This window comes from Triticum aestivum, chromosome 5A (genome assembly GCF_018294505.1).
Source record: "Triticum aestivum cultivar Chinese Spring chromosome 5A, IWGSC CS RefSeq v2.1, whole genome shotgun sequence".
In the NCBI taxonomy this organism is placed as follows: domain Eukaryota; kingdom Viridiplantae; phylum Streptophyta; class Magnoliopsida; order Poales; family Poaceae; genus Triticum; species Triticum aestivum.
In genome coordinates, this window is record NC_057806.1 from 462,158,453 (window position 1) to 462,302,631 (window position 144,179).

Sequence of the window (144,179 nt, forward strand, 5' to 3'; positions counted from 1 at the left end):
GGTTTCCTACCTCGAGAGTTCTGGGGCGGATGTTGCGGCAGTGATATCGTCGCAGTGCTTGTTGGTACCTCGCCGCTCGCAGCGCGGCTTCTCGGCGACGTTCCTCCCCCAGCATGAGGTCCATCCCCCACATGGCGTCCTGCTGCGCCTCGTCGAATGCCAGGACTCGCGCGGAGCAACGTCTGACCTCGTGAGGGAGGACCGCTTCGGCTCCGTAGACCAGGAAGAACGGGGTCTCTCCAGTCGGCTTGGTCGCGGTTGTGCGGATGGACCACAACACGGACTGAAGCTCGTCGTACCAACCTCTGCCGCAGGCCTCCAGCTTCTTCTTGAACGTCCTGGTCTTGAGGCCCCTCAGGACCTCTGCGTTGGCTCGCTCGGCCTGGCCGTTGCTTCGGGGGTGCGCCACCGAAGCGTAGCATATCTGCGTTCCAAGGTTAGCACAGTATGTTTTGAAAAGGTTACTGATGAACTGCGAACCGTTGTCCGTGATGATGCGGTTCGGCACCCCGAACCGGCTCACGATGCCCCTGATGAACTTGACCGCGGAACCCGCGGGGATGGTGCGGACGGCCTCTACTTCAGCCCACTTGGTGAACTTGTCCACGGCGACGTAGAGGTAGCGGTAGCCCCCTGGCGCCCGAGGAAACGGGCCCAGGATGTCCAGCCCCCAGACTGCGAATGGCCACGAAAGGGGTATAGTCTGCAGGCCTCCTGCCGGCTGATGGATCTGCTTGGCGTGGAACTGGCAGGCCTCACAAGCTTTCACTAGTTCGACGGCGTCATTGAGTGCGGTGGGCCAATAAAACCCACTGCGGAACGCCTTGCCGACGAGGGTCCGTGATGATGAATGATGTCCACAGTCTCCGCCGTGTATATCTTCCAGCAGTTCCTTTCCTTGCTCCCTGGAGATGCAGCGCAGGGATACACCGTTTGGTCGCTTCCGGTAGAGCTCTCCATCCTTGATGCAGTATGCCGTGGCCTGCCGTGCCACACGCTCCGCTTCCTCCTCCTTCTCCGGCAGGGTCCCTTGTGTTAAGTAACTCCGGAGCTCCGTGATCCAGCACCCCTCCTGAGGTTCCATCGTCAGGAGCAGGCGTGCTCCTGAGGCCGGGCCACAGGCCGGGGCTCCTGAGGCAGGTGGCTGGGGGAGCTCCTCCCGAGGCTGAGCCGTGTTTGACAATGACGGCAGGGCTGAGGGCTTGAAGAGCCGCTCCTCGAAAACGCCAGGCTCCTGAGGTAACCGCCTGGACGCCCGTTTGGCGATGTCGTCGGCCTCCTGATTGGTGCCACGGGGCACATGCTGCAACTCCAACCCCCAGAACTGCTTCTCCATCCTGCGGACCTCCGCAAGGTAGGCTTCCATGTGCTCATCTTTCGGCTCGTACACCTTGTTGGAGAAATTGACAAGGAGCTGCGAATCGCCCTTGATGGTGAGGCGTTTCACCCCCAGGGCAGCTGCGGCCTTCAAGCCTGCTATTAAACCTTCATACTCCGCTATGTTGTTGGAGACCTTTTCACCTTGCTGGAAACAGAGCTGCACAGCGTAGTAGAGCTTGTCCTGAGTGGGCGATATAAGCACCGCCCCAGCCCCAGCGCCATGCCTGGAGAACGCCCCATCGAAGTACATGACCCAGCCTTCTGGCGCCTCGCTTCCCGGGGAGAGGGACCGATCCTCGTCGGCCTTGAGGCCTGGTGCCTCCGTCCATTCTGCCACAAAATCCGCCAATGCTGCTCCCTTGATGACTCTGGTCGTGCTGAATTCGAGCTAAAACGCTTATAGTTCTATGTTCCACTCAGCGACCCTTCCAGCTAAGTTAGGGCTCCTGAGCACTCTCTCCAGGGGGTATGACGAGACGACCTTGACGGGGTGACCCTGAAAATTGTGCCGCAGCTTGCGCGAGGCCACCAGTAGCGCGAGGAGGAGCTTCTGAGGCATGGGGTACCGTGCCCTCGTGTCCCGCAACACCGTGCTGACGAAGTACATTGTGTGCTCAACAAGGTTGGGTGTGTCAGTGCTGGTGGCTCCCTTCGGAGACCTGGCGCGTCCTGAGGCGATGAGGCCTCCTGAGGCTGGCCATCTGGGAGAGGGGCCTCTCCCGCCTCCGGTGCACTCTTCTGCGGCGGCTGATCCTCCTCAGCCGCGGTGGCGGTTTCTGTGGGCCTTCCTTGTTCCTGTTTTGCCTTGTACCGGGCTGCTGCTGTGGTTTTGATGCGACGCTCCTCTCTAACCGCCACCAGGGCTGCGCTGGCGGAGTAGGGAGTGGCGGCGAGGTAAAGCACCAGGGACTCTTGAGGGCACGGAGCCACCATGACCGATGGGCTGGTCAGGTATCTCTTGAGATCCTGGAACGCCTTGTCAGCCTCTACAGTCCACTCAAAGGGCCCCTTTTTCTTCATTAGCTGGAAGAAAGGCAGCGCTCGCTCCCCCAACTTGGAGACGAAGCGCCCTAGCGTGGTCACGCGCCCAGTGAGCTTCTGCATTTATCTGAGGGTCTTTGGCGGGCTCATGTCCTCGACCGCCTTGACCTTTTCCGGGTTAGCCTCGATGCCTCGGTGGGACACGAGGAAACCCAAGAGCTTGCCCGAGGGGACTCCGAACACACACTTCTCTGGGTTGAGCTGTAGGTTCACTGCGTTGAGGCTCGCGAAGGTTTCCTCCAGGTCTTGTATCAGGGTCCTGGCCTCCCGAGACTTTACCACAATGTCATCGACGTAAGCCTCAACATTCTTCCCGAGCTGCGGGCCCAAGGTGATGTGCATCAGCCGCTGAAAGGTCGCCCCTGCGTTACGCAACCCGAATGGCATGCATGTGTAGCAGTACACCCCACACGGGGTTAGGAAGGCTGTCTTTTCGACGTCTTCTACCGCCATCTTGATCTGGTGATACCCAGAGAAGGCATCCAAGAAGCATAGCAGGTCGCATTCCGCGGTGGAATCGACGATCTGGTCGATGGGGGGGAGCGGGAACGGATCTTGCGGGCATGCCTTGTTGAGGTTGGTGAAGTCGACACACATGCGCTCCTTCCCTCCCTTCTTTGGCACAACGACAGGGTTGGCCAACCAATCCGGGTATCGGACCTCGCGAATGACCCCAGCGGCTTCTAATTTGCGGGTCTCTTGGACGATGAAGGCCTGCTTTTCTGTGGACTGCCGCCTTGCCTTCTGCTTCACAGGGCGCACGTTGGGGCACATGTTGAGGTGATGCTCGATTACACTCCTAGGGATCCCCGCCAACTGGTCAGGCTCCCAAGCGAATACCTTCTTGTTCGCGCGCAGGAACCCGACCAGGGCCTCCTCCTGCTCGGGTTCGAGGTTGGCGCCTATGGTGAAAGTGGCGTTGGTGGACCCGTCCTCATCGACGGGTATCTGCTTGGTTTCTGCCTTGTCTTGGGTGAACAACTGTTTCTTCTTGGCGGGTGCAGCCCCCTTGGGCTCGGGGGTCTCCGAGTCGGCGGGCTGTGCCGACGCCGCCGTCTTGAAGGCGAGCTTGAGCACCCGCAGCGCGTCTCCGGTGTCCCCGTGCACGGTGAGGACACCGCTGCTCCCGGGCATCTTCATGAGGTTGTACGCCGGGTGCGTCGCGGCCATGAACTGGGCCAGCGCTGGGTAGCCGAGGATGGCGTTGTAGGGGAGGCCGATGGGGGCGATGTCGAAGTCGACCAGCTCCGTGCGGAAGTTGTGTAGGTGCCGAAGGTTACTGGGAGCCGGATCTGTCCCAAGGAGCTGGATGATCCGCCCCCAACGCCTGAGAAGGGCCGGCTGGGTTGCAGCCGTTCCAGGGGTATGCAGAGGAGGTTGAAGGCCTCGACCGAGAGCACGCTGAGGCCCGCACCACCATCGATGAGGGTTCTGGTGACGGCCACCTAGCAGATGGTGGGGGTGCACAGCATGGGGAGCGCACCCGAGCAGGCCGAGTTGGAGGGGTGGTCCTCCGAGCTGAAGGTCAGGCCGGCCTTGGGCGCCGCCCGGTCCGGGAGAGCCCCCTGCCGCGTGGAAGCGGCGCTGACCCGGCGGATGAACGGCTTGACGTGGTGACTTGTAGGCGGCGCCTGCGAGCCGCCCAGGAGGGCCGCGACGACCGGGGGTGTTGGTGTAGCGTGATGGGCGGGGAAGAGGCTGCGGGGCTCTTCGCAAGAGGCCATGGAGGCTGCCGGCAGGTGGAGCAGCCATGCGCGCGGAGCGCCGGTGAGGGCCATGGCGAGCCAGTTGGCCATGACCCTATCGTCACCTCTAGCTTCGAGGTTGGTCTCCTCGTACGCCAGCAAGGAGGCCAGCGGATTAGTCGCGCCACCGTAGCACGGCGGCATCGTTGGCTTAAACTTGTCCAGCCACCGTACCCGTTGCAGGGCTATGGCCAGGGCTCGGAGCCCCCTGGCCCCCGTGCTGGCGCCGGCGGCCGGAGCGGGCGACATGCTACTCATCGCGAGGCAGGTCGTGGCGGTGGCGGAAGGGAAAACTCCGGTGCACCCCTACCTGGCGCGCCACATGTCGGATTTCGGGTTTCGGCAGACCCTTGAGGTTCGAACACTGGGGTGCGCGCGGAGCTTTCGCCTTCTACCTACCTGCACCCCTCCGCCTCGCTAAGATCTAAGCTATGGAAAGAACAACACAAGAGACACAGGGTTTATACTGGTTCGGGCCACCATTGTGGTGTAAGACCCTACTCCAGTGTCTGGTGTGGTGGATTGCCTCTCGGGCTAATGATGATGAGCAATACAAGGAAGAACAGCCTCGCGAGGGTCTGTTCTTGGCTGGGGCGATGAACTACTGGGAGGAGTTCAGTCACCCTTCTCTCTCTCTGATTTCAATCCGATCCCCCCTACCCTGGGGGTGGCTGGTCCTATTTATATGCAAAGGCCCTGGGCCTCTTCCCAAATATCGAGCGGGAAGGGCGCCAACAATTGGCCATTTTGAAGGGGAACATCTGGTACACTTATCCTGACTAAAGTTGGTCCTCGCCTGCACAAAGCTCTGGTGGTGACGCCGTCTTGGGCTCCACGATGACATCCGTCTTGCAGTCCTCCTAGTCTTGGTCTTGTTGCACCGAAATGGCAACCTTTGCCAGATGCCTCGGTACTCCGCGGCTGCGCTTGCCCCCTTTGCACCAAAGGGGAAAGGAGGACACTGCGCGGGCTGGCACCCGCCTGGCGCCCTTGGTCGTCATGGCTTGCGTCACGGGCACCTCGTGAGGTACCCCGCCTTGATCTCTCCGCCTCCTCGCGAGCCAGCCTGGTGAGGCCGTGCCTGAGGAAGCTCCGTGTCGTCCGCCCTGCGAGGCTTGGCCCCTCGCGAGGGTCTTGAGTCTTTGTTGATGAAGATGGGCCGTGCTGGGCCCCCCTTTGAGCCACGCCACAGGCTGCAGGCAGGCAAGTCTGGGGACCCCCGTTCCCAGAACGCCGACACAACCAAAACCCTAATGTCACATAGATACTCCAATGTCACCTCAAGTATCCGTGGGTATGATTATACGATATGGATCACACAATCTCAGATTCATCTATTCAACCAACACAAGGAACTTCAAAGAGTGCCCCAAAGTTTCGACCAGAGAGTCCAGACGAAAACGTGTGCCAACCCCTATGCATAAGTTCACAAGGTCACAGAACTCACAAGTTGATCACCAAAACATACATCAAGTGGATCACGTGATATCCCATTGTCACCACAGATAAGCACACGCAAGACATACATCAAGTGTTCTCAAATCTTTAAAGACTCAATCCGATAAGATAACTTCAAAGGGAAAACTCAATTCATCACAAGAGAGTAGAGGGGGAGAAACATCATAAGATCCAACTATAATAGCAAAGCTCGCGATACATCAAGATCGTTTCAAATCAAGAACACGAGAGAGAGAGAGATCAAACACATAGCTACTGGTACATACCCTTAGCCCCGAGGGTGAACCACTCCTTCCTCGTCATGGAGAGCGATGGGATGATGAAGATGGCCATCGGAGAGGGATTCCCCCTCTGGCAGGGTGCCGGAATGGGTCTAGATTGGTTTTCGGTGGCTATAGAGGCTTGCGGCGGCGGAACTCCCGATCTAGGTTTCTTTCTGGAAGTTTCAGTATATATAAGAGGTTTTGGCGTCGATAACAAGTTAGGGGGGGTCTCCAGGCTGTCCACGAGGTAGGGAGGCGCACCCAGGGGAGTGGGCGTGCCCCCCACCCTCGTGGGCAGCCCGGGACTCTTCTGGCCCAATTCTTTTACTCCATGGCCTTCTTCTGGTCCAAAAATAAGTTCCGTGAAGTTTCAGGTCAATTGGACTCCGTTTGGTTTTCCTTTTCTATAAAACTCAAAAACAAGAAAAAATAGAAACTGGCACTGGGCTCTAGGTTAATAGGTTATCCCAAAAATCATATAAAATAGCATATAAAACATCCAAGGTTGATAATATAATAGCATGGAATAATAAAAAATTATAGATACATTGGAGATGTATTAAGCATCCCCAAGCTTAATTCCTGCTCGTCCTCGAGTAGGTAAATGATAAAAACAGAATTTTCGATGTGGAATGCTGCCTAACATATTTATCCATGTAATTCTCTTTATTGTGGCAAGAATATTCAGATCCATAAGATTCAAGACAAAAGTTTAATATTGACATAAAAATAATAATACTTCAAGCATACTAACTAAGCAATTATGTCTTTTCAAAATAACATGGCCAAAGAAAGTTTATCCCTACAAAATCATATAGTTTGGTCATGCTCCATTTTCGTCACACAAGAATGCTCTCATCATGCACAACCCCGATGATAAGCCAATCAATTGTTTCATACTTCAGTAATCGCAAACTTTTTTCAACTTTCACGCAATACATGAGCGTGAGTCATGGATATAGCACTATGGGTGGAATAGAGTATAATGATGGGGGTTATGTGGAGAAGACAAAAATGGAGAAAGTCTCACATTGACGCGGCTAATCAACAGGCTAGGGAGATGCCCATCAATTGATGTCAATCCAAGGAGTAGGGATTGCCATGAAATGGATGCACTAGAGCTATAAATGTATGAAAGCTCAACAAAAAAAACTAAGTGGGTGTGCATCCAACTTGCTTGCTCATGAAGACCTAGGGCATTTGAGGAAGCCCATTGTTGGAATATACAAGCCAAGTTCTATAATGAAAAATTCCCACTAGTATATGAAAGTGACAATATAAGAGACTCTCTATCATGAAGATCATGGTGCTACTTTGAAGCACAAGTGTGGAAAAAAGGATAGTAGCATTGTCCCTGAGGGAGTCCTGGATTAGGGGGTCTCCGGACAGCCGGACTATATCCTTTGGCCGGACTGTTGGACTATGAAGATAGAAGATTGAAGACTTTGTCCCGTGTCCGGATGGAACTCTGCTTGGCATGGAAGGCAAGCTAGGCAATACGAATATGGATATCTCCTCCTTTGTAACCGACTTTGTGTAACCCTAACCATCTCCAGTGTCTATATAAACCGGAGGGTTTTAGTCCATAGGACAACATACAATCATATCATAGGCTAGCTTCTAGGGTTTAGCCTCTCCGATCTCGTGGTAGATCAACTCTTGTACTACTCGTATTATCAAGAATAAATCAAGCAGGACGTAGGGTTTTACCTCCATCAAGAGGCCCGAACCTTGGCAAACATCGTGTCCCGTGCCTCCTGTTACCATCCGCCTTAGACGCACAGTTCGGGACCCCCTACCCAAGATCCGCCAGTTTTGACACCGACATTGGTGCTTTCATTGGGAGTTCCTCTGTGTCGTCGCCGTTAGGCTTGATGGCTCCTACTATCATCCATAGTGATGCATTCCAGGGTGAGACTTTTCTCCCCGGACAGATCTTTGTATTTGGCGGCTTCGCACTGCGGGCCAACTCGCTTGGCCATCTGGAGCAGATCGAGAGTTACGCCCCTGGCCATCAGGTCAGGTTTGGAAGCTTAAACTACACGGCCGATATCCGCAGAGACTTGATCTTCGACGGATTCGAGCCCCCGCTTAGTGTGCCACACGATCACGATGAGCATGATTTAGCTCTGGCATCAGACAGTGTCCAGGAGATCGTGCCGGCAACTGCTCTGACCCTCAATTCGAAACCAGTTGCGCCATCCATGTACGGGTGGATAGACCCTGCCATGGAGGCCGTATCCTCAGCAGCGATCGAGCCGAATATCAACCTTACCCTTCACGAGAGGCATGTTACTAAACTGCCGCATCCTTCTCTGGCCGCGGACTCCGGACCGCCTACGCCCGTGCCTGTCGAATCCGATTGGGCGCCGATCATGGAGTTTACCTCCGCGGATATTTTTCAGCACTCGCCCTTCGGTGACATACTGAACTCATTAAGGTCTCTCTCCTTGTCAGGAGGGTCCTGGCTGAACTATGTTCGGCAGGATTGGGATGCGGATGACGAAGAAATTCGCTGCCCACCCACCACCCACTTAATAGCCACTGCCGATGACTTAACTGACATGCTCGACTTCGACTCCGAAGACATCGACCGTATGGATGACGATGCGGGAGGCGAAGAGGAACCACTGCCCACAGGGCACTGGACAGCCACCTCATCATATGATATATACATGGTGGACACACCGAAAGAAGGCAATGGCGATGAGACAACGGAGGATGACCCCTCCAAGAAGCAACCCAAGCGCCGACGTCAGTGGCGCCGCTCTAAGTCCCGCCAAGGCAAAAGCGGTGATATCGGCACCGGAGATAATAGCACTCCGGACAGTGCCGAAGACAACAACAATCCCCTCCAGCAAGGTTTAGAGCAGGAGGACAGAGAAGCCAGCCCCCCTGAGAGAGCGGCATATGGAGAAGCGGAGGATAATAATTACATGCCTCCCTCCGAAGACGAGGCAAGCCTCGACGATGACGAATTCATCGTGCCAGAGGATCCCGTTGAATAAGAGCACTTCAAGCGCCGGCTTATAGCCACGGCAAATAGCCTTAAGAAAAAGTAGCAACAACTTCAAGCTGATTAAGATTTGCTAGCTGTCAGATGGACTGAACTCCTTGAGGCCGAGGAATATAAACTTGACCACCCCTCCAAGAGTTACCCAAAACGTAGGATGCTACCCCGACTGGAGGAGGAAGCACTTAAACCTACATCTCCTGCACATGATGCGTCTGACCGGCCACCTCGTGGCCGCGACAGAGAGGCATTTCAGCCAAAAGCTCAGCCTGCATTCCGACGCCATTCAAATAAAAAGGCATGGGGAGATACACCAGACCTGCGAGACGTATTGGAGGACAACGCAAAACATGCAAGATCGATCTACGGATCAAGAGGGCGCGCCACTATGCGAGATGACAACCGTCACGCCGGATACAGTAAAAGTAAGTCCGGCCGGGCCGAACACATCACGCAAGACTCATTGGAGCTACGTCGCGATATAGCCCAGTACAGAGGCGCTGCACACCCCCTGTGCTTCACAGACGAAGTAAAGGATCATCAAATCCCGGAGGGTTTTAAACCCGTCAATATAGAATCATATGACGGCACAACAGATCCTGCGGTGTGGATCGAGGATTTCCTCCTGCACATCTACATGGCCCGCGGTGATGATCTACACGCCATCAAATACCTCCCACTCAAACTCAAAGGACCAGCTCGGCATTGGCTCAACAACTTGCCAGTAGAATCCATTGGCTGTTGGGAAGATCTGGAAGCCACATTCCTCGACAACTTCCAGGGCACTTATGTGCGACCACCGGATGCCGATGACTTGAGCCATATAATTCAGCAGCCAAAGGAATCGGCCAGGCAATTCTGGACACGGTTCCTAACAAATAAAAATCAAATCGTCGACTGTTCGGATGCAGAGGCCCTAGCAGCTTTCAAGCACAACATCCGCGATGAATGGCTCGCCCGGCACCTCGGCCAGGAAAAGCCGAAATCTGTGGCAGCCCTCACGACGCTCATGAGCCGCTTTTGTGCGGGAGAAGACAGCTCGCTGGCTCGCAGTAATAACATATCAAAAAACCATGGTACTTCTGATACCAAGGACGGCAATGGCAGGTCATGTCGCAACAAACATAAGCGCCGCATTAACAGCGACAATACCAAGGTTATGGCAGTCAATGCCGGATTCAAAGGCTCTAAACCCGGTCAGCGGAAAAATCCATTCAAAAGAAACACTCCGGGCCCGTCCAGTCTGGACCGTATACTCGACCGCTTGTGTCAAATACATGGCACCCCCGACAAGCCAGCCAACCACACCAACAGGGATTGTTGGGTGTTCAAGCAGGCTGGCAAGTTAAATGTCGAAAACAAAGATAAGGGGTCACATAGCGATGACGAGGAGGAGCCCAGGCAGCCGAACACCGGAGGACAGAAGAGGTTTCCCCCACAAGTGCGGACGGTGAACATGATATACGCAACCCACATCCCTAAGAGGGAGCGGAAGCTTGCGTTCAGGGACGTATATGTGTTGGAGCCAGTCGCCCCAAAGTTCAACCCATGGTCCTCCTGTCCGATCACCTTCGATCGCAGGGACCACCCCACTAGTATCCGTCATGGCGGATTTGCCGCACTAGTCCTAGACCCAATCATTGGCGGATTTCACCTCACTCGAGTCCTTATGGATGGAGGCAGCAGCCTGAACCTGCTTTACCAGGATACAGTGCACAAAATGGGTATAGACCCCTCAAGGATCAAACCCACAAAAACGACCTTCAAAGGCGTCATTCCAGGTGTAGAGGCCCATTGCACAGGCTCAATTACACTGGAAGTGGTCTTCGGATCCCCGGATAAGTTCCGAAGCGAAGAATTAATCTTCGATATAGTCCCGTTCCGTAGTGGCTATCACGCACTGCTCGGGCGAACTGCATTTGCGAGATTCAATGCGGTACCGCATTATGCATACCTCAAGCTCAAGATGCCAGGACCTAGGGGGGTCATCATAGTTAATGGAAACACAGAGCGCTCTCTCCGCACGGAGGAGCACACTGTGGCCCTCGCAGCAGAAGCGCAAAGCAGCCTCTTAAGGCAATCCACTAGTTCGGCGATTCAAGACCCGGACACCTTCAAGCGCGCCCGGAGTAATCGGCAACTAGAACGCCTAGCACGTTCTGAGCTCGCGTAGCAATGCGGCCCCCACCCCAGTCCCAGCCAAACAGCTAAATATGTGCCCCGCATACATAATTATGCATTAAAAATACCATGGGCACAGGTGGGGAGGGGGGCACGACTACGACACGCCCCAAAACGCGGCTCAACTGCACTAGGGGCTTCCCGCTTTGTCATTTTTCTCTTTCAGGACTTTAAATCTCTGGAAACCCTGTCCGGCAGCATTATGGCTGGACACATGATGTAGCAACCAAGGAGGCAGAAAGCTACGTCGCACCACAGAACTCCTAGGTGGATTACGATAACGAGTGAAATACTTGCCTTAAATACCATCCCTCAGCTTGCCCTTGGAGGGGACATGTCAAATAGTCCTAGTTTATGCTTATCGCACTACCTGTATCATTTTGCCTTAACGCACCTTTTGAATAAACAATGCATAGCACTAAGACTATTACTGCATTTTCCCTATATATATGTGTTTATTCATGACATTTAGCATCCGTACACTCGGGTACGGCCAATACGCTAGGGGCTTAATCATACCCCATAATACGGCGTGAGAAGTCCGAACAGTTTCAACAGTGCGGCACCCCGAACTTGTAGCATTCTATGCATCAGCTCCGAATCATGTCTTGGGTCAATAGTTGGGTTTGCCCGGCTCCCATGTTTTGGTACCTTACGTTCCCCTATACCGGCTAAGGTAGCACTGAGAGAACTACTGTGATTGTGCCCCGGTTCTGCTGGGCTAAGCACCTCAGTAGAGAAAGCTAAAACTGACTGTCATGATAAGGCGAGTGACTGGTCGCTGTTCGAGAGGTTTTTGAGTCCCTAAAGACTTATGCCGCTTAGAGCGAGGAGTCGGCTCTGTCCGGCCTAAGGCGTGTATAGCGCCCTGAATTCGGCCTTCCGAATATCAGGGGCTTCGCCGAAATTTAAAATTATAGAATTCTATGGCTAAGTGAGAGTGATAAAGCATTATTAGTCCGATTGCTTTGTTCGTTGTGCCGAGCACCTCCCTCGAAGGACCCAAAAATGGGAACAAGAGTGCTCAGGTTTATCCCGAACACCCCACCACTCGTGGCATGGGGGCAGAAGCCGACGACTAGCCATCTCTCAGATTTGATAAACGGCCGAACAGAAGGTAATATTTTAAATTCAAACAAGCGTTGCTTAGCACATATGAAACAGGTTTTCAGCATACAGGATTACACGAGCAAATTCATTCAAATATTACATCTTTTGTGCACTCGTCCGCTACAAGACGGGCACCCTTCGGGACACCCTCATAGTACATCTTGGGGTTGCGATGCTCCTTGCCCTGCGGCGGCCCCTCCTTCACCAGCTTCACAACGTCCATCTTGGCCCAGTGCACCTTCGCACGGGAGAAAGCCCGGCGTGCACCTTCGATGCAGACGGACCGCTTGATGACTTCCAGCCACGGGCAGACATCTACCAGCCGCCTCACCAAGCCGAAGTAGCTGTTGGAAAGGGCGTCGCCAGGCCACACCCGGACTATGAAGCCCTTCATGGCCTGTTCGGCCGCCTTGTGCAGCTCGACCAGTTGCTTCAGCTGGTCGCTCATGGGCACCGGGTGTTCGGCCCTAGTATACTGAGACCAGAACAACTTCTCCGTTGAGCTTCCCTCCTTGGCCTGGTAAAACTGTGCGGCATCCGACACGCTGCGGGGCAAATCTGCGAACGCTCTTGGAGAGCTCCGGATTCGGGTAAGTAACAAGTAATTTACTTTCACATGCTTGCTCTGCATAAAGAATGCCTTACCCGCCGCTATTTTCTTCATCGCCTCAATCTCCTAGAGGGCTTTTTGGGCTTCAGCCTTGGCATTTTTCGCACTTTCGAGGGCCGTGGCAAGTTCGGACTCTCGCATCTTCGAGTCACGCTCCAACGCCTCATGCTTCGACATGAGAGCTTGGAGCTCTTGCTGCACCTCGCCCACCCGTGCCTCTTGCTTTTCTCGCTCGGTGTGCTCCTTGGCCGCTTTATCTTCGGCCTCGGACAGTGCTTGCTTCAGGGTTGCCACTTCGATCATGGCCCCTGGTACATTAATGGTGATCCTGTCATTTTGCAATCGCGTCTTCTTTTATATATACATATCTATAGACAGGGTATTACTTACCTTTGTTCTCCTCGAGCTGCCTCTTGGCAAGGCCGAGCTCTTTCTTGGACCCCTCGAGGTCCTGCTTCAATGCGGCAACCTCCGCAGTCTGTGCGGCAGAGGCCAGCAATGAAGCCTGCATATGCATATAGACATACTTATGTCAAACTCCTGCGATATTGTTTGATCCTCTATTCGGCTTTTCTTTGTGAACACCAAACAGAGCATCAGGGGCTACTGTCTATGCGGTAATATTTTTCCTATATTTTAAATACTTACCTCAAAGCCTGTTAGAAGGCTAGCACAGGCTTCAGTCAGTCCGCTTTTGGCGGACTGAACCTTCTTGACCACTGCACTCATAATAGTGCGGTGCTCTTTGTCGATGGAAGCGCCGTGAAGCGCTTCCAGCAGGTTGTCTAGCGCCTCTGGATGGACAGAGGTCACCGGCACGGGCGTCTTACCCCTTTTGGAAGAGGGCCGCCTGCCTGAGTCCGGAACCACTGCAGGTTCCGGCGCGGTGTCCAGCTGAGTGCCGAACTTGGAGCCCCCGGGAGCCCTGTCTCCCTTGCTCTTGGAGTCTGGAAGGTCGCCTTGAGGTGCCTCCGGGACTGTCTCTCCCCGGCTCGGTGCCCCTTGAGACAATGCCTCGGCATTGTCCATAGGGCAAGGGGAGGAGGCGGTCGGAAGTGGATCGCTATCCATATCCAACGAATCCAAGGAGCCGTCCGATGAGGATACATCGATACGGGCTTGGGGCGGCCTGCATAATTATATTCGGCGTTAGGAGAAGCAGTGCAGCAAACAGTATACTATGAGTTACTCTAGTATCCGAACACTTACGACTTCGCCAGGGGCTTGACCCTGGGCAGCCACTCGTCTTCGCCTTCGGCGGCGGTGGTGGAGTGGTCCGGAAGGAGAGTCCTTCCTTTCTTGGACCCTTCGGCCTCCCCGGTTGGGGCGGCCTTCCTTTTCTTGTCTCCCACGATTGGAGGGGGAGCATCTTCATCCTCCTCCTCGTGTTCATGGGAGGAGTGCGTTGCAAAGTTATCGGACGATGAGTCCGATACCACCTGGCGCCGGGAACTCTTTTGAGCTCCCTTGGCCTTATTGGTCTTCTCCGGCACCTTATAAGGAGCCGGAGTCAGCATCTCCGTCAGGAGAGCGTCTGCAGTGTCTTCGGACAGGGGGGCCGGACAGTCGATCTGCTCCGATGCCGCCACCCAGTCCTGTCAAAGGCAACGGAGCTCAGACCCCGCACACAATTAAGTTATGGGAAGTAAATATCCTACCAGATGTACAGAACTTATCGGCTTCGCAGGGCGCTTCGCGCTTAGCCCGCGGTCCTCGGTGAGAGAGGGAGGGACCTCGGCACCCTTGAACAGCACCCTCTAGACGTCTTTGTGCGTCGTGTCGAAGAGCTCGCTTAGAGTCTGGTGCCGGGCCGGGTCGAACTCCGACAAGTTAAAATCCCGTTGTTGACATAGGAGGATCCGGCGAACGAGCATAACCTGGACTATGTTGACAAGCTTGAGCTTCTTGCTTGTCATATTCCGGATACATTTCTGGAGTCCGTCCAGCTCCACCGATGGACCCCAGGACAAGCCCTTCTCCTTCCAGGAAGTGAGCCGTGTGGGGATTCCGGATCGAAACTCGGGGGCCGCCGCCCATTTGGTGTCGCGAGGCTCGGTGATGTAGAACCACCCCGATTGCCACCCCTTTACGGTCTCCACAAAGGAGCCCTCGAGCCATGCGACGTTGGGCATTTTACCCACCATGGTTCCACCGCATTCTGCTTGCTGGCCTCCTACAATCTTCGGCTTGATATTGAATGTCTTTAGCCACAGGCCGAAGTGGGGGCGGATACGGAGGAAAGCCTCACACACGACGATAAACGCCGAAATGTTGAGGATGAAGTTTGGGGCTAGATCATGAAAGTCCAGCCCGTAGAAGAACATAAGGCCGCGGACGAATGGATGGAGGGGAAACCCCAGTCCGCGGAGGAAGTGGTGAAGAAAAACCACCCTCTCATGAGGTTCCGCGGTAGGGACGATCTGCCCCGCAGGTGGCAGCCGATGCGCGATGTCTGCGGCTAAATATCCGGCTCCACGCAACTTTTTGATGTGCCCCTCCGTGACGGAGGAGGCCAACCATTTGCCTCCCGCTCCGGACATGTTTCGGAAAGAGGTGAGGAGGAGGATGCGGGCTTGGGCGCTGGAGCTCAAGTACGCGAGAATGGATGAGCAAGGAGGAAGAAGGCGTGGGTAGAAGAAGGTCAAATCTTATCCCTTTATAAGAGCACACTAAAATATGCGCCCCCACTTGCCTGGTAAAACTCGCTTATCCCCCAACCGCCATAATTGATGGCGCGGTTGGGTTACCCACGTCTGTATTGATGAGAATCCCGTAATAAAGGGAACACGATCTTTGCTTTGACAAGACGTGTCAAGAAACCGCCTCGCGTTATGTGCGGGGCTGGTTAAGGAAAAACGATTTGGGTAATCACCGGGCAATGGCATAATGTCATGATTGCCAAAGCGTGTTAGCAGATTAGATTTGTGGAAATATTATTCTCTCTACGGTGGTATGTGGAACTTATTTTGCAGGGGCGGACACTATCCTTGTATTCAAATTCTTCTGTGATGTATTCGGAGGAGGAACCCGCCTTGCAATGCCAAAGACAACACTGCACGCCGGACTCATCGTCATTGAAGCCTGGTTCAGGGGCTACTGAGGGAGTCCTGGATTAGGGGGTCTCCGGACAGCCGGACTATATCCTTTGGCCGGACTGTTGGACTATGAAGACACAAGATTGAAGACTTCGTCCCGTGTCCGGATGGGACTCTACTTGGCGTGGAAGGCAAGCTAGGAAATACGGATATGGATATCTCCTCCTTTGTAACCGACCTTGTGTAACCCTAACCCTCTCCGGTGTCTATATAAATCGGAGGGTTTTAGTCCATAGGACAACATACAATCATATCATAGGCTTGCTTCTAGGGTTTAGCCTCTCCGATCTCGTGGTAGATCAACTCTTGTACTACTCGTATTATCAAGAATAAATCAAGAAGGACGTAGGGTTTTACCTCCATCAAGAGGGCCCAAACCTGGGTAAACATCGTGTCCCCTGCCTCCTGTTACCATCCGCCTTAGACGCACAGTTCGGGACCCCCTACCCGAGATCCACCAGTTTTGACACCGACAATCCCTTTTTATTTATTTTATTTTTTTATTTGGCCTTTCTTTTTTTCCTTTTTTCTCCTTTTTTCGGGATGATGCTCCATTAATGATGATCATCACACTTCTATTTATTTACAACTCAAAGATTACAACTCGATACTAGAACAAAGTATGACTCTATATGAATGCCTCCGGCGGTGTACTGGGATGGGCAATGAATCAAGAGTGACATGTATGATAAATTATGCATGGTGGCTTTGCTACAAATGCGATGTCAACTACATGATCATGCAAGGCAATATGACAATGATGATGTGTGTCATGATGAACGGAACGGTGGAAAGTTGCATGGCAATATATCTCGGAATGGCTATGGAAATGCCATAATAGTTAGGTATGGTGGCTGTTTTGAGGAAGATATAAGGAGGTTTATGTGTGACAGAGCGTATCATATCACGGGGTTTGGATGCACCGGCGAAGTTTACACCAAATCTTGAGGTGAGAAAGGGCAATGCACGGTACCGAAGAGGCTAGCAATGATGGAAGGGTGAGAGTGCTTATAATCCATGTACTCAACGTTAGTCACAAAGAACTCATATACTTATTGCAAAAATCTACAAGTCATCAAAAACCAAGCACTACGCGCATGATCCTAGTGGGATAGATTGGTAGGAAAAGACCATCGGTCATCCCCGACCGCCACTCATAAGGAAGGCAATCAAAGAAACACCTCATGCTTCAAATTTGTCACACAACGGTTACCATATGTGCATGCTACGAGACTTGCAAACCACAACACAAGTATTTCTCAAATTCACAATTACTCAACTAGCACGACTCTAATATTACCATCTTCATATCTCAAAACAATTATCAAGTATCAAACTTCTCATAGGATTCAATGCACTTTATATGAAAGTTTTTATTATATCCCTCTTGGATGCCTATCATATTAGGACTAGTTTCATAACCAAAGAAAATTACCATGCTATTTAGAGACTCTCAAAATTATATAAGTGAAGCATGAGAGTTCATCTATTTCTTCAAAATAAAACCACGACCGTGCTCTAAAAGGATATAAGTGAAGCACTAGAGCAAACGACAAACTACTTCAAAAGATATAAGTGAAGATCAATGAGTAGTCAAATAATTATGTAACTATGTGAAGACTCTCTAACATTTAATAATTTCAGATCTTGGTATTTTATTCAAACATCAATCAAAACAAAAGAAAATAAAACGATGCTCCAAGCAAAACACATATCATGTGGTGAATAAAAATATAGCTCCAAGTAAAGTTACCGATGAACGAAGACGAAAGAGGGGATGCCATCTGAGGCATCCCCAAGCTTAGGCTCTTGGTTGTCCTTGAATATTACCTTGGGGTGCCTTGGGCATCCCCAAGCTTAGGCTCTTGCCACTCCTTATTCCATAGTCCATCGAATCTTTACCCTAAACTTTAAAACTTCACAACACAAAACTCAACAGAAAACTCGTAAGCTCCATTAGTATAAGAAAATAAATCACCACTTAGGTACTGTTGTGAAATCATTATAAATTCATATTGGTGTAATATCTACTTTATTCCAACTTCTCTATGGTTCATACCCTCCGATACTACTCATAGATACATCAAAATAAGAAAACAACACAATGAAAACAGAATCTGTCAAAAACAGAATAGTCTGTAGCAATCTGTACCGAACGTATACTTCTGTAATCCCAAAAATTCTGAAATAAATTGGTGGACCTGAGGAATTTGTCTATTAATCATCTGAAAAAATAATCAACCTAATCTCACTCTCCAGTAAAAAATGGCAACAAAACTCGTGAGCGCTAAAGTTTCTGTTTTTTTATAGCAAGATCGCAAAGACTTCACCCAAGTCTTCCCAAAGGTTCTACTTGGCACAAACACTAATTAAAACATAAAACCACAAAACAGAGGCTAGATGAATTATTTATTACTAAACAGGAGCAAAAATCAAAGAACAAAAATAAAATTGGGTTGCCTCCCAACAAGCGCTATCGTTTAACGCCCTAGCTAGGCATGGCGATTTCAATGATGCTCACATAAAAGATAAGAATTGAAACATAAAGAGAGCATCCTGAAGAATATGACTAGCACATTTAAGTCTAACCCACTTCCTATGCATAGGGATTTTGTGAGCAAACAACTTGTGGGAACAAGAATCAATTAGCATAGGAAAGCAAAACAAGCATAACTTCAAGATTTTAAGCACACAGAGAGGAAAATTGATATCATTGCAATTCCTACAAGCATATATCCCCCTCATAATAATTTTCAGTAGCATCATGAATGAATTCAACAATATAACCATGACATAAAGCATTCTTTTCATGATCTAAAAGCATAGAATTTTTATTACTCTCCACGTAAGCAAATTTCTTCTCATGAATAATAGTGGGAGCAAACTCAACAAAATAATTACCATGTGAAGCATAATCCAATGGAAAACTAAAATCACGATGACAAGTTTCATGGTTATCATTATTCTTAATAGCATACAAGTCATCACAATAATCATCATTGATAGCAACTTTGTTCCCATAATCAATTGGAACCTCTTCTGAAATAGTGGAATCATTACTAAATAAAGTCATGACCTCTCCAAATCCACTTTTATAATTATCACAATAAGATTCAGCATCCTACAAAATAGTGGGATCATCACTTCCTAAAGTTGACACTCTTCCAAACCCACTTTAATCAATATAATCATCATAAATAGGAGGCATGCTATCATCATAATAAATTTGCTCATCAAAACTTGGGAGACAAAAAGTATCAGAGACAACAACATTGACTAGGTAATCCCTTAATGTGCATCCTTTCCAAGCTATGCGATTTGTGCCTCATCTAGTTTCGCTAGCTCACCTCACACTGCCCCACCATTGACAAACAGGGGGATGGTGCTCGGATGTTCAAATTCACTGTGGAATTCCTTCCTTCTAAGGCGAAGCTAGGTGATGGTAGCATGTGGGGCCTAGGGAGGGATACAATTGTGAAGTGGGAGATTGATTTTGCAGAGATTGATCCACAGGAACTACAGAGCATGGAAGAGAAGGCCATGAAGAATGTGGTGGAAAAAATTGGGGAGAGCATTTTTGGGGGTCCAGAGCAAGAGGTAGCATTGTTACGGTTTGATAATTGGAAAGGAGAGTATGTGAGAATTGATGATGGTGAATAGATGGTTGATGAAATTGATCGACAAGATGGCTGGACAACCAAACAGACTATGTTTCATCAGAGCTTGTTGATCTGAAATCAGATTCTAAGGTTGGATATGTGCCCTCAAAGTTTGCTTCACAGATGGTAGATGATGATTGGGCTTGAGAGAGGCAGATAATGCCCATGTGTACAGGTGAAGTGATAGCATTACCTGAGGGGGTGATGCAGAAGAGGGCTCTGATGGTGTTGCAAGGGTTGTTTCTGTTGATTGGAATTCAGTAGAATTAAATGACCCAACTGATTTAGTCATTGCACCAATGGATGACACTGAGATGGCCAAATTGTTTGGCATTCCAGTAGCTAATGCAGATAAGGAGGAGAAGGATGGTGAATCTAGTATGCCTACTGATACTGACGCTAACAAAGATAGAACTGAAGATGTGGATGGACAGCTGATGGAAGATGCTGCAGATGATGTAGATGATGCACATGATGATGAGTTGGTAAATGTGTATGACAAGGAAAACCCTGTTATTGCAGTGGGGAAGTTGTTCTCAAACATGGATGAGTTTAGGATGTGTTTCAAGACTTATGCAGACAAACATGAGTTTGATGCCTAGACTAAGTGTACTGGTAGAAAGAAGTTTTACTTTATCACTAAACGGTAGTGATAGTCGTAGAAGCAATAGTTGGCAAGACAACAACGATGCTACGATGGAGATCAAGGTGTCACGCCGGTAACGATGGTGATCATGACGGTGCTTTGGAGATGGAGATCACAGGCACAAGATGATGATGGCCATATCATATCACTTATATTGATTGCATGTGATTTTTATCTTTTAGGCATCTTATTTTACTTAGATCGACAGTAGCATTATAAGATGATCTCTCACTAAATTTCAAGGTATAAGTGTTCTCCCTGAGTATGCACCGTTGTGAAAGTTCGTCGTGCCGGGACACCACGTGATGATCAGGTGTGATAAGCTCTACGTTCACATACAACGGGTGCAAGCCAGTTTTGCACACACAAAATACTCGGGTTAAACTTGACGAGCCTAGCATATGCAGATATGGCCTCGGAACACTGAGACCGAAAGGTCGAGTGTGAATCATATAGTAGATATGATCAACATAGTGATGTTCACCATTGAAAACTACTCCATCTCACGTGATGATCGGACATGGTTTAGTTGATATGGATCACGTGATCACTTAGATGATTAGAGGGATGTCTGTCTAAGTGGGAGTTCTTAAATAATTTGGTTAATTGAACTTTAATTTATCATGAACTTAGTACCTGATGGTAGAAATCTATACCACTATATAGTGTGGGAATAACTAGGAATGTAGGCCATCCGATCTCCATATCCAATGGCCAGGATGTGGCAAATCCCTACAATGTGAGCCGTCGATTTTGTCATCTAGCGGTTGGAAGATGCACCTGTACCTGCTGTCCTTCTTAGCGGCCTTGTTGGTCGCGTCCCTGCTGTTGGGGAACGTAGTAATTTCAAAAAAATTCCTACGCACACGCAAGATCATGGTGATGCATAGCAACGAGAGAGGAGAGTGTTGTCTACGTGCCCTCGTAGACCGGCAACGGAAGCGTTGACACAACGTAGAGGAAGTAGTCGTACGTCTTCCCGATCCAAGTACCGAACGTACGGCACCTTCGAGTTCTGCACACGTTCAACTCGGTGACGTCCCTCGAGCTCCGATCCAGCAAAGTGTTGAGGGAGAGTTTCATCGGCACGACGGTGTGATGACGATGATAATGTTCTACCGACGCAGGGCTTCGCCTAAGCACCGCTATGATATGACCGAGGTGGAATATGGTGGAAGGGGGCACCGCACACGGCTAAGGAACGATCACGAAGATCAACTTGTGTGTCTATGGGATGCCCCCCACCCTCGTATATAAAGGAGTGGAGGAGGGGGAGAGGGCCGGCCCCTATGGCGCGCCCTGGAGGAGTCCTACTCCCACCGGGAGTAGGATTCCTCCCTTCCCTAGTTGGAGTAGGAGAGGAAGGGAAGGAGGAGTAGGAGAGAAGGAAAGGGGGGCCGCACCCCCCAAACCTTCTCCAATTCGGCCTCCTACCCAAAGGGGGCGCACCAGCCCCTTATGGGCTGGTGTGCTTCCTTCTTATGGCCCATAAGGCCCATAACTTCTCCCGGGGGGTTCCGGTAACCTCCCGGTACTCCGGAAAAATGCCTGAACCACTCGGAACACTTCCGATGTCCAAACATAGTCATCCAATATATCAATATTTACGTCTCAACCATTTCGAGACTCCTCATCATGTCCCCGATCTCATTCGGGACTCCGAACAACCTTCGGTATATCAAAACTCAAAAACTCTTATGACGATCATCATCAAACTTTAAGCGTGCGGACACTATGGGTTCGAGAACTATGTAGACATGACCGAGACACGTCTCCGGTCAATAACCAATAGTGGAACCTGGATGCTCATATTGGCTCCCACATATTCTACGAAGATCTTTATCGGTCAAACCGCATAACAACATACGTTGTTCCCTTTGTCATCGGTATGTTACTTGCCCGAGATTCGATCGTCGGTATCTCAATACCTAGTTCAATCTGGTTACCGGCAAGTCTCTTTACTCGTTCTGTAACACATCATCCCGCAACTAACTCATTAGTTGCAATGCTTGCAAGGCTTATAGTGATGTGCATTACCGAGTGGGCCCAGAGATACCTCTCCGACAATCGGAGTGACAAATCCTAATCTCAAAATACGCCAACCCAACAAGTACCTTCGGAGACACCTGTAGAGAACCTTTATAATCACCCAGTTACGTTGTGACTTTTGGTAGCACACAAAGTGTTCCTCCGGTAAACGGGAGTTGCATAATCTCATAGTCATAGGAACATGTATAAGTCATGAAGAAAGCAATAGCAACAAACTAAACGATCAAGTGTTATGCTAATGGAATGGGTCAAGTTAATCACATCATTCTCCTAATGATGTGATCCTGTTAATCAAATGACAACTCATGTCTATGGTTAGGAAACATAACCATCTTTGATCAACGAGCTAGTCAAGTAGAGGCATACTAGTGACACTCTGTTTGTCTAGGTATTCACACATGTATTATGTTTCCGGTTAATACAATTCTAGCATGAATAATAAACATTTATCATGATATAAGGAAATAAATAATAACTTTATTATTGCCTCTAGGGCATATTTCCTTCACCTGCCCACTGTCCCACCTTGTTAAAGCGTCTAACCCAATGTTGACGTAATTTCTTTGCAGAAGAACTCACAGGTCCACAACATCAGCCAAAACCATGGTGGCCCAAATGTGGATTGAGAAGTTGTGCACTACAGCAGCAACAACCGTCTGGGAGCTCGGTAATTAAGGGGTTGTTTGGTTCTAGGACTAGCATTGCCACACTTTGTCATATATTTTCGCCAAACTTGCCTAAGTTTGTTGATCAAAATGAGAGCCACAAGTTGGCAAGCCTAAGGGAATCTTACCACATTTTTTGTGTCTATACCATGTAGGGCCCAAGTGTGGCTTGCCTAATGTGTGGCTTGAACCAAACACTCATCTAAATTGGTCAAACTTGCCTAACCTTAGATGTGGCAATAATCTGGCAAAGATAGTTACAAACCAAACAGCCCATAAGCCACAGTACATTGAGCGACGGCCAGATGATACCATGAACGATGGCACTAATAGTAGCAAAGGATGTTGTAGAGAAGATCGTCTAAAAATCGGGCCAGTCACGCCCCCAGTAGCCCAAATTTCGCTGGTTACGGTCGAAATTGGCGCCGTTGGACCTAGGCCGAACCCGGCGCGCTGGGGGCGACTGGGGGAAGCGTTTTCAGCGCGAAAGCCCCGCTGGCCCGCTGAGTCAGCGACTAGCCGCGTCTCGTCTTTCTCATCGCCTAGTTTTCTATGGCGAATTCATTCAACTCCACATCATTAGCAATCATGCTCATACTAATGCATTGCAATCATGGATATTCAAAGAATCATACTAACAACATTGCAATCATGCTCATCATTCAAATATTTTGTGCCAAACATTCTAATGCATTCTTCTTCTAGCACTTGAGCACAATTATCGAAATCCTTATTCTCATGAAAGATATTAAAAAGATGAAGCATATGAGGTACCATCAATTCCATTTTTTGTAGTTTTCTTTTATAGACTAAACTAGTGATAAAACAAGAAACTAAAAGATTCGATTGCAAGATCTAAAGATATACCATCCAGCGCTAACCTCCCCGGCAATGGCGCCAGAAAAGAGCTTGATGTCTACTACACAACCTTCTTCTTGTAGATATTGTTGGGCCTCCAAGTGCAGAGGTTTGTAGGACAGTAGCACATTTCCCTCAAGTGGATGACCTAAGGTTTATCAATCCGTGGGAGGCGTAGGATAAAGATGGTCTCTCTCAAACAACCCTGCAACCAAATAGTAAAGAGTCTCTTGTGTCCCCAACACACCCAATACAATGGTAAATTGTATAGGTGCACTACTTTGGAGAAGAGATGGTGATACAAGTGCAATATGGATGGTACATATAGGTTTTTGTAATCTGAAAATATAAAAACAGCAAGTTAGCAAGTGGTAAAAGTGAGCGTAAACGATATTGCAGTGCTAGGAAACAAGGCATTAGGCCCAGATTTTCAACGCCCCTTCATCAATTGTATAGGAGTAGCGACAGTTGTTGCCTAGACGATGGCTTTAGTCTTACCATTGTATGACTTTGTAAGGTCTTGTGTAAATAATAAATAAAGTGGTCGCATGCATCGTCCAGATGCAGTGGCCGGGGTCATCCTCCTTTTCTAAAAAAACGTGACTGAGCCAACGAGTAGTAGGTAGTAGACAGTCCGGCCGAGCCCGAACTCCCGGGCTTCTCCTGGGATAGCCTGCACATTGTTGTTGCCTGGTTAAATTACGTATGTTTGGACCAAATTATCAACCAAATATTGAACTTCTAGCTCCTTGATGAAGATAACATATTGCAATAATAAACTGCACCGCACGTCTGTGTTAAATTAGGTCCATGAACTTAAATTAAGGTCTACATTTGTTAGTGGCGCAAGTTTACAATATCTGTGTAGTTTTTCGTTTGCCTTTTGGTATAAGTCATACATTGCTCCTACATCACTCCTTCTATTCATGCTATGTTGCGCCTACTAGAAACGATAACGCCACTTTTGATTGGAGTGGCTTACATGTCCAATCAGCTACATGAAGGAACTTGAGATGACGATTGCGCTGTTGCTTCTCAAGTTGTTTCTCTGGGTGTTTGTTGCCCACGGGCATGTTTTTTTGCGAAAAAGACCTTCAGATCATATTGAAGATTCAGATATGACTCAAAGCACCCCAAAAGTAAAACTAAAAATACAACGAGGTCTTGAGACCACACTCGCCAGAGCGAGTTGAGGGCGTGCCACCGCTGTTGCAGCTCCTCTCTAAGCTAGCACCATTGTGTAGACAACCATGATGGTCAGGAAGTCTTCAATTCTGTCCATGAGTAACCAGCACGCCAGAGAGACATCCATGTTATACTTCAGTTTTTATTTGTGTGTCTGAGTGTGTGCGCGCGTGCGCACTCGTTTGTGTGAGTCTATACGCGCACGTGCATGTCGAAAGAGATGCCACCATTGATATAAGATGCAATTTATTTTTGACATGTTTAGAAATGACTAATCTTCAACATTGGTGTTGTGTTATTTGAACATGGAGTATAACATGAGTATACATATAAATTATTTGTAATTGGTGTGCAATTTTTTTAAGATGTTAGGTGAGTACCAATGCTGAAGGAAATATGCCCTAGAGGCAATAATAAAGTTGTTATTTATATTTCCTTATATCATGATAAATGTTTTATTCATGCTAGAATTGTATTAACCGGAAACTTAGTACATGTGTGAATACATAGACAAACAGAGTGTCCCTAGTATGCCTCTACTTGACTAGCTCGTTAATTAAAGATGGTTAAGTTTCCTAGCCATAGACATGTATTGTCATTTGATGAACGGGGTCACATCATTAGAGAATGATGTGATGGACAAGATCCATCCGTTAGCTTAGCACTATGATCGTTTAGTTTATTGCTATTGCTTTCTTCCTGACTTATACATGTTCCTATGACTATGAGATTATGCAACTCCCGAATACCGGAGGAACACTTAGTGTGCTATCAAACGTCACAACGTAACTGGGTGATTATAAAGATTCTCTACAGGTGTCTCCGATGGTGTTTGTTGAGTAGGCATAGATCGAGATTAGGATTTGCCACTCCGTATTTCAAAGAGGTATCTCTGGGCCTCTCGGTAATGCACATCACTATGAGCCTTGCAAGCAATGTGATTAATGAGTTAGTAATTGGGTGACGCATTACAGAACGAGTAAAGAGACTTGTCGGTGACAAGATTGAACTAGGTATAATACCGACGATCGAATCTTGGGAAAGTAACATACCGATGACAAAGGGAACAACATATGTTGTTATGTGGTTTGACCGATAAAGATCTTCATAGAATATGTCGGGACCAGTATGAGCATCTAGGTTCCGCTATTGGTTATTGACCGGAGATGTGTCTCGGTCATGTCTACATAGTTCTCGAACCCGTAGGGTCCGCACACTTAACGTTCGATGACGATTTATATTATGAGTTATGTGATTTGATGTACCGGAGTTTGTTAGGAGTCCCATATGAGATCACGGACATGACGAGGAGTCTCAAAATGGTTGAGACATAAAGATTCACATATTGGAAGGTTACATTCGGACACCGGAATGGTTCGGGTCGTTTCGGATAAGTTTCGGAGTATCGGGGGTTACCGGAACCCCTGCCGGGAAGTTATTGGGCCTCATGGGCCTAATGGTGGAAGAGAGGAGGCAGGCCAAGAGGTTCCACCCCTAGCCCAAACCAAATTGGACTAGGGCTAGGGCCCCCCTTTCCTTCTCTTCTCCTATTCCCTCCCCTTCTCCTTGTGGAAGTAGGAAGGGGGGGGCGCGAATCCTACTTGGAGTAGGAATTCCCCCACTTGGGCGCACCAGCCCTGGCCGGCCTCCTCCTCCCTTCCCCCTTTATATACATGGGAGGGGGGCACCCCATAGACACACAAGTTGATCTTTTAGCCGTGTGCGATGCCCCCCTCCACAGATATACACCTCAATCATATCATTATAGTGCTTAGGCGAGGCCCTGCATCGGTAACTTCATCATCACCATCAACACGCTGTCGTGCTAACGAAACTCACCCTCGGCCTCAGCTGGATTAAGAGTATGAGGGACGCCATCGAGCTAAACGTGTGCTGATCGCGGAGGTGTCGTGTGTTCGGTACTTGATCGGTTGGATCGCGAAGACATTCGACTACATCAACCGCGTTACTAAACGCTTCTGCTTTCGGTCTATGAGGGTACGTAGACACACTCTCCCGCTCTCATTGCTATACATATCCTAGATAGATCTTGCATGATCATAGGAATTTTTTTTGAAATACTGTGTTCCCCAACAGTGGCATCCGAGCCAGGTCTATGCGTAGATGTTATATGCATGAGTAGAACACAAAGAGTTGTGGGCGATAATAGTCATACTTTTTACCAGCATGTCATACTTTGATTCAACGGTATTGTTGGATGAAGCGGCCCAGACCGACATTACATGACCGCGTTCATGAGACTAGTTCTACCGACGTGCTTCACACACAGGTGGCTAGTGGGTGTCTGTTTCTCCGGCTTTAGTTGAATCGAGTTTGACTACGCCCGGTCCTTGTTGAAGGTTAAAAGAGCACACTTGATGAAAAATCGTTGTTGGTTTTCATGCGTAGGTAAGAACGGTTCTTGATAAGACCGTAGCAGCCACATAAAACTTGCAACAACAAAGTAGAGGACCTCTAACTTGTTTTTGCAGGGCATGTTGTGATGTGATATGGTCAAGACATGATTATTAAAATTGTTGTATGGGATGATCGTGTTTTGTAACAAAGTTATCGGCAACTGGTAGGAGCCATATGGTTTTCGCTTTATTGTATGAAATGCAATCGCCATGTAATTGCTTTACTTTATCACTAAGCGGTAGCGATAGTCGTAGAAGCAATATTTGGTGAGACGACAACGATGCTACGATGGAGATCAAGGTGTCAAGCCGATGACGATAGTGATCATGACGGTGCTTTGGAGATGGAGATCAAAGGCACAAGATGATGATGGCCATATCATATCACTTATATTGATTGCATGTGATTTTTATCTTTTATGCAACTTATTTTTCTTAGTACGACAGTAGCATTATAAGATGATCTCTCACTAAATTTCAAGGTATAAGTGTTCTCCCTGAGTATGCACCGTTGCTATAGTTCGTCCTGCCGAGACACCACGTGATGATCGGGTGTGATAAGCTCTATGTTCACATACAATGGGTGCAAGCCAGTTTTGCACAGCGGAATACTCAGGTTAAACTTGACGAGCCTAGCATATGCAGATATGGCCTCGGAACACTGAGACCGAAAGGTCGAGCGTGAATCATATAGTAGATATGATCAACATAGTGATGTTCACCATTGAAAACTACTCCATCTCACATGATGATCGGACATGGTTTAGTTGATATGGATCACATGATCACTTAGATGATTAGAGGGATGTCTATCTAAGTGGGAGCCCATGCTACGGCTCCTTTGAATTTTAATGCGTTCGTAGAGAAAGCTAAGTTGAAATATGATGGTAGAAACTACACGGACTGGGTCCATAACTTGAGGATTATCCTCATTGCTGCATAGAAGAATTATGTCCTGGAAGCACCGCTAGGTGCAAAACCCGCTGCAGGAGCTACTCCAGATGTTTTGAACATTTGGCGGAGTAAAGATGATGACTACTCAATAGTTCAGTGTGCCATGCTTTACGGCTTAGAATCAGGACTTCAATGACGTTTTGAACGTCATGGAGCATATGAGATGTTCCAAGAGTTGAAGTTGATATTTCAAGGAAATGCCCGGATTGAGAGATATGAAGTCTCCAATAAGCTCTACAGCTACAAGATGGAGGAGAATAGTTCTGTCGGTGAACATATACTCAGAATGTCTGGGTACCACAACCACTTGACTCAACTAGGAGTTAATCTTCCAAATGATAGTGTCATTGACAGAGTTCTTCGATCACTGCCACCAAGCTACAAAAGTTTCATGATGAACTATAATATGCAAGGGATGGATAAGACAATTCTCGAGCTCTTCGCAATGCTAAAAGCTATGGAGGTAGAAATCAAGAAGGAGCATCAAGTGTTGATGGTCAACAAGACCACTAGTTTCAGGAAGAAGGACTAAAGGGAAGAAGGTGAACTTCAAGAGGAATGGAAAACAAGTTGCTGCTCAAGTGAAGAAGCCCAAGTCTGGGCCTAAGCCTGAGACTGAGTGCTTCAACTGCAAAGGGACTGGTCACTAGAAGCAGAACTACCCCAAGTATTTGGAAGATAAGAAGGATGGCAAAGTGAAAGGTATATTTGATATACATGTTATTGATGTGTACCTTACTAATGCTCGCAGTAGCGCCTGGATATTTGATACTGGTTCTGTTGCTCATATTTGCAACTCGAAATAGGGGCTACGGATTAAGTGAAGATTGGCTAAGGACGAGTGACGATGCACGCGGGAAATGGTTCCAAAGTCGATGTGATCGCGGTCGGCACGCTACCTCTACATCTACCTTTGGGATTAGTTTTAGACCTGGATAATTGTTATTTGGTGCCAGCGTTAAGCATGAACATTATATCTGGATCTTGTTTGATGCGAGACGGTTATTCATTTAAATCAGAGAATAATGGTTGTTCTATTTATATGAGTAATATCTTTTATGGTCATGCACCCTTGACAAGTGGTCTATTTTTATTGAATCTCGATAGTAGTGACACACATATTCATAGTATTGAAGCCAAAACATATAAGTTTAATAATTATAGTGTAACTTATTTGTGACACTATCGTTTAGGTCATATTGGTGTAAAGCACATGAAGAAACTCCATGCTGATGGGCTTTTGGAATCACTTGATTATGAATCACTTGATGCTTGCGAACCATGCCTCATGGGCAAGATGACTAAGACTCCGTTCTCCGGAACAATGGAGCGAGCAACAGACTTATTGGAAATAATACATACTGATGTATGCGGTCCGATGAGTGTTGATGCTCGCAGCGGGTATCGTTATTTTCTGACCTTCACAGATGATTTGAGCAGATATAGGTATATCTACTTGATGAAACATAAGTCTGAAACATTTGAAAAGTTCAAAGAATTCCAGAGTGAAGTGGAAAATCAACGTAACAAGAAAATTAAGTTTCTACAATCTGATCGTGGAGGTGAATATTTGAGTTATGAGTTTGGTCTTCATTAGAAACAATGAGGAATAATTTCGCAACTCACGCCACTTGGAACACCACATCGTAATGGTGAGTCTAAACGTTGTAACCGCACTTTATTAGATATGTTGTGATCTATGATGTCTCTTACTGATTTACCGCTATCGTTTTGGGGTTATGCTTTAGAGATGGCTGCATTCACGTTAAATAAGGAACCATCGAAATCCACTGAGACGACACCATATTGACTGTGGTTTGGCAAGAAACCCAAGATGGCATTTCTTAAAGTTTGGGGCTGCGATGTTTATGTGAAAAAGCTTCAACGTGATAAGGTCGAACCCAAATCAGAGAAATGTGTCTTCATAGGATACCCAAAGGAAAATGTTGGAGATATTACTACTAGGTATAAACCGGCCATGAGGGGCCGGGTTATGCCCACAATGAGTTAGGCATATTTGAAGCCCATGATGACAAGAAGTATGGCACTTTACGGCAAGAGATTTAACATGAAGGCCCAGGGCCCAAAGGTGGATTAGGGCCCATAGACATAAACCGTCATATGTTATGTAACTTAGGTTGTAAAGCATGGAAAGGTAGAAACCGAGCCGGGCACATTTATGAACCGGCCTCAGGATTCTGTAAACCGTCGGGCGTCAACCTGTGTATATAAAGGGACGACCCAGCGGCGGTTTAGGGACAACAAAACAATAACTTGAGAGCCAGGCAAAGCGTATTTGCTCCCTGGTCATCGAAACCCTAGCAATTCCATCACAACCGAACATAGGCTTTTACCTTCATCGTAAAGAGCCGAACCAGTATAATTCCTTGCGTCCCTTGTCCGCTTTAACCCCTTCAAGCTAACCCGTCGCGATGGCTCCACGACTAAGTCCTTTCACGAGGACATCTATCATGACAAAACCACGACAGTTGGCGCCCATCGTGGGGCTAGAGCACGATGGTTTCGAGTTCCTGCAGGGCAGCTTCAAAGGACTCAAGGGATATGCTGTGGGCCGGATGACCAAGAGTCGTCGTGGCAAACTCTACATCGACGACGCATGTTGGGGCCCTGAGGCTGGCTCCTTCAAGTATGTGTACTGGGTCCCCTTTGGCAGAATACACGTTTTCATTAGCAAGATCGGCGAACAGGGCCCTGAGCCGGACATCTGCACCGACATCGTCGAGACGGCTCAATGTGCAAGACCTGCCCGAGTTCAGACTGCCATAAAGCGTGCCTTCATGGGAGTCATCCACGGAGCAGAATCTGAGGATAGATCGGTATCTGGTGGCGAAACCGTCGTTTGCTATGATGGCGAGTCTTCAACTGGAGAGACCGAGTCACTGTATCAACTGCATGATGGCCGGGTTAGTGGCGGTTTCGATGGCGACAGTATTCCGGACCTCTCTAATCTGTCGAGCTGAGTTGCGATCTTCATGGCCGGTACTCAATTGGTGCAGCATTCTTCTACCGCCGCAGCGGTGATTTCTGGGTCAGCAGCTGCAACACTAGCTGGAGCGGGGGGCTCTGCTCCACCACCGGCTCAGGCTTTGTCCGATTTATTTGACACTTTGGCAATGTTGCTAGCAGCTGAGGTTGACGCGGTAAATTAGGATCAGCATAACGCGGAAATTGCAAAGGTGAAGGATCATATAGCTCAAGCTAAGGTAGATCTGGCAGCAGAGAACACCACGATGGCCACAGAGCGGGCTGAGTTAGAGGCACGGGCTTATCGGCTTATGCTGGATCAGACCGCGTCAGATAATGTCATGACGAGAAGATACCGGTCTCACCTGCCACCGGTTTATGAGGGAAGGAACCTATTTAACACACCGGGAGCAGGCACCAGCAACCAGCCAGTGGTAAACCGGGTGGAGGCACCTGTAACAGGGGCGTCAGTTCAGCCACGCGCGATAGATCCGCCTCGTCAGAACAATGTCCCATCACCGCACATATCAACGCCTCCGGGTCATTACTCTAACCCATTGGACAACATCGTTGCCGCCGCTTCACAATTGGCAGCTCTCTCGATCGATGGCGAGTCTCTAATAGCAGTTGAAACACGACGGGCTAGGGAGCTGCTTCAGACAGCTTTGACTCAACAGCAGGCTTATTCACACAGCCGCGAGAGGATTCATTCCACCTCCACCCCCCCACCCCCGCCCAAGTTGGAGCTACAGCAGGCATATCGATGAACTGGTCGTATCAAGCAGTGCGAGAAACCGTAACCCGCCGTGAGGTCATAAACCGGCAGGCGGCGGTGCTAATGCCCAAGATGTGGTGGATCACGGTAGAGCACGTCGAGAAGCCGAGTTAGCGGCGCAGTACATGGCCCATTAGCTTACTCCGGTTCGTCCAACTACTTCAGTGGAACCCGGCGTGGTTTTCAGTTCTTTGGGGGTGCCGTGTCTTACCCCGGCCATACGTAATGTGCGGCTGCCCAAGGACTTCAAGGGTCCTTGTAAGGTGCCCAATTACACTGCCGATTTACCCCCTGAGTCATGGGTTGCGAGCTATGAGATGGCAATGGAGATGCTAGACGTGGATGATGCGGCATGTGCTAAGTACTTCACCATGATGCTGGAGGGGACAACTCGTACTTGGTTAAAAAGCTTACCAGCTAACTCCATTGGATCGTGGACCGAGTTAAAAAGCCGGTTTATCCAGAATTTCAAAGCTACGTGCAAACATCCCATGTCAATTGTGGACTTAGCCGCCTGTGTTCAAGAAGAGGGGGAGTCTACAAACCATTGGGTGAAGCGGGTATCAGCCATTCTGCATTCATCAGACCGCATCAATGCTGACAGGGCAGTCTTGACATTGGAAGGCAACTGCCGGTTTATGCCTTTGAAGCTGAAGTTGGGAAGGCTCAAGCATAACTATAATGACATGGCCACGCTTATGGCAGCTCTGGTTAAGTATGCCATTCAGATAGTACCAAGGACGCTGAGTCTGAGGATGAAAAGACGGGGAAGGGAAAGAAGAATGACATTGGCAAGGGGCAGCAGCATAACCCAGCTGGTCATGGGAACAATGGTAAGCGCAAGGCGGATAATAGCAGTGGACTTTGTGGTGAACACCAACACCCAGGATAATGGTCCGCGCTGTAAGGGTAAACCGCCCCAGCGGGGTGGAGGATCAGGTACCAATCTTGAGCGCCTGCTAAATCAGCCCTTCCCAAAGCACAGGTCGAAGGAAAGGCCAGCTACGCATCTTTGGAAGGATTGCTTCATTATGCGAGAGTTCAAGAATTCAAATCTCTTTCAATACGACTATGGACTGCCCGGCGGTTCAGGAGGCGGTTTTCATGGGCCGGGTTACGGTGGAGGCAGCTCCGGTTCAGGATTCCAAGGCAACCAAACCGGACATGGCAATCAAGGCAATCAGGGCAACCAGGGAGGTTATAATCATCAAGGGAGTCAGCAGCAACAACAATCGGGTTATCAGAGTAATCTGAAGCAGTTGAATAGTGGGCGGTACCATGTCTTCACCACTAGTTTGTGTAAGCGCGGCCAGAAGCTTCATAAAAGGGCAGTAAACTCTGTTGAACCGATAGTGCCCCGTTATCTGTGCTGGTCTGAACAACCCATTGTGTGGAGTCGAGAGGATCATCCACCCCGGGTTGATAATCCGGGTCACCTGGCATTAGTGGTGGCACCTCAGGTTGGGGGGTATAAGTTCACCAAGGTACTCATGGATGGAGGGACCAGTATCAATATCCTTTATTATGAAACCTTCCGTCGGATGGGGTTGACGGATAAGAATCTTAAACCGTCCAACACCGTCTTTCATGGTGTGGTGCCTAGTAAATCGGCGTACCCAGTTGGTAAGATAGCTCTAGAGGTTGCTTTTGGAGATGATCATGATTCAAGATCATAAACATTGACTTTTGAAGTGGTGAAAATCAAGAGCCCATATCATGCCCTGTTTGGACGGCCGGCTTATGCTAAGTTCATGGCAAGACCCTGTTATGTTTATTTGCAGCTTAAGATGCCGGGTCATAAGGGGACCATCACAGTGCATGGGAGCCGGAAGATTGCTTTGGAATGTGAAGAAGGTGATGCGGCCTATGCTGAGTTGGTTTGTGCAATAGAGGAGTTGAAGTTTCACAAAGATAATGTTGATCCGGCGGATATGAATTCTCTGAAAAAACCAACTATAGAGCATGATCTGGCTTTGAAGTTCAAACCGGCCGAGGAGACTAAGCTGGTTGACTTTGTTCCTGGTGATTCATCCAGGCAGTTCAGCATCAGCGCTAACCTGGATCCGAAATAGGAAAGCGCGCTCATCGAGTTCATCCGTGAGAACCGGGACATCTTTGCATGGAAGCCTTCTGACATGCCAAGTGTACCGAGGGAACTCGCTGAGCACACTCTTAACATAGATCCTAAGTTTAAACTGGCCAGGCAGTTTCTCCGCCGCTTCAGTGAAAAAAGGCGCAAGGCTATTGGTGAGGAGGTAGCCTGGCTCTTGGCAGCAGGGTTTATTGTGGAGGTTTTTCACCCTGAGTGGCTAGTTAATCCGGTGCTGGTACTTAAGAAGAACAACACTTGGCGTATGTGTGTGGACTACACAAATCTGAACAAGGCATGTCCAGCTGATCCCTTTGCTCTCCATCGTATTGATCAAATCGTTGATGCTAGGGCGGGTTGTGATCGTTTGTGTTTTCTGGATGCTTATTCTGGTTATCATCAGATCAAAATGGAAGTTAAGGACCAGGAGAAGACAGCTTTTATAACTCCCTTTGGAGCGTTCTGCTATGTATCAATGCCTTTTGGGCTCAAGAGTGCCCAGGCGACTTATTAGCCCTGTGTACAGAATTGTCTTCACAATCAGATCAGGAGCAATGTTCATGCTTAGGTGGATGATATTGTGGTGAAATCCAGAAAGGAGGAAACATTGATAGTTGACTTAAAGGAGACTTTTGATAACCTTTGGGTTTATAAGATGATGCTTAATCCGGCCAAATGTGTCTTTGGTGTACCAACAGGTAAGCTTTTGGGCTTTCTGGTGTCTAACAGGGGCATTGAAGCTAATCCGGAGAAGATCACTGATATTACGTCTCTGGCTAAACCGGCGTGTATTAACGATGTTTAGCGGCTGGCGGGTCGTATTGTAGCATTGAGTCAGTTTATTAGCCGTTTGGGAGAAAAGGAAATCCCTCTGTATCAGATGATGAAGAAGACAGACCATTTCGTCTAGAGTGATGCTGCCGATGAAGCCTTTGAGAGTCTAAAGCGACAACTAGCTGAGCCGCATGTCCTTGCTGCTCCTATTGATAAAGAGCCCTTGTTGTTATATGTGGCCGCTAATGCCCGGGCTGTTAGTGTGGCTATTGTTGTGGAGCGCAAGGAGGCCGGAAAGGAGTATCCGGTTCAACGGCGAGTTTATTATATCAATGAGGTGCTTATTGAATCTAAGAAGAGGTACCCACATTGGCAGAAGCTAGTGTATGGAGTTTTCATGGAAAGCCGAAAGCTCAAGCACTATTTTCAGGGTCATCCTATCACTGTGGTCAGTTCTGCCCCCTTGGGGGATATCATCCAAAACAGAGAAGCAACTGGAGGGATTGCTAAATGGGCCATTGAGCTTGGACCTCACGGGTTAAAATATATGCCTCGCATAGCAATCAAGTCTCACGCACTTGTGGACTTCATTAATGATTGGACAGAGTTGTAGGCACCAGAGGAAAAGCCAGATAATACTTATTGGACTATTCATTTTGATGGGTCCAGACAATTGGAGGGCTCGGGGGCTAGAGTCATATTGTAACACCCATGATGCGGCTATATCTCCCACATGTCGAAGCACGACTTAGAGGCATAACCGCATTGTAAGCAATGTCGCAAGTGGGGTAATCTTCACACAACCCATGTAATGAATAAGGAAAAGAGATACACAGTTGTCTTACACTCGCCACGTCACACAATAGCATAAATATCATTACATTCATCCAGATACAATCAAGGTCCGACTACGGAACCAAAATAAAGACAACCCCAAATGCAACAAAGTCCCCGATCGCCCCAACTGGGCACCACTACTGATCGTCTAGAAAAGAAACGTAGTATCGTCCTGAGTACTCATAGAACTCTCACTTGAGATCAGTCGAATCTCCTGGAATAGCATCATCGGTCCCTGCATCTGGTTTTGGAAGTAATCTGTGAGTCACGGGGACTCAGCAATCTCACACCCTCGCGATCAAGACTATTTAAGCTTAAAGGTAGGGTAAAAGGTATGAGGTGGAGCTGCAGCAAGCACTAGCATATATGGTGGCTAACATACGCAAATGAGAGCGAGAAGAGAAGGCAAAGGCACGGTCGATAAACTATGATCAAGAAGTGATCCTAGAACAACCTACGTTCAAGCATAACTCGAGACCGTGTTCACTTCCCGAACTCCGCCGGAAAGAGACCATCACGGCTACACACGCGGTTGATCCATTTTAATTAAGTTAAGTTTAAGTTATCTACAACCTGACATTAACAAATTCCCATCTGCCCATAACCGCGGGCATGGCTTTTGAAAGATCAAATCCCTGCAGGGGTGTCCCAACTTAGCCCATCACAAGCTCTCACAGTCAACAAAGGATATTCCTTCTCCCAGGAAGACCCGATCAGGCTCGGAATCCCAGTTACAAGACATTTCGACAATGGTAAAACAAGATCAGCAAAGCCACCCGAATGTGCCGACAAATCCCGATAGGAGCTGCACATATCTCGTTCTCAGGGCACACTGGATAAGCAATCCGTACAACTAAAACCAGCCCTCGATTTTCCCCGAGGTGGCGCTGTAAGGGTCTCTAGTTTGGACCAACACTCAGAGGAGCACTGGCCCGGGGGTTTAAATAAAGATGACCCTTGAGTCTGCAGAACCCAAGGGAAAGAAAAGGCTAGTTGGCAAATGGTAAAACCAATGTTGGGCCTTGCTGGAGGAGTTTTATTCAAGGCGAACTGTCAAGGGGTTCCCATTATAACCCAATCGTGTAAGAAACGCAAAATCAAGGAACATAACACCGGTATGACGGAAACTGGGGCGGCAAGAGTGGAACTAAACACCAGGCATAAGGCTGAGCCTTCCACCCTTTACCAAGTATATAGATGCATTAATTAAATAAGAGATATTGTGATATCCCAACAAAATATCCATGGTCCAACAAGGAATAAACTCCGATCTTCACCAGCAACTAACAACGCTATAAGAGGGGCTGAGCAAAGCGGTAACATAGCCAAACAACGGTTTGCTAGGACAAGGTTGGTTAGAGGTTTGACATGGCAATATGGGAGGCATGATAAAGCATGTCGTAGGTATCGCGGCATAGGCATAGCAAGAGAGCAAGCAACTAGCAAGCAAAGATAGAAGTGATTTCGAGGGTATGGTCATCTTGCCTGCAAAGTTCTCCGAGTTGACGAAAGCTTGAACCTCGGAAGTGTACTCAATGGGTTCCTCGATCACGAACTCGTCTCCTGGCTCTACCCAAGCAAGAACACAAGCAAAAAGGAACCACAATCAACCACGGTGCAATGCACAACCAACATGATGCAAAACATGGCATGGTAAGCGGTATGCGATATGCGGTGGATATGCATGTTTCGGAAAGGAAAGATTGAATCAGGCCTCGACTTGGAAAACCAAGAGTGCCACTGGAAATAGAGGTTGATTTCGGTCGAAATCGATATAAAGATCACCGGAATCGGATGCATGGTTTGCAAATGGCAAGCAAAACAATAATGGCACAAAGCTGCGATTAACAGCACGAGACCATCTAAATGCATCAAGAACAACAAGCTACTGCATTCTAACATAGCAACAAAAATACATGGCAGCGATCCACTCAAGATGCTTGACAAAATATGAACACTAAGCTACGGCTAATTCACCCAATAGCAGGTTCAAACAACCATGGCAAAAGTGTAAAAGATATCAGGTTACAGACTTAGTGAAAATAACAACATGGCAGGAATCTAACATCAGGAAGCAATGTTTAGAGCAAGATAACAACATGCTACAGGAACATATCATGGCAAGGAAAGGCATGGCATGAAGCTACTCAAAGCATACAACAAAAGTCCCTTACTGACCATAAGCCAAAAGGGATCAGAAAATACAATGGCAACCAAGTGAACATAACAATTATCGTTAACAGATTCAGACTAAGTAGAAAACTGGAACATGGCAAAACAGATATTAAGTAGGCATGTTTACGAGCTCGATGCACTCACCACAAGGCATTGAATGACAAACTAAGCATACACCCATCAAGTAGACATGGCATAGAAGCTAAACATGGCAAGAAGACACTCATAGCATGCATGGATCAACTACAACAACCTCGGCAAAAATGCTTAAAATGTAAACATTCTGCCAGGAACATTTTATAGCAAAAGTAGATCTCGATTGAGTCAAGCTAGGGTGCTCCATAATTGGGAACCAAGATTTGTATGGATAGAGCATAAGAAAATCTACAAAACATCCTTACTGATCATGCTCAAAAGAGGCATGGATCACTCTGTAGCAACATGAATACATGGCATAAAAATAACAGCAGACAAGGGCTTAGTGAAATTCTATGTCCCTGAAATCCGCAACATCACGAGAGCTACTTTGCATGCTTGTGCTAGACACCACAGAGATCACAAAAATACATGGCATACACCCCTGTAAAGATGGAATGGCATACTTCAAAATTCATGTAGGGCTCAAGTTCATAGGAGGCACACATTAATCATGTCAAAAATGACAAAAGTACAATTACTGATAAGAATCCGAAACTAACATTGCATAGCACTCTTGCAACAGCATTTAGGGCATCAAGATGAGCTCAAATGAACATGTTGCGATGGAATGAAATGAAGTACTCGCCGAGACGAACAATTTGGTATGCTACACGCCCAAAACGGAGCCACGGATGCAAAGTTATGATGCGATGAACAGTGCTAGAAATTATACAGATTTCAGGACTTAGAGAAATTAGAACTCCGAAAATTCAACGCGGGATGAGATGGAGCGGGATGAGGAGATCCAGGACGCGGGACACCGTTTGGATGGCCGCGTGGGTGGATCTGGTCCACCCCGCGGTGGATCCGAACGAGGCGGACGGCGACGGGCTTCCCGGGCGGCGGAGCTCGCCGGCGCGGAGGCGGTGGCGCTCACCGGCGGCGGCGGCCGGCGAGGCGAACGGCGGGAGGGAGACGAGGCGCCGCCGGGCGGCTGATGCAGGGCGGCGGCGCCGAGCAACTGCGACGGCGCGGGGCGGTGGCAAGGTGCTCCGCCGGTGGACTCCGGCGAATGTGACCGGCATCGTCCGGCAAGGCGGCGAATGCGGCGAGGAGAAGGAGCAGGCGGTGGGCGCGAGGTGGCGGCGGCGCAGGGCGAGCCCGGCGTGGCCCGGTTCGGCCCGGGGCGGGTCGGATCTGGGCTCCAGGAGGATGGCGGCGAAGTGGGCGCAGGGAAGGTGAGGTGGCCGCTCGGGATTGGTCAGGGAGGCGGCGGTGATGATGTGGCGCGACGGGATTGGTCCGGGCGACGTGGCGATGGCACGGACATGTCCGGGCGCGGCGTGGACGCGTCCGACGGCGCGAGGGGAAGGATTTTAGGGTTTCGTCCGCGAATTTTTGGAGAGGATCACATATATATAGGTAGAGGGAGCTAGGAGACTCCAAATTGAGCATAGTTTTCGGCCACGCAATAGTGATCGAACGACCCAGATGATGGAGGGGTTTTAGGTGGGTTTTGGGCCACTTTGGAGGGGTGTTGGGCTGCAACACACATCAGGCCTTTTCGGTTCCTCGATTAACCGTTGGAGTATCAAACGAAGTCCAAATGGCACGAAACTTGACAGGCAGACTACCGGTAGCAAACCAAGGCCGCTTGGCAAGTCTCGGTCCAATCCGATAACGTTTAACACCCGCACACGAAAAGAGGCAAAAGGATACACTGGATGACATAGGAGTGCCGGAATGCAAAACAGACAACAGGGAAAAAGCTCAGATGCAAGAGACGAACATGTATGCAAATGCGATGCACATGATGACATGATATAGAATGCATGACACGCAAGCAAATGACAAGGCAACAATAGCGAATAACTGGAAGACACCTGGCACAACAGTCTCGGGGCGTTACAACACTCCACCACTACGAGAGGATCTCGTCCCGAGATCTAGAATGGCACCGAAGGGAAAAACGGAAGAGAAAGAGAAGAGGTAAAACTAAGTTGCTTCTTTGACAAACTAGTGAAACCAAAGAACCTCGAAAAGTTGAACAACTTGAAAGGAATAATACCACGGAGGTGATCGAAGTTGAAAAACTCTCCATTAGGAACGAGTAACAAGGAAGAACAGATTCAGGCTGCACTCCGGTTGAAAAGTGATACAAGACTTGATAAGATGAAAAGAACTTGAGCAAAGGGCACAACACTCCGGTTAAATGGATAAGCATGAAAAGAACACGATCCTCACCATATGAGATTATGAGTGAGGAGAGCAACATCACAATGCCTTCGGAACAAATGAAAGAATGTAATGAAATGAACAGAGGGAAACAACAAGGTCTTGAGAGAGCACGCTTACAACAAATGCTAGAATGGAGTTGTTGGGTTAACGACAATGAAAAGGATAAGCTTGATATGGACTTATAGAAGACATCTCGAAATTATGAGGTGACAACTTGCCACTAACGGAAACAATGGATTTGGATTGAGAGCTAGAAAAGATAGAAGGATTCTTCCACCGAGGTGATATGGATAAAACTTGGATTATAGATAACCACCACAAAGAACAACATTCCCAATGAAAAGCTTTAGGTGAAATTTATACCAAGATAACTCCATGGAAGAAAATGATGGGTTTACATACCTCATTCTTGACAACTTTTGAATCATGAAACATGAAGGGAAAATTATCAAGAAAGACATAACACCATCTCAAATGATACGATTGAAAGAATTTGCAGTTCGGAATGCAAGAAGAGGAATACTTGAAGCTCCTCTGAAAAGAATCTTGATTAACATTTCAAGAAGGAATTAAATCCTTGATGAACTACCATGTAAAGCCTCCATGAAGAACTCCGGTAACAAAAGGATAACGAAAAGAACGAGAAGTTGAGAATATAAGGTGAAGCCTTGGAATGATTAAATGGAGCTTTGCAACGAGATAAATGAGAGATCTTGAAACTCCGGGAAAAGAAAAAGATGAACAAATGAAATCAAGAATTTGATTAACCTCCGGAATAAGGAATTAATCACTTAGATGTAACAAGAATAAGAATTACGTTATGCGTATCCTTCACCAATATAAATTGATGACAAGCAACGGATTTAGCATACTACTTATTCTCGTTGAAAGGATTAAGAGGGATATGGAACAAACTTAAGACGGCCTTCAACGACCCACCGGTAGGATTGAAAACAACGAATACATTGATATGATAAACGAAGGAAGAAGAATCTTGGAAGAACCACCATAAGTATTGAAAATGAACGCATAAAAGATAAAGAAACAACGGAAAGAATTAGAGAACGAATGAAGATACTTGATAGAATTTAGATACATGAGAATGAAGAGAACACGAGCTGATTAGAGATCACTTGAACGATGCACCAGTAAGATTTGGAGAATGATAGCTGAAAGCTGAGAATGAATAAATCTTCTGAAATGACGGGCTACGGGAAATCAAACTGAAAAGACTCCTGAATTGCCCCGGATAGGTGGAAAGAATTCTCACAATTGAAAACAATTATGAGAGAATGGCAATAAGCTAGAACCATGAATCTTGAAGAGAATGGAGCAAGATTTAAGAGAAACTCTTCTTCGGTCTTCAAAATCCAAGAATGACAACGAGAAACACCACCAAGAATTGTTGAGGCACTCCGGAATGAAAAATTAGAAATGTTGAACCAACGATGAAAATAATTTGACAGATCTTGGAGAAAGACATTTCACTGATGATAATTCATTCTTACGTCAAACTTCGAAAAGAATTTAAGGATAGCTCCGGTATAATTAGAAGAGTCGGGTAAGATCCTGGGAAAAGACGTGTGGGTTATGGGCCCACTCAAGAGAAACACCGTAGAACGATTTAAAAGAGAGAATGCACCGGTTGAATTAAATGGCTAGAATGGATTTTGAATGAAAAGACGAGCCTTCTGAGATATCTTCAGCACTCCGGAACAAATGAACAACAAGTGGGGAATGATTATGAGGTGCACCGGCATGAGAAGACATTTGAAACGAGGAAAGGATATGATCGACAAAGCTTGACTTGAATCCACCAGAGAAGAAAAGAAAGAAGAATGACGAACTTGTAGAGCATCTTCATGAGAACCACCAGGTAAGAACATTGACGGGAAAGAATGGAGAGACTTCCCATGAATAAAAGGATACTTGATTAAGAAATCTTAGTCCTCGAAGAAAACAAGGGAGGGAGGGCGGGAAAAACAAAGGCAACTTGAGGACAGATGAAACGAACAACGTTGGAAAAACCAATAGGTGATCTAGCGGATGTTGACAATGATCGGATCCACTCGAAGAGGAGCACACCGATTGAAAAGGATTGACATGACAATCTCGATTATCATGAAGGATTAGTATTTCCATAGGAGTATGAGAACACCGCTTCGGAAAGGTATGGAATCAACACTTGACTTCGAAGCAACTCGAATACCACAACTCAAAACAAAACAAAGGATTGGCTTGCAAAATAAGCCAGAACAAACATATGATAGAGATTTCGTCCGAAGTTTTCGTGGTGGGGCCTACACGGGCTCGATCGTACAGCACCATCATGTACAAGGTAGTGCACATGACATACGAAGCATCCCCGAGTCAGCATAGCCAAGGACTCTTTAAGACACAATGAGACCACTGTAAACCAACCGTGGATAGGCGGACCACTAGACGTCGAACCCCAATCTCATATCATGTATCTGTCAGAAAGATATCCTAAGAGCTACTTGAATTCCCACTTATAAACTCCCGAAACTTTCTGGTTATGCAATCAGGTGTTGGGGATACATGGGAAGCATAATATCTCACCCAAAACTAGCAAATCCTACATCCAGTTGTATCCATCCTTCAACACATAACCAAGAAACCTTCGGAAATCATTTACCTCAACCTTCGAAAAGCATCCGTTATATGAGTTATGGCAATACACCTGAACTCCCGCCCCAGTACTGGGTGGCATCGAGGTTATCTCACCAATAACTGCATAAAAGAGATTTTCGACGTCGGAGAAACTTAGGTATTCCAGAACTGCAACGATAAAATTGTGACAACAACACCTCGGAGCTCAACTCCCCGGGACACTACCACAACCCCTAAATGTCAGGAGGCACCAAAAACAATGTTCTCGTCACAAATCCATTGGAACGATTCCAAGATACCCGCGTGATCCTAAATTTTTTTAGTGAAATTTGAGAAGAGAAGAGTCAAAACTCTACATCGGGATGCCTCACCAGAGCGACGAAGGGACTGAGGAGTAAAAAGAATCCTACTCTCAGATATATATAATCCTAACTGACTCAAAACATTTTTCTAGACTCAACAACGCCAGCGATTCGATCAAGCAGGGGGCTCCTAAGTCGGGGAAGGCTCTGATTACCAACTTGTAACGCCCATGATGCGGCTATATCTCCCACGTGTCTAAGCACGACTTAGAGGCATAACCGCATTGTAAGCAATGTCGCAAGTGGGGTAATCTTCACACAACCCATGTAATGAATAAGGAAAAGAGATACATAGTTGGCTTACACTCGCCACGTCACACAATAGCATAAATATCATTACATTCATCCAGATACAATCAAGGTCCGACTATGGAACCACAATAAAGACAACCCCAAATGCAACAAAGTCCCCGATCGCCCCAACTGGGCACCACTACTGATCGCCTGGAAAAGAAACGTAGTATCGTCCTGAGTACTCATAGAACTCTCACTTGAGCTCAGTCGAATCTCCTAGAAAGCATCATCGGTCCATGCATCTGGTTTTGGAAGTAATCTGTGTGTCACGGGGACTCAGCAATCTCACACCCTCGCGATCAAGACTATTTAAGCTTAAAGGTAGGGTAAAAGGTATGAGGTGGAGCTGCAGCAAGCACTAGCATATATGGTGGCTAACATACGCAAATGATAGCGGGAAGAGAAGGCAAAGGCACGGTCGATAAACTATGATCAAGAAGTGATCCTAGAACAACCTACGTTCAAGCATAACTCGAGACCGTGTTCACTTCCCGAACTCCGCCGGAAAGAGACCATCATGGCTACACACGCGGTTGATCCATTTTAATTAAGTTAAGTTTAAGTTCTCTACAACTGGACATTAACAAATTCCCATCTGCCCATAACCGCGGGCACAACTTTTGAATGATCAAATCCCTGCAGGGGTGTCCCAACTTAGCCCATCACAAGCTCTCACGGTCAACGAAGGATATTCCTTCTCCCAGGAAGACCCGATCAGGCTCGGAATCCCGGTTACAAGACATTTCGACAATGGTAAAACAAGACCAGCAAAGCCACCCGAATGTGCCGACAAATCCCGATAGGAGCTGCACATATCTCGTTCTCAGGGCACACTGGATAAGCAATCCGTACAACTAAAACCAGCCCTCGAGTTTCCCCGAGGTGGCGCTGCAAGGGGCTCTAGTTTGGACCAACACTCAAAGGAGCACTGGCCCGGGGGTTTAAATAAAGATGACCCTTGAGTCTGTAGAACCTAAGGGAAAGAAAAGGCTAGGTGGCAAATGGTAAAACCAATGTTGGGCCTTGCTGGAGGAGTTTTATTCAAGGCGAACTATCAAGGGGTTCCCATTATAATCCAATCATGTAAAGAACGCAGAATCAAGGAACATAACACCGGTATGACGGAAACTGGGGGCGGCAAGAGTGGAACAAAACACCAGGCATAAGGCCGAGCCTTCCACCCTTTACCAAGTATATATATGCATTAATTAAATAAGAGATATTGTGATATCCCAACAAAATATCCATGTTCCAACAAGGAACAAGCTCCGATCTTCACCTGCAACTAACAACGCTATAAGAGGGGCTAAGCAAAGCGGTAACATAGCCAAACAATGGTTTGCTAGGACAAGGTTGGTTAGAGGTTTGACATGGCAATATGGGAGGCATGGTAAATCATGTGGTAGGTATCGCGGCATAGGCATAGCAAGAGAGCGAGCAACTAGCAAGCAAAGATAGAAGTGATTTCGAGGGTATGGTCATCTTGCCTGCAAAGTTCTCCGAGTTGACGAAAGCTTGAACCTCGGAAGGGTACTCAACGAGTTCCTCGATCACGAACTCGTCTCCTGGCTCTACCAAAGCAAGAACACAAGCAAAAAGGAACCACAATCAACCACGGTGCAATGCACAACCAACATGATGCAAAACATGGCATGGTAAGCGGTATGCGATATGCGGTGCATATGCATGTTTCGGAAAGGAAAAATTGAATCAGGCCTCAACTTGGAAAACCAAGAGTGCCACTGGAAAGAGGAGTTGATTTCGGTCGAAATCGATATAAAGATCACCGGAATCGGATGCACGGTTTGCAAATGGCAAGCAAAACAATAATGGCACAAAGCTGCGATTAACAGCACGAGACCATCTAAATGCATCAAGAACAACAAGCTACTGCACTCTAACATAGAAACAAAAATACATGGCAGCGATCCACTCAAGATGCTTGACAAAAGATGAACACTAAGCTACGGCTAATTCACACAATAGCAGGTTCAAACAAGCATGGCAAAAGTGTAAAAGATATCAGGTTACAGACTAGTGAAAATAACAACATGCCAGGAATCTAACATCAGGAAGCAATGTTTAGAGCAAGATAACAACATGCTACAGGAACATATCATGGCAAGGAAAGGCATGTCATTAAGCTACTCAAAGCATACAACAAAAGTCCCTTACTAACCATAAGCCAAAAGGGATCAAAAAATACAATGGCAACCAAGTGAACATAGCAATTATCGTTAACAGATTCAGACTAAGTAGAAAACTGGAACATGGCAAAACAGATATTAAGTAGGCATGTTTACGAGCTCGATGCACTCACCACAAGGCATTGCATGACAAACTAAGCATACACCCATCAAGTAGACATGGCATAGAAGCTAAACATGGCAAGAAGACACTCATAGCATGCATGGATCAACTACAAAAACCTTGGCAAAAATGCTTAACATGTAAACATTCTGCCAGGAACATTTTATAGCAAAAGTAGAGCTCGATTGAGTCAAGCTAGGGTGCTCCATAATTGCAAACCAAGACATGGATGGATAGAGCATAACAAAATCTAGAAAACATCCTTACTGATCATGTTCAAAAGAGGCATGGATCACTCTGTAGCAATATGAATACATGGCATAAAAATAACAGCAGACAAGGGCTTAGTGAAATTCTAAGTCCCTGAAATCAGCAACATCACGAGAGCTACTTTGCATGCTTGTGCTAGACACCATAGAGATCACAAAAATACATGGCATACACCCCTGTAAAGATGGCATGGCATACTTCAAAACTCATGTCGGGGTCTAGTTCATAGGAGGCACACATTAATCATGGCAAAAATGACAAAAGTCCAATTACTGATAAGAATCTGAAACTAACATTGCATAGCACTCTTGCAACAGCATTTAGTGCATCAAGATGAGCCCAAATGAACATGGTGCAATGGAATGAAATGAAGTACTCGTCTAGACGAACAATTTGATGTGGTACACGCCCAAAATGGAGCCATAGATGCAAAGTTATGATGCGATGAACAGTGCTAGAAATTATGCAGATCTCATGACTTAGAGAAATTAGACCTCCGAAAAGTCAACGCGGGATGAGATGGAGCCGGACGAGCAGATCCAGGACGCGGGACACCGTTTGGATGGCCGCGCGGGTGGATCTGATCCACCCCACAGTGTATCCGGACGACGCGGATGGCGACGGGCTTCCCGAGCGGCGGAGCTCACCCGCGTGGAGGCGGTGGCGCTCGCCGGCGGCGGCCGGCGAGGCAAATGGCGGGAGGGAGACGAGGCGGTGCCGGATGGCTGATGCAGGGCGGCGGCGGCGAGCAAGTGCGACGGCGTGGGGCGGTGGCAAGGTGCTCCCCCGGCGGACTCAGGCGAAGGTGACCGGCGTCGTCCGGCGAGGCGGAGAACGTGGCGAGGAGAAGGCGTGGGCGCGCGGGCGTGAGGTGGTGGCGGCGCAGGGCGAGCCCAGCGCGGCCTGGTTCGGCCCGAGGCGGGCCGGATCTGGGCCCCGGGAGGATGGCGGCGAAGTGGGCGCAGGGGAGGTGAGGTGGCGGCTCGGGATTGATCAGGGAGGCGGCGGTGATGACGTGGCACGACGGGATTGGTCCGAGCGACATGGCGACGGTGCGTACATGTCCGGGCGTGGCGTGGACGCGTCCGGTGGCGCGAGGGGAAGGATTTGAGGGTTTCGTCCGTGAATTTTTGGAGGGGATCACATATATATAGGTAGAGGGAGCTAGGAGACTCCAAATTGAGCACGGTTTTCGGCAACGCAATCGTGATCGAATGACCCAGATGATGGAGGGGGTTTAGGTGGGATTTGGTCCACTTTGGAGGGGTGTTGGGCTGCAACACACACAAGGCCTTTTCGGTTCCTCGGTTAACCGTTGGAGTATCAAACGAAGTCCAAATGGCACGAAACTTGACAGGCGGTCTACCGGTAGCAAACCAAGGCCGCTTGGCAAGTCTCGGTCCAATCCGATAACGTTTAACACATGCACACGAAAAGAGGCAAAAGGAGACGCCGGATGACATAGGAGTGCCGGAATGCAAAATGGACAATGGGGAAAAAGCTCAGATGCAAGAGATGAACATGTATGCAAATGCGATGCACATGATGACATGATATGAAATGCATGACATGCAAGCGAATGACAAGGCAACAACAGCGAATAACTGGAAGACACCTGGCACAACGGTCTCGGGGCGTTACTGTTGGAAATATGCCCTAGAGGCAATAATAAATAAGTTATTATTATATTTCTTTGTTCATGATAATAGTCTTTTATTCATGATATAACTGTATTATCCGGAAATCGTAATACACGTGTGAATACATAGACCACAATATGTCCCTAGTGAGCCTCTAGTTGACTAGCTCGTTGTGATCAACAGATAGTCATGGTTTCCTGGCTATGGACATTGGATGTCGTTGATAACGGGATCACATCATTAGGAGAAAGATGTGATGGACAAAGACCCAATCCTAAGCATAGCACAATGATCGTGTAGTTCGTTTGCTAGAGCTTTGCCAATGTCAAGTATCTCTTCCTTTGACCATGAGATCGTGTAACTCCTGGATACCGTAGGAGTGCTTTGGGTGTATCAAACGTCACAACGTAACTGGGTGACTATAAAGGTGCACTACAGGTATCTCCGAAAGTATCTATTGTTTTATGCGGATCGAGACTGGGATTTGTCACTCCGTGTAAACGGAGAGGTATCTCTGGGCCCACTCGGTAGGACATCATCATATGCGCAATGTGACCAAGGATTTGATCACGGGATGATGTGTTACGGAACGAGTAAAGTGACTTGCCGATAACGAGATTGAACAAGGTATTGGATACCGACGATCGAATCTCGGGCAAGTAAAATACCGCTAGACAAAGGGAATTGAATACGGGATTGATTAAGTCCTTGACATCGTGTTTCATCCGATGAGATCATCGTGGAACATGTGGGAGCCATCATGGGTATCCAGATCCCGCTGTTGGTTATTGACCGGAGAACATCTCGGTCATGTCTGCATGTCTCCCGAACCCGTAGGGTCTACACACTTAAGGTTCGATGACGCTAGGGTTATAAAGGAAGCTTGTATGTGGTTACCGAATGTTGTTCGGAGTCCCGGATGAGATCCCGGACGTCACGAGGAGTTCCGGAATGGTCCGGAGGTAAAGATTTATATATAGGAAGTCCTGTTTCGGCAATCGGGACAAGTTTCGGGGTCATCGGTATTGTACCGGGACCACCGGAAGGGTCCCGGGGGCCCACCGGGTGGGGCCACCTGCCCCGGGGGCCACATGGGCTGTAGGGGGTGCGCCTTGGCCTACATGGGCCAAGGGCACCAGCCCCAAGAGGCCCATGCGCCAAGAGAAGGAAAAAAAGGGAGAGTCCTAAAGGGGGAAGGCACCTCCGAGGTGCCTTGGGGAGGATGGACTCCTCCCCACCCTTAGCCGCACCCTTCCTTGGAGGAAGGGGCAAGGCTGCGCCCTCCCCCTCTCCCTTGGCCCTATATATAGTGGGGAAAAGGAGGAGCAATCATACCTAAGGCCTTTGGTTGCCTCCCTCTCCCTCCCGTGACACATCTCCTCTCCCGTAGGTGCTCGGCGAAGCCCTGCAGGATTGCCACGCTCCTCCATCACCACCACGCCGTTGTGCTGCTGCTGGATGGAGTCTTCCTCAACCTCTCCCACTCTCCTTGCTGGATCAAGGCGTGGGAGACGTCACCGAGCTGTACGTGTGTTGAACGCGGAGGTGCCGTCCGTTCGGCACTAGGATCATCGGTGATCTGAATCACGACGAGTACGACTCCATCAACCCCGTTCACTTGAACGCTTCCGCTTAGCGATCTACAAGGGTATGTAGATGCACTCTCCTTTCTACTCGTTGCTGGTCTCTCCATAGATAGATCTTGGTGTTACGTAGGAAAATTTTTGAATTTCTGCTACGTTCCCCAACAGTTACACATATTAAGTTCCCTACGAGGTGATAAGTTTTGTTATGTTCTCTGTTTAATGTTCCCTTGTACTAACAATGCAGCTGAATATGAGGCCTTGCTCCATGGTCTTCGGATGGCTAAAGAGATGAATTTAACCCGGGTTAAGTGTTTTGGTGACTCGGACCTGGTAGCTCAACAGGTGTCTAGCACTTGGGATTCCAAGGATCCACTCATGGCGACGTATCGACGAGAGGTGGACATAGTGGCTGGCCATTTCAAGGGTTATTAGGTTGACCATATAGACCGGCGAAAGAATGAAGCGGCAGACACTTTAAGTCGCTTAGCCTCTCAACATAAACCGGTGCCGCCCAATGTCTTTCTGGATGTGCAACATAATCCATCGGTCAAGATACCTACAGAGGAGTATTTGGTTGTTCCTGACCCGGAGGCTCAATTGGTGGCAGCTCTTCACGTTATCCCGGATTGGACAGTCCCATACCTGGCGTACATGAACCGGGGCAAGTTACCAGAGGATGAATACTTGGCCAGGCAGATAATCCGGCGATCCAAGTCAATGACCATTATCAATGGGGAGTTACATCATTGAAGTGTAACAGGGGCGTTTCAGTGTTGTGTGTCTCCTCAAGAAGGCTGTGAGATTTTGGGTGAGATCCACGAAGGAGATTGTGGTCACCATGCCGGTTCAAAATCCTTGGTGGCTAAGGCCTTTCGTCACGGCTTCTATTGGTTGACGGCTCAGGTTGATGCTAAGGATTTGGTAAAGAGGTGTGACGACTATCAGAAGTTTGCCCGCCGCACTCATGTTCCGGCTCAAGAATTAAGGATGATTCCAATCACTTGGTCGTTTGCAACTTGGGGGCTGGATATGGTTGGGCCCTTTAAGAGATCCAAGGACAAGAAGACCCACCTACTGGTGGCGGTTGATAAGTTCACCAAGTGGGTAGAGGCAGAGCCAGTCAGTAAGTGTGATGCAGCCACGGCAGTTCAATTCATTAAAAAGGTGATCTTCTGGTTTGGTTTTCCACACATCATCATAACTGATAATGGTACTAATCTATCCAAGGGTGCTATGGAAGAATTTTGTCAACGTGAGCACATCCGGCTTGACGTATGATCAGTGAATCACCCCCAATCTAATGGTCAAGCAGAGAGAGCCAACCAAGAGATTTTGAGAGGCCAACCTTACACGTACGCTTACGTGAGACCGGTTCCACCGACAAACATGCACTAGTTGCATAAGGTGGCTGGCGGGTGTCTGTCTCTCCCACTTTAGTCGGATCGGATTCGATGAAAAGGGTCCTTATGAAGGGTAAATAGCAATTGGCATATCATGTTGTGGTCTTTGCGTAGGTAAGAAACGTTCTTGCTAGAAACCCATAGCAGCCACGTAAAACATGCAAACAACAATTAGAGGACGTCTAACTTGTTTTTGCAGGGTATGCTATGTGATGTGATATGGCCAAAAGGATGTGATGAATGATATATGTAATGTATGAGATTGATCATGTTCTTGTAATAGGATTCACGACTTGCATGTCGATGAGTATGACAACCGGCAGGAGCCATAGGAGTTGTCTTTATTTTTTGTATGACCTACGTGTCATTGAAGAACGCCATGTAAATTACTTTACTTTATTGCTAAACGCGTTAGCCATAGAAGTAGAAGTAGTCGTTGGCGTGACAACTTCATGAAGACACGATGATGGAGATCATGATGATGGAGATCATGGTGTCATGCCGGTGACAAGATGATCATGGAGCCCCGAAGATGAAGATCAAAGGAGCTATATGATATTGGCCATATCATGTCACTACTCTTATTTGATTGCATGTGATGTTTATCATGTTTATACATCTTATTTGCTTAGAACGACGGTAGTAAATAAGATGATCCCTCATTAAAATTTCAAGAAGTGTTCTCCCCTAACTGTGCACCGTTGCTACAGTTCGTCGTTTCGAAGCACCACATGATGATCGGGTGTGATAGATTCTTACGTTCACATACAACGGGTGTAAGACAGTTTTACACAGCGAAAACACTTAGGGTTAACTTGACGAGCCTAGCATGTACAGACATGGCCTCGGAACACAGAGACCGAAAGGTCGAGCATGAGTCGTATAGTAGATACGATCAACATGAAGATGTTCACCGATGATGACTAGTCCGTCTCACGTGATGATCGGACACGGCCTAGTTTGACTCGGATCATGTAATCACTTAGATGACTAGAGGGATGTCTATCTGAGTGGGAGTTCATAAGATGAACTTAATTATCCTGAACATAGTCAAAAGACCTTTTGCAAATTATGTCGTAGCTCACGCTATAGTTCTACTGTTTAGATATGTTCCTAGAGAAAATATAGTTGAAGGTTGATAGTAGCGATTATGCGGACAGTAGAAAGCTCATGTCCTTAATGCACCGCTCAATGTGCTGAACCCCAAACGTCGTTTGTGGATGTTTCGAACATCGAACATACACGTTTTGATAACTACGTGATAGTTCAGTTAAATGGTTTAGAGTATAGGCACCAAAGACGTTTTCGAAATGTCGCGGAACATATGAGATGTTTCGAGGGCTGAAATTAAGATTTTAGGCTCGTGCCCACGTCAAGAGGTATAAGACCTCCGACGATCTTCTTAACCAGCAAACTAAGGAGAGAAGCTAAATTGTTGTGCTTGTGCTCAGATTTTCTGAGTACAACAATCACTTGAATCAAGTGGGAGTTGATCTTCCAGATAAGACAGTGATGGTTCTCCAAAGTCATTGCCACCAAGCTGTTAGAGCTTCGTGATGAACTATAACATATCAGGGATAGATATGATGATCCTTGAGGTATTCACGATGTTTGACACCGCGAAAGTAGAAATCAAGAAGGAGCATCAATTGTTGATGGTTGGTGAAACCACTAGTTTCAAAAGGGGCAAGGGCAAGAAGGGATACTTCATGAAACGGCAAATCAGCTGCTGCTCTAGTGAAGAAACCCAAGGTAAAACCCAAACCCGAGACTAAGTGCTTCTGCAATAAGGGGAACAACCACTAGAGCAGAATTACCCTAGATACTTGGTAGATAAGAAGGCTGGCAAGGTCGATAGAAGTATATTGGATATACATTATGTTAATGTGTACTTTACTAGTACTCCTAGTAGCACCAGGGTATTAGATACCGGTTCGGTTGCTAAGTGTTAGTAACTCGAAACAAAAGGCTACGGAATAAACGGAGACTAGCTAAAGGTGAGCTGACGATATGTGTTGGAAGTTTTTCCAAGCTTGATATGATCAAGCATCGCACGCTCCCTCTACCAAAGAGATTGGTGTTAAACCTAAATAATTGTTATTTGGTGTTTGCGTTGAGCATAGACATGATTGGATTACGTCTATCGCAATACGGTTATTCATTTAAGAAGAATAATGGTTACTCTATTTATTTGAATAATACCTTCGATGGTCTTGCACCTAAATAAATGGTTTATTGAATCTCGATCGTAGTGATACACATTTTCATGCCAAAAGATATAAGAAAGTAATGATAGTACCACTTACTTGTGGCACTGCCATGTAAGTCATAATGGTATAAAACGCATGAAGAAGCTCCATGTTGATGGATCTTTGGACTCACTCATTTTTGAAAAGTTTGAGACATGCGAACCATGTCTATTGGTGTATATGCATGAAGAAACTCCATGCAAATGGACCGTTTGGACTCACTTGATTTTGAATCACTTGAGATATGCAAATCATACCACATGGGCAAGATGACTGAAAAGCCTCGTTTTCAGTAAGATGGAACAAGATAGCAACTTGTTGGAAGTAACACATTTTGATGTGTCCAATCCAATGAGTGCTGAGGCATGCAGTGAATATCGTTATGATCTTGCTTCACAGATGATTCGAGTAGATGTTGAGAATATTTACTTGATGAAACACAAGTCTGAATTATTGAATGGTTCAAGTAATTTCAGAGTGAAGTAGAAGATCATTGTGACAAGAGGATAAAATGTCTATGATATGATCATAGAGATGAATATCTGAGTTATGAGTTTTGGCACACAATTAAGACATTGTGGAAATTGTTTCGCAATTAATACCGCCTAGAACACCATAGTGTGATGGTGTGTCTGAACATCATAGTTGCACCCTATTGGATATGGTGCGTACCATGATGTCTCTTATCGAATTACCACTATCGTTCATGGGTTAGGCATTAGAGACAACCACATTCACTTTAAATAGGGCACCACGTAATTCCGTTGAGATGACACCGTATGAATTATGGTTTAGAGAAACCTAAGTTGTTGTTTCTTAAAAGTTTGGGGCTGCGACGCTTATATGAAAAAGTTTCAGGTTGATAAGCTCGAACCCAAAGCGGATAAAATGCATCTTCATAGGAAACCCAAAACAGTTGGGTATACCTCCTAATTCAGATCCGAAAGCAATATGGATTGTTTCTAGAATCGGGTCCTTTCTCGAGGAAAAGTTTCTCTCGAAAGAGTTGAGTGGGAGGATGGTGGAGACTTGATGAGGTTATTGAACCATCACTTCAACTAGTGTGTGACAGGGCACAGGGAGTTGTTCCTGTGGCACCTACACCAATTGAAGTGGAAGCTTATGATATTGATCATGAAACTTCGGATCAGGTCACTCCCAAACCTCGTAGGATGACAAGGATGCGTACTACTTCAGAGTGGTACGTAATCCTGTCTTGAAAGTCATGTTGCTGGACAACAATGAACCTACGAGCTATGGAGAAGCGATGGTGGGCCCGAATTCCGACAAATGGTTAGAAGCCATGAAATCCGAGATAGTATCCATATATCAGAACAAAGCATGGACTTTGGTGGACTTGCCCGATGATCGGCAAGCCATTGAGATAAATGGATCTTTTAAGAAGAAGACGGACGCAGATGGTAATGTCACCATCCATGAAGCTCGACTTGTGGCGAAAAGTTTTTCACAAGTTCAAGGAGTTGACTACGATGAGTTTTTCTCATCCGTAGCGATGCTTAAAGTCCGTCGGAATCATGTTAGCATTAGCTGCATTTATGAAATCTGGCAGATGGATGTCAAGACAAGTTTCCTTACTAGTTTTCGTAAGGAAAGGTTGTATGCAATACAATCAAAAAAGTTTTGTCGATCCTAAGGATGCTAAAAGGTATGCTAACTCCAGCGATCCTTTTAAGGACTGGAGTGAGCATCTCGGAGTTGGAATGAATGCTTTGATGATGATCAAAGATTTTGGGTTTGTACAAAGTTTATGAGAAACTTGTATTTCCAAAGAAGTGAGTGGGAGCACTATAGAATTTCTGATGAGTATATGTTGTTGACATATTGATGATCAGAGATGATGTAGAATTTCTAGAAAGCATATAGGGTTATTTGAAAGGTGTTTTTCAATAGAAAACCTGGATTAAGCTACTTGAACATTGAGCATCAAGATCTATAAGGATAGATCAAAATGCTTAATAATACTTTCAAATGAGCACATACCTTGACATGATCTTGAAGGTGTTCAAGATGGACCAGTCAAAGAAGGAGTTCTTGCCTGAGTTGTAAGGTACGAAGTTAAGACTTAAAGCTCGACCACGGCAAAAAGGAGAGAAAGGACGAAGGTCGTCCCCTATGCTTTAGACGTAGGCTCTACAGTATGCTATGCTGTGTACCGCACCGAAAGTGTGCCTTGCCATGAGTCAGTCAAGGGGTACAAGAGTGATCCATGAATGGATCATAGGACAGCGGTCAAAGTTATCCTTAGTAACTAGTGGACTAAGAAATTTTCTCGATTATGGAGGTGGTAAAAGAGTTCGTCGTAAAGGTTACGTTGATGCAAGCTTAACACCTATCCAGATAGCTCTAAGTAGAGATACCGGATACATATAATGGAGCAACAATTTAGACTAGCTCCAAGTAGAACAGTTATTTGGAACAGCTCCAAATAGAGCGTGGTAGCTGCATCTAGGAGATGACATAGAGATTTGTAAAGCACACACGGATCTGAAAGGTTCAGACCCGCTGACTAAAACCTCTCTCACAAGCAACATGATCAAACATAAAACTCATTGAGTGTTAATCACATAGTGATGTGAACTAGACTACTGACTCTAGTAAACTCTTGGGTATTAGTCACATGGCGATGTGACCTGTGAGTGTTAATCACATGGCGATGTGAACTAGATTATTGACTCTAGTGCAAGTGGGAGACTGTTGGAAATATGCCCTAGAGGCAATAATAAATAAGTTATTATTATATTTCTTTGTTCATGATAATAGTCTTTTATTCATGCTATAACTGTATTATCCGGAAATCGTAATACACGTGTGAATACATAGACCACAATATGTCCCTAGTGAGCCTCTAGTTGACTAGCTCGTTGTGATCAACAGATAGTCATGGTTTCCTGGCTATGGACATTGGATGTCGTTGATAACGGGATCACATCATTAGGAGAAAGATGTGATGGACAAAGACCCAATCCTAAGCATAGCACAAAGATCGTGTAGTTCGTTTGCTAGAGCTTTGCCAATGTCAAGTATCTCTTCCTTTGACCATGAGATCGTGTAACTCCTGGATACCGTAGGAGTGCTTTGGGTGTATCAAACGTCACAACGTAACTGGGTGACTATAAAGGTGCACTACAGGTATCTCCGAAAGTATCTATTGTTTTATGCGGATCGAGACTGGGATTTGTCACTCCGTGTAAACGGAGAGGTATCTCTGGGCCCACTCGGTAGGACATCATCATATGCGCAATGTGACCAAGGATTTGATCACGGGATGATGTGTTACGGAACGAGTAAAGTGACTTGCCGATAACGAGATTGAACAAGGTATTGGATACCGACGATCGAATCTCGGGCAAGTAAAATACCGCTAGACAAAGGGAATTGAATACGGGATTGATTAAGTCCTTGACATCGTGTTTCATCCGATGAGATCATCGTGGAACATGTGGGAGCCATCATGGGTATCCAGATCCCGCTGTTGGTTATTGACCGGAGAACATCTCGGTCATGTCTGCATGTCTCCCGAACCCGTAGGGTCTACACACTTAAGGTTCGATGACGCTAGGGTTATAAAGGAAGCTTGTATGTGGTTACCGAATGTTGTTCGGAGTCCCGGATGAGATCCCGGACGTCACGAGGAGTTCCGGAATGGTCCGGAGGTAAAGATTTATATATAGGAAGTCCTGTTTCGGCAATCGGGACAAGTTTCGGGGTCATCGGTATTGTACCGGGACCACCGGAAGGGTCCCGGGGGCCCACCGGGTGGGGCCACCTGCCCCGGGGGCCACATGGGCTGTAGGGGGTGCGCCTTGGCCTACATGGGCCAAGGGCACCAGCCCCAAGAGGCCCATGCGCCAAGAGAAGGAAAAAAAGGGAGAGTCCTAAAGGGGGAAGGCACCTCCGAGGTGCCTTGGGGAGGATGGACTCCTCCCCACCCTTAGCCGCACCCTTCCTTGGAGGAAGGGGCAAGGCTGCGCCCTCCCCCTCTCCCTTGGCCCTATATATAGTGGGGAAAAGGAGGAGCAATCATACCTAAGGCCTTTGGTTGCCTCCCTCTCCCTCCCGTGACACATCTCCTCTCCCGTAGGTGCTCGGCGAAGCCCTGCAGGATTGCCACGCTCCTCCATCACCACCACGCCGTTGTGCTGCTGCTGGATGGAGTCTTCCTCAACCTCTCCCACTCTCCTTGCTGGATCAAGGCGTGGGAGACGTCACCGAGCTGTACGTGTGTTGAACGCGGAGGTGCCGTCCGTTCGGCACTAGGATCATCGGTGATCTGAATCACGACGAGTACGACTCCATCAACCCCGTTCACTTGAACGCTTCCGCTTAGCGATCTACAAGGGTATGTAGATGCACTCTCCTTTCTACTCGTTGCTGGTCTCTCCATAGATAGATCTTGGTGTTACGTAGGAAAATTTTTGAATTTCTGCTACGTTCCCCAACAGTTACACATATTAAGTTCCCTACGAGGTGATAAGTTTTGTTATGTTCTCTGTTTAATGTTCCCTTGTACTAACAATGCAGCTGAATATGAGGCCTTGCTCCATGGTCTTCGGATGGCTAAAGAGATGAATTTAACCCGGGTTAAGTGTTTTGGTGACTCGGACCTGGTAGCTCAACAGGTGTCTAGCACTTGGGATTCCAAGGATCCACTCATGGCGACGTATCGACGAGAGGTGGACATAGTGGCTGGCCATTTCAAGGGTTATCAGGTTGACCATATAGACCGGCGAAAGAATGAAGCGGCAGACACTTTAAGTCGCTTAGCCTCTCAACATAAACCGGTGCCGCCCAATGTCTTTCTGGATGTGCAACATAATCCATCGGTCAAGATACCTACAGAGGAGTATTTGGTTGTTCCTGACCCGGAGGCTCAATTGGTGGCAGCTCTTCACGTTATCCCGGATTGGACAGTCCCATACCTGGCGTACATGAACCGGGGCAAGTTACCAGAGGATGAATACTTGGCCAGGCAGATAATCCGGCGATCCAAGTCAATGACCATTATCAATGGGGAGTTACATCATTGAAGTGTAACAGGGGCGTTTCAGTGTTGTGTGTCTCCTCAAGAAGGCTGTGAGATTTTGGGTGAGATCCACGAAGGAGATTGTGGTCACCATGCCAGTTCAAAATCCTTGGTGGCTAAGGCCTTTCGTCACGGCTTCTATTGGTTGACGGCTCAGGTTGATGCTAAGGATTTGGTAAAGAGGTGTGACGACTATCAGAAGTTTGCCCGCCGCACTCATGTTCCGGCTCAAGAATTAAGGATGATTCCAATCACTTGGTCGTTTGCAACTTGGGGGCTGGATATGGTTGGGCCCTTTAAGAGATCCAAGGACAAGAAGACCCACCTACTGGTGGCGGTTGATAAGTTCACCAAGTGGGTAGAGGCAGAGCCAGTCAGTAAGTGTGATGCAGCCACGGCAGTTCAATTCATTAAAAAGGTGATCTTCTGGTTTGGTTTTCCACACATCATCATAACTGATAATGGTACTAATCTATCCAAGGGTGCTATGGAAGAATTTTGTCAACGTGAGCACATCCGGCTTGACGTATGATCAGTGAATCACCCCCAATCTAATGGTCAAGCAGAGAGAGCCAATCAAGAGATTTTGAGAGGCATCAAGCCCTGGCTTATGGTTCCTTTAAAGCAGACGCCGGGTTGTTGGGTGGAGCAGTTACCTTCCGTGTTATGGAGTATCAATACCACACCGAACAAATCTACGGATTACACGCCTTTCTTCATGGTTTACGGAGCAGAGGCGGTTCTCCCTAGTGACATCCGTCATGACTCGCCCCGTGTGGCGGCTTATGTTGAAGCTGGTAATGAGAAAGCACGTCAGGACTCACTGGACCTGTTAGATGAGGAGCGTGATCTCGCAGCGGCTCGTTCGGTGATTTACCAACAAGACCTGCGTCGTTATCACAGCCGCCGGGTTAAAACCAGAACTTTTCAAGAAGGCGATCTGGTTCTCTGGCTCATCCAGGATCAGACTAATATGCACAAGTTGTCCCCACCTTGGGAAGGACCTTTTGTGGTCAGCAAAAATCTGCACAATGGATCATACTACCTTATCGATGTTCGAGAGCACAAAGACCCACGTAAATCGGAGGAGGAGACCCAACAGCCGTGGAATATAGCTCATCTTCGGCCTTAATATACTTGAGCCATAGGCTCTTCTTGTGTACATAATTATGACAATGTATATATTATGATCAATATAATAAACCGGAGCCTCAGCTAAAGCGGGGTCTCTGTTGTTTTTATTACATCATGTGTGCTTACATGGGGGCTTGTGTTTATAAAGCGGAGTTCTATTGAGCTGGCTTATAAAGCCACACATATCAAAGGAAATCACTAGGGGGCTTGGTCGTATTTGAACCATAGCTACACCTCTTGATCAGCTTAAGGCCAATAGGAAATCACTAGGGAACTTGGTTGTATTCGAACCATAGCTACACCTCTTGATCGGCTTAATGCCAAAAGGAAATGATGTGGGGCCAAGGAGAGTGTTGCAACAGCACAACTCAAACATAGGCACCCACCGAGCACAGCTCAAATGTTGCTTGGGGGCTCTTTGCTTCTCAAAGAACAAAGAGCTTGCACCCTTGCAATAGGCTATCAAGCCAGGCTTGGAAGCCAGGTGTATTCACCTAAAACCCTGGGTTATCCTGCCTTTTTAAGTAAGTCATTCCATCCAGGTAAACCTGGTATGACCCGCCGAACGTTTGATAAGTCAATCTCATAGACCCTGAACTTGTCAAAGTTAAAATGACGATTGGTGAATGATTGAGGTCCATCTTAAAAGGCTTTGAAAAATGGTTTAATTCAGTGGCCTGGCAGCCCATGAAAAGCCTCGATTCAGGGCATGGCAGCCCATGAAAAGCCTTGCATGTTCTTGTTGTGTTTTTATTTGACAAGTTTTTTCTCCTTTGGTGAGATTTTTAATATCTTATGATAAACCGGCGTTTATTGACCCGAGTCGGCTTTCAACGATAAGTTGTTAGTACATGATCAGTTATAATCCGGCGTTTATTGACCCGGTCTGGTTTTGACTACCAGTCACCAGTATTATATGTGGATACACCGGTGTTTATTATAACCCGGTACGGTTTTATCATAAACCGGCAAAACATGGAAGGAGTTATCAATACTCAAGATTGGGGTTATCACCCTAAATATACAAAAGTTGGTCAACCAACAATGTGACTCGATATCACAGGTATCATCTTTTCATCTTTGATTATTTTTTAATGTACGGCCTTGGTTATCAACCTCAACTATATATTTGGGCATCATGACCCGTCCAGCGGTAAACCGCCAGGACACTTTCAAATTTCTTGTATGCAGGAATAATTTGAATAACACCGCTACGGATTATGAACATAATATATCCTAAAGCATGGTGGATTCACAATATCAGGCAAAATAAGTATGCACGATGGCATAGCAGACCAAGTGTTTTGAACTAGCCTATTACAAGGCGCTTTAATGCCCAAAAGAATAATTGTTTTCAGCAAGTGTGGCAGTACACAGAAGGCTAAGCCGTCCTCCGGATCATGACTCGTCACCAGGCTGAGTTGAAGGATGTGGATCATCCTGCGCTGGTGCATCCCCCTCCTCTCTACCCAGTGGCTGGAAGTCAATGGTTACCCAGTCGATCCCAGTTAAGGCTTGGAACACAGCTTCATCACTTATAAGGTTTGAGGAGTTAACATCAGGGGCATAGGTGTGCTTACGGATTGGTGGAATAAGATCATCCACATCATGTGTTGGCGCAGGATATCTTTTCTGATCAGAATCATAAACCGGCTGATAGTGAGAGAGATCGGTTTCCTCAGCCAATTTGCTTTCTAAGGGCCGCATTTCCCTTGTCAACCAGTGAAGATCATCATTGTTAAACTCTGAGCCGTCCTCCTTTACGCCAGGGTAGCCACTGCCTATATCCGATGATTCAAGATCCGGTATCCATGCCTTAGCCCGGATTAGGGCGGTTAGCGCACCTGACCTTGCAGCTGATCTTTTTAGCTCATCCAACCGGGCAGGCAACATTGACAGTTTCTCAATGGTTTCCTTTATCAAGGTTGGAGGCGGTTTGTTATGAGCAGCAATGCAGATGGCCCATTGAGCTCCGAAATATAACTGCTCTATCAGAGTATAGGCAGCCTTCAGCTTCATCCGCATGTCAGAGCCCAGATGGGTAATGCGGGTTCCTGTGTCATTGCGAGCATCAGTAAACCGGTAACTAATGAGATAATATATGTTGGAAACTTTAGGTGAAAGTACTTACCAAAAACAGCAGAGGTCATGGCATTGATCTGTCGCTTTAAATCGGTCAGCTCTTCGACCACCGGTTTAAGGGCTGCTTCTGCGTTTTCAGCTCTCTTTTGTAAAGCGCCTTTCTCTATACCCCAGTCTGCCTGTTCCTTCTTCAAGGTTTCCTTCAGCTTCTCCATGGCTGCTAAGGCACTGGTCAATTCCTCTTTGGCTTTGGAGTTCTTTGCTTGCTGGGATTTGATATTTTCTTGAAGGTCAGCGGTTTGGGCTTCCTTTTTGCTCAGCCCAGCCTATAAGAGAAAGACATATTATGAGGTGGCAGTGAAATTTGGAAGTTCCAAGCACATAAAAAGTTATACACTTGGCACTTGGGGGCTAGTGCCTATTTGCTTGATTATCAGAATTTTTTAACAAAGTCCCAAGCACAATGCAAGTATTATTCTTGACACTTGGGGGCTAATGTACGTTTGCTCAAAGTAACATTGGTTAAAGTCCCGGTTCAGCTTGAAAAGATAAACCGGCCCTTGCGGACTACACAGACGAAAGCTAAAAGATTACAATGCTAAAGTACCAGTTCATCTTAAAAAAGATAAACCGGCCCTTGGAGGATAAGAATGCAGAGTTGAGATATTGCAAAGTCCTAGTTTAGATTGGCATCATAAATCGGCCCTTGGGGGCTACTGGAGTTGGTACTTGAAATTGGACATAAGAGAGAAACAGTTATGAAGTTACCTCATATCGCTCCTTCATCAGATTCACTAAACCGGCTTCGTAATCACGGTTTGTGTACAAACGGTTCAAAAAACCAGAATGAAGTTCTTGGGCGTTGAGGTGGGCATAGCTTGACAAGTCTGTGCTCCCCTTGCCCTTGACCATAGCAAAAAGTTCCTCCTTGGCACTAGCTTTGACAACGCAACAGGATTGCCAGGGGTGGTGTGGCCAACGCCAGTAATTATAATATCATCTTCCTTGTCACCAGCAGATTTTACTGGAGTTGACGGTTTATCAGCGGCCTTACTTGGACTTGATGGTTTATCATCAGTTTGGACCGGGATAAGGTTTATCATCATGGCCTGTTGCATCAACTTCTACTTGTTCAACAAAATCATGGTCCTGAGGGGGTGGATCGTCAAACATAGCGTAATGACGTTCATTCCTTCCGGTTCTGGAGTTCTCTCGGGTTTAACAGCCACATGGTCATTAGACGTTTTATTCACCCGAGCTTTCTTGATGGGTCTGGCCTTGGCCCTGAAAGGAAAAGATATAAAGGTCAGTATAACATGCAAGTGTGAAGTGTCAAAAGATTAAGTTTAAAGTATTTACCCAGGAACAGTCTTAAGAGGAGGGAGCTATATGGCCGTTGACTCGCCAGATGATGAATGAGGCGTTCCCTGATAATTGGAATCAAACGGATTAAGGGGTTGACGGAAATAACCCGCCTTGGGATAAGAAGGATCGGAAGTGGGTAAGACCTCAGATTGACGCTTCTGAACCGGAGTGTTCGGTAAACCGCCTGAAGTGACTACTTGGACACTGTGCCGGGTTGTGCGGCGAGCTTCGTGTTGCTGTTTCTTCAAAAAAAAAGTTTGGGTCCAAGTGAGCTAGGGGTGAGAAAATCTTACTTTCCGGATTTTTTCTGTTGGCAGAGGGTCTGAACCGGAGGAAAGGATAATTACCTCTGCATCATCGGCTTGGCTGCCATCAGCGTCATCCTGATAACAATGATTGTCAATGAGGTGTTTGAAAAATGAACCAAGAGAGTCAAGTTCTACCTCTACGTCCGGATCATCAAGGTCGTCATCAAGGTTTAACCCGATGGGTTCAGCTGCCTTCTTGTTCGCGGGTCTCTTGACAACCTTCGTCTTAGGTCGAGGGGTCTTGGCCGGTTTATCTTGAGGTTTCTTCTTCCAAAATGGGTTGTCACCCTGTTAAAAGATTGACAGAGGATATAAAGGATTGCGCAGTTAAGAATATCAAGTACAAAGCAGGAGTGAGGCAATTCTTATAGCTGGCAGTTTATTCAATGTATAAAAGGGACTTAATCCGGTCCTACTATGGACAACTGACGGTTTATTCAGCATCTTCTTAACAGACTCAGTAACTTCAGCCTCTGTTAGCTGAATATCAATATGACATTGAGGATCTTTTGAGTCCCCTGTGTACTCACACATTAAACCGGGGCGACGGCTTAATGGTAAAATACTCTAAGATATCCAGCAACGAACAAAGTCCACTCCTGTCAAACCGTTAGCCATGAAAGCTTTGAGCTTGGCCAGTTGTGGTGCATATGTGGACCGTTCCTTGGCAGTCAGTCGTTGCGGAAATGGGTGTGTGTTGGTAAGCCGGTGAGCAGGACAACCCGACAGAGGGTTCTCATCTTCAGGGGAACTGTCCTTATAGTAGAACCAAGTCTGGTTCCGGTCCTTAGGATGGTTGTGAAGTTTGGCGTCAGGGAAGCTGACATCCTTGCTTTTCTGAATGGAGACGCCGCCAAGTTCAGTGTTGGGCCCATCTACGAATTCAGTATGACGGTTCAAATAGAAAACATCCCGGAACAATTCAACAGTTGGTTCTTCTTGTAGATAGGCTTCACAAAACACTTGAAAGTCGCAAATATTGGACACAGAGTTGGGTCCAATATCTTGAGGGTGGATCTGGAAGCTGGCAAGCACATCACGGAAAAACTTGGATTCAGGCGATTTAAAACCACGCTTCATGTGATCAACAAATTCCACTACCTCGCCGTCTTTTGGGGTAGGAGGATTTTCTGGACCGGGAATACGCCAGTGTATTTCGCTTTGTTTTGGTAAATCGCCAGTTCTGACGCAACCATCTAGCTGCTCTTCAGTAACCCAGGAAGGGACCCAGTTACAGGCATAAAATTGTTTGGCCATTTCAAATGAAAAGCTGGAAAAAGATCAAATGCTGGTTTAAGGTTCATGACAGACAAAGCATAAAGCGTAGTAGATTAAGGGAAATGCATTCAAAGCATGTAAGATTGTTAAACCGGAGGTTGATGTTATTATAAATGGTAAAGCGATTGGCGGTTTACAAGGGGACTAATGGCATATGGCATATTATTTTCTAAAAGATAAACCGCCCACGCAGACAATGAAAGTACAGATCTGAAGCAAAAATGACTAAGCGAGGAAAAACAAGTTTCACAGTTTTACATTGGAATTTTGGATCTACCACATGTCAGGAAAAGGAAAATAAGTCTAGACCTAAAAACCAGTACAGAGGAGTTCATCAGTTCTAAGGAGGCCTTTGTACAAGAAAAGGGGATCTACTAGTATCTAAAATGGATACGAAATAGCTATTGTGTGAGGTTCATACTTCTTTTAGATCAAAAGAGGATGCAGTAGAGAGACTACAAGAAATCCGTAAGGAACATCGAAGAACACGGAAGAAATTGCAAACCCTAGCGGATCTTCAGAGGAAGGGAAGAGGAACTTACCGAAGCTGTTGAAGCAGCGGAGGCGCGTCGCGTTTTTCTGGAACGATCAGGTTGATGCAGCGGTCGGAGGTGAAGACGAGGGTGGAGCTTGACAATGGCGGCTGCGCGTACGGGTCAGGTTGGCATGAGGAAGAAGAAGCGAGGAGTCAAGAGGGAAAAAATGAAAAGGACCCCCGGTCTTATCTATAAGGTGAAAGGATAAGTTGCAGGCGCGAAAATCGAGGAGCTCAAAAGTTGGATATTTGACAGAGCGGTCGCCTCAATTTTCGGAGGCTCGTTAATGAAGGTGAAGTACATTCAATTTTTAAACAGGTGACGTCATGGCGGTTTATTACAAACCTGGAGGATGACGTCATGGCAGTTTACAAGATTTATGCGAAGGTGTGGAAGGAGGAATTTTTCTAAGTGTTGAAGATTGACATGAACAAGTTCAAATCAATCTGGGGCCTAATGTTGGAGATATTACTACTAGGTATAAACTGGCTATGAGGGGCCAGGTTATGCCCACAATGAGTTAGTCATATTTGAAGCCCATGATGACAAGAAGTATGGCGCTTTACGGCAGGAGATTTAACATGAAGGCCCAGGGCCCAAAGGTGGATTAGGGCCCATAGACATAAACCGTCATATGTTATGTAACTTATGTTGTAAGGCAAGGAAAGGTAGAAACTGAGCCGGGCACGTTTACGAACCGGCCTCGGGATTCTATAAACCGTCGTGCATCAACCCGTGTATATAAAGGGATGACCCGGCGGCGGTTTAGGGACAACAAAACAATAACTCGAGAGCCAGGCAAAGCGGATTTGCTCCCTGGTCATCGAAACCCTAGCAATTCCATCACAACCGGACATAGGCTTTTACCTTCATCTTAAAGACTAGAACCGGTATAATTCCATGCGTCCCTTGTCCGCTTTAACCCCTTCAAGCTAACCCGTCGTGATGGCTCCACGACTAAGTCCTTTCACGAGGACATCTGCCGTGACAAAACCACGACAGAAACTATTGGGTACACCTTCTATCACAGATCTGAAGGCAAGATATTCGTTGCTAAGAATGGATCCTTTCTAGAGAAGGAGTTTCTCTCGAAAGAAGTGAGTGAGAGGAAAGTAGAACTTGATGTGGTAACTGTACCTTCTCCCTTATTGGAAAGTAGTTCATCACAGAAATCAGTTCCATTGATTCCTACACCAATTAGTGAGGAAGTTAATGATGTTGATCATAAAACTTCTGATCAAGTTACTACCGAACCTCGTAGGTCAACCAGAGTGGTACGTTAATCTTGTTCTGGAGGTCATGTTACTTGACCATGATGAACCTGCAAACTATGAGGAAGCGATGATGATCCCAGATTCCGCAAAATGGCTCGAGGCCATGAAATCTGAGATGGGATCCATGTATGAGAACAAAGTGTGGACTTTGGTTGACTTGCCCGATGATCGGCAAGCCATAGAGAATAAATGAGTCTTCAAGAAGAATACTGACGCTAAAGGTAATGTTACTGTCTACAAAGCTCGACTTGTTGCAAAAGGTTTTCGAGAAGTTGAAGGAGTTGACTATGATGACACCTTCTCACCCGTAGCAATGCTTAAGTCCGTCTGAATCATGTTAGCAATTGCCACATTTTATGATTATGAAATTTGGCAAATGGATGTCAAAACTGCATTCCTTAACGAATATCTTAAAGAAGAGTTGTATATGATGCAACCAGAAGGATTTGTCGATCCAAAAGGTGCTAACTAAGTGTGCAAGCTCCAGCGATCCATTTATGGACTGGTGCAACCATCTCGGAGTTGGAATATACGCTTTGATAGTGTGATGAAAGCATATGGTTTTATACAGACTTTTGGAGAAGCCTGTATTTATAAGAAAGTGAGTGGGAGATGTGTAGCATTTCTGATATTATATGTGGATGAAGTATTGTTGATCGGAAATGATACTGAATTTCTTAATATCATAAAAGGATACTTGAATAAGAATTTTTCAATGAAAGACCTCGGTGAAGCTGCTTATATATTGGGCATCAAGATCTATAGAGATAGATCAAGATGCTTAATTGGACTTTCACAAAGCACATACTTGATAAAGTTTTGAAGAAGTTCAAAATGGATCAAGCAAATAAAGGGTTCGTGCTTGTGTTACAAGGTGTGAAGTTGAGTCAGACTCAATGCCGAATCAATTCAGAAGATAGAGAGAAAATGAAAGTCATTCCCTATGCTTCAGTCATAGGTTCTATCATGTATGCAATGTCGTGTACCAGACTTGATGTGTGCCTTGCTATTAGTTTAGCAGGGAGGTACCAAAGTAATCCAGGAGTGGATCACTGGACAGCGGTCAAGAACATCCTGAAATACCTGAAAAGGACTAAGGATATGTTTCCCATTTATGGAGGTGACAAAGAGCTTGTCGTAAACGGTTACGTCGATGCAAGCTTTGACACTCATCCGAATGACTCTAAGTCACAAACCGAATACATATTTTTATTGAATGGTGGAGCTGTCAATTGGTGCAGTTCTAAGCAGAGCGTCGTGGCGGGATCTACGTGTGAAGCGAAATACATAGCTGCTTCGGAAGCAGCAAATGAAGGAGTCTGGATGAAGGAGTTCATATCTGATCTAGGTGTAATACCTAGTGCATCGGGTCTAATGAAAATCTTTTGTGACAATACTAGTGTAATTGCCTCGGCAAAGGAATCCAGATTTCACAAGAGAACCAAGCACAACAAGATACGCTTCAATTCCATCCGCGATCAAGTCAAGGAGGGAGACATAGAGATTTGCAAGATACATATGTATCTGAATGTTGCTGGCCCTTGACTAAGCCTCTTTCATGTGCAAAACATGATCTGCACCAAGACTCCATGGGTGTTAGAATCATTACTGTGTAATCTAGATTATTGACTCTAGTGCAAGTGGGAGACTGAAGGAAATATGCCCTAGAGGCAACAATAAAGTTGTTATTTATATTTCCTTATATCATGATAAATGTTTATTATTCATGCTAGAATTGTATTAACCGGAAACTTAGTGCATGTGTGAGTACATAGACAAACAGAGTGTCCCTAGTATGCCTCTACTTGACTAGCTCGTTAATCAAAGATGGTTAAGTGTCCTAGCCATAGACATGTGTTGTCATTTGATGAACGGGATCACATCATTAGAGAATGATGTGATGGACAAGACCCATCCATTAGCTTAGCACTATGATCGTTTAGTTTATTGCTATTGCTTTCTTCATGACTTATACATGTTCCTATGACTATGAGATTATGCAACTCCCGAATACCGAAGGAACACTTAGTGTGCTATCAAACGTCAAACGTAACTGTGTGATTATAAAGATGCTCTACAGGGGTCTCCGATGGTTTTTGTTGAGTTGGCATAGATCGAGATTAGGATTTGTCACTCTGTATATTTTGGAGAGGTATCTCTGGGCCCTCTCGGTAATGCACATCACTATGAGCCTTGCAAGCAATGTGACTAATGAGTTAGTCACGGGGTGATGCATTACAGAACGATTAAATAGACTTGCCGGTGACGAGATTGAACTAGGTATAATGATACCGACGATTGAATCTTGGGCAAGTAAAATACTGATGACAAAGGGAACAATGTATGTTGTTATGCAGTTTGACCGATAAAGATCTTCGTAGAATATGTAGGAACCAATATGAGCATCCAGGTTCCGCTATTGGTTATTGACCGGAGATGTGTCTCGGTCATGTCTACACAGTTCTCAAACCCGTAGGGTCCGCACGCTTAACGTTCGATGACGATTTGTATTATGAGTTATGTGATTTGATGTACCGAAGTTTGTTCGGAGTCCCGGATGAGATCACGGACATGACGAGGAGTCTCTAAATGGTTGAGACATAAATATTCATATATTGGAATGTTATATTCGGACACTGGAATGGTTCGGGTCGTTTCGGATAAGTTTCGGAGTACCGGGGGTTATCGGAACCCCATTCGGGAAGTTATTGGGCCTCATGGTCCTAATGGTGGAAGAGAGGAGGCAGGCCAAGAGGTGGCGAGCGCCCTCCCCCCTAGCCCAAACCGAATTGGAGTAGGGCTAGGGGGCCGGGCCCCCTTTCCTTCTCTTCTCCTATTCCTTCCCCCTTCTCCTTGTGGAAGTAGGAAAGGGGGGATCCTACTTGGAGTAGGATCCCCTCCCCTTAGGTGCGCCAACCCTAGCCGACCTCCTCCTCCCTCCCCCCTTTATATACGTGGGAGGGGGCACCCCATAGACACACAAGTTGATCTTTTAGCCGTGTGCGGTGCCCCCCTCCACAGATATACACCTCGGTCATATCGTTGTAGTGCTAAGGCGAAGCCCCGCGTCGGTAACTTCATCATCACTGTCAACACGCCGTTGTGCTAATGGAACTCACCCTCGGCCTCAGCTGGATCAAGAGTACGAGGGACGTCACCGAGCTGAACGTGCGCTGATCGCGGAGGTGCCGTGCGTTCGGTACTTGATCGGTTGGATCGCGAAGACGTTCGATTACATCAACTGCGTTACTAAACGCTTTCGCTTTTGGTCTACGAGGGTACGTAGACACTCTCCCCCTCTCGTTGCTATGCATCTCCTAGATAGATCTTGTGTGATCGTAGGAATTTTTTTTAAATACTGCGTTCCCCAACAAATGCCACTAACTAATTCTTTCCTAAGAAACTTTATTTTTTCCATTTTTAGTTTTATTTTATTTTATTTCTCTACATAAGATAATACCAATGCCACTTAATTCGTTTCATCTTAGTGTAATAGATTCCCATATTAAATTCTTATTCTTGCATATTATAAAAAAATGTAATTTTTGTGTAAATTGTGTGCAAATTTGATCATTATTTGCTTTAGTTTTTTTCATTTCCTTTCTTTTTAAAGGGTAATACCAATGCCATTAATTCATTCTTACTTAGGAAACTTCATTATTTGATCTTTTTAGTTTTTATTTTATTTTATCTCTTCTTTAAGGATAATAACAATGCCATTAAATCATTTTGTACCTTAGAAAACTTTATTATTTTGATTTTGTTTTAGTTTTTGTTTCATTTTTTTTCTTCTTCAAGAGTAATACCAACGCTACTAATTCATTCTTCCATAAAAAATTCATTATTTTGTATTAGTTTTAGTTTATTTTGTTTCTTCTTTAAGGGTAATACAATTGCCACTAATTTATTCCCTTTTAAGAAATTTTTGTTTTGTGAAACTATTTTTATATGTTTATTCCTGCATATTATAAAAAGAATATTTTTTGTGTAAATTATGGCAAAAATATTCATTATTTATTTTATTTGTTTCTTGTTCTTTCTTCTTTAGGGGTAATACCGAAGACACAAATTCATTTCATTTAAAAAAAATGTTTTGGGAAAAGTTCCACTATTACATTCTCATTCTTGCAAATTATAAAAGACACAATTTTTGTGTAAATTGTGTGCAAGTTTTGCAATTATTTGTTTATGCTTTCTAATTCCTTTCCTCTCAAAGGGTAATACCAATGCCACTAATTCATTCTTTGTTAGAAAAAATTCATTATTTTGATAATGTTTGAGGTTTATTGTATTTTATTTCTTATTTAAGGGTAATGCCACTGCCACTAATTCATTAATTCTTAGGATTTTTTTGCGAATATTCCATCTTTATTTTCTTATTCTAGCATATTATAAAAAGCCCACTTTTTGTAAATTTTGTGCAATTTTTTTCGTTACTGTTATATTTTTTATTTACTTTCCTTTTTAACGGCAATACCAATGACACTATTGCAGTGTGGCATTTCCCTACTGAGTATAGTAAAAAAAATACCAATGACACTAATTCACTTCATTTTATAAATTTTTGATTTTTTTTAAATCTAATATTACATGCTTATTCTTGCATATATTTGAAAAATACATAATTTATGTGTAAATTGTTTGCAAATTATGTCATTATTTGTTTTAGTTTTCAATTTAGTTTCTTCTTAAAGGGTAATATCAATGCAACTAATTAATTCTTCCCAAGAAAACATTTTTATTTTTATTTTTATTTATTTTTAGCCTTTATTTCCTTGTGTTTCTATTTTAAGGGTAATACCAATGCCACTATTTCCTTCTTATGGAAATTGCTTTTTGCAAAACATTCCACTATTAGATTTTTATTTGCATATTATGTAAAATTACAATTTCTTTGCAAATTTAAGCATTATATGTATTTTTATTTTCTTTCTACATAAAGGATAATACCAATGCCACTAATTCAGTCTTTCTTAGAAACTTCATGATTTTATTTTATTTTTAGGGTAATACCAATGCCACTAATTCCTTCCTTGTTAGGGAACTTCTTGTTGGCAAAATAATCCACTTGTATGTGCTTATTCTTGCATATATTGTATAAAAGCACAACATATGTGCAAATTGTGATAAAATTCTATCATTATTTATATTAATTTTTTATTTTATTTTTCTACTTGAAGGGTAATACTAATGCCACTAGTCCATTTCTTCATTAAAAATTTCTTCTTTGCAATTATTTTGCTGTTATATGCTTATTCTGGCATAATATATAAAAGTGCATTTTTATTAATTGTTGGCAAATTTATAATTATTGTAACTGTTGGCAGATTTATATTAAAATGCACAAAATCAACTGATAGATGATATAGGTCAGCCAGCATTGTTGTTAACGAATGTCCTTTGTCAATTGATCAAAAAAGTGACTTATACAAGTTATCATTTTAGTCACCTGACAAAAAAAATGCTAAATGCACGGGTTGTTATGAGTGTTTTAGGGGCCCTTCCCTCTAATTTGACATCTAGCCGGTCCAGTAAAAGGATTTCATTTTCTGAATGGAAATGAGACCATGTTGGCGGCAATAATTCTAAACGCATGGGGCAATATTAATGCAACTAATTAATTCTTCCCTAGAAAGCATTTTTATTTTTATTTTTATTTACTTTTAGCCTTTATTTCCTTGTGTTTCTTCTTTAAGGGTAATACCAAGTCCACTATTTCCTGCCTTCTTATGGAAATTGCTTTTTGCAAAACATCCACTATTTAATTTTTATTTTTGCATATTATATGAAATTATAATTTCTTTGCATATTTAAGCATTCTATGTATTTTTATTTTCTTTCTACAGAAAGGATAATACCAATGCCGCTAATTCAGTCTTTCTTAGAAAACTTCATTATTTTATTTTATTTTTAGGGTAATACCAATGCCACTAATTCCTTCCTTCTTAGGTAACTTCTTGTTGGCAAAACAATCCACTCGTATATGCTTATTCTTGCATATATTGTATAAAAGCACAACATATGTGAAAATTGTGATAAATTCTATCATTATTTATATTAATTTTTTATTTTATTTTTTTACTTAAATGGAATACCAATGCCACTAATCCATCCCTTCATTAAAAATTTCTTCTTTGCAATTATTTTGTTGTTATATGCTTATTATGGCATAATATATAAAAGTGCATTTTTATTAATTGTTGGCAAATTTATATTTATTGTAACTGTTGGCAGATTTATATTAAAATGCACAAAATCAACTGATAGATTATATAGGTCAGCCAGGTTTTGTTGTTAATGAATGTCCTCTGTCAATTGATCTAAAAAAGTGACTTACCCAAATTATCATTTCAGTCACTTGACACAAAAATGCTAAATGCACGGGTTGTTATGTGTATTTTAGGGGCCCTTCCCTCTAGTTCGACATCTAGCGGGTCCAGTAAAAGGACTTTATTTTCTGAATGGAAATGAGACCATGTTGGCGGCAATAATTTTAAACGCATGGGGTTTTACGGGCTTGCCAAAAGATACCAACTAGGACACGCCGTGAATCGATAGCCCGTGTGTGTGTGGTGGTGGCCCATCTTATCGTATCTTATAAAAAAGGCTGAGAAAACTTTCTTGGAAATTGTTGTTCACAAGCATCCCCGGCGGCGCTGAAGGCCGTGGCGGTAAACCCGATCACGATCCGCATCTCTATGACAAGAGTATACGTGACGGCCGTGGCTGCGCACGCTGCGTGCCTCGCCTGTCAGGCTGCAGATGGGAGGGGATTAAATGAGGGGAGCATCTATGTGCCGCTTACTGTGGCAACCAATCGGGGCTTTGCACAAGGCGCCCCCCGACTGGGCTGGCCCACACAGGCGGCGAGCGGTGTAAAAATGAAAGAATAACACGAAGCTTCAACAAGGAATCGATCTCACGACCACGCCACCTGTAGAGCGAGGTACCTAACCACTACGCCTGATTGATGCTTGTGGTGATATGGCAATGCGAATACAATAGAACTAGTCACATTAGCAGATCCAATTATTTTTTATTTGTTCGATCTTTTCTTGTAATTTCTGAATATTTTTTAAAAGCAAGAACATTTTTTACGAACACACACAAGTTTTAATTTTTTAGCATTTTTTGAATATGTAACCAAATTTTAAAAAAGGAACAATTTTGTAGTTGTGGACAAATATTGAAAAACAGGAACATTTTTAAAAATTACGATCAGTTTTGATAAAAACAAACAAGTTTTTTGAAAATGTGAACAATATTTTGAATTGTTGAAAAAAACTAAAAAAGGAACATATTTTAAATTTGTGAACAAATAACAAAAAAATATGAACATTTTGTTAAATTCCAAACAAAAATTCACAATCATGAACAAGTTTTTACAAAATACGAACATTTTTTGAATTTGTGAACACTTTTGAAACAGAGGATCATTTTTAAATTTGTGAACAAATTCTGAGAACAGGAACATTTTTTAATTTATGATTTTTTAAACAGGAACATTTTTTTAGAATGATGAACAATTTTTTAAAGATGTGATTTTTTAAAAAAATTGCAAACAATTTTTGAAACATTCCAAACGAATGTTCTCGAAGATGAAATTTTTTCAAATATTCAGGAAAATGGTCTATATTATGAAAAAGAGCATAGATATTTTGAATTTCTGAACATTTGTTTTGCCTATGCGAACAAAAAATTTAAACTGCAAAAAATGTTTTTTTTAAAACATGAAATTTTTTTGAAGTGGTGAACAAAGTTTTAAACCATGAACATTTTTTGAATTTTTGAACACATATTTGAAAATAGAAAATTTTGTGAAATTATGAACATTTTTTGAAACAAGTCGAACAAATTTTGCAAGTTATGAACAAATTTTGAAAACAGAACATTTTTGGTAAGAAATCTGAGAAAGAAAACTTTGTAAAATGCGAACATTTTTTGAAAAAGAAAAAGAAATCTGAGAAAGAAAAATGAAAATGAAAAGAAAAGAAAATCAGAGAAAAAAGAAACAAAAAAGAATTAAGTAAATAAAATAAACAGAAAAAGGAAACAATGAGAGAAAAGGAAAAAGAAACAGAAAAAAGAGAAATAAAAAGATAAACAGAAAAGAAAGAAATCCGGTTCAGGAACCTTCTAGAAGGTTCCCAAAACCGTAAAAAACCGAAAACGCTGAAAGCGCTTAAACAGACCGGTCCAATACAAGCTATCGGATCGACCGCCTGTGCGAACCTGTGACTTTTTGCCGCAGAGAGCGGCGAATAGGAAATTCCTTAAATGGGACTAACCATCCCATCCCACTTTTTCTTAAGTGGGCTAGCCCTATTAATCCATTGAGAACCCACCTCGCCCACCAGCTGCCACTTCCCGTCGGGGCATCAAAACGGACGGCCTGCGAGCGAGAGACGCCAACTTCCGCTCCATCCAGCTTGACGATGTCAGTAGAAAGACGCTCCTGTCCGAGGACATGCACAACCTGCTCCATCTCATCAGCAACACCGGTCCCGCCGTCGAGTGCAAGATCCTCAACGTGTCATCGTACATGGGCGCCGAGCTCGCGGGCCCTCCGCAGCCACCAGAGCAGCTTGTTCCGGGTGATATCTGACGCCGGCGGCAGTGGCCTGACAGAGGAATAGGCGGCAGCCTTGGGTCAAAGGATAAATCGATCGATCAGGACAGAATCTCACACCTAGCCAGCATGAGTCGAGTGCAAGCTCTCCTTAGCTAAGTGAGATTCCACTTGCGCCCAGATAATTTGTGTAAGTTGCCACGGGATTTCTGGTTATTCTCATCAAAATTAGGAGGACTAAGAGCATCTCCAACAACCGCGTTATATAAAACGTCGCGCCGCAAATTTATGGGTTTTAGCGCGCGCAATCGCTATCCGAGCTCTAGCGGACGCATAATAACCGCGCGCGCGGCATAAAGAGTTCAGTGTGCGGTCCAAATCGCCATGGCGCGCCATTTATTTGTTGCGCCCGCTACCACGTGCCGCACACTCGAGCGCCCGCTCGTGACTTTCACCTACCCCGACCCAGGCGCTGGCGCCGCCGCCCGCACCACCCCGGCCTATTCGGCGACCATTCCGGAGCTTTCCCGGCCTATCCCCGTGCCGCCGCCACTTCCTCCTTCTCCCTCCAGGATCCGCCGCCCCTCGCGCGTGCCATTCCACCGACGAACAGCACCCGGCCGCCCACTGCCGCTCGGCACCCACAAGATGTTCGAGAAAACGCTTGCAAGGTATGTATTGCTTCAACTTCACATTTTTACATGAATTTGGTGCATGTTTTTTGTAGTTTTTATAGCCTAGTTTAAATTGAACATTATAGATGAGTTCGTCATATGATTCTTCCGAAGAAGAATTTGATATTGAAGCGGAGGAGGATCTTGCAATGATCCTAGCTATGCACATCAATAAAAAACCGAAGCACGGTGGTTCGGTTATGGGTCGGCGGAAAATTTGGAGGGATAGGATCGATGCCCACAACAGATTGACCAGGCACTATTTTGCGAATAACCCCGTGTACCCCGAGTCATACTTCCGACACCAGTTTAGGATGAGCACCGAGTTGTTCAGACGCATTGCAGAGAAACTAGCGAGCCATGAGCGGATTTTTTAGCAAAGGAGGAATGCCGCTGGAGAGCTCCGACATAACACCTTTCAGAAGGTGACAGCCGCTTTGCTTATTTTAGCATAGGTATGTGTTGGGGATATAGCTACCAGGTATGACCCTCCCAGGAGGGGTTGGGTCAACCCCAATGGTGGGTTACAAAAAGAAGCCCAGTAACATTCAAAGCGATAGTTTATTAAGACTTATAGAAGGCCTAAGCCTAGAGGCGGCTTAAGGCCCAATATTGTAAACCACCATTGTAAGGAAAGACTTGTAAAGAAAGGCATGTAAAAGAAGTCACCGAGCCGGACACATTTTATAAGCCGGCCGGGACTCTGTAGGCTGCCAGGCGTCAACCCGTGTATATAAGGGGACGACCCAGTGGCGGCTTAGGTCAAGAAACAAGAGACAACAACTCGAAGCCAGGACAGGCATATTCGCTCCCTGGTCTTCGAAACTCCAGCAATTCCAAACACAACTAGACGTAGGGTTCTACCTTCATCGTAAGGGGCCAAACTAGTATAAAACCTCTCGTGTCCTTTGTCCCGCTTAACCCCTTTAAGCATCCTAGTTGCCATGGCCCTACGACTAAGTCCTTTCTTTAGGACATCTGCCGTGACAATTCCACGACAGTATGCCCGCTGATCTAGTTGATGATCACTTGCCCATGGGTGAGAGTTAAGCCATCATCTGTGTCAAGCGCTTTGATATGTCTCCAACGTATCTATAATTTTGGATTGTTCCACGCTGTATTATATTCTGTTTGGACATTATTGGGCTTTATTATATACTTTTATATTATTATTGGGACTAACCTATTAACCGGAGGCCCAGCCCAGAATTGCTGTTTTTTCGCCTATTTTAGGGTTTCGCAGAAAAAGAATATCAAACGGAGTCCAAACGGAATGAAACCTTCGGGAACGTGATTTTCGGAACGAACATGATCCAGAGGACTTGGACCCTACGTCAAGCAATCAACGAGGAAGGCACGAGGTAGGGGGCGCGCCTATCCCCCCAAGCGCGCCCTCCACCCTCGTGGGCCCCCTGTTGCTCCACCAACGTACTCCTTCCTCCTATATATACCTACGTACCCCCAAACTACCAGATACGGAGCCAAAACCCTAACTCCACCGCCGTAACTTTCTATATCCATGAGATCCCATCTTGGGGCCTTTTCCGGAGCTCCGCCGGAGGGGGCATCGATCACGGAGGGCTTCTACATCAACACCATAGCCCCTCCGATGAAGTGTAAGTAGTTTACTTTCAGATCTACGGGTCCATAGTTATTAGCTAGATGGCTTCTTCTCTCTTTTTGGATCTCAATACAAAGTTCTCCTCCTCTCTTATGGAGATCTATTCGATGTAATCTTCTTTTGCGGTGTGTTTGTTGAGACCGATGAATTGTCGGTTTATGATCAAGTTTATCTATGAACAATATTTGAATCTTCTCTGAATGCTTTTATGTATGATTGGTTATCTTTGCAAGTCTCTTCGAATTATCAGTTTGGTTTGGCCTACTAGATTGATCTTTCTTACAATGGGAGAAGTGCTTAGCTTTGGGTTCAATCTTGCGGTGTCCTTTCCCAGTGACAGTAGGGGCAGCAAGGCATGTATTGTATTGTTGCCATCGAGGATAACAAGATGGGGTTTATATCATATTGCATGAGTTTATCCCTCTACATCATGTCATCTTGCTTAAAGCGTTACTCTGTTCTCTTGAACTTAATACTCTAGATGCATGCTGGATAGCGGTCGATGTGTGGAGTAATAGTAGTAGATGCAGGCAGGAGTCGGTCTACTTGTCTCGGACGTGATGCCTATATACATGATCATACCTAGATATTCTCATAACTATGCTCAATTCTGTCAATTGCTCAACAGTAATTTGTTCACCCACCGTAAATACTTATGCTCTTGAGAGAAGCCACTAGTGAAACCTATGGCCCCTGGGTCTATCTTCCATCATATTAATCTTCCAATACTAAGTTATTTCCTTTGCCATTTATTTTACTTTGCATCTTTTATTTATCTTTATCATAAAAATACCAAAAATATTATCCTATCATATCTATCAGATCTCACTCTCGTAAGTGACCGTGTAGGGATTGACAACCCCTTATCGCGTTGGTTGCAAGGATTTATTTGTTTGTGTAGGTGCGAGGGACTCGTGCGCGGCCTCATACTGGATTGATACCTTTGTTCTCAAAAACTGAGGGAAATACTTACGCTACTTTGTTGCATCGCCCTTTCCTCTTCAAGGGAAAACCGACACAGTGCTCAAGAGGTAGCAAGAAGGATTTCTGGCGCCGTTGCTGAGGAGGTTCGCGCAAGACAAGTCAAGATTTGACTCCCGACAATGAGTCACTTGTGGCACCGTTGCAAGTCAAGACATACCAAGTATCCATCACAAACCCTTATCTCCCGCATTATATTATTTGCCATTTGCCTCTCGTTTTCCTCTCCCCCACTTCACCCTTGCCGTTTTATTCGCCCTCTATCTCTCCATCCTTCCTCTCTTTCTCTATTTGCCTCTTTTTGCCCGTTTCTTGTTCGCTTGTGTGTTGGATTGCTTGCTTGTCATTATGGCTAGTCCCCTATCTTCTCCATTGTCTCCCGAAAATGAAGTTCTTAATTTTAAGCAAAGGGAAGGAGAAAACCTAAAAGACGCTTGGTATAGAATTTGCAATGCTCAAAATAGATCTACCAGGAAGCAATCTACTTCTATTCTTCTCCGCAATTTTTATGTAGGTGCTATTCCTTGGCACAGATATGTCCTTGATACCATTGCCGGAGGGAATTTCTTGGGTAGCCACACTTTCGATTCCTATAATGCTATGATAGATTTGTTTGGCTCACCCCCCTCTTTTGGTTAATGGAACTATGTTAACTTTGGAGCATGTAAAGCAAAAACTTGAAATTATTGAAAATAAAGTTGCTACCATTGAGTTAATTAAATTTTTTGATAAAAAGATCCACAACCAAATTACCCAATATGGATTTAATTAGGAGTAATTTTGAAAAATATTAAAGAGAAGGAACCTATAGTTATTGAAAGAATAAATCATGATTCCACTAGAATCGATAAACTTGTGGGTATCATTACCAACTTGGGAAACGCTTTTTCTTCCGTAAAGAATACTCCAAGTCCTCCAACTAAAATTGCCAAGCTTATGTATGGTCCTAAAAATAAGGGTGAATCCTCTAGCAAATAAACTGCGGATCTGAAATCTATAAGTATTCATCCTAATCTTTTTGCTATCATTAAGGAACCATTTGCTACTAATGATTTTTTCGATCTTGTGCCTAGAAGTTTGATTATTGATAAAAGGAAAGAAACTCCTAAAGGTGATAGATGTCTCATTAAAGAATTACCAACAAAAGATACCTAGATCTATCCTTGCTTTTATGCCTAGGTAGGGGCGTTAAACGATAGCGCTTGTTGGGAGGCAACCCAATTTTATTTTTATTCCTTGCTTTTTGATCCTGTTTAGTAATAAATAATTTATCTAGCCTCTGTTTTGGTTATGTTTTTTTTGTTTAATTAGACTTTGTGCCAAGTAGTACCATTGGGAAGACTTGGGGAAAGTCTTTTTAATCTTGCTGTAAAAAACAGAAACTTTAGCGCTCACGAGAATTGCTGCAATTTTTATTTGGAAAGTGCTATTTAGTTAATTCTTTTTGCAGATGATTAATAAATAAATTACCCACGTCCAGAAATTTATTTTAGAATTCTCGGGGTTCCAGATCTTGCGTTAGCTACAGATTACTATAGACTGTTCTGTTTTTGACAGATTCTGTTTTTCGTGTGTTGTTTGCTTATTTTGATGAATCTATGACTAGTAAAATAGTTTATAAACCATATAGAATTTTGAATACAGTAGGTTTAACACCAATATAAATAAATAATGAGTTCATTACAGTACCTTGAAGTGGTGTTTTGTTTTCTTTCGCTAACGGAGCTCACGAGATTTTCTACTTTAAGTTTTGTGTTGTGAAGTTTTCAAGTTTTGGGTAAAAGATTTGATGGATTATGGAACAAGGAGTGGAAATTGTCTAAGCTTGGGGATGCCCATGGCACTCCAAGATAATATAAGGACACCTAAAATCCAAAGCTTGGGGATGCCCCGGAAGGCATCCCCTCTTTCGTCTACTCCCATCAGTAACTTTACTTGGAGCTATATTTTTATTTACCACTTGATATGTGTTTTGCTTGGAGCGTCTTGTATTATTTTAGTCTTTATTTGTTAGTTTTCCACAATCATCCTTGCTGTACACACCTTTTGAGAGAGACACACATGATTCGGAAATTGTTAGAATACTCTATGTGCTTCACTTATATCTTTTGAGTTATATAGTTTTTGCTCCAGTGCTTCACTTATATCTTTTAGAGCACGTCGGTGGATTTGTTTTATAGAAACTATTGTTCTCTCATGCTTCACTTAGATTATTTTGAGAGTCCTACAAAACAGCTTGGTAATTTGCTTTAATTATGGTAGGCATTCAAGATTAATAAAAAATTTCTTATGAGTGTGTTGAATACTACGAGAAGTTTGATACTTGATAATTGTTTTGATATATGGAGATGGTAATATTAGAGTCATGCTAGTCGAGTAGTTGTGAATTTAAGAAATACTTGTGTTAAAGTTTGTGATTTCCGTAGCATGCACGTATGGTGAACCGTTATGTGAGGAAGTCAGAGCATGATTTATTTATTGATTGTCTTCCTTATGAGTGGCAGTCAGTGACGAGTGATGGTCTTTTCCTACCAATCTATCCCCCTAGGAGCATGCGAGTAATACTTTGCTTTGATAACTCGTAGATTTTTGCAATAAGTATATGAGTTCTTTATGACTAAGGTTGAGTATGTGGATCATACACACTTTTCTTCCTTCCACCATTGCTGGCCTCTCTAATACCGCGCACCTTTCGCCGGTATCCTACACCCACCATATACCTTCCTCAAAACAGCCACCATACCTACCTATCATGGCATTTCCATAGCCATTCCGAGATATTATTGCCATGCAACTTTCCACCGTTCCGTTTACTATGACACGCTCCATCATTGTCATATTGCTTTGCATGATCATGTAGTTGACATTGTATTTGTGGCAAAGCCACCGTTCATAATTATTTCATACATGTCACTCTTGATTCATTGCATATCCCGGTACACCGCCGGAGGCATTCACATAGAGTCATATTTTGTTCTAAGTATCGAGTTGTAATTGTTGAGTTGTAAGTAAATAAAAGTGTGATGATCATCATTTTTAGAGCATTGTCCCAGTGAGGAAAGGATGATGGAGACTATGATTCCCCCACAAGTCGGGATGAGACTCCGGACGAAAAATAAAATAAATAAATTAAAGAGGCCATAAAAAAGCGAAGGCCTAAATAAAAAAATATGAGAGAAAAAGAGAGAAGGGACAATGCTACTATCCTTTTACCACACTTGTGCTTCAAAGTAGCACCATGATCTTCATAATAGAGAGTCTCCTATGTTATCACTTTCATATACTAGTGGGAATTTTCATTATAGAACTTGACTTGTATATTCCAATGATGGGCTTCCTCAAAATGCCCTAGGTCTTCGTGAGCAAGCGAGTTGGATGCACACCCACTTAGTTCCTTTTGTTGAGCTTTCATATACTTATAGCTCTAGTACATCCGTTACATGGCAATCCCTACTCACTCACATTGATATCTATTGATGAGCATCTCCATAGCCCATTGATACGCCTAGTTGATGTGAGACTATCTTCCCCCATTTTTGTCTCCTCTACAACCACCATTCTATTCCACCTAAAGTGCTATGTCCATGGCTCACACTCATGTATTGCGTGAAGATTGAAAAAGTTTAAGAACACCAAAAGTATGAAACAATTGCTTGGCTTGTCATCGGGGTTGTGCATGATTTAAATACTTTGTGTGGTGAAGATAGAGCATAGCCAGACTATATGATTTTGTAGGGATAACTTTCTTTGGCCATGTAATTTTGAAAAGACATAATTGCTTAGTTAGTATGCTTGAAGTATTATTATTTCTATGTCAATATTGAACTTTTGTCTTGAATCTTTCAGATCTGAATATTCATACCACAATTAAGATGAATTACATTAAAATTATGCCAAGTAGCATTCCACATTAAAAATTCTGTTTTTATCATTTACCTACTTGAGGACAAGCAGGAATTAAGCTTGGGGATGTTTGATACGCCTCCAACGTATCTATAATTTTTGATTGTTCCATGCTATATTATATCCTATTTTGGACATTATTGGGCTTTATTATACACTTTTATATTATTTTGGGACTAACCTATTAACCGGAGCCCCAACCTAGAATTGTTGTTTTTGCCTATTTTAGGGTTTCACAGAAAAAGAATATCAAACGGAGTCCAAACGGAATGAAACCTTCGGGAACGTGATTTTCGGAACGAACATGATCCAGAGGACTTGGACCCTACGTCAAGCAATCAACGAGGAAGGCACGAGGTAGGGGGGCACGCCTACCCCCCAGGCGCGCCCTCCACCCTTGTGGGCCCCTTGTTGCTCCACCGACGCACTCCTTCCTCCTATATATACCTACGTACCCCCAAACTACCAGATACGGAGCCAAAACCCTAATTCCACCGCCGTAACTTTCTGTATCAACGAGATCCCATCTTGGGGCCTTTTCCGGAGCTCCGCCGGAGGGGGCATCAATCACGGAGGGCTTCTACATCAACACCATAGCCCCTCTGATGAAGTGTGAGTAGTTTACTTCAGACCTACAAGTCCATAGTTATTATCTAGATGGCTTCTTCTCTCTTTTTGGATCTCAATACAAAGTTCTCCCCCTCTCTTGTGGAGATCTATTCAATGTAATCTTCTTTTGCGGTGTGTTTGTTGAGACCGATGAATTGTGGGTTTATGATCAAGTTTATCTATGAACAATATTTGAATCTTCTCTGAATGCTTTTATGTGTGATTGGTTATCTTTGCAAGTCTCTTCGAATTATCAGTTTGGTTTGGCCTACTAGATTGATCTTTCTTGCAATGGGAGAAGTGCTTAGCTTTGGGTTCAATCCTGCGGTGTCCTTTCCTAGTGACAGTAGGGGCAGCAAGGCACGTATTGTATTGTTGCCATCGAGGATAACAAGATGGGGTTTATATCATATTGCATGAGTTTATCCCTCGACATCATGTCATCTTGCTTAAAGCGTTACTCTGTTCTCTTGAACTTAATACTCTAGATGCATGCTGGATAGCGGTCGATGTGTGGAGTAATAATAGTATATGTAGGCAGGAGTCGGTTTACTTGTCTCGGACGTGATGCCTATATACATGATCATACCTAGATATTCTCATAACTATGCTCAATTCTGTCAATTGCTCAACAGTAATTTGTTCACCCACCGAAAATACTTATGCTCTTGAGAGAAGCCACTAGTGAAACCTATGGCCCCTGAGTCTATCTTCCATCATATTAATATTCCAATACTAAGTTATTTCCTTTGCCATTTATTTTACTTTGCATCTTTTATTTATCTTTATCATAAAAATACCAAAAATATTATCCTATCATATCTATCAGATCTCACTCTCGTAAGTGACCGTGTAGGGATTGACAACCCCTTATCGCGTTGGTTGCAAGGATTTATTTGTTTGTGTAGGTGCGAGGGACTCGTGCGCGGCCTCATACTGGATTGATACCTTTGTTCTCAAAAACTGAGGGAAATACTTACGCTACTTTGTTGCATCGCCCTTTCCTCTTCAAGGGAAAACCGACACAGTGCTCAAGAGGTAGCATGCTTCGTAATCGGAATTGTGCAAGTGTTTGGCCAATAGTATTTGAGATCTCCCAATGCTGAAGACGTCGCAAGGCTATTGGAGATGAACAAAGCTCATGGCTTCCCAGGTATGCTTGGCTCAATAGAATGCATGCATTGGAGTTGGAAGAATTGTCCTAAGGCATGGCATGGCCAATTCCATGGCCAAAAAAGGGTTACACTATAATCCTTGAAGTGGTGGCCTATCAAGAGACTTGGATTTAGCATGCTTTTTTTGGAATGCCTGGATCTTTGAGTGACATCAACATTGTTAATCAGTCACCACTGATGAATAAGATTGCAAATGGTGAACTGCCACCAGTGCAGTTTGTAGCAAATGGCCATACATACAAATATGGCTACTATCTTGCAGGTGTGTTAGTTCGCCAAGATGAGATCTCGGCCCATATCTACGACTACTTCCTTGGTATGTTGGGAACAACCAAGTAGAAACCGTTGCGACTACGCTCTGACCTGTGGGGGTAGGAGGAGCGCGTCTTGCATGCAGAGAATGACCTCCTGGCCATCTTTTTCTCCATGGAGGCGATCGACCTGGCCATCGGCTCTATGAAACCTGACACGGCACCGGGTCCCGATGGTTGGCGGTGCCTTTCTTCAGGCGGTTTTGGCCAATTTTGAAAGGGCTGTTCTGTGACATTATCAACGGGTTTGCGCTAGGTATGGTAGACATTGCACGCCTGAACTTTGGTGTCATTAGCTTGATCCCAAAGGTCAAAGGGGCCGACTCAATCAAGCCATACCGACCGATTACCCTTATCAACGTGCCCTTCAAAATTTGCGCTAAGGCTTATTCGGCGAGACTTGCCCCCGTAGCCCAGCGTGTGATTAATAGGAGCCAATCGACTTTCCTCAAAGGGCGTAACTTTCTAGAGGGGCCGATAGTGATGCAGGAAATTGTGCATGAACTCAAGCGTACTAAACAACAGGAAGTGCTTCTTAAACTTGATTTTGAGAAGGCTACGATCGAGTGAACTGGGAGTTCATTCAAGAGGTGCTGATTAGAAAGGGTTTTGAATCAGGTTTAATCCATTGCATTATGCAGCTGGTCTCGGGGGGCAGACTGTTATGTCAATAAGCGGAGAAGTAGGGAACTTCTTCCGCAACAAGCGGGGTCTAAGACAAGGGGACCCCATCTTCCCCTTGCTCTTTAACTTTGTTGCGAACGCCCTCTCGGCCATGATCGATAAGGCTAAGGGTGCCGGGCATATCCGCAGAGTGGTAAGCCACCTCATTCCGAGTGGTGTCTCACATATCCAATACGCGGACGACACGATGCTTCTTTTTTAGCTAGATGACCATAGCATTGCTTCCATCAAACTCATTCTCCTAGCATTCGAAGTAATATCAGGCCTCAAGATTAACTTCCTCAAAAGTGAGGTTATCGCCATTGAGATGGCTGGCCCGGAGGCGACACGTGTTGCCAACCTTCTTAATTGCAAGCTAGGGAGCTTCCCAATTGAGTACCTGGGTCTCCTGATCACGGACAAGCACATTTCCATTCGTGATTGGGAGCCCCTTTATGGTAAGGTGGCGAATAGGGTAAGCCCTTGGCGTGTGAGGTTCATGTCTTTCGCTACCAGGCTCATTCTAACAAACACTAGTCTCTCTTTGCTGCCTATGTTTACCATGGGGATGTTCCTTCTCGCCGACGGCGTTCACACCAAACTCGACACCCTAGGTCAAAGTTCTTTTGGGAAGGAACCGGGACCAAAAAGAAGTATCACTTGGTGAAATGGGCCGCGATTTGTAGGCCTAAAAAGTTTGGGGGATTGGGAATCCTTAACTGCAAACTAATGAATGTGGCCCTTCTCTCCAAGTGGGTTTGGAAACTAGCGCAAAATGAGCAGGGGCTCTGGGCGGAGATTCTTAGGGCAAAATACTTCCCCGACGGAAATTTCCTCACTACCAAAGCCAAGGGCTCGACATTTTGGAATGGGATCCAAGCGGTCAAGCCGGCTTTCGCTCTAGGTTCCCAGTTCCGGGTTAACGATGGGAGGTCAACTCGTTTCTAGCTTGATTCATGGTGCGGAACCGTTCCGCTGTGGCAAAGTCACATGTCGCTCTACCGGCTAGCCACGAAAACCGACACCCTAGTTGCGGACGCATTGCGCTCCTCCCCGCCAGCTATTTCTTTTATTAGACCCCTTTCAGCTTCCGAGCGCATGTCCTGGGAGGGGTTGTGCCTCATGCTGACCGGTGTCACCTTAAACGTGGAGCCCGACGTTGCTTCCTGGTCCCTTACAAGCTCTAGGAAGTTTTCGGTTAAGTTGCTATATGATAAGCTTTCGGAGGGACCAACGCTTGACATAGCTAGGGGTTGTGGAAGGTGGCCATCCCCCTAAAAATCAAGGTGTTCCTTTGGCAGATGTTTCACGACAGGCTTCCCTCGTCCAACAATGTGGCTAAGAGAAACGGGCCGTCAGACAGCACTTGTTCGGTACGTGGAGCGCACGAGGACGCTAATCACATATTCTTTAACTACCACCTAGCTCACTTTGCGTGGAGCGCAGTTAGGGAAGCTTTTGCCCAAAACTGGAAGCCGCACTCCGGAGGGGAGTTACGCGCCATTCTCAGCGCTCATGGGGGTGGCTTTGCTAGAGTTCTTTGGCGATGCATAGGGGCGCTGTTGTGTTCTATTTGGACCACCCGTAACAAGATTATTGTCGAATACAAGTTTCCCTCTCACCCTGCTGAGATTATCTTCAAATGCCATTTGTACCTTCAGACCTGGATGCCGCTGGGGAAACGGTGGGACACTGGGTGGATGGGAGAAGCCATGGAGAGGATACACGCCATCCAGATTGCTGCTCGCCAATGATCCCCATGGTGGTTTTGTGGGAGTTTATCTCCTTTACCGGTTGTTTCAGACTTTTATGATCCTTTCAGGCTTCGGCCGGTTGCATGTACTAAGATTGTGGGCTTGACCCAGTGTCGTGTTGTTTATTCTGAATCTGGATGCTGCCTGTTTGGTGGGCTTTATTAATTTAAAGCCGGACGCTCATTGCATCTTCGTTCTAAAACAAATCTTGCAGATGGCATCTACCCAAAGTGGCAAACATTTGTGAAGCCGTTGAAAAAAAATGAAAGGTAAGAAAAATCTTGATTTCCACAATGCTCAGGTGGGGGCTAGAAAAGATGTGGAGAGAGCTTTTGGGATTTTGCAAGCCCAATTTTCTATTGTGAGAGGATGAGCTAGATTTTAGGATCAAAAGATGCTTTGGTACATCATGCACGCTTGTGTGATCATGCACAACATGATAATCGAGAATGAGCATGGCCAAGATTTAGACTACTCTCACTATGAGCTCTTGGGACATCCCGTGCGAGTGCGGCGGAGGGCTGCCAGTGTGGCCCGTTTTGTTGCCTCCTATCATGCCATTTGACATGCCGAAACGCATGATGATCTTCAGAAGGATCTCATCGAGGAGTGGTGGGCATGGAATGGTCGACAAAGAGCATCATGATTTGTGCGTTTGATGTTGTATTGAAAGATAAACTATTTATTTGAGTTGTAATGAAATTGAAATATTTATTGTTGATTTATTTTGTTTGTGTTTGATCTTCTTGATTGTGTTTGGAATGCATATGTTGTTTGTGTGAGAGCGCGAGCATAGTTTTTTTGCAACGACTCGCGCGTGCTAAACTTTGTAGCGGCCGCTGGAGCAAGCGCTCTGTGCCGTGCAAAAACAGCCGATCAGCGTGCTGCAAATGTTTTTTTTAGCGCGCCACACGTTGGACGGCTGTTGGAGATGCTCTACGTAGGCTAAAGGTGGGAGTCCCACTTGCAGCCTGACTCGCCTGGTTGAGCTCCACGACGGGCATCACGAGGCCGTACAGTGTTGCGGCGCCGAACGTCATGCCAAACCCGGCGTAGTACTGCACCCGCGTCACCCCCATGGGGCGGTCCCCTCCGGCGTTCATCCCCAGCATGGCGGCGCCGATGCTGATCAGCACAACGGCGTTCATGGAGAATGCCGTGAACCGCCGGCGGACGAGCAGCAGCGCGAAGGCTGCCGTGAAGGCCTGCTGCGTGGAGACGAGGATGGAGGAGGTGCACACCGAACTCTCTGATCCCGGTCTGCCTGTTTTCAATGGGATTGTCGGCAGGTCTCGGATGCAGCCCGAAGCAACTGGGCCAGCCCACCAGGCGAATCGTGCTTTTCCTTTTCGTAAAAGGCGATTTAAAAAATTAGACTAGGGAATCGAACTTGGGTGCTGGTGCTTCAAAAACCCTCCCGCTAGCCAGTCTAACCGATGACAATTAGTTGAAAATGAGAAGCACGAAACTATTTAATCACATACCACAACATGTTTTTTTTAAAGTGTTCACACTTTAAAAAATGTTCAGGCTTAAAAAATACTTCTCGTTTTCAAAATTTCTTTGTGTTTGAACAAAATGTTCATTCCAATTTTTGTGACAATTTTCAAGAAAAAGTTTCAAAAGAAAATGGGAACAAATTTTAAAACCTCCAAAATATTAAAGTGCGAGCACTTTTTTTAATGGGAACAAATTTCAAATATTTGTTCAGGTTTCAAACTTGTCCGCACTTTAAAATTTTGTTCAGGTTTAAAAAAATCAGTTCTTTCAAAAAATTCTTGCACTTTCAGTTTTGTTGGTGATTTAAAAAGGGTTCATGTTTTCAAAATTTGTTTGTGTTTTTTAAAAAAGATCGCAATTCCAAAAAATCATGAAAATATTCGGATTTCAATTTTGTTTTGACAATTTTCAAGAAAATGTTTCATAAAATTTCCGAGATGTTTCCAAATCTAGATGCTGTTATATGTTAAATAAAGTCGCTCTTGTCTATTAGATAAGTAGCTTTCAGTCGCAGTGGCAAGCCATGTTAGTTCTGCACCGCCAGGTCGCAAGTTCGACTCACTGTACCGTATTGTGGGCCGGTCCACTCGCGTCGGTTCGCAACCAAATCCCGGGTTTGAGCCGCCACATCCGCAATTCCTGTTTGGGAATGCGCTAAGGTTTAAATAGACCGGGATCGAAGAGTTCGGTGTGCTGATTTCAGGGATTAGAAGTTTAAGGTTTGATTTAGCTTTTGTCTATAAATTCAAGGTTTATTTTAGACTTTTTTCTATATTATTTGATTGAGTCATGATAACGTGCCCGTAGGTCCTGTGAGAGCGCATCGGGTGCTCCTATTCATGTCCGATCTTCAGTCTTTTCACCTGTTCATCTTCAACAACCCCGACTCACGTGCCTCTTGTCCAGTCTTCGCTGGCAGCGCCATGCAACTCCGGCCCCCGCCTCCGGCGAGGTCACGTCTGAGTCTGATCCATCGCCGGTGACACCATCTTGGGCTCGGGGCTTCGCTCCTCTGAGGCAGGAAAATCAACCAACGCGATTATTTAGAATTTCAGGCAACTGACATTTATCAGAACCGAACAAATTATATTGGCTAAGCATGTCATGTCAAACCACTGTTGTTATGCTCATCGTCACACTCTTGACATCGTCTTAACTCTTGACGAGCTCAATTATTCTCAGGCAGAACTTGGAATCGTCTGTGGGAGACTGCTCCCTTTGTCCTTTGCATGGATTTGAACATTTGGATTTGGACTCCGTAGAGAAGATGAAGACCGGCGGGGTCTTGGTAAAAGCATATTGATTTTATTTGGTCGGACCACCAGGCCATCAGTTGAAATCTTTGTACTCGACGATAAGGGTAACTCCAACGCCGTGTTCCAAATCAGACACGTCAAATGTCCACGGACAACTTTAGGCGAGACCACCATTCAACCCCGTGCATCAAATATCCGCAACATTTCAAATGAATATTTCACAAATAGATGAAGTCCATGTAAATCGGACAACATTTAAACAAGTTCCATATATTACATGCCAATCACACCCTATTCATCAAGTTCAACTATTTCTTTTAAAAGTAAACTAAACTACGCGAGATACCAGACGTTTACCTCGTAGACCTGGCCTCTGAGGCCGCCAACAATTTCGTCGACGCTGCCGCCACCATCGTCGTCCTGCGATGTACACTCATGGCGCATCTACTCAGCCGCATCTGCCTGGTGGTGACGCTCGGCTACGGTCCGCGCTCTTGCCCTAATTGGTGAGGACATGGACGATAGCTTGAATTTGGTTGCTAATCTGGTGCCGACGCTTGGCGGGAGTCAGGGTGGGGGTTCTGGACCGATCCTCGGCCTAGGCCAATGCGAGGTCAGCGTCGGTGACGACCCAGTCTGGAGCCACATCCAAATTCACGAATGCAGCCCGTCATGCCATGTAGCGCCGGTCCTCGCGCACCTTCTCAACTCCGTGTTGTCGGCCGTCAACATGGTGTGTGAGGCTGTCAGATCCTGACATGAATCGACAACTCAAACTAACTCCCTATGTGGAGTACTCTTGATCAATGGGAATTTCTCTACTCTAGCTATGGCAACTAAGAACAGAAGGGAAAGTAGCTAGGGATTCTGATATGATTTTCGTTACTCCACACGCGGCTGGGCGTGGGTGAGGGAGTCCTGGATTAGGGGGTCTCCGGACAGCCGGATTATATCCTTTGGCCAGACTGTTGGACTATGAAGATACGAGATTGAAGACTTTGTCCCGTATTCGGATGGGACTCTACTTGGCGTGGAAGGCAAGCTAGGCAATATGGATATGTATATCTCCTCTTTTGTAACCGACCTTGTGTAACCCTAGCCCCCTCCGGTGTCTATATAAACCGGAGGGTTTTAGTCTGTAGGACAACATACAATTGTACCATAGGCTAGCTTCTAGGGTTTAGCCTCTCTGATCTCGTGGTAGATCAACTCTTGTAATACTCATATCATCAAGAACAATCGAGCAGGACGTAGGGTTTTACCTCCATCAAGAGGGCTCGAACCTGGGTAAACATCGTGTCCCCTGCCTCCTGTTACCATCCGCCCTAGACGCACAGTTCGGGACCCCCTACCCGAGATTCGCCAGTTTTGACACCGACATTGGTGCTTTCATTGAGAGTTCCACTGTGTCGTCATCATAAGGAAGATGGCTCGCCTTGTTGTCAAGGACAACATCACCTCTGGGGGAGCCCTGGCTGTAGGCCAAACTCTCCGACTAGGCGGCTTCGTCATGACCGCCCGCTCGGCCGCTGCGCCGACGATGACCTCTTGGGTTATCGAAAATAGCCTCCACATCAGCTCTCCTCTTTGAACGAGCTCTTGGATCGCATTGCCGCTTTGGGAGTCACTACGGACTACGATCGGATCGGGCTTAAACCCGACCAAAGGAAGATTAACTCTCCGCCGGTCACTCATCAGATAGCAGTGGTGGAGGAGCAATGCGGCGATTCTCCCTCTATCCTGAGGACGAACTATGTCCGGATTCCCGAGCTCTCCGAACAGGATACTCGCTGGGAGGACGCCGCCCTAACCCTGAATCCAGAATCAGGCCGCATACCGAACCCGCAGGGCAACATCCCAGAGCCCGAACTTCCAAGATCGGAAACTCCCCTACCCCGGGATCACAGATTGGGTCAAGGACCGGACTTAAATCCACCCACCCACCCAGATACAAACTATCTTTCCCACATTAGGCAAGCGCCCCAAGAGACAGTACATCACTGTTGGGCCAGATTCCTCCTTGTAATGAACAAGGTCAAGTACTGTCGCGAGGAAGATGCAATTTCGTTCTTTTACAACAATTGCACGGACAAGGGAGTCCTCAACGCCATAAGTCGCTGCGATGTAGCACACTTCGCTGACTTGGCAGACATAGTACGGAAATACTGTGCGATGGAAAGTGCCTAGAAAACCCAAACGCAATTTTGGGATAATCCGGCTCTGACAAAACTCCCAGTCAGAACTAAAAGGGCGCACTCTCATAAGTCGCCTGACTCAATTACAAAGAAGCAAAAGCCCACTATAGGGCATGGAACCGTATTGGAGGGATGGCTCAACGGGCCCTGCAAAATCCATAGTACAACAGAAACCATATCAACACACAGCCTTAGAGCATGTTGGGTACTCCGGCAAGTGGCCAAAAGCGGTGAGGATATTCTCACCAAAATACCTCAGAGCACCTTCCCATAGATAAAAACACAGTATTAACGGCCTTCGAGACCTTCACCTCAAATAATAGGCGTAAGCGAGCACTCCGCGACCTTGCCGAAGTCTGCCACGTGGCAGCAATAAATCCATGGAGCGACGGGGCTATCACCTTCAACGCCAGTGACGAACCTAAATTCCGAACAGCCCGAGCACCAGCCGCTTTGGTCCTCGGTCTAATTGTGGACGACTTTCGGCTCACTAAGGTGCTCATGGATGGCGGCAGCGGATTAAACCTCATCTATGAGGAAACTCTCCAAAAAATGGACATAGACAACAACCGTATTGAGCAAAGCAGTACGACCTTACGAGGAATCATCCCTAGTCGGGAGGCACGTTGCGCTGGGAAAATCACACTTGATGTGGTATTCGGCACTCTAGAGAATTACAGGTCCGAAGAAATTACATTCCAAGTGGCCCCGTTCAGTAGCGGATACCACGCCCTTCTAGGGCGGGAGGCATTCACGATTTTTCAAGCCATACCCCATTACGGGTACATGAAGTTCAAAATGCCGGACCCAAGGGAATTATCACTCTAGCTAGTGATCCGGACATAGCACTCCGCGCCGAGAACAAAAAGCCGCACTAGCCCTCGAGGCATTATCCGAAGCCCTTGTGGCGGAGAAGTTAACCGCGCTACGCTCCACGGTGGACAGGGACGACGTGATACTAGACAAAAGATCCAAGTCCACCTCTTTTAAACCAGCGGACGAAATAGTTAAATTCCAAGTCCATCCAACGGACCCTACAAAAACAGCATCCATTGGGGCACAGTTAGACCCCACTGTAGACGCCGCACTACGGGAGTTTCTACGCAAGAATTGGGATATATTCATCTGGCATCCTTCAGACATGCCAGGAATCCCACGCAGATTGGCCGAGCATAGCCTTAATATTCTAAAAGGATTCAAGCTGGTCAAGCAGACTCTTCGGCATTTCTCTGAACCTAAGCGACAAGCCATGGGAGAGGAGCTGGCCAAGCTACTGGAAGCCGGATTCATTAAAGAATAAAACATCCGGATTGGCTAGCAAACCTGATGATGGTACCAAAGAAGGACAAATCCTGGCGCCTATGTGTCGACTTCAAAGACCTTAACAAGGCTTGCCCAAAGGATCCCTTCCCACTCCCTCGCATCGATAAAATCATCGAGGCTACCGCAGGACATGAATCATTGTGCTTCCTCGACGCATACTCCGGTTACCACCAGATCAAGATGGCGGAGTCTTATCAAGCCACAACGGCATTTATAACACCATACGGCCCTTTCTACTTTAGCACAATGCCCTTTGGGATCAAAAACGCCGACGCAACATATCAGCGCATGATCCAGACATGTCTGGAAAAGCAGATCGGTAAGGCTGTGGAGGCATATGTAGGCGATGTGGTCATTAAAACCAGACACGTCGACTCTTTTATAGACGACTTGAGGCTCACGTTCACCAATCTCTGAACATACGACATTAAGCTCAACCCGGAAAAATGCGTTTTCGGCATTCCCGCCGGAAAGCTCCTGGGCTTCATCGTCTCCAGTAGAGGAATTAAAGCAAATCCGGCTAAAATCCGAGCTCTGTCACAGTTGGCTATCCCCACTGACTTCAAGCAAATCCAGAAATTGACTGGATGTGTGGCGGCTTTAAGCCGATTTATCTCCCGGTTAGGAGAAAAGGCACTTCCCCTTTATCGCCTTCTTCGGCGCACTGAACACTTCGAGTGGACGGACGCAGCCACGGCCGGACTGGAAGAAATCAAAGCCATCCTGGCCGCCAACCCAATCCTGTCCGCGCCAACTATCGGCGAACCAATGCTATTATATATGGCGGCAACTCACCAAGTTGTAAGCGTAGTGCTCGTCGTCGAACGAGAGATGGACGGACATAAATTCCTGCTTCAGAAGCCGGTATATTATGTATCCACCGTCCTCACTCCATGCAAATCACGGTACCCACATTACCAAAAGATAGCATACGCGGTATTTATGGCATCCCGGAAATTATGACACTACTTTCAAGAGTGTTCGATTACGGTGGCATCTGAAGTACCACTCAATGACAAAATAAACAACCGTGACGCCACGGGCCGGATTGCCAAATGGGCCATCGAGCTCCTCCCGTTCGACATAACATATAAGCCACGATGAGCCATTAAGTCACAAGTACTAGCCGATTTCGTAGCCGAATGGACAGAAGCCGAACTCCCTAAAGAGTACGGCGCACACTCTAATTGGATCATGCACTTCGACGACTCTAAAATGCTGGCTGGTCTAGGGGTTGTCGTCGTCCTGACGTCCCCCACCGGAGACACGGTGCAATACGTACTCCAAATACTATATACGGACTCCAATAACGCAGCCGAATACGAGGCCCTATTACATGGCCTCCGGATGGCAGTCTCCATGGGCATCCAACGCCTAGAGGTGCGTGGGGACTCGAACCTCGCAATATGCCAAATAAATGGAGACTTCAATGCCAAGGATCCGAAAATGGTGGCATATCGCAACGCCATCCTCAAAATGTCAGCACGGTTCGAGGGGCTGGAATTCCACCATGTGGCTCGGGAAAACAACCAGGAAGCGGACATCCTAGCACGTATCGGTGCTAAACGCGACCCTGTCCCACCAGACATCTTCCTGGAAAGACTGTCTAAACCATCCGTGGTATGGGAAAGGGACACCGGCAAAAATAGTTCAGATCCGGCCACAACCCCAGATACCGAATACTCTGACACAATCGTAGGCTCTGCCACCGAAATAACTTCTTTAGCCCACGTGATAATGGTCGTCATCGCCCCATGGACAGAACCATTCTTGGCCTACGTAACTAGACAGGAATTACCCGAGGACCAAAATGAGGCTCGCTGCGTAGTGCGGCGATCTAAAGCCTACAAGGTCCATGAGGGAGAGCTTTATAAGAAAAGCACAACCGGAGTCCTTCAAAGGTGCATCTCCGAAGAGGAAGGGCGGAAGCTTTTGGCAGAAATCCATGCCGGACTTGGCGACCACCACGCAGCAGCCCGGGCCCTTGTAAGTAAGGCCTTCCGTACATGTTTTTATTGGTCGACGGCCTGGGCAGATGCACAACATCTGGTTCAACATTGTGTTGGTTGCCAGCTTTTTGCAAACCAAAGCCACATGCCACCTACTGCCCTCCAAACAATCCCCATTACTTAGCCCTTTGCGGTCTGGGGGCTCGATATGGTCGGACCCCTCAAAGGGGGAACCCATAAGAGAAAATACTTACTGGCCATGGTGGACAAATTCACCAAATGGATAGACACCAAACCTATCAAAACGGCTGAATCCGGACCGGTGATAGACTTCATATCCGGGGTTGTACACCGTTATGGCGTCCCCCACAGCATCATCACTGACAACGGCACAAACTTTATAGCCGACGAGGTGAAACTTTGGTGCAGCAACATGGGCATCAAGCTCAATTATGCTTCTGTCTATCATCCGCAAACTAACGGTCAAGTCGAACGAGCGAATGGTCTTATCATGAGTGGTATTAAACCCACATTAGTCCGGTCCTTAAAGGAATCAGAAACCCATTGGGTAGAGGAGCTTAATGAAGGAAATATGACCTAGAGGCAATAATAAAGTTATTATTTATTTCCTTATATCATGATAAATGTTTATTATTCATGCTAGAATTGTATTAACCGGAAACATAATGCATGTGTGAATACATAGACAAACAGAGTGTCACTAGTATGCATCTACTTAACTAGCTCGTTGATCAAAGATGGCTAAGTCTCCTAGCCATTGACATGGGTTGTCATTTGATTAACGGGATCACATCATTAGGAGAATGATGAGATTGACATGACCCATTCTGTTAGATTAGCACACGATCGTTTAGTATGTTGCTATTGCTTTCTTCATGACTTATACATGTTCCTATGACTATGAGATTATGCAACTCCCGTTTACAAGAGGAACACTTTGTGTGCTACCAAACATCACAACATAACTGGGTGATTATAAAGGTGCTCTACAGGTGTCTCCGAAGGTACTTGTTGGGTTGGCGTATTTCAAGATTAGGATTTGTCACTCCGATTGTCGGAGAGGTATCTTTGGGCCCTCTCGGTAATGCACATCACTTAAGCCTTGCAAGCATTGCAACTAATGAGTTAGTTGCGGGATGATGTGTTACAGAACGAGTAAAGAGACTTGCCGGTAACGAGACTGAACTAGGTATTGAGATACCGACGATCGAATCTCGGGCAAGTAACATACCGATGACAAAGGGAACAACATATGTTGTTATGCGGTCTGACCGATAAAGATCTTCGTAGAATATGTAGGAGCCAATATGAGCATCTAGGTTCCGCTATTGGTTATTGACCGGAGACGTGTCTCGGTCATGTCTACATAGTTCTCGAACCCGTAGGGTCCGCACGCTTACCGTTACGATGACAGTTATATTATGAGTTTATATGTTTTGATGTACCGAAGGTTGTTCGGAGTCTCGGATGTGATTGCGAACATGACGAGGAGTCTCGAAATGGTCGAGACATGAAGATTGATATATTGGAAGCCTATGTTTGGATATCGGAAGTGTTCCGGGCGAAATCGAGATTTTACCGGAGTACCGGGAGGTTACAGGAACCCCCCGGGAATCAAATGGGCCTTAGTGGGCCTAGGTGGAAGAGAGGAGAGGAGGCAAGGGCTGGCTGCGCCCCCCTCCCCCCTAGTCTGAATAGGACAAGGAGAGGGGGGCGGCACCCCCCCTTCCTTCCTTCTCCTCCACTCCTTCCCCCAAGTCCTAATCCAACTAGGAGAAAGGAGGGGAGTCCTACTCCTGGTAGGAGTAGGACTCCTCCTACGCACCTCCTCCTATGGCCGGCCGCACCCCCTTGCTCCTTTATATACGGGGGCAGGGGGCACCCCATGGACACAACAATTGATCATTGATCTCTTAGCCGTGTGCGGTGTCCCCCTCCACCATAGTCCGCCTCGATAATACTGTAGCGGTACTTAGGTGAAGCCCTACGTCGGTAGAACATCAACATCGTCACCAGGAAGTCGTGCTGATGAAACTCTCCCTCAACACTCGACTGGATCAGAGTTCGAGGGACGTCATCGGGCGGAACGTGTGCTGAACTCGGAGGTGTCGTACGTTCGGTACTTGATCGGTCGGATCGTGAAGACGTACGACTACATCAACCGCGTTGTGCTAACGCTTCCGCTTTCGGTCTACGAGGGTACGTGGACAACACTCTCCCCTCTCGTTGCTATGCATCCCCATGATCTTGCGTGTGCGTAGGATTTTTTTTGAAATTACTACGTTCCCCAATAGTGGCATCCAAGCCTAGTTTTATGCATTGATGTTATATGCACGAGTAGAACACAAGTGAGTTGTGGGCGATATAAGTCATACTGCTTACCAGCATGTCATACTTTGGTTTGGTGGTATTGTTGGATGAAGCGGCCCGGACCGACATTACGCGTACGCTTACGCGAGACTGGTTCTACCGACGTGCTTTGCACATAGGTGGCTGGCGGGTGTCAGTTTCTCCAACTTTAGTTGAAGCGAGTGTGGCTACGCCCGGTCCTTGCGAAGGTTAAAACAACACCAACTTGACAAACTATCGTTGTGGTTTTGATGCGTAGGTAAGAATGGTTCTTGCTAAGCCTGTAGCATCCATGTAAAACTTGCAACAACAAAGTAGAGGACGTCTAACTTGTTTTTGCAGATTATGTTGTGATGTGATATGGTCAAGACATGATGCTAAATTTTATTGTATGAGATGATCATGTTTTGTAACCGAGTTATCGGCAACTGGCAGGAGCCATATGGTTGTCGCTTTAGTGTATGCAATGCAATCACCATGTAATGCTTTACTTTATCACTAAGCGGCAGCGATAGTCGTGGAAGCATAAGATTGGCGAGACGACAACGATGATACGATGGAGATCAAGGTGTCGCGCCGGTGAATATGGTGATCATGACGGTGCTTTGGAGATGGAGATCACAAGCACAAGATGATGATGGCCATATCATATCACTTATATTGATTGCATATGATGTTTATCTTTTATGCATCTTATCTTGCTTTGATTGACGGTAGCATTATAAGATGATCTCTCACTAAATATCAAGATAAAAGTGGTCTCCCTGAGTATGCACCATTGCCAAAGTTCGTCGTGCCCGGACACCACGTGATGATCGGGTGTGATAAGCTCCACGTCCATCTACAACGGGTGCAAGCCAGTTTTGCACACGCAGAATACTCAGGTTAAACTTGACGAGCCTAGCATATGCAGATACGGCCTCGTAACACTGAGACTGAAAGGTTGAGCATGAATCATATAGTAGATATGATCAACATAGTGATGTTCACCATTGAAAGCTACTCCATTTCACGTGATGATCGGTTATGGTTTAGTTGATTTGGATCACGTGATCACTTAGAGGATTAGAGGGATGTCTTTCTAAGTGGGAGTTCTTAAGTAATATGTTTAATTGAACTTAAATTTATCATGAACTTAGTACCTGATAGTATCTTTCTTGTCTATGTTTGATTGTAGATAGATGGCCCGTGCTGTTGTTCCATTGAATTTTAACACGTTCCTTGAGAAAGCAAAATTGAAAGATGATGGTAGCAATTACACGGACTGGGTCCGTAAGTTGAGGATTATCCTCATTGCTGCATAGAAGAATTACGTCCTGGAAGCACTGCTAGGTGTACCTCCTGCGCCAGCAACTGCAGACATTGTGAATGCCTGGCAGTTGCGTGTTGATGACTACTCGATAGTTCAGTGTGCCATGCTTTACGACTTAGAACCGGGACTTCAACGACGTTTTGAACGTCATGGAGCATATGAGATGTTCCAGGAGTTGAAGTTAATATTTCAAGTAAATTCCTGGATTGAGAGATATGAAGTCTCCAATAAGTTCTACAGTTGCAAAATGGAGGAGAATAGTTCTGTCAGTGAACATATACACAGAATGTCTGGGTACCATAATCACTTGACTCAGCTGGGAGTTAATCTTCCAGTTGATAGTGTCATTGACAGAGTTCTTAAATCACTGCCACCAAGCTACAAGAGCTTCATGATGAACTATAATATGCAAGGGATGAATAAGACAATTCCCGAGCTCTTCGCAATGCTAAAAGCTGCAGAGGTAGAAATCAAGAAGGAGCATCAAGTGTTGATGGTCAACAAGACCACTAGTTTCAAGAAAAAAGGCAAAGGGAAGAAGAAGGGGAACTTCAAGAAGAACCGCAAGCAAGTTGCTGCTCAGGAGAAGAAACCCAAGTTTGGACCTAAGCCTGAAACTGAGTGCTTCTACTGCAAGCAGACTGGTCACTGGAAGCGGAACTGCCCCAAGTATTTGGCGGATAAGAAGGATGGCAAGGTGAACAAAGGTATATGTGATATACTTGTTATTGATGTGTACCTTACTAGAGCTCGCAGTAGCACCTGGGTATTTGATACTGGTTCTGTTGCTAATATTTGCAACTTGAAACAGGGACTACGGATTAAGCGAACACTGGCAAAGGACGAGGTGACGATGTGCGTGGGAAACGATTCCAAAGTCGATGTGATCGCGGTCGGCACGCTACCTCTACATCTACCTTCGGGATTAGTATTAGACCTAAATAATTGTTAGTTGGTGCCAGCGTTGAGCATGAACATTATATCTGGATCTTGTTTGATGAGAGACAGTTATTCATTTAAATCAGAGAATAATGGTTGTTCTATTTATATGAGTAATATCTTTTATGGTCATGCACCCTTAAAGAGTGGTCTATTTTTGATGAATCTCGATAGTAGTGATACACATATTCATAATGTTGAAGCCAAAAGATGCAGAGTTGATAATGATAGTGCGACTTATTTGTGGCACTGTCGTTTAGGTCATATCGGTATAAAGCGCATGAAGAAACTCCATACTGATGAACTTTTGGAACCACTTGATTATGAATCACTTGGTACTTGCGAACCGTGCCTCATGAGATGACTAAAACGTTGTTCTCCGGAACTATGGAGAGAGCAACAGATTTGTTAGAAATCATACATACAGATGTATGTGGTCCGATGAATGTTGAGGCTCGTGGCGGGTATCGTTATTTTCTCACCTTCACAGATGATTTAAGCAGATATGGGTATATCTACTTAATGAAGCATAAGTCTGAAACATTTGAAAAGTTCAAAGAATTTCAGAGTGAAGTTGAAAATCATCCTAACAAGAAAATAAAGTTTCTACGATCTGGTCGGGGAGGAGAATAATTGAGTTATGAGTTTGGTCTACATTTGAAACAATGCGGAATAGTTTCTCAACTCACACCACCCGGAACACCACAGCGTAGTGGTGTGTCCGAACGTCATAATCATACTTTACTAGATATGGTGCGATCTATGATGTCTCTTACAGATTTACCGCTATCGTTTTGGGGTTATGCTTTAAAGACGGCCGCATTCACGTTAAATAGGCACCATCGAAATCCGTTGAGACGACGCCTTATGAACTATGGTTTGGCAAGAAACCAAAGTTGTCGTTTCTGAAAGTTTGGGGCTGCGATGCTTATGTGAAAAAGCTTCAACCTGATAAGCTCGAACCCAAATCGGAGAAATGTGTCTTCATAGGATACCCAAAGGAGACTGTTGGGTACACCTTCTATCATAGATTCGAAGGCAAGACATTCATTGCCAAGAATGGATCCTTTCTAGAGAAGGAGTTTCTCTCGAAAGAAGTGAGTCGGAGGAAAGTAGAACTTGATGAGGTAACTGTACCTGCTCCCTTATTGGAAAGTAATACATCACAGAAATCGGTTTCTGTGACACCTACACCAACTAGTGAGGAAGTTAATGATGATGATCATGAAACGTCAGATCAAGTTGCTACTGATCTTCATAGATCAATCAGAGTAAGATCCGCACCAGAGTGGTACGGTAATCCCATTCTGGAAGTCATGCTACTAGATCATGATGAACCTACGAACTATGAAGAAGCGATGGTGAGCCCAGATTCCGCAAAATGGCTTGAAGCCATGAAATCTGAGATGGGATCCATGTATGAGAACAAAGTTTGGACTTTGGTTGACTTGCCCGTTGATCGGCAAGCAATTGAGAATAAATGTATCTTCAAGAAGAAGACTGACGCTGACGGTATGTTACTGTCTACAAAGCTTGACTTGTTGCGAAACGTTTTCGACAAGTTCAAGGGATTGACTACGATGAGACCTTCTCACCCGTAGCGATGCTTAAGTCTGTCCGAATCATGTTAGCAATTGCCGCGTTTTATGATTATGAAATATGGCAGATGGATGTCAAAACTGCATTCTTGAATGGATTTCTGGAAGAAGAGTTGTATATGATGCAACCGGAAGGTTTTGTCGATCCAAAGGAAGCTAACAAAGTGTGCAAGCTCCAGCGATCCATTTATGGACTGGTATAAGCCTCTCGGAGTTGGAATAAATCCTTTGATAGTGTGATCAAAGCATTTGGTTTTATATAGACTTTTGGAGAAGCCTGTATTTACAAGAAAGTGAGTGGGAGCTCTGTAGCATTTCTGATATTATATGTGGATGACATATTGCTGATTGGAAAAGATATATAATTTCTGGATAGCATAAAGGGATACTTGAATAAGAGTTTTTCAATGAAAGTCCTCGGTGAAGCTGCTTATATATTGGGCATTAAGATCTATAGAGATAGATCAAGACGCTTAATTGGACTTTCACAAAGCACATACCTTGACAAAGTTTTGAAGAAGTTCAAAATGGATCAAGCAAATAAAGGGTTCTTGCCTGTGTTACAAGGTGTGAAGTTGAGTAAGACTCAATGCCCGACCACTGCAGAAGATAGAGAGAAAATGAAAGATGTTCCCTATGCTTCAGCCATAGGCTCTATCATGTATGCAATGTTGTGTACCTGATGTGTGCCTTGCTATAAGTCTAGCAGGGAGGTACCAAAGTAATCCAGGAGTGGATCACTGGACAACGGACAAGAACATCCTGAAGTACCTGAAAAGGACTAAGGACATGTTTCTCATTTATGGAGGTGACAAAGAACTCATCGTAAATGGTTACGTTGATGCAAGCTTTGACACTGATCCGGGCGATTCTAAATCGCAAACTGGATACGTGTTTACATTGAACGGTGGAGCTGTCAGTTGGTGCAGTTCTAAACAAAGCGTCGTGGTAGGATCTACATGTGAAGCGGAGTACGTAGCTGCTTCAGAAGCAGCAAATGAAGGAGTCTGGATGAAGGAGTTCATATCCGATCTAGGTGTCATACCTAGTGCATCGGGTCCAATGAAAATCTTCTGTGACAATACTGGAGCAATTGCCTTAGCGAAGGAATCCAGATTTCACAAGAGAACCAAGCACATCAAGAGACGCTTCAATTCCATCTGGGATCTAGTACAGGTGGGAGACATAGAAATTTGCAAGATACATATGGATCTGAATGTTGCAGACCCGTTAACTAAGCCTCTTCCACGAGCAAAACATGATCAGCACCAAGGCTCCATGGGTGTTAGAATCATTACTGTGTAATCTAGATTATTGACTTTAGTGCAAGTGGGAGACTGAAGGAAATATGCCCTAGAGGCAATAATAAAGTTATTATTTATTTCCTTATATCATGATAAATTTTTATTATTCATGCTATAATTGTATTAACCGGAAACATAATACATGTGTGAATACATAGACAAACAGAGTGTCACTAGTATGCCTCTACTTGACTAGCTCATTGATCAAAGATGGCTAAGTTTCCTAGCCATTGACATGGGTTGTCATTTGATTAACAGGATCACATCATTAGGAGAATGATGAGATTAACATGACCCATTCCATTAGCTTAGCACACGATCATTTAGTATGTTGCTATTGCTTTCTTCATTACTTATAGATGTTCCTATGACTATGAGATTACGCAACTCCCGTTTACCGGAGGAAAACTTTGTGTGCTACCAAACGTCACAATGTAACTGGGTGATTATAAAGGTGCTGTACAGGTGTCTCCGAAGGAACTTGTTGGGTTGGCGTATTTCGAGATTATGATTTGTCACTCTGATTGTCGGAGAGGTATCTCTGGGCCCTCTCGGTAATGCACATCACTTAAGCCTTGCAAGCATTGCAACTAATGAGTTAGTTGTGGGATGATGTGTTATGGAATGAGTAAAGAGACTTGCCGGTAACGAGATTGAACTAGGTATTGAGATACCGACGATCGAATCTCGGGCAAGTAACATACCGATGACAAAGGGAACAACGTATATTGTTATGCAGTCTGACCGATAAACATCTTCGTAGAATATTTAGGAGCCAATATGAGCATCCAGGTTCCACTATTGGTTATTGACCGGAGATGTGTCTCGGTCATGTCTACATAGTTCTTGAACCCATAGGGTCCGCACGCTTAACGTTACGATGACAGTTATATTATGAGTTTATATGTTTTGATGTACCAAAGGTAGTTCGGAGTCCCGGCTGTGATCACGGACATGACGAGGAGTCTCGAAATGGTCGAGACATGAAGATTGATATATTGGAAGCCTATGTTTGGATATCGGAAGTGTTCCGGGTGAAATCGGGATTTTACCGGAGTACCGGGAGGTTACCGGAACCCCCCGGGAATCAAATGGGCCTTAGTGGGCCTAGGTGGAAGAGAGGAGAGGAGGCAAGGGCTGGCCGCGCGCCCCTCCCCCTAGTCCGAATAGGACAAGGCGAGGGGGCGCCCCCCCCCTCCTTCCTTCTCCTCCACTCCTTCCCCCCAAGTCCTAATCCAACTAGGAAAAAGGAGGGGAGTCCTACTCCTACCGGGAGTAGGACTCCTCCTGCGTGCCTCCTCCTATGGCCGGCCACACCCCCCTTGCTCCTTTATATACGGTGGCAGGGGGGCACCCCATGGACACAACAATTGATCATTGATCTCTTAGCCGTGTGCAGTGCCCCCCTCCACCATAGTGCACCTCGATAATATTGTAGCAGTACTTAGGCGAAGCCCTGCGTCGGTACAACATCAACATCGTCACCACGCCGTCGTGCTGACAAAACTCTCCCTCAACACTTGGCTGGATCGGAGTTCGAGGGACGTCACCGGGCTGAATGTGTGCTGAACTCGGAGGTGCCGTACGTTCGGCACTTGATCGGTCGGATTGTGAAGACGTACGACTACATCAACCGTGTTGTGCTAACACTTCCGCTTTCGGTCTACGAGGGTACGTGGACAACACTCTCCCCTCTCGTTGCTATGCATCACCATGATCTTGCGTGTGCGTAGGATTTTTTTTGAAATTACTACGTTCCCCAACACTTGACTCCATACTATGGGGGCTGCGGACCACGCCGAATTGCACTACAGGATACACACTGTTTTTTATGGTGTACGGCGCTGAGGCGGTGCTGCCTTGCGACATAATTCATGACTCACCTCGAGTGCGCATGTACGAAGAAAGAGAGGCCGAGCTCGATTGGCAGGACCATTTGGATGCCCTGGAGGAGGAACGCGACGTGGAAAAAGCCCGTTCCGCATTCTATCAACTACAGCCTCGAAGGTATCAAAGCATAGAAGTGTGGGCCAAAACCTATAATGTTGGTGAACTAGTTCTGCGCCTGCCGGAGAAGAAAAAGAACAAGCTCAAGCCCAAATGGGAAGGTCCCTTCATTATCGACCAGGTTCTGACCGGTGGAGCGTACCGTCTGCGGGATGCATCGAATAATCAACTCGAGCCAAACCCATGGAACGCAGCCAGACTCCGAAGATTCTACGCCTAGCGCCGGACTCTATGTTCGTATCCTTACCTCCATGATTTTTTTGCACATCTGTATTTTCTCTCTTTCTTTCACTCTTTTCTCTTCAATGCCCTAAAGGGCTAAACCTGTGTCTTGGTTACACAATCTTGACGCGCTAACCGCGCTCAATATACCTGGGGGCTTCCTATATAGAAGCCTAATCTAATTATTTTTCTAGGCTTCATGCCCCGCACATGTGTTATTCTTCCGCATGTACCTTTTTTCGCCATTATATGCATCGATATGACTTAAGTTTTGGCCAAGCTGGGTTGCCTTGCTCTTGTGTTTATGCCCTACGTTCCCGTTAATTCGGCTAGGGCATAAGGGGAGCACCTCTGCGATTGTTACTGCTGGGTCTGCCGGATGTGTACCTCAGACTGGGTGAAGCCGAAAGCTAGCGTTCTTAAGGGAATATTCGATCGGTGAATAAAAAACGACTTTCATTTAAATTACTACAGGCCCCAGATTTTTTTAGCCTGCGTCTCGCAGTTCGGACATGCACATTAGGGCATGCGTACCCAGGGAAAGGAACCCTTAACGGAACTATTCTCCCTGGAAGATGTTTCTTAATATCCATATAATATAACATAGCTAGTTGGGTACTTGTCTGTTCAAGCACTTATGACCCCTACGCTTGGTTTACATGCATACCCCGGTTTTTATATAACCTAGTGGGTATTCGGATACACTCCAGACTATCGGGTCCAGAGGTCGAAGCGAAAAGGTCCGCCATGACGAATGATTTACAATCCGGCTAGGGACATTACATATGTCACTTGAAGTACACAGTCACTAAGACTGATTAAATTCTTCTTCTATACCATCCAACAGGCTGTCTAGCCTACGATCCTGTTGGGAATACTTTGCGGCTAATTCTACTTGATCATACACTAAACTAACGGGCACGTCTTTCCCATCGGGCCCCATAGGTCCGACCTTGGCCATGTGGTTTGGGTCAGCCTTGGTATATCGTGTCTTCACCATAGCCCAGGCCTCCCATGCACCTTGTCGGCAGGCTGATATCTTCCATAATCGGAAGCGCCGCCGCGCTCCCTTGAGCTTCTCTATAAGCTCCCCCATGCCTCCTGGCAGGGACGCGGACGGCCACAAGGCTTGGGCAATACTCTGCATCACCTGCCGAACTTGTTTATGCAGTTGAGAGAGCTCTGGCAGAAGATCACCTGAGGACCCGGGCATCTCCTCCGCGGGACGACCCGTCAGCATACTTGCAGACATAACGTTGTTAGTAGGCTTCTTCGCCGATCTCCTTTAAAAATTTCGTTCAAGCACTTACTAAAAATGCCGCGCTGAAGCCGTTTATTCTCCTTCACAGAGTCCGCAAGCTGGCCTCGAACATCCTTCAGTTCCACGCCCAGCCGGATATTGGCATCTCGGAGATCATTTTTCTCCTGCCTGACTCGCGTCAGCACGCGCTCGCCGGCATTTCGCTGGCGATCATCACGTGCCGCCTCCGCCTCCACGGCCTCCGGATTCCCTCTGAGGCCACCTGCAACATCTATTGTGAGGTGTGCATATACGCCGCATACTACCTGGTACTAATATTCTTTGCAATAGACAAAAGAGTTACCAGGGGGACACTTTTTGGACTCCTTCAATGCGGCAATAGCGCCTTCGGCCTTGCACTCATCCAGCTCTTGAGACAGTTGGGAATTCTTCTCCGTAAGAACTTGCACAAATAATGATCCTTAAATCAGTTGCATCAACTGTTTCAAGTCTCAGCGGCTACTGATACATATAATCGTCAGATTTGCTTACCCGTACATCCCTTACATACTGGTCCGTGGCTCTGGCTAGACCATTTTGAGTAGCACGGAGGTACGCGTCTCCAGAATTGAAGGCATCAAATGCCTCTGGTGAGAAGCAAGCGTCACGGAGTACGGCCTGGCGACGCCTATGATTCATGGCGCTCTCCACTTCTGAATTTGTAGAGGACAGTCTATCCACATCCTCTGTAGGAGGAGTATAGGACGTCCGCCCCATGTCGGCTTCCGCCTCTATGTCCGGCCCTGGAGCCCGACTGGTGGAAGCATGATCGGCAGCCTCTCCGGACATATTCCGGCGAGCGTTTTTTCTATTAAAGAAACATGGACGTCATTACATTTTGAGAAAGACGACAACCACGGAGCGGAGTTTTTTGTCATACCTCTGCGCCGGCGTCTCTGTCCTAACCGCCTTCCTTTTTGGCCTACCCAACCTCGGTGCCTCCTATTGGCGAGTTGCTGCAGGTTCGGCACGGTGTCCCGAATGCCTTCCCTGTAAAACACCATATGTATATGGTTGGTGAAGTGTCTAAGAGGGGATCCTAGTTTTTGGACTTGGGATTTTGGTTTTTCTTACGTGTGACGTAGGGAGCAGTCCGGGATAGTCAACCGTAATGGCCACCATGGCGTCATCACAGCTCAATTGATAGAATTGTCTGTTTATCAGCTCCACGAATATGTTCGGATCTTCTCCGAGTCCGGGGCCGAGGGCCCGGTCAGGGTCCTCTGGTTGTGGAGATGGGCTGTTGACCTCCCTTACAGCTTTTTGCAGTCCTGCCGTAAAATGGCAAGGTGAGTACCTACGACAAAGAATGCGGGAAGAATGGGAGCAAGGAGATATAACTCACCCAGCTTTGAGGGTTGTACATGGAGAATCCATCCCGTGGCTTGATGCGGATGAACTCCTCTTCCTCTTCCTTGAACAACTCGGACAGAATTTTTGCTAAAGCAGCAGCGGAGTCCGGTCCCTTATGCCCGCAACGGGTGGCATCATCTTCCCCGTTAAAACACCACAGGGGAAGCCCTCGATATTGAAGTGGCTGCACTCTCCGCATTATGCATATCGACATAACCTCGATTACTGTCAATCCTGATTGAGCCAGCGCTTTAATCCGGTTCATCAGGTAAAGGACTTCTCCATTGTCTTCCTCCTGGGGGCTCCGTGGGCGCCAGCTTCGGCGTTTCTTCAGAGGAGCATTGTTGAACTCAGGAAGACCCCGCCGAACAGGGTCCAAAAGGGGGACGTCCTCCATGTAAAACCATTTCGAAGGCCAGTCTTCGGACGTCTTCTTCGGAGTACCGGACAGGTATCCGGTTTTGGCGATGCGCCATATTTCAGCTCTGCCCACTTGATAAAGTGACCCCTTCTGTGTGTGGGGGACGAGGCAAAATAACCTTTTCCACAACTCAAAATGAGCCTCGCAGCCCAGGAATAACTCGCAAAGGGCAACGTAGCCGGCGATGTGTAAAATGGAAGCAAGGGTGAAATTATGCAATTGGAGGCCGTAAAACTCCAGGAGCCCGCGGAGGAATGGATGAATTGGAAATCCGAGTCCCCTTAATAAGTAAGGAACAAGGCACACCCGCTCCCTCGTAGAGGGGCTGGGGAAGCTCTCCGCTTGCTCCCCGCCATTGTAGGTGGCGAGCCCGGCTCGGACGGGAACCATATACGCTAGAGGGAGAAATCCTTGAGTCTGCAGTTCGACTAATCGACTGTGTGGGACAGAACACCTCTCCCAATCACCAGGCTTAGGGCTATGGGGGCGAGAGGAGGAGCTGCGGTGGTCGTCCATGTTGGAGTGGATTTTTCTGAGGCGCGCTCCGATGGATTCTCGTTGTGAGAGGATGGTATGGATTGGATCTAAGAATCCCCATCCCTTTAACAGACAATTTATTTATCTAGCTAGGGGGGTGAATGTAAAAATGCCCTGGCTCCTCGTATTCATTCGACGCGTGGGAGATAGCCCTTATTGGGCGCAGAAGCCAAGAAGTCCAACATTTATGGGGCCAGACACTACTTAACAAACATTCAAAATTTGGAGAAGAACCCGCCTTACAGTGCCGAAGACAATATTGCGTGTCGGACTTGACGTCATTGAAGCCTGGTTCGGGGGCTACTGAGGGAGTCCTGGATTAGGGGGTCTCCGGACAGCCGGACTATATCCTTTGGCCGGACTGTTGGACTATGAAGATACGAGATTGAAGACTTTGTCCCATGTCCGGATGGGACCCTACTTGGCGTGGAAGGCAAGCTAGGCAATACGGATATGTATATCTCCTCTTTTGTAACCGACCTTGTGTAACCCTAGCCCCTCCGGTGTCTATATAAACCGGAGGGTTTTAGTCCGTAGGACAACATACAATAATACCATAGGCTAGATTCTAGGGTTTAGCCTCTCTGATCTCGTGGTAGATCAACTCTTGTAATACTCATATCATCAAGAACAATTGAGCAGGACGTAGGGTTTTACCTCCATCAAGAGAGCCCGAACCTGGGTAAACATCGTGTCCCCTGCCTCCTGTTACCATCCGCCCTAGACACATAATTCGGGACCCCCTACCCGAGATCCGCCGGTTTTGACACCGACAGTGGGTATAAGTAGTCACTTACATCCAAGAGTTACAACACCGACATGTTACAGTGAATGGTAAAGGTGCGGCAACGGGTAGAAGCTACAGGGTCGGCAAGAGCCGTTGGATCAGGCGAGATCATGCTAGCCGTTGGATAACTGAAGCAGTATCTGAACTTAACACTTTGTCAATTACCCTGGGATCTTCCAATACCTCCCCATGAAGCACACACTTGTCCTCAAGTGTTACTATCAGGAAACCATGATTGGATGGTACTTTTGAAGAATACTGGAAATACTCTTTTGATCAAGTTGGCATCTTCCCATGAAGACTCGTTGGGAGGCAAGTTTACCCACTGTATTAACCACCGGGTGATCAGAACGCCCTTGCGTGGCAGTGATCGAGCTTCCAACACTTGTACAGGTTCTGTTCTGATTTTCCCATCAGCCCCAATCAGTGGTAGTTCTTGCGTAGGAACAACATGAGTTCCCTTATGTGCTTTCAACTGGCTCACATGAAAAATAGGATGAATAGTGACTTGAGGAGGAAGTAGCAACATGTATGAGCAGTTCCCAATATTTTCCAAAACTCCGAATGTCCCATAGAACTTGGATGTATGTTTAATGGCTTTCCTAAGACCAAAAGAAGCCATTCGATAAGGTTGCATTTTTAAATGGACCATATCCCTGACTTTGAATTTCCTCTCGGCTCTGTTGATATCAACATATTTCCTCATCCTTTCTTGGGCTTGTTGTAAATAGTGTTTGAGCTAGGCTCGGGGTGTTCTACTTGTCACTTAGGAAGTCTTTTGCTTCAGCATCAGATGGTCCAAGGATAGCCACTTCACTGATCATGGGTGGGTTATAACCATATAGAGCTTTGAAGGGTGTTCCTGTAGTTGTCGTATGGTAAGAAGTATTATACCACCATTTAGCTAGTGGAAGCGAGGCTACCCATTACTTTGGTTCTTGAAATGTCATACATCTCAAGTATGATTCTAGACATTGATTCACCCTTTCCGCCTGCCCGTCTGTCTGGGGGTGATGTGGAGTGCTCAACTTCAATTCAATTTTTGTAGCTTTAAAGATGCCTTGCCACATATTGTTTGTAAAGATTCTATCTCGATCAGTGATAATGCTGATAGGGGGTCCATGTAACCCGAACACAGTGTCCACAAAGGCTTGTGCTACCGTGTGAACAGTATATGAGTGTGACAATGCTATGAAGTGAGCATATTTAGTGTACCTGTCCACTACCACTAGAATAACTTCCTTCCCTTGTGATTTCAGCAATCCTTCAATAAAATCCATTGTGATATCTATCCAAGCTTGTTTTGGGATTGGAAGTGGGTCAAGAAGTCCAGGGTAGTGGGAATGTTCAGCTTTAGCTCTTTGACATACCGCACACTCAGCAATGAAATGGTGGACCTGTTTCTTAAGGCCTGGCCAGTAAAATATTTTCTTTATCCTTTGGTAGTTGGCTACCATGACAGAGTGACCTCCCAGAGCAGAAGAATGGAATGAATTGATAATTTGGTGTCCCACATGCTCATCTTGGGCAATATAAATCCCACCCTTTGTATCTAAGCACTCCAACATGCAGTCTATATGGGGAATCTATTTCAGGTGCTATTGCAAGCTGATATCGCAATTATTGGCAATGATTATCGGATTCATAACTTTTCTGCACAGCTTCTATCCAAAGTGGAGTGCAAGTTGTGATGTCCATGATAGAGTTTTCCTTTCTGCTAAGAGCATCAACCACTTTATTTTCCTTCCCCTTTTTATACTCAATAGAGTAATTAAACTCCAAGAACTTAAGGAGGAGCTTATGTTGCAACCTTTCTGAAACTTTCTGTTCAGTGATGAACTTTAGGCTTTTTTGGTCTGTCTTGATGACTAGATCCACTCCATGGAAGTATTATCTCCATTTCTTTAATGCCTCAAGTATTGCTAGGGCCTCCTTCTCATAAGTGGACATAGCAGCAGCTTTAACTCCTAATGTTTTGCTGAAATAAGCCAAGGGCCTGCCATTTTGCATAAGCACTACCCCCAGACATGTACCACTAGCATCAGTTTCTAGGATAAATTTTTCTTTGAAGTTGGGAAATGCTAAGAAAGTGTTGTAGTAAGCAGCAGCTTGAGCTGGTTAAATGCTGCAGTTTGTGCATTGGTCCACTTGAAGGAATTATTGAGCATATTGTGGAGTGGTCTGCATGTACTTCCATAGTTTGCTACAAATCTTCTGTAGTAGCCAGCCATCCCCAGGAAACTTCTTAGTTGTGTGATGTTTTTGGGAATTGGCCAATCTTGCACACTCTTCATCTTGCTAGGGTCTGTTGCTACTCTATCTGCAGGAATGATGTGGCCTAGGTACTTGACTTGGTGAGTCGCAAAAACACACTTGCTTTGCAAAAAGCTGCTCCTTCCTGAGTATTTCCAGAACTGCCCTGAGGTGCTTGAGGTGATCCTTTAGTGTTCTTCTATAAACTAATATGTCATCAAAGAACACTAAGATGAATTTCCTCAAATAGAGCTCAAATATCGCATTCATGAGTGCCTGAAATGTAGCAGGGGCATTTGTAAGCCCAAATGGCATAACTAGGTACTCATAGTGGCCTAAATAAGTGGTAAAGGTATTTTTGTGGATATCCTCTTTCTTCATTATGATTTGATAGTAACCATACTATAAGTCCAGTTTGGAGAAGTAGGTAGCCCCATGAAGCTCGTCCAATAAATCCTCAATTATAGGGATTGGAAATTTGTTTTTGACTGTCTGCTCATTTACTTTTCTGAAGTCAGTGCGTAATCTCCAAGTGCAGTCTTTCTTTTTCACTAAGAGAGCTGGGGCAGCATATGGACTATCACTGGGTCGAATAATGGAGTTGTCTATAATATGTTTTACTTGCTTCTCCATCTCCTCTTTCTACTGGTGAGGAACCCTATAGGGTCGCATTCTTGGTGGTTCAGACCCTGGTTTCAAAGGTATAGCATGGTCAAACTTCCTCTTAGGTAGCAAGCCAGTAGGCTCAGCAAAAACATCAGCAAATTCTTCTAGGAGGACATGTACTTCCGGTGGTTCAGAAGTTTCAACAGTTTCTCTTTTATTAAGAGGAAATAGGTAGTAACCCTCTACTGTTTTTGGTTGTAGGGCAATGAGTTTGTCGAGGGAAATTGGAGCTATCCCCTTTTCAAATGCTCTGTCATGGAGAACAATTTTCTGTTTTCTCTGCCAATTGATTATCATCTGTTTGAGGTCATAATCTATAGTGATAGGGTTGTGTGCTCCCAACCAATCACATCCTAATATGATGCCATATCCTCTTAGTGGCAATATTTTGAAATCGTTGCAGAATTTATGGCCTTGAATTTTGTATTGAGCTTCAGGGATATAAGCTCCACTTTGCAGTTCCCCCCCTCCTGCTATGAGAACTGATTGCATCTCAATTTTTTGTATTGCACAAGATGTTTTTATGGAAAATTTGAGATCTATAAATGTTATTCCTCCTATCTCCACCTACAAAGTAAAGGTTGCTACTGTGCCTTTCCCTTTAGCTGCTTGCATAGATATCTGCATAACTTGCTCCTCATCAGTGTGGGTAGTAGCAAGCTGCTCCTGTTCGGTTCATTCTGAAAGCTCTACAACTGTTCATCATCCGCCATGTCTATTTCTTCAGTGGCCATTAAATTCAAAGATTTATATTGGGCACATCTATGCACTAGGAACCATTTTTGTCCACATTATCTGCACTTTTCGGGCTCTTTGAATTTGCCCTCGGGTTTGCCTATAGTTATTCTCCTATTTTAGCTATGTTGCTCTCTGGGTATCTATTCAGAGATTTGCTGGGAAATGAGGTGGTAGCAGTGCTCTTTGCAAATGAGCTGTGGGCCATATATCTTCTACTTGCAGCATTGGCATTAGCAGTTGCTCCTTGCTCCATATCTCTAGCATTTTCTACAGCATCGTATAGGTTTGTAGGCTTAAAAGATTTGACATAATGTTTGATTTCTTCTCATAAACCATTCACAAAGCACTTTTCATAGTACTATTCTTTAACATCAGGATTTTCCTTTTTGTGGTAAGCCATCATTGCTTCAAATTTGTCTATATATTCTGTTACATAGCTTGAACCTTGTTTAATAGAGTTGAAACTTGCTACGACATCATAGGATCTACTGCCGAAGAATCTTTTACAGAGAACTGCACAAAATTCTTGCCAAGATAGGTTCTGTTGCAGTATACCTGAATTCCTTAACCAGGTATCCGCTTTCCCAGTTATGTACATCTGTGCATAATCAAACTTTCCATTTTCTGGGACAAAGACCATAGCAAAGTATTTCTCTGTCAATCTGAGCCACTCATGGGGTTTGGAGCCATCAAATCTGGGGAAGTACATTTTAGGGGCTTTAGCAATTGATCTGTAGAAATGGACCTCTCTATCAAACCCAATGTTTATGTCTTTGTAGTTTACTTGCTCAGGTGGTCTGCCGTGTTGGTTTCTGAAGCGAAGTGTTTGTTCTTGCTGCACTCTTTGCTCAGGGGCCGGAAGTCTGGGTTGTTGTTGTTCCCCTCCATAAAAGGGAGGAGGTGGGTGAAGGAAATATGCCCTAGAGGCAATAATAAAGTTGTTATTTATATTTCCTTATATCATGATAAATGTTTATTATTCATGCTAGAATTGTATTAACCGGAAACTTAGTACATGTGTGAATACATAGACAAACAGAGTGTCACTAGTATGCCTCTACTTGACGTGCTCGTTAATCAAAGATGGTTAAGTTTCCTAGCCATGGACAAAGAGTTGTCATTTGATGAAACGGGATCACATCATTAGAGAATGATGTGATTGACTTGACCCATCCATTAGCTTAGCACGATGATCGTTTAGTTTACTGCTATTGCTTTCTCCATAACTTATACATGTTCCTATGACTATGAGATTATGCAACTCCCAAATACCGGAGGAACACTTAGTGTGCTATCAAACGTCACAACGTAACTGGGTGACTATAAAGATGCTCTACAGGTGTCTCCGATGGTGTTTGTTGAGTTGGCATAGATCAAGATTAGGATTTTTCACTCTGTGTATCGGAGAGGTATCTCTAGGCCCTCTCGGTAATACACATCACTGTAAGCCTTGCAAGCAATATGACTAATGAGTTAGTTACGGGATGTTGCATTACGGAACGAGTAAAGAGACTTGCCGGTAACGAGATTGAATGAGGTATTGAGAAACTAACAATCGAATCTCGGGCAAGTAACATACCGATGACAAAGGGAACAATCTATGTTGTTATGTGGTTTGACCGATAAAGATCTTTGTAGAATATGTAGGAACCAATATGAGCATCCAGATTCTACTATTGGTTATTGACCGAAGATGAGACTCGGTCATGTCTACATAGTTCTCGAACCCATAGGGTCCGCACGCTTAACGTTTGGTGACGATCAGTATTATGAGTTTATGTGTTTTGATGTACCGAAGGTTGTTCGAAGTCCCAGATGTGATCATGGACATGACGAGGAGTCTCAAAATGGTCGAGACATAAAGATTGATATATTGGACGGCTATATTCGGACAACGGAAGTGTTCCGGGTGATTTCGGAGAAAACCAGAGTGCCGGAGGGTTACCAGACCCCCCCCCCCGGGAACTAGTTGGCCTAGATGGGCCTTAGTGGAGAGAGAGAGGGGCTGCCAGGGCAGGCCGCCCGCCCCCTTCCCCTTGGGTCCGAATTGGACTAGGAAGGGGTGGCGCCCCCTTCCCCTTTCCTTCCACTCTCCCACTCGTTCCTTCCCCCTCCTAGTAGGACTAGGAAAGGAGGAATCCTACTCCTACTAGGAGGAGGATTCCTCCCCTCCTTGGCGCACACTAGGGCCGGCCAGCCTCCCCCCTTGCTCCTTTATATATGGGGGCAGGGGGCACCCTAGAACACACAAGTTAACATTGTTTAGCCATGTGCGGTGCCCCCCTTAACCATAATCCACCTCGGTCATATCGTTGTAGTGCTTAGGTGAAGCCCTGTTCCAGTAGCTTCATCATCACCATCATCATGCCGTCATGCTGACGAAACTCTCCCTCGACACTCAGCTGGATCTAGATTTCGCAGGACGTCACCGAGTTGAACGTGTGCAGATCGCGGAGGTGTCGTACCTTCGGTGCTAGGATCGGTCGGATCATGAAGACGTTCGACTACATCAACCGCCTTGTCATAACGCTTCCGATTACAGTCTACGAGGGTACGTGGACAACATTCTTCCCCTCTCGTTGCTATGCATCACCATGATATATCTTGCGTGCGCGTAGGAATTTTTTTTAAATTATTGCATTCCCCAATAGTGGCATCCGAGCCAGGTCTATGCGTAGATGTTATATGCACTAGTAGAACACAAAGGTGTTGTGGGCGTGGGTATATACATATTGCTTGCCATCACTAGTTGATTCTTGATTCAGCGGTATTGTTGGATGAAGCGGCTCAGACCGACATTACGCGTACGCTTACGTGAGAATGGTTCTACCGATGTGCTTCGCACACAGGTGGCTGGTGGATGTCAGTTTCTCCAACTTTAGTTGAATCAGATTCAATGAACAGGGTTCTTTCTGAAGATCAAAAAGCAATCACTATACCGTGTTGTGGTTTTGATGCGTAGGTAAGAACGGTTCTTGCTCAGCCCGTAGCAGCCACGTAAAACTTGCAACAACAAAGTAGAGGACGTCTAACTTGTTTCTGTAGGGCATGTTGTGATGTGATATGGTCAAGACACGATGCTAAATTTTATTGTATGAGATGATCATGTTTTGTAATAGAGTTATCGGCAACTGGCAGGAGCCATATGGTTTTCGCTTTATTGTATGAAATGCAATCGCCATGTAATTGCTTTACTTTATCACTAAGCGGTAGCGATAGTCGTAGAAGCAATATTTGGTGAGACGACAACGATGCTACGATGGAGATCAAGGTGTCAAGCCGATGACGATAGTGATCATGACGGTGCTTTGGAGATGGAGATCAAAGGCACAAGATGATGATGGCCATATCATATCACTTATATTGATTGCATGTGATTTTTATCTTTTATGCAACTTATTTTTCTCAGTACGACGATAGCATTATAAGATGATCTCTCACTAAATTTCAAGGTATAAGTGTTCTCCCTGAGTATGCACCGTTGCTATAGTTCGTCGTGCCGAGACACCACGTGATGATCGGGTGTGATAAGCTCTATGTTCACATACAATGGGTGCAAGCCAGTTTTGCACAGCGGAATACTCAGGTTAAACTTGATGAGCCTAGCATATGCAGGTATGGACTCGGAACACTGAGACCGAAAGGTCGAGCGTGAATCATATAGTAGATATGATCAACATAGTCACGTTCACCATTGAAAACTACTCCATCTCACGTGATGATCGGACATGGTTTAGTTGATATATATCGCATGATCACTTAGATGATTAGAGGGATGTCTATCTAAGTGGGAGTTCTTAGGTAATTTGATTAATTGAACTTTAATTTATCATGAACTTAGTACCTGATAGTATTTTGCATGTCTATGTTGTTGTAGGTAGATGGCCCGTGCTGTTGTTCTGTTGAATTTTAATGCATTCCTAGAGAAAGCTAAGTTGAAAGATGATGGTAGCAACTACACGGACTGGCTCCGTAACTTGAGGATTATCCTCATTGCTGCAGAGAAGAATTACGTCCTGGAAGCACCGCTAGGTGACAAACCTGCTGCAGGAGCAACGCCAGATGTTATGAACACCTGGCAGAGCAAAGCTGATGACTACTCGATAGTTCAGTGTGTCATGCTTTACGGCTTAGAACTGGGACTTCAACGATGTTTTGAACGTCATGGAGCATATGAGATGTTCCAGGAGTTGAAGTTAATATTTCAAGCAAATGCCCGGATTGAGAGATATGAAGTCTCCAATAAGTTCTACAGCTGCAAAATGGAGGAGAATAGTTCTGTCAGTGAACATATAAGAATGTCTGGGTACCACAACCACTTGATTCAGCTAGGAGTTAATCTTCCTGATGATAGTGTCATTGATAGAGTTCTTCAATCACTTTTCACCAATCTACAAGAGCTTCGTGATGAACTATAATATGCAAGGGATGGATAAGATGATTCCCGAGCTCTTCGCAATGCTAAAGGCTGTGGAGGTAGAAATCAAGAAAGAGCATCAAGTGTTGATGGTCAACAAGACCACTAGTTTCAAGAAAAGGGTAAAGGGAAGAAGGGGAACTTCAACAAGAACGGCAAGCAAGTTGCTGCTCAAGTGAAGAAGCCCAAGTCTGGACCTAAGCCTAAGACTGAGTGCTTCTACTGCAAAGGGACTGGTCACTGGAACCGGAACTGCCCCAAGTATTTGGCGGAGAAAAAGGATGGCAAAGTGAAAGGTATATTTGATATACATGTTATTGATGTTTACCTTACTAATGCTCGTAGTAGCACCTGGGTATTTGATACTGGTTCAGTTGCTAACATTTGCAACTCGAAATAGGGGCTATGGATTAAGCGAAGATTGGCTAAGGACGCGGTGACGATGTGCGTGGGAAATGGTTCCAAAGTCGATGTGATCGCCGTCGGCACGCTACCTCTATATCTACCTTCGGGATTAGTATTAGACCTAAATAATTGTTATTTGGTGCCAGCGTTGAGCATGAACATTATATCTGGATCTTGTTTGATGCGAGACGGTTATTCATTTAAATCGGAGAATAATGGTTGTTCTATTTATATGAATAATATCTTTTATGGTCATGCACCCTTGATGATTGGTCTGTTTTTACTAAATCTTGATAGTAGTGATACACATGTTCATAGTATTGAAGCCAAAAGATATAAGTTTAATAATGATAGTGCAACTTATTTGTGGCATTGCCGTTTAGGTCATATTGGTGTAAAGCGCATGAAGAAACTCCATGTTGATGGACTTTGGACTCACTTGATGCTTGCGAACCATGCCTCATGGGCAAGATGACTAAGACTTCGTTCTCCAGAACAATGGAGCGAGCAACAGACTTGTTGGAAATAATACATACTGACGTATGCGGTCCAATGAGTGTTGATGCTCGCGGTGGGTCTCGTTATTTTCTTACCTTCATAGATGATTTGAGAAGATACGGGTATATCTACTTGATGAAACATAAGTCTAAAACATTTGAAAAGTTCAAAGAATTTCAGAGTGAAGTGGAAAATCATCGTAACAAGAAAATAAAGTTTCTATGATCTGATTGTGGAGGAGAATATTTGAGTTACGAGTTTGGTCTTCATTTGAAACAATGTGGAATAGTTTCACAACTCACGCCACCTGGAACACCACAATGTAATGGTGTGTCCGAACGTCGTAACTGCACTTTATTAGATATGGTGCAATCTATGATGTCTCTCACTGATTTACCGCTATCATTTTGGGGTTATGCTTTAGAGACAGTTGCATTCACGTTAAATAGGGCACCATCAAAATCCGTTGAGATGACACCTGATGAACTGTGGTTTGGCAAGAAACCCAATTTGTCATTTCTTAAAGTTTGGGGCTGCGATGCTTCTATGAAAAAGCTTCAACCTGATAGGCTTGAACCCAAATTGGAGAAATGTGTCTTCATAGGATACCCAAAGGAGACTGTTGGGTACACCTTCTATCACAGATCCGAAGGCAAGATATTCGTTGCTAAGAATGGATCCTTTCTAGAGAAAGAGTTTCTCTCGAAAGAAGTGAGTGTGAGGAAAGTAGAACTTGATGAGGTAATTGTACCTGCTCCCTTATTGGAAAGTAGTTCATAACTAAAATCTGTTCCAGTGATTCCTACACCAGTAAGTGAGGAAGCTAATGATGATGATCATGAAACTTCTGATCAAGTTACTACCGAACCTCATAGGTCAACTAGAGTAAGATCTGCACCAGAGTGGTACGGTAATCCAGTTCTGGAGGTCATGTTACTTGACCATGACGAACCTATGAACTATGAGGAAGCGATGATGAGCCTAGATTCCGCAAAATGGCTTGAGGCCATGAAATCTAAGATGGGATCCATGTATGAGAACAAAGTGTGGACTTTGGTTGACTTGCCCGATGATCGGCAAGCCATAGAGAATAAATGGATCTTCAAGAAGAAGACTGACGCTAACGGTAATATTACTGTCTACAAAGGTCAACTTGTTGCGAAAGGTTTTCGACAAGTTCAAGGAGTTCACTACGATGAGACCTTCTCACCCGTAGCGACGCTAAAGTCCGTTCGAATCATGTTAGCAATTGCCGCATTTTATTATTATGAAATTTGGCAAATGGATGTCAAAACTACATTCCTTAATGGATATCTTAAAGAAGAGTTGTATATGAAGCAACCAGAAGGTTTTGTCAATCCAAAAGGTGCTAACAAAGTGCGCAAACTCTAGCGATCCATTTATGGACTGGTGCAAGCCTCTCGGAGTTGGAATATATGCTTTGATAGTGTGATCAAAGCATATGGTTTTATACAGACTTTTGGAGAATCCTGTATTTAGAAGAAAGTGAGTGGGAGCTCTGTAGCATTTCTGATATTATATGTGGATGACATATTGTTGATCGGAAATGATACTGAATTTCTGAATAGCATAAAAGAATACTTGAATAAGAATTTTTCAATGAAAGACCTCGATGAAGCTGCTTATATATTGGGCATCAAGATCTATAGAGATAGATCAAGACGCTTAATTGGACTTTCATAAAGCACATACCTTGATAAAGTTTTGAAGAAGTTCAAAATGGATCAAGCAAAGAAAGGGTTCTCGCCTGTGTTACAAGGTCTGAAGTTGAGTCAGACTCAATGCCCGACCACTGCAGAAGATAGAGAGAAAATGAAAGTCATTCCCTATGCTTCGGCCATAGGTTCTATCATGTATGCAATGCTGTGTACTAGACCTGATGTATGCCTTGCTATTAGTTTAGCAGGGAGGTACCAAAGTAATATAGGAGTGGATCACTGGACAACCGTCAAGAACATCCTGAAATAGCTGAAAAGGATTAAGGATATGTTTCTTGTTTACGAAGGTGACAAAGAGCTCGTCGTAAACAGTTACGTCGATGAAAGCTTTGACACTGATCTGGTTGACTCTAAGTCACAAACTGGATACGTATTTTTATTGAATTGTGGAGCTGTCAGTTGGTGCAGTTCTAAGAAAAGCGTCGTGGCGGGATGTAGGTGTGAAGTGGCATACATAGCTGCTTAGGAAGCAGCAAATGAAGGAGTCTGGATGAAGGGGTTCATATCCGATCTAGGTGTCATACCTAGTGCATAGGGTCGAATGAAAATCTTTTGTGACAATACTGGTGCAATTGCCATGGCAAAGGAATCCAGATTTCACAAGAGAACCAAGCACATCAAGAGACGCTTTAATTCCATCCGCAATCAAGTCAAGGAGGGGGACATGGAGATTTGCAAGATACATACAGATCTGAATGTTGCAGACCCATTGACTAAGCCTCTCTCACGAGCAAAACATGATCAACACCAAGACTCCATTGGTGTTAGAATCATTACAATGTAATCTAGATTATTAACTCTAGTGCAAGTGGGAGACTGAAGGAAATATGCCCTCGAGGCAATAATAAAGTTGTTATTTATATTTCCTTATATCATGATAAATGTTTATTATTCATGCTAGAATTGTATTAATCGGAAACTTAGTACATGTGTGAACACATAGACAAACAAAGTGTCACTAGTATGCCTCTACTTGACTAACTCGTTAATCAAAGATGGTTAAGTTTCCTAGCCATGGACAAAGAGTTTTCATTTGATGAAACGGGATCACATCATTAGAGAATGATGTGATTGACTTGACCCATCCGTTCTTAGCACGATGACCGTTTAGTTTACTGCTATTGCTTTCTCCATAACTTATACATGTTCCTATGACTGTGAGATTATGCAACTCCCGAATACCGGAGGAACACTTAGCATGCTATCAAACATCACAACATAACTGGGTGACTATAAAGATGCTGTACATGTGTCTCCGATGGTGTTTGCTGAGTTGGCATAGATCAAGATTAGGATTTGTCACTCCGTGTATTGGAGAGGTATCTCTGGGCCCTCTCGGTAATGCACATCACTATAAGCCTTGCAAGCAATATGACTAATGATTTAGTTACGGATGTTGCATTACGGAATGAGTAAAGAGACTTGCCGGTAACAAGATTTAACTAGGTATTGAGATACCGACGATCGAATCTCGAGCAAGTAACATACAGATGACAAAGGGAACAACGTATGTTGTTATGCGGTTTGACCGATAAAGATCTTCGTAGAATATTTAGGAACCAATATGAGCATCCATGTTCCACTATTGGTTATTGATCGGAGATGAGTCTTGGTCATGTCTACATAATTCTCGAACCCGTAGGGTCCGCACGCTTAACGTTCAGTGACGATCACTATTATGAATTTATGTGTTTTGATGTACCGAAGGTTGTTCGAAGTCCTGGATGTGATCACGTACATAACAAGGAGTCTCGAAATGGTTGAGACATAAAGATTGATATATTGGATGGCTATATTCAGACACCACAAGTGTTCCGGGTGATTTCAGAGAAAACCGGAGTGCCGGAAGGTTACCAGACCCCCCCCCCCCTGGGGAACTAGTGGGCCTAGATGGGCCTTAGTGGAGATAGAGGGGCTGCCAGGGCAGGCCGCGCGCCCCCTTCCCCTTGGGTCCAAATTGGACTAGGAGGGGGGTGCTCCCCCTTTCCTTCCTCTCTCCCACTCCTTCCTTCCCCCTCCTAGTAGGACTAGGAAAGGAGGAATCCTACTCCTACTAGGAGGAGGATTCCTCCCCTCCTTGGCGCGCCCTAGGGCCGGCCGGCCTCCCCCCTTCCTCCTTTATATACGGGGGAAGGGGGCACCCTAGAATACACAAGTTGACATTGTTTAGCCGTGTGCGGTGCCCCCTCCACCATGACCCACCTCGGTCATATCGTTGCAGTGCTTAGGCGAAGCCTTGTTCCGGTAGCTTCATCATCACCGTCATCACGCCGTCGTGCTGACAAAACTCTCCCTCGACACTCAGCTGGATCTAGAGTTCGCGAGACGTCATCGAGCTAAACGTGTGCAGATCGCGGAGGTGCCGTACCTTCCGTGCTAGGATCAGTCGGATCATGAAGACGTTCGACTACATCAACTGCGTTGTCATAACGCTTCCGCTTACGGTCTACGATGGTACATGGACAACACTCTTCCTCTCTTGTTGCTATGCATCACCATGATAGATCTTGCGTGTGCGTTGGAATTTTTTTTAAATTACTACGTTCCCCAACAGTGGGTATGGCTGAGTATGGTGGGGGTGGATAAGTTTGTTGGGGTGGGATTTGGGAGGGAGTTTGTTGTGATTTGGGAGGGTAGGTGTTGATATATTGTTGTTGGGTATATGGTGGGGGGTATGAGTGGTGGTGTGATCGTGGAAACAACGGATGTACTTGGGAATATGGCGGTTGTTGTTGTGGAAATTGTGGTTGTTGGTGTTGAGGAATGGAGTGATGTGTGGAAGTAGGAAAAGCTGGAGGGTATGGAACATATGGTGGATAATGGTGCTTTGGTTGGTACTGTTGTTGATTGTGCTGGTAAGGAATTCCAAGCTGGTTATGCCAAGCTGAGTTCTGCTCCTGATTTAGGTGTGGGTACTGCCACTCTGCTTGGCCTGGCCCCTGTGTGTTGCCCTGCACTCCAGATGTGTCAGAATATCGCTGATGCATCTCCGGAGGCATAAATTAGTGTTCCTCATATGCCTGGTACTGTTGGTCCTTCTCAAGGTGCCAACTTTCTTGTGAGTGATCTCCTCGTCGTCGCTAGTGGGGAATTTCCGAGTGCCAGACTTGGTGCTCAGAATTGGGAGGCTTGGGTCAGGATTGACTTGACTGCCCATTGTCTCCCTCGACCCCCTTCTCCTTTTGGGCAGCAGGTTTCGCTGGCCTTTCTCGCAGCAAGGCCTCCATTCTCTTCATGGTTTCATTCAGAGTTTATACCTGTTCTTGCATACCATTGAACTTGGTGTTCAGCTCCTACGTCCGAGTTCCCATGTGATCCAGATCCAACTTCATGGCCGCGACCTCTTGCGCGTTGATACATCTCCAACGTATCTATAATTTTTGATTGTTTCATGCTATTATATTATCTATTTTGGATGTTTAATGGGCTTTAATATGCTCTTTTATATTACTTTTGGGACTAACCTATTAACCAGAGGCCCAGTGCCAGTTTCTGTTTTTTCCTATTCTAGAGTTTTGCAGAAAAGGAATACCAAACGGAATGAAACCTTTGCGAGGATCTTTCTTGGACCGAAAGCAATCTAGAAGACTTGGAGTCGAAGTCTGGAACTCCACGAGTAAGCCACGATGCAGGAGGGCGCGCCCCGGGGGGTAGGCGCCCCCCCCCCCACCCTCATGGGCCCCATCGTAGCTCCACTAATGTACTTATTTCGCATATATATACTCTTTTACCCTAGAAACATTAGGGGGAGACACAAAACCACTTTTCCACCACCCCAACCTTCTATACCCGTGAGATCCCATCTTGGGTCCTTTTCCAGCGATCTGCCAGAGTGAGAATCGATCACGGAGGGCTTCTACATCAACACCATCGCCTCTCCGATGAAGCGCAAGTAGTTTACCACAGACCTTCGCGTCCATAGTTATTAGCTAGATGGCTTATTCTCTCTCTTTGATTCTCAATACAAAGTTCTCCTTGATGTTCTTAGAGATCTATTCGATCTAATACTCTTTTGCGGTGTGTTTGCCGAGATCCGATGAATTATGGATTTATGAACAAGATTATTTATGAATATAATTTGGTTCTTCTCTGAATTCTTATATGCATGATTTGATATCTTTGCAAGTCTCTTCGAATTATACGTTTAGTTTGGCCTACTAGATTGATCTTTCTTGCAATGGGAGAAGTGCTTAGCTTTGGGTTCAATCTTACTGTGTCCTTTCCCAGTGACAGTAGGGGCAACAAGGCACGTATTGTATTGTTGCCATCGAGGATAAAAAGATGGGGTTTATATCATATTGCTTGAGTTTATCCCTCTACATCATGTCATCTTGCTTAATGCGTTACTCCATTCTTATGAACTTAATACTCTAGATGCATGTTGGATAGTGGTCGATGTGTGGAGTAATAGTAGTAGATGCAGAACCATTTCGGTCTACTTACACGGACGTGATGCCTATATTCATGATCATTTCCTTAGATATCTTCATAACTATGCGCTTTTCTATCAATTGCTCGGGAGTAATTTGTTCACCCACCGTAATACATGCTGAGAGAAGCCACTAGTGAAACCTATGGCCCCTGGGTCTCTTTCCTATTATATTACATCTCTATTATTTACATCACATCTCGTTTACTATTTTGCAATCTTTACTTTCCAATCTATACAACAAAAATACCAAAAATATTTACTTTACTATCTCTATTAGATCTCACTTTTGCGAGTGACCGTGAAGGGATTGGCAACCCCTTTATCGCGTTGGTTGCAAGGTTCTTGATTGTTTGTGCAGGTACTAGGTGACTTGTGTGTTGTCTCCTACAGGATTGATACCTTGGTTCTCAAAACTGAGGGAAATACTTACGCTACTTTGCTGCATCACCCTTTCCTCCTCAAGGGAAAACCAACGCATGCTCAAGAGGTAGCACGCGTCGGCCTTCTCCTCCTGCGTCTTGGAATTCGCCATCGACATCGTGGAACAGTCCAGAATTTCACCTAGAAACTTGTTCCCAACCCTTCCGTCCATGTTCTGCTGCCGCTGCCTCGCCATTTGCCTCTGCGTCACACCGATATGCCTGGGTCACGGGATTTTACCACTATGACCGTGCACCACAGCAACCGTACCTCCGCTGTGGATCAGCGCCCGAATGGTCTACTGCCGCCAACATCGCCTGACTCCTCACCGCCACCGTTGCTCACCACTCGAACGCCTCCGACAACCTTTGGCTCTGATTACCAATTGTCAGATCCCAACATGAATCGACAGCTCGAACTAACTCCCGATGTGGAGTACCCTCGATCAGTGGGGATTTGTCTACTCTAGCTACGGCAACTAAGAACAAAAGGGAAAGTATCTAGGGATTCTGATATGATTTTCATTACCCCACACGCGGTTGGGCATGGGTATAAGTAGTCATTGACATCCGAGAGTTACAACACCGTAGGTTACAGTAAATGGTACAGGTGCGACAACAGGTAAAAGCTACAGGGTCGGGAAGAGCCGTTGGATCAGACGAGATCATGCTAACCGTTGGATAACTGAAGCAGTATTTGAACTTAACACTTCATCAGTTACCCTGGGATCTATTAGAGGCGGAGGCGCCGCCGCCATGTTTGAGGTTGTATAGGAGGTAGCCGGGCATGTTGGCGGTTGCCAGGCCAAGCGCCTTCTCCTTCATGGCAACCAGGCATCGATGGGGCAGGGATGGCAGTGTTGGCTCCTTTCTGCATCGAAAACTATGACGCGGGGACGCTTAATAGACGAATCACCATGCCTGGCTGCACGGCAGGGACGCAGACTTCTCGTTGACACAGTGGCGTGGCGGGGACACCGGATCCTCCTTGATGCGATGTCTGATTTGGACACCGCGGTTGTGACGCCCCGAGACCATTGCGCCAGGTGTCTTCCAGTTATTCGTTGTTGTTGCCTTGTCATTTGCTTGTGTGCCGCTTCTTGCCATGCTAAAATGATTTATTTAATAATTAAATGACCGTAGCTCGGTTTTAAACAAACTTTATATGTAAATGGGGTAGAAAAATGCCTAGTCTAACATGGTGGCTTTACTTTGCATGTTTAACAACTCTAAAATTGTGTTTAGGGCAGAACAGTACCAAACCTAAAATATGCACACGAGGATTTTTCCGGACTTGTTGCTTGTTGTTCCGGCCTCATTTAAACTTGCCTAGATATGTAGTTTTCTTTTGCTTCACCTCTTGCCATGTTAATCAACATTTAATATTGTTGAGTTCATAACCGAGAGAGAACTAAATAAGTCATGTGGTGTTCCGTCAATATGCAACTCGTTGCATATTGAGCTCCACTTAATTTGTAGGATTGTTTGTGCATTTTGCCATGCCATGCCTCATTAAACCGGACATGCATCATACTTGTTTGTGCATCATGCCATGTTTATGTGATGGTTGTTTACCATGTTGTTTGCTTCTTTCCGGTGTTGCTTCTTCGGATTAGTTCCGATAACGTCGCGTTTGTGAGGATCCGTTCGACTACGTCCATTTGTCTTCTTCATGGACTCATTCTTCTTCCTTGCGGGATCTCAGGCAAGATGACCATACCCTCGAAAGCACTTCTATCTTTGCTTGCTAGTTGCTCGCTCTATTGCTATGCCTATGTCGCGATACCTACCACGTGCTTTATCATGCCTCCCATATTGCCATGTCAAACCTCTAACCCACCTTGTCCTAGCAAACCATTGTCCTAGCAAACCATATTACCATTGAAGATGGAGTTTGTTCCATGTTGGAACATGGATATTTGTTGGGATATCACAATATCTCTTATTTAAATAATGCATCTATATACTTGGTAAAGGGTGGAAGGCTCGGCCTTATGCCTGGTGTTTTGTTCCACTCTTGCCGCCCTAGTTTCCGTCATACCGGTGTTATGTTCCTTGATTTTGCGTTCCTTACGCGGTTGGGTTATAATGGGAACCCCTTGACAGTTCGCTTTGAATAAAAATCCTCCAGCAAGGCCCAACCTTGGTTTTACCATTTGCCACCTAGCCTTTTTTCCCTTGGGTTCTGCAGACTCAAGGGTCATCTTTATTTTAAACCCCCGGGCCAGTGCTTCTCTAAGTGTTGGTCCAACCTGAGCGATGTCCCGCGCCCCCTGGGCAACCAGGGTCTATGCCAACCCGACGTCTGGCTCATCCGGGGTGCCCTGAGAACGAGATATGTGCAGCTCCTATCGGGATTTGTCGGCACATCCGGGCGGCTTTGCTGGTCTTGTTTTACCATTGTCGAAATGTCTTGTAACCGGGATTCCGAGTCTGATCGGGTCTTCCTGGGAGAAGGAATATCCTTCGTTGACCGTGAGAGCTTGTGATGGGCTAAGTTGGGACACCCCTGCAGGGTTTTGAACTTTCGAAAGCCGTGCCCGCGGTTATGGGCAAATGGGAATTTGTTAATATCCGGTTGTAGAAAACTTGACACTTAACTAAATTAAAATGCATCAACCGCGTGTGTAGCCGTGATGGTCTCTTCTCGACGGAGTCCGGGAAGTGAACACGGTTTTGGAGTTATGTTTGAACATAAGTAGATTCAGGATCACTTCTTGATCACTTCTAGTTCACGATGTTGCATTGCTTCTCGTCTCGCCCTCATTTGCGTATGTTAGCCACCATATATGCTAGTGCTTGCTGCAGCTCCACCTCACTACCCTTTTCCTACCCATAAGCTTAAATAGTCTTGATCTCGCGGGTGTGAGATTGTTGAGTCCTCGTGACTCACAGATACTTCCAAACAGTTGCAGGTCCCGATGATATCAGTGCAGGTGACGCAATCCAGCTCAAGTGGGAGCTTGATGAAGATCGTGTTCGTTGTGTTGTTTCATTTCCAGTTGATCAATAGTGGAGCCCAGTCGGGGCGATCGGGGATCTATTGCATTAGGGGTTGTCTTTTTTATTTGGTTCCGTAGTCGGGCCTTGATTGTATCTAGATGATGTAATGTTATATTCATGTATTGTGTGAAGTGGTGATTGTAAGCCAACTCTTTATCCCTTTCTTATTCAGTACATGGGATGTGTAAAAATTACCCCTCTTGCGACATGCCTACTATGCGGTTATGCCTCTAAGTCGTGCTCTGACACATGGGAGATATAGCCGCATCGTGGGTGTTACAAGTTGGTAACCATAGCCTTCCCCGAATTAGGAGACCTCTGCTTGATCGAATCGCTGGTGTTGTTGAGTCTAGAAAAATGTTTTGAGTCTTATAGGATTATATATTTCGGAGAGTAGGATTCTTTTTACTCCTCAGTCCCTTCGTCGCTCTGGTGAGGCCTCCTGACGCAGAGTTTTGACTCTTCTCTTCTCAAATTTCACTAAATTTTTTTTAGGATCACGCGGGTATCTTGGAATCGTTCCGATGGTTTTGTGACGAGAACATTGTTCTTGGTGCCTCCTGACATTTAGGGGTGGTGGCAGTGTCCCGGGGAGTTGAGCTCCGAGGTGTTGTCGTCACAATTTTATCGTTGCAATCCTGGAATACCTGAGTTTCGCCGACATCGAAAATCTCTTATGCAGTTGTTGGTGAGATAACCTCGACGCCACCCAGTACTGGGGCGGGAGTTCATGAGTATTGCCATAACTCGTATAACGGATGCTTTTCTAAGGTTGAGGTAAACGATTTCCGAAGATTTCTTGGTTATGTGTTGAAGGATGGATATAGCTGGATGTAGGATTTGTTAGTTTTGGGTGAGATATTATGCTTCCCCTGTATCCCCAACACCTGATTGCATAACCAGAAAGTTCCAGGAATTTATAAGTGGGAATTCAAGTAGCTCTTAGGATATCTTTCCGACAGATGCATGATATGAAATTGGGGTTCGACGTCTAGTGGTCCGCCTATCCACGGTTGGTTTTACAGTGGTCTCATTGTGTCTTAAAGAGTCCTTGGCTATGCTAACTCGGGGACGCTTCATATGTCATGTGCACTGCCTTGTACATGATGGTGTTGTACGATCGAGCCCGTGTGGGCCTCACCACGAAAACTTCGGACGAAATCTCTATCATATGTTTGTTCCTGCTTTTTCTGCAAGCCAATCCTTTGTTTTGTTTTTAGTTGTGGTATTCGAGTTGCTTCGAAGTCAAATGTTGATTCCATACCTTTCCTAAACGGTGTTCTCATACTCCGATGTGAATACCAATCCTTCATGATAATCGAGATTGTCATGTCAATCCTTTTCAACCAGCGTGTTTCTCTTCAAGTGGATCCGATCATTTCAACATTCACAAGATCAACTCTAAGTATTCTCAACGGTATTTGTTTCATTTGTCCCAAGTTGTCTTTGTTTTTCCTGCCCTCCCACCCTTTTTCTCAAGGACTCGGATTTCTGAATCGAGTATCCATCTTATGGATGTGAAGTTTCTTCATTCTTTCCTCAATGTTCTTATCCGGTGATTCTTAGGAAGATACTAAGGAAGCCTCAAGTTCATCATTCTTTGTTCTCTTTCTTCTCCGGTGGATTCAATTCAAGCTTTGTTGATCATATCCTTTTTCCTCGTTTCAAATACCTTCTCATGCCGGTGCACCCCATATTCATTCTCTTCTAGCTATTCATTTGTTTGGGAGTGCTGAAGATACCTCAGAAGGCTCGTCTTTTCATTAAAGATCCGTTCAAACCTATCTCGAGGTTGTTATCTTATTCAAGCCATTTAACTCAACCGACGCAATCTATCTTTTAAATCGCTCAACGGTGTTTCTTTTGAGTGGGCCCTAACCCACAGGTCTTTTACCAGGATCTTACCTGACACTTCTAATTTTCCCGGAGCGATTATCAAATCTTTTAAAGTTTGACGTAAGAATGAGTTATCATCAGTCAGATGTCTTTATCCAAGATCTTTCAAAAAAAATCACCGTTGGCTCAACCTTTCTATTCATCATCCCGGAGTATATCAACAATTCTTGATGGTGTTTCTTGTCGTCATTCTCAGATTTGAAGACCGAAGAAGAGTTCCTCTTACATCCTTACCCGTTCTTCCAAAGACTCATGGTTCTAGTTTGATGCCATCCTCTCATAATTGTTTTTGATTGTGAGAATTCTTTTCACCTATCCGGAGCAATTCAGGAGTCTTTTCAGTTTGATTCTCCGGAGCCCATCTTCTCAGAATTATTCATTCCAGCTTTCAGCTCGCATTCTCCAAATCTTACCGGTGCATCGATTAAATATCCTCTAATCAGTTCATGATCTCTTTGCTCCCTTGTATCTGAATCGCTTCAAGTATCTTCATTCGTTTTCCAATTCTTCCTGGTGAATTACGTCGGTGCTACGTTCATTTTTTAATTCTTATGGTGGTTCGTTCAAGATTTCTCTTCCTTCGTTATCGTATCAATTCATTCGTTCTTTCCAAATCCTACCGGTGGATCATTGAAGACCTTCCCAAGTGACGCTATATCTATCTTAATCCTTTCTACGAGATAAGTAGAATGCCAAATCCATTGTTGGTCATCAATTTAATTGATGAAGGATAAGCATAATGTAATTCTTATTCTTGTCTCATCGAGTGAATTCAATTCCTTATTCCGGAGGCTCATCAAATTCTCGGTTCCAAGTTGTTCATCTTTTCTTTCCGGAGCTCCAAGTTTCCACTTTATGTCACCATGAAGATTCATCTAAATCATTGCAAGGATTCACCTTATACTTTCAACTTCTCTTTCCTTTCGTTTGATTATCCTTTTGTTACCGGAGTTCTTCATGGAGACTCTACATGATGGTTCTTAAAGGATTTAATTCCTTCTCGAAGTGTTCATCGAGATTCTTTTCAGAGGAGCTCAAGTGTTCTTCATATTGTATTCCGAAGTGAAATTCCTTCTACCTTATCTTTTCAGGTGGTGTTATGTCTTTCTTGACAATTTCCCTTCATGTTTCATGATTCAAAAGTTGTCAGGAATGAGATATTTAAACCCATCATTTTCTTCCTTGGAGTTATCTTGGGTTAAATTTCACTTAAAGCCTTCCATTGGGAATGTTGCTCCTTGTAGTGATTACCTATGATCCAAGTTTTCTTATCACCTCGGTGGAAGAACTTCCTATTCTTTTCTAGCTCTCAATCAAATCTTTTGTTTTCATAGTGGCGGAATTTCACCTCATAGTTTTGAGATGTTCTCCATAAGCCCACTACAACCTTGTTCTTTTCGTTGTTCGTTTTCCAACAACTCTGTTCGACCCTTCTCCTAAAGATGCTTTTCAAGCTCATTTGAGGTAGAAGATGTTTTTCCCCTCCGTTCTTTTGATTCCATTCTTACATTCGTTCTGGAGGCATGGTATTGTTGCTATATTCAACCATCATCTCGTTTTGTCAAAGATCATGTTCTTTTCGTGCTTATCAATTTAACCAGAGTGTCATCTGAAATCATGCTTACCCATTGTCCCATTCTTCCAATAGTTCCGGAGGCAGTGCGTTGTTTATTTCATCAAGCATACTCTCATCTTGTCTAGTTCATATTCAATTCCTTTCATTTACAGTCGGAGTGTTGTCCAATTTATATCATTCTTATTCCTTCTCTATCTTGTTTAACCGGAGTGTTGTGTCTATTATTCCTCTTCTAACCGGACTCTCATCCAAGTGCTTTCATTTTTGCCAAGCTCATATTATTTACCTTCCATTTCCAACCGAAGTGTTGTCATATTTGATCCTTATCGTTCTTTGTACATCTCGTTTCAACCGGAGTGCTTGCGTGTACTTCTTGTCCATTGCAACCCTTTTTCTTATGTCTTTCAACCTACAAGGTTCCTGTAAGGTTCCTTGTTCCTCTTTTTTCTAACAGAGTGTTTTCAACTTTGTTCATCTCCGTTGTATTCTTTCTTTCAAGTTGTTCAACCTTTCAAGGTTCTTTGGTTTCACTCGTTTGTTAAAGAAGCAACTTAGTTTTACCTCTTCTCTTCCTCTTCCACTTTCCCTTCGGTGCCATCCTAGATCTCGGGACGAGATCCTCTCATAGTGGTGGAGTGTTGTGATGCCCCGAGACCCTTGCGCTAGGTGTCTTCTAGTTATTCGTTGTAGTTGCCTTGTCATTTGCTTGCGTGTCGCTTCTTCCATGCTAAAATGATTTAATTAATAACTAAATAACTGTAGCTCGGTTTTAAACAAACTTTATATGTAAATGGGGTAGAAAAATGCCTATTCTAACATGGTGGCTCTACTTTGCATGTTTAACAACCCTAAAATTGTGTTTAGGGCAGAACAGTACCAAACCTAAAATATGCACATGAGGATTTTTCCGGACTTGTTGCTTGTTGTTCCGACCTCATTTAAACTTGCCTAGATAGGTAGTTTTCTTTTGCTTCACCTCTTGCCATGTTAATCAACATTTAATATTGTTGAGTTCATAACTGAGGGAGAACTAAATAAGTCATGTGGTGTTCCGTCAATATGCAACTCGTTGCATATTGAGCTCCACCTAATTTGTAGGATTGTTTGTGCATTTTGCCATGCCATGCCTCGTTAAACCGGACATGCATCATACTTGTTTGTGCATCATGCCATGTTTATGTGATGGTTTTTTACCATGTTGTTTGCTTCTTTCCGGTGTTGCTTCTTCGGATTAGTTCCGATAACGTCGCGTTTGTGAGTATCCGTTCAACTACGTCCGTTTGTCTTCTTTATGGACTCATTCTTCTTCCTTGCGGGATCTCAGGCAAGATGACCATACCCTCGAAATCACTTCTATATTTGCTTGATAGTTGCTCGCTCTATTGCTATGCCTATGTCGCGATACCTACCACCTGCTTTATCATGCCTCTCGTATTGCCATGTCAAACCTCTAACCCACCCTGTCCTAGCAAACCATTGTTTGGCTATGTTACCGCTTTGCTCAGCCCCTCTTATAGCATTGCTAGTTGCAGGTGAAGATGGAGTTTGTTCCTTGTTGGAACATGGATATTTGTTGGGATATCACAATATCTCTTATTTAAATAATGCATCTATATACTTGGTAAAGGGTGGAAGGCTCGGCCTTATGCCTGGTGTTTTGTTCCACTCTTGCCGCCCTAGTTTCCGTCATACCGGTGTTATGTTCCTTGATTTTGTGTTCCTTGCGCGGTTGGGTTATAATGGGAACCCCTTGACAGTTCGCTTTGAATAAAACTCCTCCAGCAAGGCCCAACCTTGGTTTTACCATTTGCCACCTAGCCTTTTTTCCCTTGGGTTCTGCAGACTCAAGGGTCATCTTTATTTTAAACCCCCGGGCCAGTGCTTCTCTAAGTATTGGTCCAACCTGAGCAATGTCTGGCACCCCCTGGGCAACCAGGGTCTATGCCAACCCGACGCCTGGCTCATCCGGTGTGCCCTGAGAACGAGATATGTGCAGCTCCTATCGGGATTTGTCGGCACATCCGGGCGGCTTTGCTGGTCTTGTTTTACCATTGTCGAAATGTCTTGTAACCGGGATTCTGAGTCTGATCGGGTCTTCCTGGGAGAAGGAATATCCTTCATTGACCGTGAGAGCTTGTGATGGGATAAGTTGGACCCTTGAAGGGTTTTGAACTTTCGAAAGTCGTGCCCGCGGTTATGGGCAGATGGGAATTTGTTAATATCCGGTTATAGAAAATTTGACACTTAACTAAATTAAAATGCATCAACCGCGTGTGTAGCCGTGATGGTATCTTCTTGGTGGAGTCCGGGAAGTGAACACGGTTTTGGAGTTATGTTTGAACGTAAGTAGATTCAGGATCACTTCTAGTTCATGACCATTGCATTGCTTCTCTTCTCGCCCTCATTTGCGTATGTTAGCCACCATATATGCTAGTGCTTGCTGCAGCTCCACCTCACTACCCTTTTCCTACCCATAAGCTTAAATAGTCTTGATCTCGCAGGTGTGAGATTGCTGAGTCCTCGTGACTCACAGATACTTCCAAACAGTTGTAGGTCCCGATGATATCAGTGCAGGTGACGCAATCCAGCTCAAGTGGGAGCTTGATGAAGATCGTGTTCATTGTGTTGTTTCATTTCCAGTTGATCAGTAGTGGAGCCTAGTCGGGGTGATTAGGGATCTATTGCATTAGGGGGTGTCTTTCTTTATTTGGTTCCGTAGTCGGACCTTGATTGCATCTGGATGATGTAATGCTATATTCAAGATCCAAGATCAACATGTCAACTAGTGAGCTTTTGCATCACCGCTAGAGGACAAGATCACTCGGTGAGAAACTCTTGCTAATCGTATCTCCATACGACTCTTGTTGTTGGGGACATCTCATGCCTCGCCAACACCTATGCCTCCTGGCCCAAAACTGTTTTGATAGCCACGACAAGTCAAACAATGCTCCGCGTGTAAGTGTCCGACACAAACCCATCACTTGAAGGAGATCTAGTGGCACCCTAATTTCATAGGCCCGCCACTAAATATACTTGGCATGTGAAGGTGCATCAATTGGGGAGGCATTTGTACTTGACATTCTTTGAGGGGTCACCCTACTTAAAACATCTACCATGCAAAAGGAAGGGTGCATAAAAGGGATACACTTTCACAGGCAGTTTATGTATGTGTGATATGGTATAGCCCCTTTTCATAGCGCGTGGTGATCTCCATCTCCACGTGCGTGGTCTGCCCATGCATGGCTGCCCTCGTGGTGATCTCCATCTCCACACCATGGTGTCAACCGCCAAGTGTTACATAAGATACTATGCTATTAAAAACTAATAGCTACTGAAAGTAAATTACATTACATGGCTTTTCATGTTGACACGCAGGTCATTAATACAATAATGGGACAACCATATGGCTCCTGCCGGTTGCCGCACTCATGACACGCAGGTCATGAAACATTAATATACAAGCAACATACATGGGCTATACCAAATCACAGTCATTCCCTGCAAAAACGAGTGAGACGTTCTACCGCTGAAGATAAAACCTCTTGAAACTCTATCTTCCAAGCGGATTTTGGCCTAGCCAGAAGCGCCTAAATCCTCTTCCAGTATTTCGCCGCTAATCCAACTTCTCGTTAGCTTCAGTTTGACAGGTCTTGGAGCAAAATCGGAGTTCGTATGCAAAAGTTACAGCCGTTTTACCGAGACCGCTCCAACAGATTTCAGCACCGCGGAAATCACATTTCCAAGGTGTTGATCTATGTTCCGATTCGATCAATCTCATTGATCTTCGCGTGCTGCATCCGGATTTACGTTCCACTGTCTACCCCGATGGTGGACAACCGACCGGTAGGGGTAAGTCGTGTCACGACCTCTGCATCACGATCACGGAAACAAGATCACGAAACCAACCTTCAACATTGACATGCGCGACCGATCTCATCGACCCGCACCTGAACCGATCTACATATCTCATATGCATATCATCGAATCTATTACCACACAGCGGAGGCTCTGATACCACTGTTGGAACACGCGGTACGCTACGCTAGCGCCAAATAAAATTTTCTACCGCGCACCCAAGATCATGCTGCTGGAAATAGATCACGGGATCGGGTTTACCACTAGACGCGCAGTCACCGCAGCGGAAGCAGAGTTGGTGATGCGTGTAGCCGGTCTCCCGGGCCGTCTCCTCCTCGCGTTGCCGATCTCCCACGAACAGCAAAGACCCGTGAATGGTGATCTCCCGCGAACGACACCTCGTGGTTCCCTCGAACGATTCATCCAAGCACCGCAGATGCGATGCCTCCAAGGTATCCACACGTACGGGGAGCAGCTTCGAGCGGCGGACTGCTAGGTCCTGTCGCGCGGCATGGGCGTGGGGAGTGGCGGTGGCTAACCTGGGCTCAATTCGATCAACCCTAAGTGGTGTGCCCACTCCCCTTTATATAGACCTCCGAGGTGGGCTCAACACTTGAGCCCACTAGGAGTCCACATCCATTTTCCACTCAGATCCAATCCGAATGGGCTGCAGCCCCTTAAGTGTGAGACCCTATAGGTTCACGTACACATGGACACGACCAGAGTCGATAGTTGGTAGCTGCTCCTAGCAGAACGTGCCAACTCCCATGTGGGTGTAAAGTCGTTTGACGAACCTCAACAATGTGGCATATGCAACATTCCTTTTGCCTCACGATATTTGTTGTCGAGCTCAAGGCGAGTACTTGTCACCCTTGTGTTAGCTCGACCTCTCTTCTCGAAACCATGATACAGATTCCCGAACTGGGTTAACACTTAACCCAAGTCGCATGGCCATGCTTTCCGAATCTGATCACTCGAGAGGGCCCAGAGAATATCTCTCCAAATAGGAGGGGCAAATTCCATCTTGGTCAACCATGTCTCGCGGCATGTCTCACGACTCACTCGAAAGATACCTTTATAACTACCCAGTTACGGAGTAGCGTTCGATAGACCCTAAGTGAGTCGATCCTCATCCCGAGAACATGCGAGGACCTTAGGTCTAGGACATGGCATAGACATTGCACTTGAGACTAACAGATGACTATATCTCGCTGCGTCTCAAAGTGGGTCTGTCCGACTCGGTGATCTCCATCCCCGAGCCCACACTATCGGTTTAGCTTCTCCATGCACATGACTTGTGAAACATAGTCATGAACCGAGTCGTATACTAGTCAAGGATATGTGTCCGCATAACCTTATCAACTAGGGACCATTAAAACAATCATTATACATAGTTCCACAAACAAGTCACATACTTATTGATACATATCATTGATGATGTTCAAGGACAATACAAAGGACTCATGAATACATATGGAAATATCATCATCACATGATTGCCTCTAGGGCATATCTCCAACACTGCTGCAGGGCTTGCCCATTACGACGTTGTGCGGATGGGAGGAGAAGAGGTGCGAGGAGAGGAGGTAGTGTTTACCAGCGCTGCGGGCCCGCTTAAATAAGCGGGGCAGAGAGTGTAGCTGAAGATGTATTAGCAGACTATAATTCTACTACCAAGGAATAAAACACATACTTTTCCCCGAAAAAGCGGGGCAGGCGGACCGGTGTCGCTTCAATGCGGGGGCAGCACTAGAGTTGGCCTTTTGGTCATCGCGCATGGAAGCGGTGCCGGTTAGCTGTCCGGTCACGTCGGTCTGGGCGTCATGAATGCGGCAAGCGGCCGCCCATCGCATCCACTCTGGAGTGGCGAGAATTCTAGAGCGAAGCACGCGGCGAAGACTTTTGGTGCATGACAATGGATGACTTAAAAGTGTCTGAAAAACACAATCCAGACATTTAAATCCGTTTCGATGCATTGCATTGAAGTTGCTCTAAGAGTTTCAAAAATGTTGCACCAAAGCCATGGTGCAGCCAAACCCACGCTCATGCAGTTCTGCTGACTACATATACTGAGATGTGTACATGGCTTGCATCAGAGAGCTTGGCGTGAGAGATCAACTTAGGCTAGCCATGATGGGGTAATTTAGGTAGTAACTTAACATATCCCTAGATAATTTTACTTTGTGCCACGTATTTAATGAGGAAAAAGATGCTTGTGATAACATAATATGTTACTGTAACATAGCACTTCCGAGGCAAAATGAGTCTATAAGCTAATAAATAAAATCATCTATGATACTTCTATTATATTATATTTTGCACTATAAAAGTAATAACTTAAACTAATGTCATGACACTAGTATAAGTTACTTACACTATAACCAGCCTTACTAGTTTACGGGGCTACATTTGCTGACAAAACATACCGCATTTATAGGGAGTAAAGAAAGAAGGACCGTGCATCGCTCAGCGCAATTGTTGTCTCCATGCGATCAAGTCATCCTACATTACTATAGTTGCCTCGTTATGCACAATTCCACTGGCCCCAGTGCATCCACACCGGCCTCTCGCAACTTAGAGCAAGCACTCCTTCGTGTCGTTTTTACTCTGTGTGTTAGATTTTTGTCTAAATCGAACATTATAAAATTTGACCAAATTTATATTAAAAAATATTAATACCTACAATACTGAATATATATATATATATATTAGGAAACTACATTTCATAACGAATCTAACAATATTGATTTGGCATTGTGAATATTATATTTTTCTTCTTTAAGTTTGGTCAAACTAAAGATATTTTTATTTTTGACAAAATTTATATGCAGATTAAGAAGGATCGAAGGGAGTATAATAAGGTGATGTAAGCAGGATATAAGGATTAAATATTGTGATTTTGCTAACTTGAAAAAAGAGAAGAAGAAAGAGAAGAGAAACGGGCTGTAGATTTATAGCCGGTTGTGGCACGGGCTCCAAGAAGTTTTGTGAGAATGAAAGATGGACATATTTTAATGAAGTTGTATTTTTTTTATAGCTAACTATTATACATGTTATCTATTACATTGGCTATAGATGACATGGTAACATGTTGTAGCGGGGGTGACTTGTATGAGATGTCACATTTAGTTGAGATCACGAGATCAACCCCCAAAAAATTATATATCGATATTCCAAAAAAAATGTGACATTATTTGACGACATCCATGTGGGGTCTGTCTACAACTCCAAAGAAAATAGGCTCAAAACACTATGTACATTTAGAGATTAAAAAAGACACATTTGAATGTGAATAGTAGCAGCTATTGGTGAATAGTACTTTGGCATTATTCAAATCCGATTTTGTCTTTTTTTCTATTAACGTAAGTTGAATTAGGGGCTGAAACCTTTTGAGGTTGTACATCCAACATTCATGTGCGTCTACAATTTTTTTAGAATGGTTAAACATGTATTTTTTTTCAAAAAAAATCAATCTCATAGATCTGACCTAAATGTGAAATCTCACACAAATCTCCTCCATGTTATAGCCGGCAGTTGGCTATATTATTAACCATGTTAGGCGAAATCCATCCCTCGTATGTGTTCATTTCTTTTAGAAGATACTCTGTATTTCTTTGTGTGTACGTAGTATAAAAATGTAATTAAATGCTTCCAGTGACATGAAATCTCTTGTTTGAAGGAAAAGATACATTGTGACCTATAAATCAAAAATTCGATGGTAAAGCAGTGTGTGTTTGATGTCCCCCACATCCTGAATTGGTGCCTGTAAAATGATTTTGGTTTCGTTGTTATTTGCAATGAAGCCGGGGCTGATGCCATTCCCCTATAAAAAAAATAAAAAAATCACAGGGGCACGTAGGTGCGCGGGCATGCACTTGTGGATTTTTTCATAGCCGTTGATCTGCCTCATGATTCAAAAAATTATTGTGGTGAAAATTTATTGAAAATGGTCGCAAACCCAGAATCCTCTTAATACGAGACAATATACGTGGTTATCTTGTATAAATACATCATCCAATGTACTTCTACGTCCCTGTATATGTCGTTACGCTCCATCTGTCCTTTCTGCTCTAACGCTTCTTTCCCAATGTTTATCTTCTTCTTCCTTTCTCCCTTCTTCCACTCCAACGTCCGCATACTCTTCTTTTTCGCGTCACAAGCATTCTTCTTTTCAATCATGTAATCGTCTTCATTCTCTGTTCTTTTCTTCTATTCAATTTATTTCCTTTACCCGATTTATACTCGTCAGTTCATGTTGCTCTGTCATTTCCCAACTTCATCCCATCATTTTTCCCATCAATAGTTCATACACTCCTTTTGCCTACTTTTTATTCTCCTACAATACATGGTATGGTCTATCAAATATCTATATTTCGATTAGCCAAATAATCATTGTACGACCAAATCTGAATTTCTCATAACTTTATTTGATTTCCTTAAAAAATCGTTAACACATTTCGTTCTTCCAATTTCAATAAGTTCCAAAACATTTGATTTCATTTTCTCTACTACGGTTTTATTTCTTGTTCTGTCAAGTCCATTTGTACAAAACATAGAACATCAATTCAATTCTATCCATCCACACTTGATTCTATTATACTTTGTGAAACTTACCTCGATTGCGCGCATGGAGATGATATTTTATTCCTGGGTGCATCCAACCAGTTACCAGAGTTAGCCAACATTTTATTTTTGGGTTGCATAGTGCACGAACGTCTCAACTTATTTGTGGCTCGTCTTTTCCTCTCGTTTTCTTCCTTTCTGCCATGATCCTATAGATCTACTTTCTTGCCGCTCAGACTGGACGTTCCTCCCACCGGTTGCCAGAAGTCGACCGCCTCAACCATCAACAGGGACTACAAGTACCGCCGGTTGTTCTTTCCATTCTGCTCCAACTTTCCCCACCTAAGAAAACCTCAATGGAGCTCCATCCAGCTCACGAAATGGAGCTAAATTACCACCTATCGCTCTTTAATCTACTCCAAAGCAGCCTCCAATCTTATTTCTGACTAAATTGCCTTTTCATGCATTTGTAGTGCCCAATCTATTATGACCTTAGAGGCTTTTGCGTCAGTGAACACATTGTTAGGAACGAGTGATTCTCCCTCTTTTGTCCACCATCCTACAGAGACAGTACAATAAGTTTCAAATTATAATTCAAATCTTCTTCATGACATTTTCCAGTCAACTTTTACTGGATTATACATTACACATAAGCATGTGGCTCAACAATCTCTCCAATTCAAGTCCCTGTTCAGAATTTCCCTCATTAGTCCAACACACATTCCCTTTCAACCCATAATAAGATTGTACCTACTGCTGCATCGGTACATAGAGATACCTTCATTCTATTATGCATACCAACTGTTGTTCCATTTCAAATTAAGGCCACATATCCTTCTTTCAAATACATTCTTTGAAGAGAATAATGTCACTGAGATATAGTATACTTTCTCTATGAATATTGACTTCATATTCCTGTGTAATAACAGTTCTTTTCTTGGTTTCATGTTTCCCGGGAAATCTCCTGTTTTACAAGAAAAGATTTCTTAAAAAAGATTGACATTACAAAATCTGCTTTCACTCAAGTTACAACTTTGCTTCGGACATGCGAAGAGTTCACTTTTGTTGTGGATGTCATCAACGAACGATAGAAAAGCTATTTTACTGGCAAGTGTTGGAAACAATTCTTCAAACTGTACCACCTCTGAGTAGATAAAGAGTTGCGACTCACTTTAGTAGGCGACGTTGATCGATCCATATTTGTCAACCTACCCAATCCTCCAGTTACTCATACATGTATTTACTTTTTTATACCACAATTCTATCTAAATTTCCTTTTCCTTCACATCCATCTCTGTATAGAACTATCATTACTTACTGCTTGTACTGGCTAAATATTCATTAGGCCTTCTCCTGACTTTCCGCCTTACATCGTAACTTATTTCAAACCGAATAAAGCACACAAACAAATCGTAAAGATGATTGATACTTCATATGGCACAACAAAACCCTGGGAATGCATTGACCATGCAATTAAGTTTATTAAGTGTATTGAGTGGTTTTATAAATGAATACAACATTTAGTATCCTGGTCATCCCTATGTTCCACTCCTGCACACTTTGGTGAAGTCTAACATTAAGAATAAACTCCTGGTAACCTTTTGTATTTCATATTATATTTTCAACAATCTTCCATTGTAGTATATATAATAATTGCTTTCTTACACAAATTTTCTTGTGACAGTAACTTCTAAAACTTGTCATGCCTACCTGATAGACGAACTAGGCTTCATCGATACTATTCTGCATTCCATCAACTTCACATGTACTATCAATATAAGAGTCTCATACGATGCCATTTCAATGATTCTATCACAAATGCTAGAAATATTACAAGGTTCAAATTCCAGAATTACAAGGCTCAAATTCGAAGATTACAAGGTTCAAACTGATATTAGAAATGAAATTTAGCTTATGCAGAACCTTTGTCATGTAGCCGTAGACATCCACGCTGATCAGCTGAACATGAACATATAAAGGTTCTAACTAATATTACAACTATTTTCGTCAGTTCAATATTTCTGCAAAGGGATCAACCACCGACAAGTCATTGCTACTTGCGAGCTGCATTGGGATTTTCCCCAAAGAGGAAGGGTGAAGCAATATAATAGCGGAGAAGTATTTCCCTCAGTGAGACCAAGATTATTGAACAAATAGGAGAACCATGCAAATTCACGTCTTCAGCACCTACGCACACAAAAGCAAATACTTGCACCCAACATAGGCAAGAGGGTTGTCAATCCCCTTGAACTCGTTATTTGAAAGGATTAATTCTGATGGTGGTAGATAATAAAAATAAAAGTAAAGAAGTAAAATAAAATTGTAGCAAGGTATTTTTGGTTTTTGTAATATGATGAAATAGACCCCGCGTCCATACTTTTCACTAGAGGTTTCTCTCTCGAAACAATAGCATACGGTGGGTTAACAAATTACTTTTGGGTAGTTTATAGAAAATGGTATAGTTATGATGTTATTCATGGCAATGATCACATATGTAGGCATCACGTCCGTGACAAGTAGACTAAGTCCTACCTGCATCTACTACTATTACTCCACCAATCAACCGTGAGCATGCATCTATGGTATTAAGTTCATGACTAATAGAGTAACGCTTTAAGCAAGATGACATGATGTGGACAAAGTAAACTCAATAAATATGAATAAATCCCATTGTTTTACCCTTAATGGCAGCAATACAAAGACATGCCTCGCTACCCCTTCTATCATTGGATGAGGACACCGCAAGATTAAACCCATCACAAAGCACCCCCCCACTTGAGATAAATCAATCTAGCTGGGAAAACCAATGGATAGATCAGAGAGAAATACAAAGCTATAATAATCATGCATAATAAAGTTCAGAAAAGACTCAATTACTTTCAATAAATAATCTAATCATAAACCCACAATTCATCAGAATCCAACAAACACACCGCAAAAGAAGATTACATCGGATAGAACTCCAAGAAGATCGAGGAGAACATGGTCTTGCAGATCAAATAGGGAGAAGAATACATCTAGCTACAAGAATGGACCTGTATGTCGGTGGTGAACTACTCATGCATCATTGGTAGGGCAGCAAGGTTGACGTAGAGGCCCTCCATGACCGATTCCCCCTCTGGTAGAGTATCAAAAAAGGCCTCCAGATGGGATCGCAGAAGAACAAAAGTTTACAGCGGCGGAAAAAGTGTTTCGGGTGGCTCTCTATGTGTTTGTGAATATTTGAGAATTTATAAAGGTGGAATTAGGTCAAACGGAGTTGCGTGGGAGTCACGAGCTCAAGGGGAGCGCCTACCCCTGGGGCGACTTGTGAGCTCTGGCTCCCCCGTACGTCTTTTGGCATCCTCCTGATCCTTCTAGGGCCCCTTCTGGTCCAGAAAAAACTCCATAAAGTATCATCATGTTTGGACTTCATTTGGTACTGATTTTCTGAAAAGTAAAAAAACAAGCAAAAAACAGGAACTAGCACAGAGCACTAGGTTAATAGGTTAGTCCCAAAAAATAATGTAGAATAGCATATAAAGCATCCAAGATTGATAATATAATAGCATGAAACAATCAAAATTTATAGATACGTCGGAGATGTATCAGTCATGTATGGGCTTGACATAATGACTTCCAATTACTTTGTCACCTGAACTTCCAAAATGAAATTTAGCTTCTGCAGAGTTTTTTCCATTTTGATGTAGATGCCAGGGTTGATTATCAAACCATTCATTTTTGCAGGTTAAATGTAGGGCAAAGCTCATCACCTTTAGAACACTTGCTCTCACAACAAAGAACCCAACGAATATAATCTCCGATAAGGTCCCTTGGTAGGACTTCGAAGTAAATTCTGGGAGATGGAGATCAAGGCATTAGATGGGATTGTTATATTGCATCACATTATCCACTATCAGGCCTAATTGTATATGCGGTATTTCTAAAATACACGAATAGCGTGACATGCCATCTTCGATCCTACATGATTAACATGGGTGTTTAATTATGCTCTAGGAAAACGTAGAATTCTTCACAGGATGTTGGAGTGGATGGAAATTTTTCTATGAAAACTAGTACAAATGAATCCAAAGAAGAAATACCTATGGATGTAATCATATGAATCAAGCAACCACTATAGGAAAAAACATTATGTGTTGAAATCCTTCAAAATTCCTTTAGAAATCATGGTATATTCATCATTATAAACTTGGGAAAAGGTACCAAAAATCCCTTGTGGTTAACATTTAACACGAAAGGAGCGTCACCTCGATATATAACTTCTTCGGGCGCGAAAAGCATCTTATGAATCTAATAACTTGGTCCAGGTCACGGCTGATAGATTCTACACTACTAGGAAAAGGCCTACTAGTGGCGCACCAGTTTTGCCTACTAATGGCGCACTACTAGTGCGCCACTAGTACCACACCACTAGTATTTTTTACTAACGGCGCACCACTGGTGCGCTATTAGTATCTGGTATACTAATGGCGCACCACGTCGTGCGCCATTAGTATAGACCACCATGCGCCATTAGTATGCCTCCCAGGGGGGCATATTTACCCACGTGCTTTGGCATACTAATGGCGCATACTAATGGCGCACTTTGAGGTGATGCGCCATTAGTATGAATATTAGGGTTTTTTACTTTTCTGATTTTTACACAGGTTACAAAATATATTATTGGACAGAATATAGACAGCAGCACACATCAACAGCAGATTCATCGAATACAATAGAAGATTAGTCTCCGAATACAATTCATCATATTAGTCTCCGAATTCAAAAGACCGAACTAAGATAAAACATTACAAGTCTCGAGACCGCGAGTAGTGAGTTTGTCTTTACATTACAAGTCGATAGCGGTCATCTAAACTACCATCACATAGAAGTGAGATGCGGTCATCATGATGAGCATCATCGCGATGAAACTGGTCTTCATCCGGTTCCTCCAACGCTCCCTCCTCTCTCCCGCTAGATAGCGGGCGTATCTAGATTCTGCCT

The 144,179-nt window shown here is 45.0% G+C and overlaps 1 protein-coding gene across 1 annotated transcript; it reads right to left on the bottom strand.

Moving 5' to 3' along the window:
• Positions 1-24,362: 24,362 nt before the first annotated feature.
• Positions 24,363-89,563, bottom strand: LOC123101388 (purine permease 1-like). The gene is made up of 5 exons (XM_044522864.1): positions 89,477-89,563; positions 88,755-88,875; positions 87,344-87,708; positions 72,743-72,851; positions 24,363-24,463 (listed from the first exon to the last, which is right to left on the bottom strand). The coding sequence occupies exons 1-5, from the start codon at positions 89,561-89,563 to the stop codon at positions 24,363-24,365; spliced, it is 783 nt and encodes a 260-aa protein (XP_044378799.1).
• Between the last annotated feature and the right edge of the window lie 54,616 nt (positions 89,564-144,179).

Bases quoted from the DNA above. Each gene is read 5' to 3' on its own strand.
- LOC123101388 (XM_044522864.1), bottom strand. From the start codon at position 89,563: ATGCGCCATGAGTGTACATCGCAGGACGACGATGGTGGCGGCAGCGTC. The intron at 88,876-89,476 runs GTAAACGTCTGG...TTCCTGCCTCAG, and splicing joins TCAGAGGCCAGGTCTACGAG to AGGAGCGAAGCCCCGAGCCC. The intron at 24,464-72,742 runs GTGAACAACAAT...TAATTTAACCAG, and splicing joins CAGCGCCGCCGGGGATGCTT to GCAACAACAATGTGCAGGCT.